The sequence below is a fragment of the Vombatus ursinus genome, unplaced genomic scaffold (assembly GCF_900497805.2).
Source record: "Vombatus ursinus unplaced genomic scaffold, bare-nosed wombat genome assembly UNPS02014818.1, whole genome shotgun sequence".
Taxonomy (NCBI): domain Eukaryota; kingdom Metazoa; phylum Chordata; class Mammalia; order Diprotodontia; family Vombatidae; genus Vombatus; species Vombatus ursinus.
The window spans coordinates 53,400,679-53,526,337 of NW_020954596.1; the positions used below are offsets into that span (position 1 = coordinate 53,400,679).

General features: G+C 35.9%; 2 protein-coding genes and 1 pseudogene across 3 annotated transcripts; 1 reads left to right on the forward strand and 2 right to left on the reverse strand.

Annotated features, from left to right (window-relative positions):
• Positions 1 to 30,927: 30,927 nt before the first annotated feature.
• On the forward strand, positions 30,928 to 62,105 carry GUF1 (GUF1 homolog, GTPase). 2 transcript variants are annotated; one of them, XM_027836069.1, is made up of 17 exons: positions 30,928 to 31,357; positions 32,284 to 32,395; positions 32,733 to 32,881; positions 33,112 to 33,192; positions 34,891 to 34,968; positions 36,210 to 36,293; positions 39,633 to 39,697; positions 39,884 to 40,087; positions 41,257 to 41,396; positions 43,229 to 43,352; positions 44,250 to 44,382; positions 46,240 to 46,383; positions 49,100 to 49,233; positions 53,453 to 53,554; positions 58,790 to 58,909; positions 59,744 to 59,780; positions 61,858 to 62,105. In XM_027836069.1, exons 1-17 carry the CDS (start codon positions 31,175 to 31,177, stop codon positions 61,993 to 61,995), a joined length of 2,028 nt encoding a protein of 675 aa, XP_027691870.1. In that variant the 5' UTR covers positions 30,928 to 31,174; the 3' UTR covers positions 61,996 to 62,105. The 2 variants fall into 2 exon arrangements, with proteins under 2 accessions (XP_027691870.1, XP_027691871.1); XM_027836070.1 differs by lacking the exon at positions 46,240 to 46,383 and having other exon boundaries at positions 31,276 to 31,357.
• Positions 62,106 to 62,630: 525 nt separating this feature from the next.
• Positions 62,631 to 96,192, reverse strand: GNPDA2 (glucosamine-6-phosphate deaminase 2). The gene is made up of 7 exons (XM_027836071.1): positions 96,034 to 96,192; positions 94,403 to 94,564; positions 91,435 to 91,536; positions 89,296 to 89,478; positions 82,715 to 82,899; positions 75,126 to 75,300; positions 62,631 to 63,648 (listed from the first exon to the last, which is right to left on the reverse strand). Exons 2-7 carry the CDS (start codon positions 94,524 to 94,526, stop codon positions 63,587 to 63,589), a joined length of 831 nt encoding a protein of 276 aa, XP_027691872.1. The 5' UTR covers positions 94,527 to 94,564; positions 96,034 to 96,192; the 3' UTR covers positions 62,631 to 63,586.
• Positions 96,193 to 108,240: 12,048 nt separating this feature from the next.
• LOC114023427 lies at positions 108,241 to 109,022 on the reverse strand (annotated as a pseudogene).
• Between the last annotated feature and the right edge of the window lie 16,637 nt (positions 109,023 to 125,659).

The following is a 125,659-nucleotide window of genomic DNA, read 5'->3' on the forward strand; positions in this document are numbered from 1 at the left end:
TAAGATTATTCAAATTGTTCAGTGAGTGAGCTCAGATTGTTTAGAATTTTTTAATAACATAGGGTGAAAAGCAACAGATGTTGAAAGTTTTCAGTATAGCTAGAATAATGAGACCTAGAGCTTTCTGAAGTTTTCAAATGTAATTTTGAAAGCATGTTTCAAAGCAAGCAGAAAAAATAAATAAATATAAAACACCATTCATGTGGTTAATTTTTTAGCTCAATCCTAAGAGAGGGAAAATTTCATCATGGGATAAGGACTCCTGTGCTTTTTATGCTTTTCTCAACTCAAACTAGGTCTTTGTCTAATTTGGACAATATTTTGGTGGAACTGAGGATTTATGTGTTCATCCTTACAGCACTTTACCAATAAATCAACAAGCACTGGTTAGGTTCATACTATGAGCCAGTGACACATGGTAGGTGCTTAATAGTTATCATTCTCTATGTATGAGAAGTAGCATAGCAGAGTGAATATAGAGTTGGCCCCAAAACCAAGAGGACCTGGGACAAGATCCACTTCTGTCACCTACTTCCATATGAACCTGGGCGAGACATGTAAGTCCTCAGTGCTCCAGGCCACTCCTCTAAGACTCTCAGGTGCAGAGAAGGTTTGGAACTTCATTGTTCAAAGTTTCTTACCCCAGAAGTTCACTAATGAAATCACGGTTCTATCCCTGTGTGCCAGGCACTTCCCCAAGTAACTGCAAAGGTAACCTAGGAAACTTTCCAATTTGTATGGTGAAGCCAAACAAACCTTGCCAGCACATATCTCCTTTCTAGGAGATTTTGTCTGTGTAAGGGCAAAGAAAGTGTCCTAGACCAATAGCAATTTTTTCTTCTGCAATTCCTTCTTCCTGATCCCCAAAACTCACAATGGCTATCACTTTCCCAGAGTCCTTAGCGTGACTTAGTAATACTAAATATTTCCAATCATCATCTGCCCAAGCAGCTTGGAGTGATTTTGTAGTAATCCAACTTTGTCCTTCATGAGCAACAAGTCTGATTAAATGAATTGCTGAATTGCCTTGACAGAAAATGGCATATAATAATGGAACATTAATCTAAGCCTCAGGTGCACCATAAGCTATGAAATGCTGGAGTCCAAATGACTTCCATCTCCTGAGAAGTACATTAATGGACCATTAATACATATCCTGGAGTGTTTTAAAACTATTCTTCTACATGCATATTGTATTAAAATGTGAATTAGAATGTGTTTTCATGAATCTATACTTCAATTTTAAGGTTTTTATTTTAATTTAATTGAAGGATAGAGAGTAAATCTAATATTTTAATAACAATGGCATATCATTTTAGATCATCTGATTTAAAGTATGATTTTTAATTAGCCTAAGAAAGTAAAAGTTTTGAGTGACTCAGAATACTTCGTAATGTGAAATGTTATTCTCACTTGATGCAAAGATTTAAATTCCATGCTCTTCTCAGAACCCCTGCAAATATATGGCCTAGGTCTGAAACCTAGGAATATAGTATAGTGGAAACAGTGCAGGATTTTGATTCAGAGTTTCTGGATTTGAATACTGTAATTTGTCACTTACTAGCTATATGACCTTGAAATTAAATGACCTTAGGTTATTTAATCTCTCTAAGTGTCAGTTTCCTCAGTTGCCTTATAAAATGAGGGAACTCATTTTGTTCAAGTTCTAAATCTATGACCCTATGACTCTTGGTAGGTTTCAGAAATATTACAAGGGGGGCAGCTAGGTGGCACAGTGCATAGAGCTCCAGCCTTGGAGTCAGGAGGATCTGAGTTCAAATCTGGCCTCAGACACTTGACACTTAATTAGCTGTGTGACCCTGGGCAAGTCACTTAACCCCAATTGACTCACCAAAAAAAAAAAAGAAAAAAAAAGAAATATTACAAGGGTTCTGTGAATACATATTCAAAGTAAATGTCCTGTTGATTTTTTTTGTTTTGTTTTGTTTTGTTTTTGGTGAGGCAATAGGGGTTAAGTGACTTGCCCAGGGTCACACAGCTAGTAAGTGTTAAGTATCTGAGACCGGATTTGAACTCTGGTCCTCTGTCCTGTTGATTTTTACACAGCTTTAAAACAATAAGCAGCATGAGTCAATATAATAAATAAGCAAACCAACCTTCCTTAGATTAAAGTAATAATGTCACACATATGTATTACGATTTTCACATTTTTGTAGATGCTGTTGTGATTAATAAAATAAATTAAACTCATCTAATACAGTAACTAGTATTATGTAAAATTTTAAGTTTTACATACCTCTTCAAATCTATTATCTCATTTGATCATCACAACAAACGTGGGAGATAAGTGTTATTATTATCCTCTTTTTACAGATGAGGAAAATGAGGTTGAGAGTGCAAATGTCTTGCCTGGAATCAGGCTTTGAACACAGGTTCTTCAGGATTCTAAGTCTAATGCTTGATTCCCTGCACCACCTAGTCACCTTGTGGAATTGCCTGGTATTAGGCCTTAGTAAATATTTATTGCTTGCTTGCCTACCTAATTGATTGCTATTGAGTATTTTCTCAACCAATATATATCAAAATTATACCATTACTATGATATCTGCAACCACATTTTTAATATTAAAAAGGAGTCCTCATACTCAAAAAGACTGGGAACAAGATGGCACAGTGGGTAAAGTGCTGAGCCTAGAGTCAGGAAGACCTGAGTTCAAATCTGGCTTCATACACTTTCTAGTTGTGTGATCCTGGGCAAGTCACTTAATGCTATTTGCCTCAGTTCCTCGTCTACAAAGTGAGCTGGAGAAAGAAATGGCAAACCATTCCAGTGTCATTGCCAAGAAAACCCCAAATGGGGTTGTGAAGAGTCAGACACAACTACACAACAACAAACGTGCTTCCACACTTTACTGCTTCTAAAATTCCTCCCATCACATAACACTGAAGTCACAACCCTGTGGTCAAAAGACACTAAGACAGGCAGAGAATGTGGTAAAATGAGGTACTCTCCCTATCCTACCAGGCCATAGGATCAAGGAAATAGTAATGGAAATACAAAGAGAAATGGAATATAAAGTTAGAATAACTAAGGTAAAAATTTGGAATGAAGTGTAGAATGGGTTAAGAGAGAAGGGTCCATGAAACAGAAATTCCAGGGGAGCCATGACAGGCAATAAGGAGCCAGGAGTAATGCAGACGGTGGGGCAGTGGGTTAGAGCAAAGCAAAGAATCAGGACAGCAGGAATAGAGATACTACATTGGTAAGAAGGGAATCTTGAAATAAAGGCAAAACCTGCCTTCACAAAAAGCCTCTTACACTTTTCTGTTCAGAACAAGAACCAATGACTGGCTTCTCAGTACTGGACCAGGCCTGGAAACTCAGATTGTTGCAAGACAGAAATTGCCACACCTAACACATCCTTTCGGTAATTAATTCTTTAGTCCCACCTTTCCAACTGTTCACACTTGATTTCTCTAGGATATCACACCTTATTCCCTTTCATTCACTCTACATTCTAGCCGACTCAGCCTATCTGCTATTCTCTGAACTCAGCATTTCATCTCTCCCTTCCTTGTTTTTTCATTGCCTGTTACAGAGCCATCCCTGGAATATGTTCCCTTCTCATCGATGCCTAGTAGAATTCATGTATTTCTTTAAGCACCAACTCAAGTGATACCTCCTCTGTGAAACCTTCCCTGACCTCTCAAATGTTAATGCACTCTCTCTCTTCAGACTGTTGTTGTTGTGCAGTTTTTCAGTCATGTCCTAGTTCCCTTTGGGGCATTCTTGGCAAAGATACCAGAGCAGTTTGCCATTTCCTTCTCCAGCTCATTTTACATATGATGAATAGGAAGCAAAAAGGATTAAGTGACTTGCCCAGGGTCACACAGCTAGTAAGTGTCTGAGGCCCCATTTGAACTCAGGTCTTCTTGACTCAGTACAACTCTGTCCAATGTGCCACCTAGCTGCCCTCTCTTCAGATTATTTTTGCAATTATATATTTGTATATATGTTGTCTTCTCTAGTAGAATGTAAGCTCCTTATAAATCTAATAGGATCTGATCCATGTTCAGACACCTCTGATACTCTTTGCTAGGTGGAAGAGACTGGGGAGTCTGCTTCTAGGACAGGCATAATATTTAAGAACTATGAGCAATACATTGACCATCCAAAGGATGATTCCAAAAGATTTGCTGATGAGACATACTATCTACCAACTGACAGAGAGGTGACAGATTTATAGTTCACTATATATATATGTATCTATGTACACACATATATGTCTGTGTATGTATATATGTATATATATACATACATACATACATATACATATAGAGTGACTACATATCTATTACAAGGAATTTCTTTTTCTTTTTCAATGTGGTTAGTGATAGAAGGTAGAGAAAACAGACTTTTTTTAAATAAACAGGTGGGGGGTGCTACAATTGTGGAATGTTACATGCACTTTCAGGAGAGGTCACTGTTATTGTCAGTTTTGCTTAATTTCTTTATTACAAAAGATTGCTCATGAAGTGGAGGGGTAATTTAAATATTTATAATGTAAAAACAAAACATCAATAAAAATTTTAAAAATATTTAAAGATTATATGCATTAGGAGAAGTGACATTTAAGATGCTCATAAAGGGCACAAAAATGAAGGTATAATTGACTTTGTGTCCTATTCTGATATGAAAAGCACTCCTGAAGAGCTGGATAGAACCAAAATAAATGGCAGAATAATTAGACTAGTTGAAGACATTCTGAGTTCTGGATAGCAACATTTCTATTTCAGAAGGCACTCAAGGTCTCACTCTCAAACCCTCTCATAAAAGCAGAAGCTATAGTGGCAATAGTAACAACAATCATTCTAAAGCAGATCCCCGTCCAAGTCTGGTTCCTATTCCAGGAGTAAGAGTTGAAGCCATCACAAGAGCTAGAGGAGGCTTTCAAGAAAGGGTGACAAAAGCTGGAGCTATAGCCATAGCACAGAAAAGTCCTGGAGCCAAAGCAAAAACAAAAACAAAAACAAAGGAGAAATTCAAAATATTGAAGATGATGGAAAAGCCAAGAGCCATAGAGTCAATAAGAGAGAGTGGTGAAGGAATGGATGGAAAGTATGAAAAGAAGCACAAGCAAAAGAAAAATAGAAGTCAAAAGAAAAGCATTATCAAGATTAGAAGTAGAAACAGAAGCAGAAGCAAAGGAGGGAGGAACAATAGGAACAGGGGCCATAGCAAAAACAAGGACAAGAGGAAAGGGAGGAAGAGAAGCGGAGACAGGAGCAGGATTGGGAACAAGATAACATGGACAGCAAGAGTATGTCACGGGGGGCATGCACAATATGCCCTTCTGGCTTTCATTTCAGTACGTGGAGGCTTTGTGAGCCTACTTTCAACCACGACTGACTGAAAGGCTAGTGTTATGTGGTTGTGAAGAGTTTTCTAATTGGCTTCAGAGCCAGCGATACATATCCCCCTCCCTTTGTCCCTATTTCTATGTTCCCTAGTGGCCTTTGATTCAGGGAGAACTGCTGTAAACCTCTAGACGGGGTTGGAAGAAAGTGTCTTCAGCTGCCTTATTTCCTCACCCAGACACCACATGAACTGGGAGTATATACAGTACCTGTTCTGTTATGGTAATTCTTTTGTGATCTTAGGTGAATGAGTATTTGGAGACAGAATGGATCAGATAATGACCTTGGGAACTTCAGAAGTCAGAAAAGCCTTCAATAACTAAAGCTAATAGCATAATATTAAAGCTAATAATATTACAGCTAATAGCAGCAGTAGCTGAATCTGATGGGTAGGCAGCCCTTGAGGAGCAACCTGTTCTAACCAGCCCAGCAGTACATTGACCTACCAGTCAAGATATCATCTCCCGAAAGCAGCCATTCAATGTAAGCTAGAAAGTTACTCATTCATTGGGAACACCATAACCAGAAAGGGAGAAAGGGTTCCTAGGGTTAACTAGGAGTCTAGAAGTACCCTCTCAGCTTCATGTGATCCACACCTGTGTGCCCCACTACTTTTGTGCTGTCATTCTAAACCCAATCTCCTTAGGGATTGAGTATATGCATGGAAGAGAGTGCACATCCATTCTGGGAGGAAGTTTTTGTACCTATTGTACTCGCTATGCCTTCTTAGTAAAATATTTTTTTGTAAAAGTCACCTGATATCAACTGGTTAATCATTTTTTGAAAGGGTACACTAGATGGGGGCCAATGAACAATAATATTAGGGGCCACATGCCCTTGGGGTTACCCTTAAAGTCCTTAAGAGAGAAGTAGTCATTGCCCTCTGAGATCCAACCAGCCTATGGAAGTGGGAGTTGGGAGGGTGAGCCCAGAGTGGGTGCTATAAGTACCAAAGGCAAAAGGTACAACAAATGAGAAAACAGCAGCAAGAAGAAAAAAAGGAAGACCAAAAGTATTTCTGATCCAGATCTCGACCCTGCTCTCATTCCAAGGAACACATAAAGCTGAAGTCTGACTCAAAAGAATACAAAGGGGAGAGAGGTGGCAGGGTTATGATATGGAAACAAATCAGGAAATTCAGTCCAGGAATCAGGAATCAAATAAAAATCAAACATTCTATCAGAATCTCAATCCAGATTAAAATCAGCCTCACGAATCAGATCTCAGTCTAAGTCTAGGTCTATTCATTCCTCCAAATGACCCTGAAGGTCTAGGTCCAGATCCCACCCAAGGACCTAAACTGCCAGCACAGATGGAACTCTAAGAGAAGAGTCTTTTGTACATTTTGGATAATTCTGGCACAAATGATTGCAGTAGAACACGTGTTGATGCTGTACCTTTTCAACTCTCCCAGTGGTGTGTCCATAATTGTGAAATCTCAGTGCCTACTCTCTTACCCTGTAAGGCTTCCTGGCACCAGGCTTATTTTCTTAAATTAAAAATCTTCTTTATTACGGTTTTCAATATACCATCTCAAATATCTTGGTTTTCAGGGTTGACCTTATAGAAATAGAGCTCAGTACCCAATGCCTTTTATGTTAGAATGATGACATTGGCAGATATAATGACTTCAACTATTCTTGCCCTTTAATTGATGCCCTTTGATCTATGATATTTAGTAAAAATGCTTAGTCTTTGGTTTTGTACTTTTGGACTTAACAAAATTGTGAACAGCACAATCAAGAAAACTGATACTTGCAGAATCGTAGGAAATCAACGTTTGAGTTTTACATGCTGGCATTATAACTATATTCTTGTTTTACATATTTCTAAAAATTTTTATTTTCTCCATTTTACAAAGTACAGCAACCCCCATCTCCATTCAATCTGAATAAAGATTATTTTTACAAAACACAAATAAAATAAAATATGGGATTCCAAAGTCATAAGCTGGTAACTAGAAGCAACTGCACCGGCAGGAGATAAGGAATAAAAAAAAAAACAACAATATTTTCAGAAAAGCATGTTCACTTTGGCATTGGAAGGCTGCTAGACAGAACAGATACTAGAATTGGGATGATGATACCTGGATTTTGAGCTTTCCCTCGGACACTTGCTAGCTATGGGATCAGTTTACCTTTTATTAATTTCTTATTGAGATTCAGGCACCTACTAGCTTGTGTGACCCTGGGCAAGTCAGTCAACCCCTGTCCACCTCTGTTTCTTCAACTACAAACAAGGAAAATAATTTCACTTACCTCCCGGGGTTGTTGTGAAGATCAAAAGAGGGAGAGTTGGAGTTGGGAAGGTAAGCCCAGAAAGGATGCTACAAATGCAAAAAGCAAAAGGCACAACACATGAGAAAACAACAGCAAGAAGAAAAATAAGGAAGATTAAGAGCATTTCCAATCTAGATCTGCAGTATCATCTGTTTCACTTTTTGTTTAATTTTTTGGGGGGAGGGGAAGGTGATGTCTTTTGATTCATGCATAAATTGGATTTAAGTGAGGCAGAGTTGCACGAAGTTGTCAGCCTCACTCTCTCCTCCAGAGTCATCACAGTCCAGTGGCAGGACAGAATCAAGACCACTGGTGATGGCTCAAGATGCAATGGATGACCTTGGTGTCTTCGATGTCTAACCAAGCTCTGAGCAGTCCATAGCTCCTGCTTCAGCTGCCTTCATGGCCATAGGAACAAATTATTCTCATCTGCTCATTCCACCAGGGGAAGTCTTCACATGCTTGGGATAGATATCCCCCTAACTCACCAATGGATTTGAGACCCCTTGGTTACCCTCGACCTGGTTTAGCTCATCTGCTGAAACCATTTACCAGTCTATGGCCACTGAACCTGCTACAGCTTCTTGAAATCACAGGAGAGAGTTAGGTGGAACAGGTGGACACCAAGGGTGGAAAGCAGCCCTGAAAAGGGCTCAGCAGCCTTCACACCAGAGGTACTAGTATTCCCCAAACACACCCTAACTCTAACCTATATCTGTTTCACAATGTTATTGTGAAGATCAAATGAGATCATCTAAGTAAAGTGTTTTGTAAACTTTAAAGATTTACATAAACATCAGCTGTTGTTAGTATTGTTATGAATTTACTAATTAAATTTTAATTAGTTTACTATTGCCATGTACAAGTATCAGCTGCCTTGCAGCTGGAACAGTGGATAGAGCCCTGGGCCTGGAGTCCAAGAGATCTGAGTTTGAATTTGACCTCAGACAGTTACTAGGTGTTTGACTCAGAGCAAGTCATTTAGCTGCTGTCTTCCTCAGTTCCTCAACTGTAAAATGAAAATGATAATAGTACTTACTTCCTATGGTGGTTGTGACGAACAAATGAGATAATATCTGTAAAGTTACTAGCACAAAGCCTGGAACAGTAAGTGCTTAATAAATGCTCATTTCCTTCCTTCTTTCATATATAAGAATAGGGGCGGGGTGGTGCTAATACTTGTACTGCCTACTTCACAGGATTATCATGACGCAAGCACTTGGCAAACCCTAACATACCATTATCTTCAGACAATACTCTGGAAAGATAGTTTCCATATGGCAGCCTATATGCCTACTCCAGGAAATGAAGTATATCAAAAATGGCACATTAAGAGGAGGAAGCAGTGGTATGTTTGGAAATATTCACAATTTGAATTCCCAACTTCAGCATTTATACATAGGAGGAAAATACCCAATAAATATGGTCTTTTCCAATGTTGTTATCCATATCAATCTAATATCTCAATAGCAAAAATAAACATAAATAAGTAGTTTTTACTCAGCCACATCATTTGTGGTCATTTGGCCAATGAGCTTGGGTGTTTTAACTAGAAAATGAATACTGTTCTAATTATGTAGAAATTGCAGGCAAAGGTTGTTGAGTGGAGGGTAAGGTGGGGAGAGAGAAAGAGCACAGATGCTGTACAAGGTTAATTAGCCCTTGAATGAAATTAGGTGTTTATTTTGGATCATCAGGTTAAAAAAAAAAACAGATGAGTTTTTTAATTTCATTGCTAAAACTGAGGTGGAAAAAGCACAAATAAAGAAGGAATTATTTATGTTGAATTCAGAACATAGAATACAGATTTATCAATTTGTTCAACAGCTATTTATTGGGCCTATTCTTTATATAGAGATGCTGTGATGAATAGAAAAATTAAAAGACATGGTACTTGCCTTTAGGGAAATGAAATATAACTGAGAAGATAAAAACAGACACGGGGAGAAAACAAACACAGAACCAAAGACAAATACAGGAGAATGTAGCACAAGATGCAAATTCATTTCTGAGGGAACACAGAATAAGGTCCTAATCATTGTGGAGAAAAGTCTTTGATCCATTCAACAAATATTTAATGAATGCCTACTAGGTGCAATTCTTAACAGTGTGAGGAATTCAAAGAGCAGAGGCAGCATAACACTGGGGGAAAGAGGATCCACTAGTCTTAAGGCCAGAAGATCTGGATTTGAGTCCTCGCATTGGACTTACTGCAATCATTTATGTAATCAAAACCATTGGGCTTCATTTTCCTCATCCAAAAAAATAGGGAGAAGAGTGTTTGAACTGCCTATATCAGAAAATTGCTAGAAAAGAGCTTTTAAATTATAGTATGTTATATAAATATAAGAAATAGTGAGTATTAATAATAATAGCATAAAATGAGGAAAGTCCTTTGAACTAGCAGGAAGTCATTTTCTGAGTCTTGAGCTGGGCTATGAATAGATTGATGGATTAATGGAGAATAAGACATGACTTAGCACTCTAAATGGAGGGAACTCCAGAAACAAACATATGGTGGTGGGGATAAACAAGCTGTGAGTAGGATACTGTAAGGTAAGTAACCTGGTTGGATTTAACACCATTTGGGCCTTCTTCATGTATCAAGGAGCTAATGCAATTACCAACTTTATCATGGAAAACTCTCTGGCCCCCATGAGTATTGTGTTCAGCTCCTACCAGAAAATGTTATCTAAAGGTCTCCATAAGGACAAATCTAAAACATTTGAGTTGAGACTTCTTAGAACACTTTCCTTAAAAGAATCACAGAGGGCAGCTAGGTGCAACAGCATTGGAGTCAGGAGGACCTCAGTTCAAATCCAGCCTCAGACACTTGACACTTACTTAGCTGTGTGATCCTGGGCAAATCACTTAACCCCAATTGCCTAAGCAAATAAACAAATAAATAATAAGATAAAAGAATTACAGAATATCAAAGTTGGAAGGGACCTAAGAGGTCCTACACTAAACTATATCTGAATAGGACTCCTCCTCTACCATATCCTTAATATAGCTTCTCCTTAAAGGTCTCCAGGGATAGAAAATTCTCTGCTCATTGAAATAGCCTTTCCTATACAGATATTTCTAATTGTTAGGAAGTTTTTCCTGATGTTGAGCCTAAATTTATCTTCCTGTAACTTCTATTCCTTGTTTATAATTCTGCCTTGTGATACCAAACAGAACAATTCTTTATCTGCATAACAGCTCTTCAGATAAGTGAAGGACATAGTTATTATATATACCCCCCCCCCCAAGCCTTTTCTTCTCTAGGCTAAATATCTCCAGTTCTGTCAAATGAGCCTGGGAGGGGGGAAGCATATATAGGGTGAGTTTACTCAATTCTTCAAGTAGATGGTAGGAAATCAAAATTTCTTAATAAAAGGAAATAAGAATATATATACACATATAATTGCTATTCTCAGTGATGGAAAAACTAATGTGGAGACATATTGTAAGTGCTAACCAGTCACCTAGTATTTTTAAAAGGCACTTGACAGCCACATAATGCAGCTGAAAAGATAAAGCAGTACAGGAAGTAATACTATGATGATATGATGATAGCAATAGCCATTGATAGAATCCTGGAACTCTCATGGTTATATAGATGACTTGTCTCCAAATACATAACCAAAATAAATCACATGATCTAAAATTCAAAAAATAGACCTAAAGCAGCTAATATAAGGGTACAGGTCTATCTGGAAATTGCAGGTGACGTTTATTCTCACTAGAGAATCATGGTGTGTGTGTGTGTGTGTGTGTGTGTGTGTATGTGTGTGTATGTCTGTGTGTGTGTGTGTGTGTGTGTGTATGTGTTTTCTGGTGGTGAAATACTGCCAATGGACCCAGGGGAAACTATGTCACAATTTTTACTTCCATTGCCAAGCAAATGGGTAGTTTATGGCTGGTGTTTTCTGATTAGTCACTTCTCTTTGACAATCTAGACACAATCTCTGTTGAAATTTTATGAAAATAGACTCCATTTTTACCTATGTTATCAGTTTTATTAACCTATAAATCAATATAAATATAATTCAATTTTTCTAGAATTTCTTTTAATGATTTAGGTTAGTATTCTCTAAATGCCCATTTTGTGACTTCCACACAAGTTTCATTACTGTTCATCTTCTCTTTAAAGATCTTGTAGTTTCTATTTTACAAGTCTGAAAATGTGCTGTCCTGAATATTAACACAGCCATCTGACTGATAATGGGCACAAAATCTTGTTTTCCAGAAATAAAATTTTAACAGGAACAAAGTTCTAAGGCGGGAATTTTTTAAAACATGGAAAAATCTTTGCAAATTGACACATTAAGAATATTATTGTAATTCTTTTCCAATTTTGATTGAATCATTCTTTTTGTCTTCCCCTTTTGACTTGATAGTAAAATAGTTATATACTGTATAGCAATATTTAGTGACATACTCAAATACATAAAGATTCTGTAATTTCATCAGGGTAGAGAATCCATCCATTTCTGACATGCTATCTGAGGCACATAGATGTAAAGTGATTTGATCAGTCACACAGCTAGTACCTATTAGAGAAGAGATTTTAACCCAGGTCTTCCTAACTCCAAGCCCAGTACTCTAGGTTATAATCACATCACCTTTTAAGACTGTAATGGATTTGATATTTGACTTTAAGACAACCTATCCAACTCCTTTTTAGTCATGAACATTAGAACTATAACTTGCACCCATAATAAGGAAAGCACGTATAGACAGTGGTTCATAGAATCATAGACCTTCAGCTGGCAGGGCCCTCAGAGGTCATAAAGTCCAATTTCTTCATTTCCTAGATAAAAGAATTGAGGGCCAGGGAGGATAAGTGACTTGTCCAAGGTCATATAAGCAGTAAGCATCAGAAATGAGATTGGAACCCATGTTCTCTGACTCTGGAGTCAATGTTCTTTCCGCTGCATGATTCTGCATAAAAATGTTTTAAATTATTATATAGGACTGAAAGCAGTGGATTAGTTAGCACTAGAAGTATCATCATTTTAATGACAAATATTCCTATGAATTTAGCATTATTTTTAGTTGAAATTATATAATTCCAATTTATATATATATATTATTATGATGTACATAATTAATTTTCACAGGAATATTTCCTAGAAATAACATAAACTACTATAAAGAAAATGGCTTTTAGTACAGTGGCATGTTAGGCAAACATGCCCAAGTTTCTGGAAATGACTAGTGCTTCCTTCAGGTCCATTACTTTGAAGGTCTATAAAATCATTGGAATGACATTGTCGGTGCTCACAATATTGGGAAACTCCTTTAAGAATTGTCTTCAAATCTTATCCCAGAGTGTTCTAGATATCCTCAGATGTGGCAAACCAGTACTTACTGATGGTGGACTTAATGTATGGAAGCAGCCAATCATTATTCAGAGCTAAGTCTAGAATAAAGCTCGCTGATGCTGCCATAGGATAACATTTGTGTTAAAGCAAACAAATAAATAAATAGCTAAATAAAACAAAAGTATAACTTAACTTTAAGATAACAAGATATGGTTTGGATGGCTGTCTAAACAACTCCAAAGAGGAAGTCTAAACATGTTTTGGACAATTACAGTATGATTGGGGTAAGTGTACATACAAAGCCAACTTTTCTTTCCCCTAAAGAAAATACACATTATTCTTTCTTGCTAATCTGTACTTTGATACCATGTAGATATGAATAACAATCCATTTCACCTATTTCTGTTTACTGTAGGCTTATTGAGGACAAGAACTGTTGTTTTGCCTTCATATGCCCAGTACTTCATACAATTCCTCATACCTTGTAAGTTCTTAATAAATGTTTGTCGAATTTAATATGTATATATGTACAGAGGCAGTGTGATTCAATGCATAGAGATCTGAAGTTGAAGCCAGGAAGACCTGGGTTTGAGTCCTGCCTCTGATGCATACTGGGTGTGTAATTAATAGGCTAGTCCCCTAACCTCTCAGTGCTCCAAATAATGCTCTAAGACTATAATTTCCAGCAAAGGTGTTGTCCTGCATCAGTGAAGAGAATTTCCTACCCTGGGATTTTCCAATATCAATGTAGGTCTAGTCCCTATTTCTTTATGCATGTACGGCTTTCTTGTAAATACTTCTGTCATGCAGAAAGATAATTAGGAAGAAACTACAACATAAACTTCCACCTCAGATTCTAACAATAAAGAAACATGTTTCTAATAATAATAAATGTTTAGAACAAAGCTGCAGGCAAAGATACTAACTCAATTTATTGGTAAAATGTTCTTAGGTTTAAACCTATAAAGATGTGAAATTATATAGACTCTACCTTTTTTTTTTTGTTACAAAAAGGAAACAGATTTTCCAATATTCTTCTGCCATAAATGACAATGACAATGCTCTGACAGCACAGGTATTTCATGGCCTATAGGTATGTGTTCTGACTAAGTCGTTTTTTTTTTCCTTTTGCATGATACTCAGAGTTTAATTTGACACTTTTATTATGGCCACTGGGTGAAAGCAGTTTTGATAGCTTCAAGGCAAATGACCTTAGATGAGACTTTTAAAAAAAATTATTACAACATAAATTCCTAATCTGAAGATAGTAAAGTAGTTCTTCCTTATATGCATAAGGACCTTACTATTTTTACCTTCCAAATTCAACTTAATCCAAGGTATAAACCTTTATTAATGTATCTTTTAAAATAAAAGGAAAAAAAAACTACAAAACTGATGTTAACTCTATGACAGGCAGTGTCTATGTTTTCATTCACTCATAGACATTCAGCCTAAGGACTGCTGCATATAATCAAAACAAGAATTGAAAGCAAATTTTATTTTCTTTCCAAATTTATAGATAACCCTTACCCCCAAATTTTCTTAACCTTGAGGAACAAAAAGCACAGGATGTTTTTCCCCCAAACTCCTACTTTTCCAGCTACAGGAAAGGTTGATTAGAAAAGGCAAATGATCCCAAAAGTTATATAAGACATTGGATGAAAAGTAGGTTTTTTGAGACTGGTTAAGTTTCAGTTAAGCCCAAATGATACTGATGTCAAGTGGTCTCACCTCTTCTGCATGATACTGCTCTTGTAGGGGTATATTAATACAGTTGGAAATACTGATGGGCCTCACAAAAGACTCCTGGACTCCAAAGAGTAATCTGTTTATCCCTTCATTCATATTAAAGTGAGTTATCAGATCTCATGACTACTCTCCAGAACATGCTATACAATTCACAGGATCATAGATTTAGAATTGGATGTGACCATAAGAAGCTGTCAGTAAAACTCACTCATTTTATAGTTGAAAAAACTCAGGTGAAGTATCTTGACCAAGGTGACACAGATAAAGTTGTTTGAACATCCCAAAGAGCTGGTACATATAGATATATATCTTTGAAAAACACTGAGGATGAAAATGAATTAGGCCTAGAATTGGAAGATGAGAGTGGATTAGATTGCATTTGTGAGATGGTGCTGTGCTTTGAAAGAATCCAAGCTTTTCCATGAAACAAAGGCTTGTCTCTTTCAACCAATCAATTAATCAACAGGTATTTATTATGTGCCTACTATGTACCAGGAATTATGCTGGATACTAGAGATTCAAAGATAGTTCCTGTTCTCAATGGGTTTACATTCTATTGGAGGGAAGACAATATTCACATGTGTTTGACAAATATAAAATAGTTTTAAGACAGGAGGGCACTAGCAGTTTGTGGGGATCAGAAAAGACTTCATATAGAATGTGGTGCTTGAACTCAGTCTTGAAACAAAGTAGAGTTGCAAGGGTGGCAGATTCTAGGCATAGGGGGTAGCCAGAGAAAAAGCATGGAGATGGTAAATGGACGGTCATACGTGAGAAGCAGTTAAGGTGGAAGGTAGACTGTATGCTGATAAGCCTCTCCAACACTAGCTAGGCTAGTCTTAAATTGATAGGCTAATACATTTCATCACTGGACCTTTACTCAAAACCTTCCTACCTTCGTAGAACCTACAAGAGTTTGTACTTTGCTGCGTATAGGCTTGCAGAACCTAGAGTTACTTCCACACCATGATAAGGTCTTAGAGAAAGACTCAAAAAATAAATACCCAAAATAAAAACCCAAGTAAGGCAATTACGATTTTCTAGCTTATGATCTATAGTCTATGTGATTTAAACATCCCTAAAATTTTACTTTTGGGGTAGCTAGGTGGTACAGGAACACTGGGCTTGAAATCAGTAAGACTCCATGAGTTCAAATCCAGCCTCACTTACTTACTAGCTGTGTGACCCTAAGCAAGTCACTTAACCTTGTTTGCCTCAGTTCCTCACCTGTAAAATGAGCTGGCAGAGGAAATGGCAAAGTATCTTTGCCAAGAAAACACCAAATGGGGTCACAAAGAGTCAGATGTGACTGAAAATGACTGAACAGCAACAAAATCCTACTTTAGCTATTTAGATAGTGATTTATTTTTCAGGGCATAACAACTCAGCTTACTGAGGCATGGAAAAGTCCCAGTCTACATCAGTAGAAAGACTATACCCTGAGGAAATCACGGTTCCTTGAAGAGAGAAGTCATTGTGATGGTGATGAATAAAATGTCTGAATTAAAAACCTTCCTGTTCAGTTCCTACTTATTTCACTTCAGTTTTGGGTACAGTGGAAAGAGCATTAGATGAGGAGTCAGAGGACCTGAGTTCAAATCCTAGTTCTTCTCTTTAATACCAGTGTAACTTTAGGCAAATCACTGCTTCTCTTTCTGGGCCTCAATTTTCTTATCTGTAAAATGAGGATGCTGGACTAGATGATAGCAAGGTCCCTTTCAGCACTAAGGCTATAAATCTATGACCTACCGTGTGAGGCACTAAGAGAGTTCCTGAACTCAAGAAGATTACAGAGGAATTAAAAAAAAAAAGTGCAAAACCATAAAAACACTCCCTGCCCTGAATGAGCTCTAAATACTAAAGATACTAACACATCTTGCTTCTTATCTGGTTTTTATTCTGACATTTGCCTTACTAGGCTGAAGGTATCATTGCATTTATAGGCAAAAGCATCCTCAAACATGGCTTGATTGCTATATGAATGAATTTTTATCACTGTATGATTTTTTTTTAAATTTAGGTACCAGAACTGTGATTTCTTTGGAATAGTGAACTCCTGGTAAGAAAGCTCCATCTATATATCATAGCGAATGCTTTACAATGTTTAGTCACAGAGAATTGCCTGGGGCCATGAGAAGTTAAGGGACTTACTCAGAATCACACAACCAGCATGTGTCAGAGGCAGAATCTGAAACCAAGTTTTTCTGACTCTAAGGTCAGCTCTCTAGCCACTATGCCAGATGGCCCCCTGAATTGAAAGCTACATTATTAAAAAGGCTACTCTATATCGTATGTACTGATGGTATTCACGCTAATTCTATGGCAGAGGTTTCAGCTTCCAAATAGTGGGCAATACACATTTCCCAAGCAAGTCAAGTAGTTTCCTAAAGATCCAAGCCATTTGCTATTACAAGTTTCTCCTCCTTGATTATTCAGCGCATCTATGATTTCATCAACTTGGATACTAGAGAGCATCCAGAGGAGATTTCCCAGAATGATGAAAGGTTAGAGGTTCATGAAGATCACTTGAAAAAATTGGGGAAGTTTAGCCTAGAGAAGAGATGACTCCAGGGGAACATGAGAGCTATTTTCAAATATTTGAGGAACTGTCATGTTTAACAGGGTTGATGGAGATCACAAACCCTATACACCATCTCATCCTGTGACATTCTTATAAATATTCTTGCACAAATTCTCCACAGAGGATTCACCAAAATGCTTCAGACCTTCCTTGCTGCAGATCCTTCCTTTGGTTCTTTTGACATCATCCTTCATCATCATCATCATCATCACCGGAATTTATAGAGCACTTTATAGTTTGTAAGCTGCTTTTCACCTTATTTGAGCTTTGTAACAATCCCTTAAGGTGTTCCAGAATCACAAAATGTCAGAGCTAGAAGGGATCTCAAAAGCCACTTAATCCAACTGGACATACCAAGGACTCCCCCAAAATAACATACTTGACAAGTGGTCATCCATCCTCTATTTGGAGACATCCAATGAAGGGGAACCCATTGCTTTCTGAGGTAACTCATTTCACTTTCTGACAGCTCTAATCATTAGGAAGTGCTTTCTTGACTTTAAGACTACATGTGCTTCTTTGGCACTTCCACTGATTTCTCTTGATTCTGCCCTTTGGGGCTAAACAGAGCAAATGTCATCTCGGTTAAACATAATAGTTCTTCAAATACTGGAAAATAGCTCTCATGTTCCACTTGAGTCTTCTCTTTTCCAGGCTAAACAGTCCCAGTTTCTTCAAGTGATGTTTGTGAAGTCCTGGTCCTTGATTATTCTGGTGAAACTCCTTTGGATGCCCTTTAGCTTAGCAATGTTGTTCCTAGACTGTGGCCCTAGAATTGAACACAATATTCCAGATGTAGTCTAACTAGAGCAAAATACAGAGAGACTATCTGTATTAGTAAAGGGACTCTCCAGTAGTTCTCTCAACCAGTAAAGTCACTGGTCTAATCCCCATTAACCCTTTGGTTTTTGTACCAGACATGATTTTATTGGTATAGGAAATTCTTAGGTGAAGAAATGGCCCACAATGGAGGGCAGTGACTTCTCTGCAACTTACACTCTTAGAGAATGGCTCAGGGCACCAAGGGGTTAAGTGATTTGCCCAGGGTTACTGCCACGTATCAAAGGCATGACCTGGATTTAAGGCTAGCTCTATTCACTATGTGATGCTGCCACTTTTAAAAAAAATACTTCTCAATGTATTAGTTTGTTTTGGCTGCCAATTCACACTACTGATTTCTATTGAGCTTGCAGTCCATTAAAACTCCTAGACCATCTTTCTTTATTTTTAAAAATTTATTTAAAATTTTGTTTACCCAGTTACATGTAAAAACAATTTTTAACATTCGTTTTTAAAACTTTGAGTTTCAAATTCTCTCCCTCCCGCCCTACTCCCCCACTTTGAGAAAGCAAGCAATTTGATATAGTTATATCCGTGTAGTCATGCAAAACATCTCCATAATAGTCATGTTGTAAAAGAAAACATAGACCAAAGTGTGTGGGGGGGAACCTCAAGAAAAATAAAGTAAAAAAAGTATACTTCAAACTGTATTCAGATACCACCAGTTCTTCATTTTTCATCATAAGTCCTTCACTGAGAATAGTGAAGTCATTCATAGCTGGTAATTCTATGATATTGCTGTTTTGTACAAAGTACAAAGCACTTTGCATCAGTGCATGTAAGTCTTTTCAGGTTTTTCTGAGAGCATCCTGCCCTTCATTTCTTATAGCACAATAGTATTCTAATCTAATCACATACCACAATTTGTTCAGTCATTCCCCAATTGATGAGCATCTTCTCAATGTCCAATTTTGGCCCCCCAGAAAAGAGCCGCTATAAATATTTTTGTATATATAGGTCCTTTTCCTTTTTGTTTTTCATCTCTTTTGGGATACAGATCTAGGAGTGGTATTTCTAGGTCAAAGGGTATGTGGATGGTTTTATAATATAGTTTGGGCATAGTTCCAAAGTGCTTTACATAATGGTTGAATCAGTTCACAGTTCCACCAAAGTGCATTAATTTGTCATTTTTCCCACATCCCTGCCACCATTTGTCCTTTTCCTTTTCTGTCCTACACGCCAATCTAATAGGTATGATGTAGTACCTAAAAATTGTTTTAATTTGCATTTCTCCAATCAATAGTGAGTTAGAGGTTTTTTTTTTCCATATGGCTATAGGTAGCTTTTATTATTTCATCTGAAAATTTCATATCTTTTGATCATTTATGAATTGGGGAATAGCTCTTATTTTTATGAATTTTACTCAGTTCTTTATGTTTGCGAAATGAGGCCTTTATCAGAGAAAAATTTTTTCCTGTATTTCCCTCCATCCTATTCCCCACTCCCGTTTATTCTATGTTCTCTCTCTCTTTTCACATTGTCCCTCCTCAAAAGTGTTTTGCTTTTGACTACCCCCTCCCCCAATCTACCCTCCCTTCTATGACCCCCCCCTTCTCTTATCCCCTTCCTCTCCCGCTTTCCTGTAGGGTAAGATAGATTTCTATACCCAATTGAGTGTATATGTTATTCTCCCTGAGCCAATTCTGATGAGATTAAGGTTCACTCACTTCCCCACTTCTTGCTTCTTTTATGTGATAATCTACCACATTCTGCCTCTCCCTTTCCTTTTCTCCCAGTACATTCCTCTCTTACCCCTTCACTTTATTTTTTTATATCATCCCTTCATATTGAACTCATACCTATGCCCTCTGTTTACATATATTCTTTCTATCTGCCCTACTAATAAGAAAGTTCTTATGAGTTAGAAGAATCATCTTCCCATGTAAGAATGTAAACAGCTTAACCTTATTAAGACCCTTTCGATCTCCCTTTCCTGTTTCTTTTTATGCTTCTCTTGAGTCTTGTATTTTGAAGTCAAATTTCCTATTCAGCTCTGGCCTTCCATCAGGAATGCTTGAAAGTTTTCATTGAATGTCCATTTTTCCCCCTGAAGGATTATACTCAGTTTTGCTGGGTAGGTGATTCTTTGTTGTAATCCTAGCACCTTTACCCTCCAGAATATCCTATTCCAAGCCCTCCAATCCTTTAATGTAGAAACTATTAAATCTTGTGTTATCTTGACTGTGGTACCTCAATACTTGAATTGTTTCTGGCTGCTTGCAATATTTTCTCCTTGACCTGGGAACTCTGGAATTTGACTATAGTATTCCTGGAAGTTTTCTTTTGGGATCTCCCTCAGGAAGAGATCAGTGTATTCTTTCAATTTCTATTTTACCCTCTGGTTCTGGAATATCAAGCCAGTTTTCCTTGATAATTTCTTAAAAGATGATGTCTAGGATCTTTTTTTGATCATGACTTGATCAAATTCCTTGATAATTTCTTGAAAGGTCTGGAAACAGCCACTGCTGCCACTGATTCAGTCTCCCTGAGGCCTGTTCCTGGTTCACTCGGGCGTGGACTGTGCTCCTCTCTCGCCCTGGTGCAACAGACCTTTCCTGCCGACCTTCTCAGTTGTCTTGGGCTGGAAAATTGCTTCACTTCATCTTTTTTTGTGGGTTCTGCTGCTCTAAAAATTTGTTTAGAGTCATTATTTAAAGGTATTTGGAAAGATTTGGGGAAGAACTCAGGTGAGTCCCTGCCTTTACTCTGCCATCTTGGCTATGCCTCCCTATATCATTTTTCAAATAAACTGCTAACCATTTTTAGCCCCATTTTATACTTATGTTGAATTTTTTTTTAATTTGAGCACTTTTATCCCAAATGAATTCTATTTTATTAAATTGAGTCCAATGATCAGCCCATCTAGATTTTTTTGGATCTTGATTATTTCACCCAGTGTATTAGATAGTCCTCCCAGCTTTGCATCAACTGGATGTCATCTATTACAGTATTGGAGTCATTTACAATGTTAAAAAGCACAGAACAAGCACAGATTTTTGGTGGAGTTAATTAAAGGCCTCTTGCTAAGTTGATACTCTTGGAGACTGGTCAGTTATCTAGTTTTAATTCTATCTCTTTGTAATTTCCTCCTCCAAGTCTCCTTCTATTCCATGAAAATAGAGTACTTTGTCAATACTCTACCAAATGTTTTCTAAAGGTAACCCCAGTGCCAAAGCCTATTAGTATGAGATTCTCTTCTTAGTGGTAGAGATAAATGCCCCACTCTGCATAAGGGCCAGGGAAGAGTTGGCAAGAGAAAGCGAGCTTCAATCTCTTCAGTGTTCTTGAGTGCTCTTCAAGCTTTGGTCTCTACAGTCACTCAGGGTGCTTCTGAAGGCTTCAAGCTTCAAGAAGGAAGATGGGTGACACCAACCCCACTTTTAAGTTGCTGAAGGAAAGGACTCTGAGAAGACATGAGAGGAGCTGGCAGTCTCTATTATGTCTTCCCTTTGATTCCTGGGGAAATTCTATAATGTGTCATTAACTAGCTAGACAGCAAACAGTTTAAAAAGGAAGCAGCTATTGCCGAGAGCCAGCATAGTTTCATTAAAGACAGGTCCTGACAAACTAACCTGATTTTTTCTGATTTCTAGGTTGACTAAACTAGTAGAATGAGGAATGGGATAGATATAATTCATCTAAATTTTAGAGTTAACCCAGTCCAAAAGCCCATCAGTATGGGACTCTCTCCTCACTGGTGGAGACAAATATCCCGCCTAGCATAAAAGGTTTCTGGAGCATTGTAAAGAGAGTCTGGAAGAGTCAGGAATGCTGCCTGGAGAGGAATGAAGACATGGATGATCTAGGTGTCCTTCTTAAAAGAAAGGTTAAGTGATATGTATATACTGCCTCACCTCTACCTATCTACCAACGGAGCATATTGATCTACTATCCTTTACCTTTGCTATTGATCTTGCCTTCTTCCTTTTCCAATTATATATTGCTCTAATGATATCCTTTATGCCACTTCTCCTGCAAAGTCCTTCCTTGGTAATATATGAGTTGATCAGGCTAAATATTACATTGTGTGATAGTAGGAGAGGTGAGAAGAAGCACTAGACTGTCCCTTTGGAAAGCTGGGAATGTTTGTTGTTTGTAGGCTAACCTAGGCTCTTCTGGAGGTTGTAAGAACAAGTTACTCCACTAAGTTGACCACCAAGCTTTGTCGCTGCATCTTTTCTTAATCACTATTGCAAATTTCAAGTTAGTCTAAGTTTCTTGTCAATCTAAAGCTTTTCTAAATTTGATTTCTTTAGTCTTTTTTTTCCCACATTATAAGGTCTCTTTGGGACCTTAAATAACTTCTCTGGGCCTTGGTCTCCTCATCATAATAGAGTGAGGCTAAATGACCTACAGGGTCTCTCTTAGCTTCACAATTCTATGACTTTATGTCTCTATAACCACTAAAAAGAATGCTTGCTAGTAAGGATTCACCAAAAAACAAACAAAAAACCCCAGAACCTAAGTGGCCTCACCAGAAATCTTCAGGGAGTGACTATTACCTATGATGCAATGCTTCTCAGTGTGCTACTTAAAAACACCAACCTTTTCTGCTAACACATTTTATTGCAAACTTAAATCCACTGCAATCTGTGGGGATTTTCCTAGTGGGGCCTCTAGGCCTTTTTTGACAGTTGTTTATTTCCCTCATGTTCCTAATGCAACTTAAAAGTTTTTATTTCTCACATTCTTTACTCAAGATGCATGTATTTCCTTCTCTGGGACCAACAGAGAAATAAAGAAATAAGTGCCTCTACTGCCAAAGAAGAAATAAATATAAAAAAGAAATAGATGGTCCCAAGAGGCTGTACTTCTATAACACATAAATGCTGTTTTTCAGTGTTTAATAAAAATTTAAAACTAATGGTAAAAACTGAAAGAATTAACATTTTTAATATCATTAAGGAATACAGGCCTGATTAATATCAGAAAGCAAAATAACCAGGAAGTAAAATAACAGGTAGAAGCAAAATAATAATAATAACAAGAAGATTGGCTATCTTACACATATTCTGTAGACTGAGCAAAGGATTAGTTTTCATCTGTGTTCCTGCTGTGAGTGATAAACAGTTCTGATTATCTAAGAATATTTGGTCCTTATGACTTAGGGAAAGAGCTAAACTAACCATGATGAAGGCTCATGCTATCATATCTTATTCTACACTTCTGTCTGAGGGTTCTCTAACTATTAGTAAGAAGCTCTGGGTCAGTCCACAAAACAGGGTGAGGAACTATTTTAGTTGAAGGACTGTCCGCTGAGGCCTTTTATGGATGCCATCCCTTTTTCAAATAGGCATATAATCTCTCATCAATATCTATTTAAAATTAAGAAATAGGAAAACTTACTAATAAAACTAGAACTTGGAATGTTTAACTTGACATACCCCTTGGAAAGGGGATAAGAATTAGTTCTGTTTGGCCCCAATGGACAAACCAGGGACACTGAATGAAAGATAACAAAAAAACACATAAGCTTGATGTCAGGGGGCAAAATTTTACTAATATTTAGAGCTGTTCAAAAACTGTATAAACTGCCTCAGAAAGTAGCAGGTTACCCCTTTTTGGAGGTGTCCAAACAGAAGTTGTATGACCACTTGTTAGGTATATAGTACATAGTGCAGTAGTAGTCATAGTAGTAATAATAATAATAATAATTATTATATATACTACATGTAATAATTGTAACAACAGAAATAGCAGCAAAAAGAATAGCTAGCACTTTAAGGTTTACAAAATGTTTTACAAATATTATCTCATTTGACTTCAAAACAACTCTGTGAAGTAGGTGCTATTATTCTCATTTTGCAGATAAGGAAACCGAGACTGAGAGAGGTTAAGGGACTGGTCCAGGGCCACCCAACTAAGGTCAATTTAAGGCTAGATTTAAACTCAAGTCTTCTTAACTTCAAGTCCAGTACTCTATTCACTGCACCACTTAGCTGCCTCAATAATAATACATTATTTCATTTGATCCTCAAAACAAAGCTGTGAGGAGGTGCTATTATTATCCTCACTTTACAGATGGGGAAACTGAGGCCAGAGTATGGTATGGTGTGTTATAATATGTTATGGTATAGTATAGTATAATTGGGAATCTTTTTGTAAAACTCACAAGTGCCTCCCAAACTAGATTAAAAATAATTGAGAAATGTTTAACAAAATAAATAAAAATGTGATACAACATAGATAATAATATTAATTTGTAGTTTTCCAACTCAATATGTGACCGGTAGGGATCTATTTCTATTTGAGTTTGATACCACTGCTTTGGCATATGGGTTGTACTAGATAGCCACTAAACTATCTTCCATCCTTAAGATTCTGTGATTTTCTTAATGGAAATGTAATTCCATTGTGCTCTGCACATACACTGAAAAAGATGTTTTTGAAAAGACATTTCTGCTATTTGACAGAAATTAGGTTAAGATAACATTTTCTATCAAATACCACTATAAATTCCAAATGGATATGAAACTTAAATATAAAAGTTGATTACAAAAACAAAAATTAGAGGAAATTGGGGTAATAACAGCTAGAGGGAGAATTCTTTTTTTTTTTTAATTTTTTTAGGCAATTGGGGTTAATTGACTTGCCCTGGGTCACATAGCTAGTAAGTATCAAGTGTTTGGTCTGAGGCCAGATTTGAACTCACATCTTCCTGACTTCAGGGCCGGGGCTCTATCCACTGCATCACCTAGCTGCCCCTTAGAGGGAGAATTCTTAACCACTCAAGGGATAGGGTGCTAAAAAATAGAAAACAGACAATTTTTAACTACATAAAATTAAAAACACTTTTTCATAAACAAAATTAATGAAGGTAGCATTAGTGTAAATTGTCAAGTGAGGAGAAAACTTCTGTATCAAATACCTGTAAGTCTAAAATCCAAAATAAATAGGAAAATAAAAGAAAAATGTATAAGACCAAGAGGTATTCCATAATGGTAAAGAGTTTTTAAAAGACTGGTGAAGTACTGACAACCATGTGAAAGACTGATCCAAGTCACTAAGAGTAAGACAAATGCACATTATATTTTTTTAGATTTCACCTAACACTCAACAGGGCAGCTAGCTGGAGCAGTGGATAGAGTGCTAGCCCTGGAGTCAGGAGGACTTATGTTCAGATACTTCAGACAGTTACCAGCTGTGGGACCCTGGGCAAGTCACTTAACTGTTTGCCTTAGTTCCTCATCTATAAAATGAGCTGGAAAAGGAAATGGCAAACCATTCCAGTATCTCTGCCAAGAAAACCCCAAACAGGGCTACACACAGTTGGACAAGACTGAAATGACTCAATAACAACAAGAAACACTCAACAAATTAGCAGAGATGATGAAGGATGAAAATTGTCAACAATGGAAAAGCAATGAGAAAAGAGACATACATACACTGTTTGGAGAGACGTAATTTGGTCTAGCCCTTCTGGGAAGCAAGTTAGAATTATGTGAGAAAAGTCACTGAACTCAATATTCTTCGAACCAGAGATCACCCTATTGGTTACACCCCAAGAGAATCAAAGACATAAATAAATGCTTCTTATGTACCGAAATAGTAATAGCATATTTTTGGGGTAGCAAAAATCCCAAAACAAAGTGGGTGTTCATTGATTAATAGCTAAACACATTCTGGCTTGTGATTATAAATGCATATTATTGCATAGTAAGAAATGACAAATATGAGGGATTCTGTAAAATGTGGACAGACTTATGAAACACAGGGAAAGAAGCAGAGCCAAGAGTTTTTTCAGTGACTATAATATGAGGGGAAAAATGAGCACTCATACAGTCAAATGCTAAATATTTGTGATGACCAAGTTTGGTCCTGGAAAAGAAATGAGAAGATGCTTCCCACCTTTCATTAGGGTTGCGGAAGACCATGGGTGCAGAATGTTGCATATAGCGTCAGACATGGTCATTATGTTGGTTGGTTGTGCTTTTTTTCTTTGTTATAAGGTATTTAAGGTAAGGCTCATTGGGTAATTTGTGATGTATCTGGAAATGGCCATGCCATAAAAACAAAAGGCATCGTTAACACTTTTTAAGAGAAGAGATATAGCTTTGTTTAGGCTGTCCTTTTTCTTTTTGTCCTTTTTCTAAAGATACTGAATTGTAGAGTTAAAGCACAAAAACATACCTTTCTTCAAAAACACATAGTTTCCTCCAAGTATAAACAAACCCATTCCTTGTCCTCATGAGACAGGTTTCTCTATGACCTTTCACATTGCTATCATAACAAGAAATCCCCTTATCAACTTAATCACAAATCTCCTTACATTTAATTTTATTAGATCTGTCCCAGTGTTTTAGCTTGTCAAGGTCTTTCTGGATCCTGTCATCCAACATGATCGCTTACTTTGTGTCATCTGCAAATTTGATAAGTATGCCATGTAGGCTGTTATCCAAGGCATTTTTAAAACTGTTGAACATTATAGAATGAAACACTGATCCCTAGGGCATTCCACAGTAGTGGGGAGAAAAGGCATGGGAGTATTACAGTATTAGTTTGTCTGTAACACAAAACAAATATGAGGCCAGTCACAGATTTATTGACTAGATAAGAAAAGAGAAGAGTTTCAGAGAGTATCATAAAAGGTTGAAAAATTCAAAAAATGATGGTCTGTTGCTTAGGGAAAGAGGAAAGAGAAATTCAGGAAAAAGTCCAAAGTTGTATAAGCGATTAATGTCCTTTGCTAAGTCACTTAAAATTGTATCAAAACATTCTAGCATAGAAATGGAAAGAGGAGACAGTCACACAATGTCAAACACAGCACACACTGATTGCTTTAAAGTGTTAAGGTGACAATACTGGGAACAATGAAAGATGATCTTTGAGTTGAAAAGAGGGTGTATGAGGTGGCATAGAATATTAGAAATTTCATTAAATCTAGGTCTCAAGAAAGAATGGAGAGCATATCTTTGGTGAGTCTTTAAATTTTGGGGATTTTTTGTCTTTATTTTTTAAGTATGGGAATATGTCCTCCAACTATCTTTAAAAATAAGTTGCTTAGGGCAACTAGGTGGCACAGTAGATAGAGCTCTGGCCTTGGAGTCAGGAGGATCTGAGTTCAAATTTGGCCTCAGACACTTGACACTTACTAGCTGTGTGACCTTGAGCAAGTCATTTAATCCCAATTGCCTCACCAAAAAAAAAAAAAGTTGCTTATATATTGCTTCTGAAATACTGTTTTTTATGACATATCTATAAAACCTTTGCAAGAAAAAATATGAAAGCATGAAGTTAATAACGCTTCAATATATGAAAGCACTTGAAACAAAAAGTATTCTCTGTCAAATGGCTTCTCTTGATACTTTACTGAAGGGCCCTAGGGATCTGTGCTATGATGTTCAAATTCTCCAAGGAAGAAGAAAGTTCCAATGAAGTATGAATGGGATGTGAGGAGAAAGTATGTGACATATTGATTCACGGTCACAAACTTTCTTAAGAAGAAAAAAAAATAATGTGCTGATGTGTATCAATCAGATTTTTATTTTTTTGGAGGCAATCAGGGTTAAGTGACTTTCCCAAGATTGCACAGCTAGTATGTGTCTGAGGACAAATTTGAACTCAGGTCCTCTTGACCCAGGGGCAGTACTCTAGCTAATGTGCCACCTAGCTGCCCCTCAATCAGAAATTTAAAAATAGGCATGATCATGATACATAACTCTTTGGAGAGATTTGGGGCTCAATGACTGAATTTAACCATAGGAAACGTCTGTTAAATCTATGGAGCAATTCACACAGCATAGCCATGTTCTAGGTGTTAATTCAAATTTATGCAAGATACTTTAGTTGGGACACTGAAAGATCAAGAAGGAGCAATGATTTGAAAGGCTAGGTGAGCAATAAGTCATACTGCAGGTAAGCTCACATTTGAAGATTAATTGGCTTTTGTAATCCCAAGCTTGGTAAAACTGAGGGGAACACAGAAAGGTCATTTTCATAAATCAATGATATTTTTAAATTCCTAAATCAATGACATTCATTATGCAAGTTAAGAAAGATAAAATTTGTCTTGAGGGGGTGAATTTGGTTTGGTTTTAAATAAAACACAAACATCTGTTGCTATTAGATAAAGTGGAATTGTAATCTAATCTAAACTGACATCAAAGGATTGACAGACTGCTCCCTAAGACTGAGATATACTACCTCTTGACCTCTACCTCTAAAATCTCAGCTTCTTTCAAAGCTTGGCTGTAACATAACACCTTTTGTAATCATAGCAGTTTCTATTGCTTATTTCACCCACCAGTTTTTTTTGTTTTTGTTTTTTTTTATAAATTTTGTATTTACTGAGGTAACAGGGCATTGCTAGAGCTGCCCAGCTTGTTTCTGGCCAACCACTTGTATTAAGTGCTTGTATTATATGACGAAGAAACCCCTGGTCTCTTCTTTTTGACCAAGTATGACTCAGTGCTCTAGGACTCCAGTGTTTTGGGAATGATGAAGCCATTCCCTTACTAACCACAGAACAGAAAGAAATAATAACTCAATAGATCTTTAGGTTCTCTCTTCAGTTCCTGAGGGCAAATTATATCAGGTCTATTCAAGCCTATCCTGGGTGTGGGTTAGAAGGTGGCTTCCCATTTCCTCTGCTCTAGTCACATAGTGATTGTGGCAACTGTTCCCAATTGGCAGGTCAGACTGATAGGTAAATTGAACCTGGGCTTTGAGGCCTCTGGTTGCCTTTTCGACTTCATATTTCCTTTTATGAATACAGTTAGGTCTCATTATTTGCCTACTACACAAAAATTTGTTGTAATCCCTAAATCAATACTCATAGCGCTTTCCTGGTCATTTTTGAATATCCAGAGAGGCAAAAAATTTGAGTCACTGGATATGCATATTCCCAGCTGAGGCAATGCTCTGTCTTCTTGTTTCAGCTCCCATACTATAAATACTTGTCCTTTCTGTAGTGCCACACTTTTCACTTTTTTTGTGTTTTTTTGCTGGTGATTTCGATGTTTAAAATGGACCCCAAGCATAGTGTTGAAGTGCTCTGTATCTTTCCTAAGTGCAAAAAGGCCATAATGTGCCTTACAGAGAAAATGGGTGTATTAGATAAGCTTCTTGTAGGCCACGAGTTCAGTTAATGAAACAACAATATTGTACATCCAGAAAAAGGAAGAGGAAAATTGCTGATCTGTCTCTGAGGCCCTCAGAAAAGTGCTGAAGTAAATGTTGTAACCAGAAGCTTGTAGGAATCTAATGCTGTACTTCCCCTAGGAGTTATAGTTCAGTATTTGCTAATTTAGTATTAGAGGAAAATTTATAGAACATAACTACTGAAAATGACAGGAATCCACTGGCTGTTAATTGACCAGAGATCCTGAGCTACAAGTATCTAATCTTGGAATCAACCTAGGTTTAATTTTCCAGGACATCTTGATTACAGCTAACCTGTGGCAGGGGGGTGGGGTTTCTGTTCTTGAAGATAACTATCAGCTGGGGGATGAAACCAATCTCTGCTCGGGTTTGCCAGAAAATTTCTACCTTGGAGGCACCAGTGCACAATGAGGTGAAATACAGAATGCCTTATTCAGCAGTCCCACAAATTTCTTGTTTCTTGTTCTGATGTGTAAATTTTAACCTCCTAGGAGAGCATACCAATATTTATTTACCACTGGTTGTCTAAATTTAGTTAATTCATGCTTCTGAGAACCTTTTGGGTGAAGCATTTGTTTTGTGTCAAGGAGATTAATATCTATCTCATATCTTATTTACATTATACATTGCATACCTGGTAATAAGGAACTGCACCAGTCAAGTAGTAGTATTAGGGAACAGGTGAGGAATAGAAGATAACACGTAGGTTGTGAAACTGGGTAGCTGGAAAAATAGTGGTGCCCTTGACAGTGATAGAGAAGCTAGGAAGAGGGTAGAACAAGTCTTATCTCTGCATGCATACATATATAAGTACATGTATATCTATCTCATCCTATCTAAAAATAGAACTAGGAGCAATGGGTTAAAGTTTCAATGTTTCAAAATTTCAATTGTTTGCAAATTTAAGATTGTCTTATCAACAATTAGTTATCCAAAAGTGGACTGAGCTGCCTTAAGTAGTGTGCTCCTCTCCAGTAGAAGTGTTCAGGCAAAGCTGGATGACCCCTTGGTTGGGTCATAGAGAGAATTCTTAGCTATTGGCTAAGTGGCTGGGCTTCTGGCGTCTGCTTTCAGCCTTCACTTTATACCCAAGAGGTCGATGTATTGGCAGAACACTTTTTTGTTTTGTGTTCAAAGTAACTTAGAGGTAAAGGAGAAAGGTTGAGAAAAGTATCTTGGATTTAGCCTTTAAGGCTGCACCAATAAATTGGGAGAGAATCCTGATAGCAAAGAGCTGAGGGATTACCAAGGAAGCTGAGCCTTCGTGTAAAGGTGTCTGTGGGAGAAGGAGGAGGAGGACCCTGGGAACCCGTGTGCAGGTTAAGGCTTCTCAAGGACTGGGAGACCCGAGCACATGTTACTGTTCTAGATCGTGGCCGGGCTGGGGGGCCAGAGCAATCGTCAGGGTAAATTCCAAGCGCCCTAGGGCATAGAATGTAATCCTAGTGACTCTGGAGGGGAAGTCTGTGGGAAAAACAATTTTCAGTCTGCTTCCCGCCCTGTTCCACAGCCCCAAAAGCCAGGACAAGTAAAGGTAATAAAGTGGAAACAGGAGCACGAGACAATATTCACAAGTCACCGGCCAATAGGCTTTATCTGCAGAGAGAAGGCGGAGCCGGCGCGAGAACGCGATGACGCAAGGACCCTCTCAGAGGACGGAAGTGGCGTGATGACGTCAGCGCCATCGCAGAGGGCGACGTGATGATATAACGTGGGGTCACGTTCTCTCGAAGGGGCCGCGGGCCCGGCTTCTGGAGCGAGGGAATTCTACTTAGTCAATGGGGACTTGCTGAGGGGTCACCAGGCTGGGAAGGTGGAAGCTTCGGGCCGAGATCGCTCTTCCGGTTGGAGAAGCCGACAGCGACCGCCAGAGTGGATGGACGTGGCTCCACGACCCGGCCCCTCCTGAGAACGAAGCGCGAGAGACCCGGGCCATGTTGGCTGTCGTAGGACCCGGACCGAGGCGCCGCTGGGCGTGCGTGGCGCAGGCCGCCCTGGGGGGCCTTGGGCGCCGACTCTCGGTGGCTGGCGGGGCTTCCCCCTTCTCTCCGTGTCCGGAAAAGGACCCCGCCTTCTGGGGGACCTCTTCCAGGCCCTATAGCGCCACGGACCGGACGGTGACTGCTGCGCCGACTCGGGGGCCGCTGCGGGGTGGGCGGGGTGGGCTGGGCAGGCGGAAGGCGGAGCGGGGTCTGCGGCTGGAAGCCCCGAGGGACCGGGGGTCGGGGGCCAAAGGAACGGTTACTTGGCTTTCTCACTTGAATTTGTGTTAGGAATCATTTTGCCCAATCCCAACATTTTGCGGAGAAGGAAATTTAAGGCCATAGATGTGCATTGTATTTGTCCAAGGTTACATAGGAAACAAGTGTCAGAGGCGAATTTGAACCCAGTGCTCTAAATCCATATTCCCTACAGCACTCTGTGATAGGAATGTAACAGAATTGAAAAAAGAAAGGTTTTCTTATGGATTGCTGTAGTTTAGCTGTAACCTGAAATTAAAGAATAAAACCCTTATGAAAAGCAAATCAAGGTTTTGTGACAAAATAAGGTTACATATTAAACGTATGTGAGCTATCTTTTAAAATTCAGGTACAATAAAGTTAGCATCTTTTTTATTTTTGCATTTCAGTATTAAGAAATCAACTTGGATGAAAATAAAAAAAATTGTCTTTGATACAACTTACATCTGTCAAAGCTTAGACTAAATGCAATGTATTTTTAAATAGGAATGGTAAGTTAAAAGTAAAAGTCATGAAAATGTGTGGTCCCCAGACCTGCAGTTTCTCCTAGCAAGCAAAAGGAAATGATGGAAAAGGAGACTTTTACCTCCATGTTTGTCCTTAATTGTGACACTTACTTGATAAATTCTGTTATAGATCCTAGTAACTTTATTTTTTGTTATTGTGAAGAATGTAATAAAAAAAGACTTAAGGATAAAAGGATTCTATGAAAGTAAGAGTCATTTGGATTGGTTTGATCTGGAAATACAGTAAATAAAATCATTTCATTGAAATATGAGTTTCCTATTTTCCTGCCTTTCTAGGAAAGACTGGATATGTCTAAATTTCCTGTGGAAAATGTTAGAAATTTTGGCATCATTGCTCATGTGGATCATGGCAAAAGTACTCTAGCTGACAGACTTCTGGAACTAACAGGTGTGTAAACTCTTTTTAATGTGGAATGGACACTTGACAGTTAAATAATTTGGCATCAGGAAATTCACAGACTGATATTTCATATTTGCTATTATTTTGCATCTATTCCTTAACCACAGTCATTAATATGTATATTTTCAAAGTGTTTGAAGTTGATTTAGTCATGTTTATTGGCATATCTTTATGAAAGATTCAGTTAGTATATTTCATTATCATATAGAATTGAGCTTAGGTAAAGAGTTTGAATATGTCTTTGCATAACTTATTGTCAAAGATGGTTTTTAAAACTTAGTGTTGTTACCTTCTTAGAAAAATTTTCACAAAATTATGTTTCTAGGTACAATTGCCAAAACTGATCATAATAAACAAGTACTTGATAAGCTACAAGTAGAACGGGAAAGAGGAATCACTGTTAAAGCACAGACTGCATCTCTTTTTTACAATTACGGAGGAAAACTATACCTTTTAAATCTCATTGATACACCAGTAAGTTAAATATTAATCCTGGGTTGTTTGTTAATAATATTATCTAAATTAGTCTTAAACTTACTATCTCTAAATTCTGCTTTTTGTTTCACTACTGTTCTGTTTAATGTCACCATTGTTTCATGAATAATTAACAAATATAGGTTTAATTGAAAGGGTTAAGTTCAAGTCATTAGAATGTAAAGTTTTAGCTTATGTTCAATTGTTTTGATGTTTTTTTTTCCTGTTAGGGCCATGTTGACTTTAATTATGAAGTGTCAAGATCACTCTCTGCTTGTCAAGGTGTCTTACTTGTGGTAGATGCAAACGAGGTATAAATTTTTTAATTTTTTTTAATATTAGATAATGATTTTTCTGTTATTTACAAATATCCTTTGGAATATCTTTTATAAAAAGGCGTTTTACTTTTTGTAATGAATAGATCAGTTCTAATTAGACTTTATATGCTGATGTGTATAGCTGCTATTTCTGTAAGTTTTAAAAAGTAATGTGAAGGAAGGGATTTTTAAAGGTGTGAGATGCCCATTTTCATTTATAGTCTGGATTATAATCTTAAAGGTAACTAAAAGATCATAAGAGTTTATAATTTGACATTTATTTCTGGCATACTTTGGAAATATCAACTTTGAGAACTTTAATGACTAGGTCATTAAGAGTCATGGAGTAGAAAAAAAATGTGGTAAATCATTATTTGGGGAAATGTTAGGTTTTAAAGAAATAACTAAATTTCCCAGAGGGGTGATTGAGAAGTACTGCCAGGTAGCATAGCGAAGAGATTGCTAGACTTGGAGTTTGGGCGATTTGGTTATAAATCCTTCTTCTGGTACTGTGTGAGCATGGACAAGTAATCACCTCTTTGAACTTCATCTCCCCATTGATAAAAGGTGGATAATATGTGGAGTTGTTTTTGGTTGTGAGGCTCAAATAAATAATATATGTAGAGCACTCTGCAAAATTTAAAGTGCCATACAACTCTTTTTTTTCTAGACGATGCAATAGATAAGAGGACCAGGCCTGAAGTCAGGAAGATCTGAATTCAAATCCAGCCTCAGATACTTGCTAATTGTATGACCCTGGGCAAATCACTTAACTTCTGTTTGCCTTAGTTCCTCATCTGTAAATTGGACACACTAGAAAAGGAAATGGCAAACCATTCCATTGTCTTTGTCATGGAATCATATACAGTCAGACACGTGAACAACAAAATGCCTTTTTTTTTTTTTTTTTTTTTTTTTTTGAGAGCAGCTGGGTGGCACAGTGAAGAGAGTGCTGGGCCTGAAATCAGGAAGATTCATCCTTGTGAGTTAAAATCCAGCCTCAGACACTTATTAGCTGTGTGACCCTGGGCAAATCACTTAACCCCTGTTTGCCTCAGTTCCTCATCTGTAAAATGAGCTGGTGAAGGAAATGGAAGACCACTCTAGTATCCTTGCCAAGAAAACCTCAAATGGGGTCCTGAAGAGTTGGATACAGCTGATTGACTAAATAACAGCTAAATAAATATGAAGCATAACAAAACTACCTTCTCACACAAACCTTATTAAGTTCTGGAAAACACACACCTTATAACAAAGCATTAATTCTGATAACGGTTTTTTTTAATAGGCAGTTGGGGTTAAGTGACTTGCCCAGGGTCACACAGCTAGTAAGTGTCAAGTGTTTGGTCTTAGGCTGGATTTGAACTCAGGTCCTCCATACTGATTTCTCAAAAGTAAGAAAGTTCTTGCTTTATTGAAATAGGATTATTCAGATTCCTGTGTTTCTACTTGTGCTGTTATCTTTATGTCTGATTGGTTAACTGCCACTCATCTCCTGGTTAGTGATTGTTCAGTGCCACCTATTCAACATTTCTGCCTTGCTGTTAGCTCAGTCTCAGTTTGAGCACCCTAAAACAAAAAATGGGGATCATGTTAATGGTAGTTTTTATAAAGGAGCATAGATTATGTTGATTTGAGTTTTGTTGTGAATGTAAGCTATGTTGGTAAACTTGTCTACTTTAATGTTTTTAGGGTATTCAAGCTCAAACCGTAGCAAATTTCTTTCTTGCCTTTGAAGCTCAGCTCTCAATAATTCCTGTTATAAACAAGGTAATTCCAAGAAGTACTGTGTAATTATATTTGTTTTTAAAATAACTGATGGGCTTATTAATGAGAGAGTTTCTCGTCCTCTCTCTTCCTAAGGAGTATAGTTTAAATGAAAATGAATTGCCTATAGTTAGTTAACAGGTATTTTATGTATTGCTTTCTAGGTGCACATACTGTACTAGGCACTGTATTGTATAAAAGAAGTATAAAATCTGATAGGAGAGATAAGACTAAAATGCTTTCATTGATCCCTTAATATATGTAGAATTCCTCGAATTAGAAGGGATGTTACCCATACATACATTAGAAAATAAAGTGCTAAATTATGTGCTTTTGAGCACTTTGTTTTGTTTTAATCTCAAAATTAGGAAATGGGATAACCTCCTTACATTATAAATCTAAAATGTAAAATTATGTGTGTTTGTTTTAATATGGAGGATAAGTTTGAAAAAGAATGGATTGTAAATTCCATTTGACAGAGTAGGTATAGTTGTGGAATCTGGAAAAACTATTTGCATTTTAATGATGGAACATAATAGATGCTCAGATGTTTACTAACATTTTTGTTGCCCTTATAAAAGCTTATCCTCCAGAAGGAGGTTTAAGATGTAGTAAATGTGGAGAAAAATTGATAGGAGTTTATAACAGGAGAAGTTAGGAAAGTTCCATTTGAGTAAATCCAGAAAGGTTTCATGGAGAAAGTGGATTTTGGATAAGGTTTGAAGAGATTTTGGCTTTTTAAAATGAAGTACTTAGGGATGGGAGTGGGAAAATTAGATGCCTGATAATTAAAAAGTAAAATGTAATTTAAAAAAGAAATATAGTACCTCATTAATTTTTATTCTATTAATTTGGAATTTGGTAATGTAGAAATTTTATTGCTAGAAGGTTGTCCACTAAATAGTCTTTTTAGTAATAGCAATCTAAGAAGGTGGCATAATTAGGTATAGAGGGTGCATTCTACATTGGTGTTAAGGTAATCATACCAGTGAAAACACTGATCTTTTGAAATGTTTGAAGAGTTAATTTGTAAACATTATGTAAATGTTACTAGTGCTTAATTTGGACTCAGTAATAGTTTGTGTTAAAGTATTAATTTGCATAATCAGTGGAATACAACGTACTTTGAAATTTGAGTTTGGAAGGAAAGGTAGAACATTTAAACTCTAAAAATCTCCCTGAACATACATCTATAAGTATGTTTTTGTTTTAGCATATTGAGATTTAACATTAATGTTTTATAGATAGATCTGAAGAATGCAGACCCTGAAAGGGTTGAAAAACAAATTGAAAAGATGTTTGACATCCCCAGTGATGAATGTATTAAGGTAATCTATTTGTGCTCTTTCATTTGCACTTTTATACCCATGGGGTAAAGTGGGCATGATTTTAACTTAATTATCATTGATGTCAGGAAAAATAGGTTCTGTTTTCATAAATTCAGTGGGATATTCACATTTTTGGAGACAAGTTGAATATTTGACCCATTGTTGACTTTCCATGTTATCCTGACCAAATTATTGAGTCACTATCTGATGATGTGGTATAGTAAAAAGAATACTTTGACCTGATCAGAAGATTTAGGTTCAATTGTTGCTCATAGTTAAGGTTGTTTGACCTCGAGGCAGTCATATAACCTCTCTGAGTCTTTCTGCATCTATAACTTAATTGGCAGATTTGTTGTGGAGAAAGTGATTTGTTAAAGTATTAAATGAATATGAGTAGTTGTTAAAGAAGGTATTTTTCCAAATATAGGGCACCCACAATTTTACAACTCTTTGAAAAGAAAACGTATGTCTATATACATCCATGCATTGGAAAAACAACAGAAATGATGAGCTGTACTCACATTTTATTCAAACCAAAGTTATGTTGGAAAGTACATTCTGATGGTGGCAAAGAACTGGGAATTGCAGGGATGCCTGTCAGTTGGGGAATAGTTAAACAAATTGTGGTATATGTTTATGATGGACTATTACTCTAAGAAATAATGAGCTCTTAATGATTTTAGAAAAGCATGGAGCAGGGGTGGGGAACCTGTGGCCTCAACACCACATGTGGCCCTCTAGTTCCTCAAGTGCAGCCCTTTGACTGAATCTAAATTTCACAGAACAAATCCCCTTAATGAAAAGATTTGTTCTGTAAAACTTGGACTCAGTTAAAAGGCCACACCCAAGGACCTAGAAGGCCACATGTGGCCTTGAGGCTGCAGGTTCCCCACCCCTGGGCCGTGGAGAGACCTTCTGGAAATAATGAAGAGCAAAATGGGCAGAACCAAGAGAACATTGTATACAGTAACGGCAATACTATTTTAAGAACAACTTTTTATGACCCAGTCATTCTATTACAAATACCCAAATTGACTGCAGAGATCCTATGAAGAAAGATGCTATTCAAATACACACATGTATAGGTATGTCTGTATGTGTACACACAGACATACAAACACATATACAGATTTGTGTGTAATGGATAGCCATCTCAAAGTTTTGGGGAGGGGTGGGGAATAAAGTTAGGTGATAACTTTGTTGTATATTTGAAAGAAATAGTAAGTTGTGTATATAATGGACCTGCAATTCCAGGTGCAATCCTTTATTTTTCTATCCCACTTTTTTATGGAAATGCTTGTTTTATTTCTTAAGTTCAGAATAAAATAAATTTTTTAAAAAAGAAAAAAATTTAAATAATTTTGTTGTATATTTGAAAGGAATAGCAATTTGTGCATAGTAGATTTGCAGTTTCATGTACAGTTGTCTTTTTAATTGTACTAATGTTACGGACGTACATGTTTTATTCCATATGGTAAAAATGAAATTTAAACAGAGGAAAAAAAAGAGATATACCTTAAAAAAAAGAAGTATATTCTGTGTTCCTATCCATGCCATATTTTCTAGTGATTTAGTCAGGATTATTTGGCTTGTATCTAAAAACCTTTTAAACATTGAATTGAATACTTAATAACTTAAAAGAATCTGTGGTTTTGATGTGGAGAATCATGATTTTATTAGTGCACATCAGCAGTCCACACCTGATGGGCAACTTTTATCTATGTCCTGTAAATTTTCTTCAGGGAGTCCTGGCTTCAGGGCTTAGTCTATATTTTCTGACATTGTTTGGGTACTAAAGCAGCCTTTGGTCTATACCAGTTAACATTTGCTCTTGCTAGTTAACTAGTCTACTTTTCCAGTTACACATTTCTTATGTCTTTTACACCTTTTTGTTTGTATAATTCATTATTTGTAATATCCTGCTTTGTTATTTGCATTTTGAATGACCTGCAATTTTGATTGGTCAGAGCTTCTGGAATTCATTATTTTCAGACTGATAGCATCATAGGAAAAATATTGGTATTAAATTATGGGGTTTTCTTTTTGGGAGAAACTTGTGGTCATTTAAGGTGCCAGCCAATTTCCTGAATGTATTTTGGCACAATCTTACTCCTATTCAATTCTAGGCCTGCTTCAGTGTCTATGTGTTTAAAAAATTGTATGTACTGATGAACCAGCTCTATGAACTTCCTATCAAATGGCTTATCACTGCATGGAAAATTTGCATTCTTATTCCACTTATTTTTTTTCCTGTGGATTGTTAAATTGAACTCAAGTAATTTTAGATCTCATTTAGAAAGCTCAAAAAGGCAATATTCAGATGGCTTAATTGAATTAGTGCAGTGTCACCTGCAGATGGCGCTTAGAAAACCTTACTATATGTAATGAAGCTTTTTTTTTTTTTAAATTTTGTGATGTACAGTACCCATGACAATCTCTAGCACAGGTATGGATCTCCTTGTATGCCTCCCTAGATCCTGATCATTATGTTCATTAAATTTTCACTGTTGCCTCTATCAGAGTATCTTGTACAATCTTAACTTGGCATGTGATACACCTAATTGGAGGAGAGCATTTAAGGATGCCGTTTGTTTCTACCAAAATAAATTTTTTTTATAGTCAACAAGCATAGTCGATTCTTATATTCTCTTTCTCTTCAGTTAAGTGCCTAAAAAGATGAGGTCTTCTATATAGTATCATTTGTGAAAGATTATCTCCTTATGTTTTCATCAAAAATGGCCTAAATATGTGAATAAATTATTCTTACAAAGATTTGAGTTGGTACTTATTGTTATCCTCTCCATTATTTAAAAAAAAATTGTGTGATTTTTTTTTTTTATCTTGTCCTCTTTGAGGGAGCTTTAGAATTGATTGTCTTGAAGCCCTCACACTTTCATTCCCTCTAGCACAAGCTTCTGTGATGCATACTTGGTCTGATCCAGCTTTTTTTCTGATATTTCTTTAATGCCATTTCTACCTACATATATAGCACATTAGAGTCTTTGAAGTTAAGAATGCAAATGTGGTAGTTCTACTGTCATTGATGGGAAAATATTGCATTGTATAAATCTTTATTAGTTCTTCACATTTTCTTTTGTCATCCAAATTTTATAATTAAATGTTCTTAGGATGAACTAACTCCACTGTATTTCAGATTATATATTTTATATAGATTATTTTTCTTCCACTGTTTCTCATAAAGAGCTGATATTACTCGTAATCATTCTTTGTAAGCTTTTACAAATAAGCTGCATATTCTATCAGATGTCAAGAATTCAATAAGTAACAGCCATACAGTCATAGGTATTTTGTCTTATTTTTACTTTTTATATTCTTTAGATTTCTGCTAAACTAGGAACAAATATAGAAAGAGTACTTCAGGCTGTCATTGAAAGGATAGCTCCGTGAGTATTTGTTTTATCCTTTCTAAAAGAATGCTGCAGATTAATTGCTGACCTGTATTAGTAGAGGGAATTCCTTATACTGGTGAAATCATAAGTCCAGTCCTTTTTTAAGCATATTTTTTATTGTATACATATACATGTGTATATATATAATGGAGTTTTTATTTTTATTTTCATGTTTCATAGACCAAAAGTGAGTCGAGAAAATCCCCTGAAGGCTTTAGTGTTTGATTCTACCTTTGACCAGTATAGAGGAGTGATAGCTAATGTAGCACTGTTTGATGGAGTTGTTTCCAAAGGAGATAAGATTGTATCTGCTTATACACAGAAGACTTATGAAGTTAATGAAGTTGGAATTCTGAGCCCAGATGAACAACGAACTCAGAAACTGTAAGTAACTAGTGCTGCAGATAGTTTTAATTTTTTTGTCTGTAAAAATAACTGAATTTTCAGTATAAAACCTTTTATTGATTACTTTATTTTTGTGATAGAGTGTTTAAAATGTTTTTAAAGTTAAGCTGGAATATTTCGAGAAATTCTTAGTTTAAAGTCAGCTTAATGTAGTCCCATTGAGTTACAGTGAAGAGACTGAGGCTGTAGTAGAATTTTGTATTTTATAAATTGACCTTTTAAAAACTCCTCATATAATGAAAAATGTTGGGAGTGGGTTGGATGGATGATCTCTTTAAAACTTTGCCTCTCAGCTATTAATGCTGATTCTATAGCTAATAATTTCCCAGAAAGCATTTTAACTGTATTTATAGAAATGTCTCAAATTATTCCAATGTCATTCCTTATTATAAATACAAGAATTTTTCATTATTGAGGATCATTACAGTGTTTTTTATTATATATAAGCCCCGGACATATCTAGGAACTTGCCTTTTTTCTTCCTTTTTTTGACCAAATCTGTGGCATTTTGTTTTGTCAGTTTGCTTCCTTCTTCTATAAGTCATGTATATGAAAAGAAAAATTGGGGCTAGTTGTGATTTTTTTTTTTTTTACTATACTTAACGTGCAACATTATTAGTTCCCAGTAGAGAGAAGCAGTATAGTGTGTTGGATTAAATGGTCAAATGCTGGGCTTAGAGTTAGGAACACCGGGGTTCAAATCTTGACTCTGACACTGAATAGTAACTTGGAAAAATTACTTAGCCCTGTGTGCCTCAGTCAGCACTTCAGGAGTTATTTCATAAGTCATGGTGGATTTTCTCTCTCCTTGATGGGAGTTTCATTATTTTTATATTCTGGAAGGGGAGAGGTCAGTGTCACAAGTCATCTTCACAGTTATTCTCAGTATCTTAGATATTCTTTTCTCATTTGGAAAGAGGAAGCCGTGGAATTATTGAGAGGTATGAAAATTGATCTTAAGGGCTTTTGCCCAGTTGGTGACTTCTTTATATGGACATACTTCAGACTTTGAGAATCAAGCCATTGATTATTTTCAAAAAGAAAAGGTTTGGGTTTGAAATAAGATGGTTTTTGTGTGATAGACGACCTAATGGTTATAAAACTTGAAACAAACAATATTATTTCCACATAACACTAATTTTATTTAGATATGCAGGACAGGTGGGCTATCTGATTGCTGGGATGAAAGATGTCACTGAAGCACAAATAGGAGATACATTATATTTGCATAAACAACCAGTGGAACCCTTGCCTGGGTTTAAGTCAGCGAAACCAATGGTTTTTGCAGGTGAGGAGTTCACAAGTTAAAAAAATTAGCACAATTTTTTTTATTCCCACTATATACTATGCAGCAAGAATAATTATAACAGATTTCATTAGTACAGTATCCAGTTATGCTATGAACTATTCATTTTAAGTTAATACCATTATTTGAGCAGATTTTTGTTCTACCTAATGAAATATCTTAAGATTTAAGTAGTTTTTAAAGAGATTAAATCCACAGTGGTTTTTAAACTTTCATCATCAAAAAGTGTTACCTAAATTATCCCAATAAATACATTCTGAAGTGCTGAAAGCTCTACTAATTTTAATTCAGCTCTTGTTTTAAAGAAATGAATCCCTTATGATAGTATTTTAATCTCAGTCTTCCCCAGGTAATAAAAGTTGATTTGGTCTAGATCTGTGATTTCATTGGTATAGGAAACTCCTAGTATGGAAGCCCTTTTGCCAGTTTAAGTCTGTAACTACTGAATATTGTCATCTGGGGCACTGATAAGTTAGCTGACTTAAGAGGTCACTCAAAAGATAGGTATCAGAGAACTTTGGTCTTAAAACCAAGTCTTTCTGACTTCAAGGCCAGTTGGAGTCAGAATGCCTCAAAATAATTTTATTTAAATAATGCTTGCTCATAATAGAAATAGGCAGAATATCTTGTTATCAGAATAATATATCCTTACTGCTTTTTTTTGGTTTTGCTCATGAAGAGAAGCATAGGTATGAGATAATAATGTAAGATGTAGAATTTGTGTGTTTGTGCACATCTGTATCTTCAGAAAATTTTTTTTTTAACTTAAGATCTGAATATGTGTGCTTTGTTCTGGTAATTCTCTTTAAATGAAAGATTTAATGGAAGTCACTTGTGAAGAACTAATTGAGTCAGAGCAGGGCAACTTTACAGTTCCTCTCTACTGTTCCCTTTCCTACAAATAACATGCTGGAAATGGGCTATTTTTTTTATTTTTCAGACCAACAAAACACTTAACTGAGTAGTATTTCTGGAGCAGGGTTTGAGAGTTTCAAAGGCTTCCCTGCTAAGGTATAAGCCAGGGGTGGGGAGCCTGTGGCCTCAAGACCATATGTGGCCCTGTAAGGCCTCAAGTGCAGCCCTCTGACTGAATCCAAACTTCACAGAACAAATCCCCTTCATAAAAGGATTTGTTCTGTAAAACTTTGACTCAGTCAAAAGGCTGCACTTGAGGCCTAGAAGGCCACATGTGGCTTTGAGGCCTCAGGTTCCCCACTCCTGGAAGCTATTTGTCAAGTAAGATTAAGACAATCCTGATCTGTAAGCAAAACAGGTATTTCAGGATACTGTCAGTAAACTGGAGCAGTTGTCTGTTTCCATTTTGGGTAGTCTTTGGTGTAATCAAGAGTTAACTGTATTAGTTTTCACTATTTATAAACATAATGCACATTGCACTTGACAGTTTACAAAAAACTTCCTCACTACTGTTTATTAGAGACTGTTACAAATTCATTTGTTGTGGAATATCTTCTTTGTAATCTTTAAGAATTGTGGTTTGTTTTTATGATAATTCATTCCCAACTTTAATTTCCTCAGCATTGGTAAAAATATTTTAATTGTTAGGGGGAGAATGTTATATGATAGTTGAACAGCAGAATGCTAGTGACTAAAGTTAGAAAGACATCTAGCATAATTTTATTTACATACTTTTAGTCAGTGATTGAAGAATATTTGTGTCTAATGAAATATGGGGGAAAAGGTGATGATAAATTCTTAGGATTAATGTATGCAGCATTATATCTTATACTAAGAGGTAAAGCCTGTTAGTATGATCTGATATGGTAAATGAAATGTATTATCAAATATTTTCACAGGAATGTACCCCATAGACCAATCTGAATATAATAATTTGAAGAGTGCTATAGAAAAACTGACACTAAATGATTCCAGTGTAACAGTACATCGAGATAGTAGCCTTGCCTTGGGTGCTGGTTGGAGGTGAGATTCGTTATGCATTTATTTTTATTCAGAATTTTAATTGATTAAGCATTTATTAATCATTGACTATGTGCTCTGAGCTAAGTGAAGGAAGCACCAGGAATACAAAGACGAAAGATGCCCTGCCTTTAAGAAACTTAGGTTCTATAAGAGGAGATATGTACATATATCGCATACATAATAAATACACGGTAATTTTGTGGGGAGGTACTAACAGAAACAGCCTCCTATAGGAGGTGGCTTCTAAACCGACATTTTGAAATTTGGCATTCTTAAAGACAACAGTGTGGAAGGAGTGCATTTCTCTCCCACACATGGTTGACAAAACTGCAGAGATATGGAATTGGGAGATGGAATAGTTCTGTGTGAGAAACGGTAAGAAGGCCACTTAGACTGTGCTAAAGAATAGGTAAAGGAGGGTACTTTGTAAAAAGCTGTAAAGTTGGGTTCGAGCCAGGTTGTATAATTCTTTAAATGCCAAATTTAGGGGTTTATATTTGATTCTAGGTCACAGGGAGCCTAGAGTTTAATAAGTCTGCGGAATGACAACATAACACATGTTTGCTTTAGGAATGTCCTTAGCAGCTAGGTGGATGATGGATGAGAGGGAAGAGATTAGAGGCAGGGAGATTAATTAGAAGGATGTTGGAATAGTTCAGGGAGGGTGAAAAGGATCTGAAACAAAAGTAGTGTCCATATGAGTGGAGATAAAGGAATAGACAAAAAGATGTTCTAGAGAGAGAAATTATGAGATTTGGCAACTAATTGAATTCGTGGGATAAGTTGTATATATTGATTGTATTTTTTAAAATGTTTTAAAGTAATATCACTCAAAACAAGTGTTAAGGCATATACAATTGGAAGACCATAATTTTATTTTATTTTATTTTTTTCTAGGTTGGGGTTTCTTGGCCTTCTACATATGGAAGTTTTTAATCAACGGTTGGAACAAGAATATAATGCTTCTGTTATTTTGACTACACCTACTGTCCCTTATAAAGCTGTTCTTTCATCAGCAAAGTTAATAAAGGTACTTAAAATTTATAATCCTGAAACTAATAGTACTTCTGTGACCAGTATGGTTATATATTCTGCATTGTAATAGTTGGAGATGTAAAGTCAATTTTGAATTTTAACTTATGAAGAGCAAATTCGCTTTATTTTCCTTTTCAGTAAAATAAAGAATAGGAACAATTACTTTACAGAACTCTATCACATTACTAGTAATTATGGAAGAGCAAAATTCCAAGAATTCTTCTTCCTAACAGTTTAATATAGGCCTTATCTTAACTTTTAAAATAATTCCATGTATTACATAAAAGTATTCTTCATTGAAGTCTTTCACTGGGAAAAAATGTAGATTTGCCTAGAAAAACGGTGTTGTTCTAAGTGGAACTAGTAATTGAAAATAAAAATTAAGAATTTTTTTTGGCCAAGATTTATTGCTTTTGTAAAAAGTGAAAAACATGGCAGAGAACATTAATTTTTGGAGTCAACAGTATAAGCAATATGTTCCTTCTGAATTGCGATCTTTTTCTTTTGAGCAAATTTTATTTTGTAGTCTATAAAAGATGTACATTTGCCTTAAATTCTAGCAGTGGCTGAATGATTCGCCTCCAAATCAGGAAAACCTTGGTTCATTGATACATACTGAATATATTATCATGGTTGACTCAAGTTCTTAAGAGGTCAGGCCTCTTGCTCAGATTTTAACACAGACTAATTATTTGTTTGCATTGATGGAGGATATATCTGAACAGTAGTTCAGTCATCAAGCATTTATTGTCTGCTTATGTGTCAGGCACTTACTGTCTACTTATATGCCAGTTGTTTGGGATACAAAAACAGAAGTGTGATATAATCCCTGACTTCAAGGAGCTTATATTCCAGAGGGATAACTGCATATCCATAGCACAGTAAATACAGGTAAATAAAAGATGCTTTTAGAAATGAAGTGTTTAACTAAGGAAATCAGGAGAGGCTTCTTGTCAGTGCTATTATTAGACCTTATCATTAAAGGAAGCTAGAGTTCAAGAGGTAAAAAGTGGGAGAAAGTTTCAGAGTTAGGGACAGTCTGTACAAAGAAAGAGAGATAGGAAATGTAATATGTACAGGGAGCAGCATGCAGCTAATTTGATGGGGATTTAGAGTATATGAGGATAGTGTGTATATATAAAGCATAGTGTAATCAGTCTGAAAAAATAGGCTCAAACCAGATTGTAAAAGGGTTTTACGTGCCAAACAGTATAGTTGATATTTTGTCTTAGAGCTACAGGTAGCAACTGAAGTTTATAGATTTTAAAAGACATTAATTCGCCACATTATACATCTGGACTGGGGAGGGGGAAACACATTTGCCTTACTATTAAATTAGGTTGAGAATCATTTGCATGATTATTATAGGGGGCAAGTTAAATTTTATATCATAATACACTTTGCTTTTCATTTTTTATACATAGAAGGCATGAATAGTTGGTACTTTCAAAATATTTGTGTGGACACATACGTAAGTATATATACATATATATGTTATATGTGGGTATCATCAATAATGAGTTATCAACTTAAGTGATTATAAATTTGGGATTTAGTGTTGAGTAATAAGCAAAGCAGACAACCAGTATTTCAAGAATCCTAAGATCATGGCTCTATAAGTGATCCTCTAGACTAAGTTCTACATTTGACAGTGGGAAAACTGACTTACAGAGGTTAAGTAATTGGTTCTATGTCACACAGGTAGTAAATAAATTGCACACCAGGATTCAAGTCTAGCATTCATTTTATTCCAAGTTACTTCAGATTCTAATAAAGAATGCAAAATTTTGAGAAATAAATTATGAGACTACTTTGGAAATATTTGTAAGTCATTGATTTTCTCCATTTTCAGGAATATAGAGAAAAGGAAATTACAATCATCAACCCTGCCCAGTTTCCTGATAAGTCAAAAGTAACAAAATATTTGGAGCCGGTTGTTTTGGGTACCATTATAACACCACATGAATACACTGGAAAAATAATGACACTTTGCCTGGTATACACATAATACAATTAAGTGCTTAACTCTATAACTTCACCTGATTTCTTGCCTCACTCCAGAACAGTACTGTATCATTTTAAATTAAACATGATCATATTTTTAAAAGAATGCACATCTAAAATTAATGTTTTCATTTGCTATATGATAGTACAAGATTTGCTCATAAATTTAGTGATTGAAAACTTTGGAAGCAAATGTGACATAAAGTATTAGCAACTTTGTTCTAATAGAATTATTGTTATTATTCAGATAGTGTAATATAATGGAGAAAGCATTGGACTTGGAGTTTGGAAGATCGAAGTTTAAATCCTACTTCTTTGACATTTACTAACTGTGATTCTGGGCAAATCACTTAGCTTTTCTGGGTCTAAGCTTCTTCATCTATAAAATTAGGTTTATATATAAAATGTAAAACTGTGTCATAGAGTTGTGGGGTTCAACTGATTTTATAGATGTGAAGTTTATTGTAAAACTTAAAGTGCTTTGTAAATGTCAGTAATTACTTGATCTAACTGCATGTATAGTTAACCTGACTATGATTGTTTTTGAGGTATGAGTGATATCTGTTACCTTCATTCTGCACATCAACTCAAGGCTGTTACCCCTCACACTAGAACCAGAAACTTGAGAGGTACACAGGCATATAAGAATTAAAAGAAAACAATGACAGTAAACTTCTGACTTCTGTAAAAAGCAGAAATGAGGAAAATAGATTTTAGTAATGAAAGTATTAGATATTAAGGCCACATGGAATATGGTGAGATTAAACCTAGATATTAGCTTTAGCACTAGTAAAGATGAGTTTTATTGAAGAGTAGAGACCAACCAGGGTTAAGGCAAGTTTAAAATAAAAATGACAGCTCTCACCAAAGCCAAAAGAAGGTAAGAACTTTATTCACAGTAAACTGTTTACATTCTCCCCTCCCCTCCCCCTTCCTATTTCCCCAGTAAAGTTCCTCTTGAAAAATCCCAACCTTGTCCTGGTTTAGTGCTGAGCTAGGTGACATAGTGGATAAAGTACTGGACTTGAGGGTCAGGAAGATATAAATTTGAATCCTATAAGAAACTTAAAACCTGTGTGACCATGGACAAGTAATTTAACTTCAGTATGCCTCAGTTCCCATATATGTAAAATGAGGGGATTGGACTCATTGGCCTATATGTCTCCTAATTCTAAACATGTAATCTTAAGACTTTGGAATCAGGAACACCTGAATTTAAATCCTGCCCTCATGCTTTTACTACCTCTGTACTGGGCAGATCACTTACCCTGTCTGAGCTATTTCTGAATCTAAAATGTAGATGAGAAAGGCACCTTACTTTCCTGGGTTCTTAAGTGTAAAGCGCTTTACAGACTTTCTGACTACTACGTACATAATTATTATTATTACATATATTTTTGTTTCTTTAAATATTTACCAATTGCATTTTAAAAAGTATTTAACTTTTTTTTTTGGCTTTTTGGTGAGGCAGTCGGGGTTAAGTGACTTGCTCAGGGTCACACAGCTGGTAAATGTCAAGTGTCTGAGGCTGGATTTGAACTCAGGTCCTCCTGACTCCAAGGCTGGAGCTCTATGCATTGCACCACCTAGCTGCCCCAGCTAAAGGATTTTTTTTTAAATTTAATTTCAAATTCTCTCCCTCACCTACCCCTTGAGAAGGCAAGCAATATATTAGTTATATATATGAAGTTAGACAAAACATTTCCATGCAAAGGAAAACAAAACAAAATTGAAGTGAAAAAAAGTATGCTTTGGTCTGCCCTTTGAGTTCACCTTTGAAGGTGGAATTATCTTGGATCATTATATTTATCAGCAGTTAAGTCTTTCACAGTTGAATCGTCATTACAAAATTGCTGTTACTGTGTATAACAGTCTCCTAATTCTGCTCAGTTCACTTTGTATCAGTTCATAAAACATTTCCCAGGTTTTTCTGAAACCACTCATGCTTGTCATTTCTTATAGCACAGAAGTGTTCCATCATAGTCATATATTACAACTTGCTTAGACATTCCCCAATCAATGGGCATCCCTTCAGTTTCTAATTCTTTGCCATCATAAAAATACCTGCCATAAAGATTTTTGTACAAATAGGTTGTCTTCCCTTTTCTTTGATCTCTTTGGGATATAGAGTATGTACAGTTCTGTAGTTCTTTGGGCATAGTTCCAAATTGTTTTTTTTTTCTCTCTCTCTTTTTAGGCAGTTGAGGTTAAGTGACTTGCCCAGGGTCACACAGCTAGTAGGTGTCAAGTATTTGGTCAGAGGCTGGATTTGAACTCAGGTCCTCCTGACTTCAGGGCTGGTGTTTTTTCCACTGCGCCACCTAGCTGCCCCAAGTTCCAAATTGTTCTGCAGAATGATTGGATCAGTTTACAACTCCAACAACAGTGCATTAATGTCCCTGTTTTTCTTGAGTCCCCTCTAGCATTTGTCCTTCTCCTTTTCTGTCATCTTATTCAATCTATATTTCTTAACAGAATTATGAGGAAGGGTGATTTATTCACACTTAGGCCAGGCTAGAGGGAATTCAGGCCCCTTGTACTCAGAACTACATGGCTATTTTTGAAGTTAAGATGCTAATAGAATTTTCCTGCACACCAGGTTTTGTTTAAGTAGAATTTTTAAAAGTAATTTTAAGCAAGGGATTTACATATTTTTTCAGTAATCAATATGAGTGGCTTGTGACTATACTGTATTTTGTATTTTTTAGGCTCGAAGAGCAGTTCAAAAAAATATGGTGTTCATTGATCAGAATCGAGTTATGCTTAAATACCTCTTCCCTTTGAATGAAATTGTGGTGGATTTTTATGATTCCTTGAAATCTCTTTCTTCTGGATATGCTAGGTAAGTATTTTTTGTGAGAAATAAATTTAGACATTTTCTTTTAAGAGTATAATAACATTTTATTTTTCCAAGGTGTTTCTTATCAGGCATTCTCAGTTTTCTGTAATACAGATGAGAATCTAAATTTTGATTTATAAGAAGTTAAAATCATTGTCAGAGTACCAAGAATGCACTGTAATTATGGGAAGATGTCAGTTTTCACTCAGAACCTATGTAGTCTCACCTTCTCCACAGTTCTACCAGTTGGCTTGGCTTATCTGGTTTCTTAAAAGGTCAACAGCACATAAGAAGCAGCAAATTAAGGTGGGGCAGAGTGAGAGGCGGGCACACAGACAACAGGAAGTCCTAGTACTAACAGCAGAAGAAAACAGAAAAGCCAAAAGTGAGACTGCTGTCTTTTATTACAGGAGCAAGCATACTGATAAAGCTCAGTAATTAAGTACCTTATAGTAATAATGATCCCTGTATCAAAGAAAAGGCTATATTCATTTTACACTTAGAAGTGAGAGGAATGTATAATGCATTTTAGAAAAATTTCTATCTAAAAAGCTAAAATTTCCCTCAAAAATTGATGGAAAAATATGCTTTAGTTAGTGAAAAATGAACTTATGAAGAATATCTAATTTCCCACTAATTACTAATAAATGAATTGAGATTACTGTCTTTTGAGTAATTATGGAACACTCCCTCCAGTTTTTATAAAATCTCTCCTGATTATTTTGCCTTTTTTTCCTTTGTGGGATTTATTCTAATTAGTCTGTCACAGGTTTCTTCTTTATGGCTTCCTTGGTTAAAATTTTAGTGACAAATGTTTAAAAATTATTGATACCTATTATTTTTGCAACACCTATTTCAAAATTCTTTGTAGCAAAGTACATCAGACCTAAAACAGCACATTAAATGAGTAGAATTTTGAGCAGATTAGAGATGCCTACTGTTGTTTAATACTTTAAAAGATGGCTTTAAAGACAATTGAAGGCTAGTGTGTTCACAAAGATTATGTAAATAAAACACTTAAGTTTTTTTTTCCTATCATAATTTGTTTTTAGAAAATTAATCATATATTTTCCAAGTAATTTTTTTAAAAATCCTTTAGCTGGGGCAGTTAGGTGGTGCAGTGGGTAAAGCACCAACCCTGGAGTCGGGAGGACCTGAGTTCAAATTCAGCCTCAGACACATAATACTACCTGACTCTGGGCAAGTCACTTAAACCCAATTGCCTCACCAAAAACAAGAAAAAAAATCCTTTAGCTATAGGATCTTAACTTGATTCCAGGCTTAATTAGAACGTGTGTTTTTGTAGTGTAGCTGAAATTAAATGATTAAAATTTGAAAATTAAGATTCATAAATATACTAGCAGGTCCTGACTTAAAAACATCTAAAACATGATCAGCAAGATATAATGAATGAATGATGAATAAATAAATAATACAGGATTTAGGAGGATTTGAGTATGAGACCCATCTCACAAGAATTTAAAAGCTTGTGTTACCTTAGACAAATCACTTAAATAAATAGAAACTCAGTTGCCTGTAAAACAGGGATAAACACCTTCACTGTTTAGATATAATATGCTATTATGTAATAGTTGTAGATGTGTCCAACCAACCAGGCATTTGCCTGGAATTTAGAATACTAGTTTTGTGGATAGCAAGTGGAGTCTGAAGGGGGCAAGGATTTTTTTGATGCTGGGTACCAGCTCATAAAATTTCTAGTAGAGATATTCTCTATTCTCCACTGGGCAGAACAAATTATCTGCCCAGCCAAAGAGCAGATATCAAGGCATCTCAAATTATGATTCATGGGAAACACAGTTTAGTGGAAAATAAATGCACAAAGACATGGAACAGTCTGTGACCTCAAAGAGCTTATATTTTATCAGGGAGACAACATGTCCATCTGTTAAGCATATAAAAATTAAATACAAGGTTAATTTTGGGGTGGGAGCATTAGGAGCTGGGCTGTATGTTGAAGGTGGTGATTATCAAGAAGAATAAATCTTGGAGATAAAATAAAAGGGCATTGGAAAGGAAACCCTCATTTAAAACAAAAGTAAACTTGTGTTGTTTAAACACAAAGCTAAACATCTGAACTGCTGGAATCCAAAATCACAAGGACAATACATTTTAATCCAGTGGAAATCTGCCTCTGATCTGTGCTACCTATATGACCAAGAGCAAGACATTTAACTTTGCTGGGTCTTAGTTTCCTCATCTCTATAATGTGGACGTTAGACTCTTACTTCTTGGATCTCTTATTTGTAGGTCTACACGATCTATGATTGATGCCCCTATTGAAAGGAACTAACATTTCTTTTGTTTTTTGGTTTACTCTTACTTCCAAAGATGAAAGCTGGCTAAGAAACAGATGGCTAAATACTGCTCCATGGTCAATTTAAATATATATATGTATGTATGTATGTATGTGTGTGTGCATATATAAAATATGAAATTTTTATTTTCATGTCATCAACATTTCCTGAAGCAGATTTCTATTGGCTACTGAAAATATAAAGTCCTCTGCTTTTAAAGCCCTTTACAGCCTTCCCCATTCTGTTTTTCCAGCCTCACTGGATGTTATTCTCCTCCTGCACTCTCTGATCCAGCCAAATTGGCCTTCTCTATACTCAACACCTGACATTCTGTTTCCTGTTTCTGTGTCTTTGCACTGCTAGTGCCCATTCATGGAGGGCTGGGAGTGGGGATGGGACGGTGTGAGGAATGCTCATCCTCCTCACTTCTACCTCAGAATCCCTTCCCTTCCTTAAAGATAAAGAGTTCCAGTACTACATTCTACATGAAGCCTTTCCAAGATCTCTCAGTTGATAGTATCCTCCCTCTGAAACTATCTTTTGTTACTCATATATAACTATATAATTGTCATTATATTCTGTATATATGTAGATATCTACTTATCTCCCATATTAGAATGTAAGCCTTTTTCTAACGAGTTTATTTCTTGTATTTGTGTTTCCAGGACGTAGCACAGTATCTGGCAAATAAGTGCTTAATAAATACTCACTGTTGATCCATGGTCCCCACTTCCACAAAGATGAGAAAGGGCTGTTTTCATGCTCATCTTTGAGATGAAGTTTGGTTATTATGATATTGTAGCATTGTTTTATTTTGTCAATTGTTATAGTCATGAGGTGTGTTGTTTTTCTGGTTGGGCTTAATTTTACATTAGTTTATATGTCTTCCCATCCTTCTCTGTATTCATATTTGTTACAGCACAGTAATATTTCATTGCATTTGTGTATCACAGTTTGACTAGCATCTACTGTATTTGCAGTTTTGTATGAAATGTGTTGCTATAAGTATTTTAGTATATATGAAGCTTTTCTGTCACTGCTTAGCAAGAGAATGTGTCCTGTATGCCTAACAAAGAATCTTTGGATCAAAGGGTATAGAATAGATATTTTAATCTTTCTTCTCATAGTTCCAAACTGAATGGTTGTGTCTTTCCACACGACACTTCCAACACCAACACTGACATCTTTTGTTTCAGAAGTTTTTGTTGCGTGTTGACGTGTTTATGTTTTGCCCCATCTACCAAACTACTTTTAGACATTTGATTATTCAGCCCCCAATTCTTCCAACATGGAACCCCTCCCTGTTCAACTGATGTGGCCTTCACAGAAAGAGAACTTAAGAGTAAGAGGAAGGTTTACGGTGATGGTATTATTGGGGTAGCAAAGAAGGCCTAGCAGACAAAACAGGGAAGTCAGAGGGCCTGGATTAAATCCTACCCGTGCCTCTTACTATCTGGCCTTCAGTTCCCTTCTCTGTACAATGAAAAGTTTGAACCAAGTTTCCTTTCAGCTCCATACCTTATCCTGCAAAAGCTTTTGAATTAAGTTCAGTGGAAACATTGTGTGCAGTCTCATAAAAAGTTATAGCCCTGGTACCTCTTTTTTTTTTTTTTCTTTTTGCAAGGCATTTGGGGTTAAGTGATTTGCCCAGAGTCACATAGCTAGCGAGTATCACATGTCTGAGGCTGGATTTGAACTGGGGTTCACCTGACTCCAGGGCTGGTGCTCTATCCGCGGTGCCACCTAGCTGCCTGCCCCAGTACCTCTTAGGTGTTCCTTTAGTCTAGAACTATAGAGTATATATTTTAATATGAAGCCAGAGATTTTGATATTGTATTTTCCTGTCTGTTTCTTGTTTGGTAGGAAATAAAAATACTTGTTAACCATATAATTGTTTCCTCCATTAGTTTTGATTATGAAGATGCTGGATATCAGACTGCAGACCTGGTAAAAATGGATATTCTGTTAAATGGCAATCCTGTGGAAGAGTTGGTAACAATTGTACACAAGTAAGTTGCATAGGGTCCAGTTATCTGTAATTAAAAGAATCGCTTTTTTCTAAGGTTTTTAGTTTTACTCAAATTTTATTTATATAAGCTTTTATAACCACAAAGGAAAATTATCTTTAAAGAAATTGTATACTTGGGATACTTCATAGAATCATAATTTTAAGAGACCACAGAGGCATGTAGTTTAATTTTAATTTGTAGAGTAGTTCCATTTACAATACAGCTGATGGTTCATCCTTTGCTTGAAGACCATAAAGAAGAGGAATCTGTTACCTTCTAAGTGCACGAAAATTTTCTAACTAAATTTTAAACTAAAATTTCAAACTAAATTTGCATCTTTCCTATTTCTACCTTTTGTTCCCAGGTGTGCCATCTGGAACCAAGCATGACAAGTATAATCCCTTTTTGAATCTGTCTTAATTATTTTGTGTATACTAAATATCTCCCAGTTTCTTCAGCTGAGTTTCCGTGGCATGATCTTGATATTCTTTACCAATTGCTGAATGTTCTCCCAAAATGTCTTCAGAATTGAGCACAGTATTCCAAATGTGATTTGATCAGGGAAGAATACATGGTGGGACTATCATCTTTACATTCCTAGACAGTTACATCTTTCTTGATTCAGTATAGAGATCCTCTCTTCTCCAATATGCCTGTCCTTTGTTTCTACCTATTCCCAAACAACTTGGAGGAGAAACTAATGATAGAAAATTAGGATGCTTATGCCAATAGTTATAGCAGTTTTGTGTTTACACACATAGCAGGTTTTTAAAAATGAATTAAAATTGTAGCACGAAGAATTTATGTTTGAAAGCAAGTGAATTATGAAACTTGAATTCTTGGTATATTCAAATCTGATTTTTATCTAGCTTTGGGTTATGTATTTTCTTAAATTTTGATTTCCAAATTCTCTCCCTCTCTTACCCCTAGCCCACTTATTGAGAAGGCAAGCAATATATCGATTATATATGTGATATATAACCTATGTCATATTGCTTGCCATCTTGGGGAGGGGAAGAGGAAGGGAGGAAAAAGCTTTGGAACTCAAAATCTTATAAAAGTGAATGTTGGAAACTATCTTTACAAGTAATTGGAAAAAATAAAATACTGTTAAGTGGGGAAAAATTATACATGTGAAATCATGTAAAACATATTAGCCATGTGACCCCCCCAAAAAAAAGTGGAAAAAAAAATTATTGCAATTTGCAATCAGAGTTCATCAGTTATCTGGAGGTGAATAGCATCATGAGTCCTTCAAAATTGTCTTGAGTCATTGTCTTGATCAGAGTAGCTAAGTCTTTTACAGTTGATCAGTGTTACAGTATTGCTGTTACTATGTAAAATCTTCTGGTTCTGCTTATCTCATTCTGCATCAATTCATATAAGTCTTCCCAGGGTTTTCTGAAACCATCCCCTTGTAATTTCTTAGGGTAACAGTAGTATTCTGTCACAATTATATATTACAACTTAATCAGGTATTCCCCAATTGATGGGCTTCCCTTCAATTTCCAATTCTTTGCCACTACAAAGAGAGTAGTTACATAATATTGTACAAATAGGTCCTTTTCCCGTTTCTTTGATCTCTTTGGCATACAGACCCAATAGTGGTATTGCTGGGCCAAAGGATATGCACACTGTTACAGCCCTTAGGGTATAGTCCCATATAGTTTGCCAGAATGATTGGATCAGTTCACAACTCTGCCAGCAGTACATTAATGTCCCTATTTTCTCCCATTCTCTCCAGCATATCCATTTGCTTTTCTGTCATGTTAGCTGAAAAATGCCTGTTCATATCTTCTGACCATTTATTAATTGGGGAATGACCTGTATTCTTACACATTTGATTCAGCTTCCTATATCAAAGAAACTAATCATAAGAAATTTTACATTACTTCTAATATTCAGCTTTTTTTTAAACTTGTTTTCTTTTTGCTAATTTTGTTTTGTCTGAAATCATGTTTGCTTCCCCTGCCTTATACCTCAGCTGAAGCATAATAGATCCTGCTTCAGTTCTTTCTTTTAACTCTGTGTCTTTTCTGTTTCTTGTAAACACATTGTTGGATTCTGGTTTCTAATCCATTTTGTTCTCTGCTTCTATGGGTGAGTTCATTCCATTCACATTCACAGTTATTATCAGTAACTGTATATTTCTCTCCATTCTACTTTCTTCTTTTCTTCATACTGCCTTCATCCTTCTCTACTTACCCTGTCCCTCCTCAGGTCTTTTTTTTTTTCTGTTTTCTTTTTGTTAAAAAATGAGGAAGGATATGGGGAGTTGGAATTTATATGCCAAGTTCAGCACATAGCCTCATGCTTCACAATTTTGCTGTTAGATCTCAGATTGATATAAATTCATCTGGGTTTTTTGATCAGTATAAGGAAGTTCTCCAATGTGTGTACTGTAGTAAATAGCAGCAAAATAACAAAACAAAATACATTGCCAAAAGCAGCTACTGCTTGTGCCTTTAGAATACTAGTTGCAGATATTTAAAAAAAAAAAAAAACACCCAGAGAATTTGTGCCATCACTGCTGAATTAATAGCTATTCTGAGGAATGGAGTAGCTAAATTATTTTCTGCTGTACAGTTCAAGGCATGATAGTAAAAAACTAGAAACTCCTCATACAATAAGATTAGGCAATTATTCATTACGTTTTCTGGAAAAGAAAAAAAAACACTACAAATTTTCAAGTAGGGTACAGACATGCCAGCATTACATTTAGCACTCTGGAGGCACATTTCAGGTAATATGACAATGATTCTGGTAAGACCAGCTGCTTTTACACGCACACACGTACACAGTTTTTAATGGTTTAAAAAACTCAGATTTGTTACTTTAGAAAAAACGTATGCAGTGCGTTTTCATCAGTATTATCACCACAGCTCTGATTGCTCAGTCCAAACAGAAATAGTAGTTTCCTCATATGTTCATGTGGCTTCTCGGCACTAATTCTCCTCAGGCCAAAAAATGTTGTGGCAGGTTTAGTCTCAGGTCTCTTTTGCTTCTGATTACTGCTTTTCTTATCCACCCTCTCTTTTATCACTCCATTCTTCCCTTTTTCTTATCCCCTTTCCCTCCTACTTCCTTGTTAGGCACCTGAGAGGTGTGTATATGTATTTTCTTCCCTCTTTGAACTAATTCAGATGAGTGTGAAGTTCAGGGGTTGCCCACCACCCCCACCTCATTTTCCTCTTCACTGTTAAAAGCTCTTCTTTTCATGCCTCTGTTATGTGAGATAGTTTTCCCCATTCCTCCTCTCCCTTCCCCCTTCTCCCAGTGTATTCCTTTCTCACCTCATCCTTTTTTTTAAATACCATCCCAGCAGAATTGACTCACACCTATCCCCTCTGCTTTTATAGAAACTTCTAACTGCCTTAATAATGATAAAGTTCTTAAGTTACATGTATCATCGTCCCACATAGGAATCTAAACAGTTTAACCTTACTGAGTCCCTTATGATTTCTCTTTCATGTTTCTTTTGTGTTTTCATTTCTCTTTTTGTGCTAGAGTCTTGTATTTGGCAGTCAAATTTTCTATTCATGTCTGGTGTTTTATATCAGGTGTGCTTTAATGTTCTGTTTCATTAAGTGTCCATTTATTCTCTTGAAAGCTTATGCTCAGTTTTGCTGGTTAGCTTATTCTTGGCTGTAATCCTAGCTTCTTTGCCTTCCTTTCTGGCTGCTTGGCAATATTTTCTCCTTGACCTGGGAGCTCTGGAATATGGCTATAATATTTTATATTATAAAGCAGCTGTTTTTATTTGGGGATCTCTTTCAGGAGGTGATAGGTGGAGTCTTTCAGTTGCTGTTTTACTCTATGGTTTAGGATATCAGGCTAGTTTTCCTTTACAATTTCTTGAAATAAGTTATCTAGGCTCTTTTTGTGTTCATGGCTTTCAGGTAATCCAGTAGTTCTCAAATTATCTGTCCTTGATATGGCTTCAAGATCAGTTTTTCCAATCAGATATTTTACATTTTTTTTCTATATTTTCCTTCTTTTGACTTTATTATTTCTTGATATTTTACGTAGTCATTAGTGTCTATTTGCTCAATTCTCATTTTTAAAGAATTTTCTTCAGTGAACTTTTGTACCTCATTTTCCTTTTGGCCAGTTCGGCTTTTTAAGGAGTTCTTTTCTTCAGTGACTGGACCCTCTGATGACTCTGGAGGAAATCCAATTCACACAAATTTTTGTACCATTTGACCAATTATGATTTTTAAGGTGTTATTTTTGAGTGGTTTTTTTGTGCCTCTTTTATCATGTTGTTTATTCTCTTTTTATAATTTTCATCCATCACTCATTTCTTTCCCTAATTTTTCCTCTACCACTCTTCCTTTCTTGAAGTCTTCTAGGAATTCTTGTTGGGCTTGTGTTCAATTAACATTTTTTCCCCCTTTGAGGCTTTGTTTATAGCTTTTGCCTTTTGAGTTTGTGTCTTGGATCTTTCCTACCACTGTCTTTTTATGATCAGGTTCTTTTTTTGTTGTTTTCATTTTCCCAGCCTACTTCTTGATTTTGAACTTCAGGTTCTGCTCACCTGGCGGGGGGGGGGAGGCACTGTCCCAGACCTCAGGTTTTGTCATGCTGCTGTTTTCAGAAGTAGTTCTGGGCATCTGCAAGTTTTCTGTGTTTCTAAAGGTTATTGCGGAGAATGTGTAATCCCTGTTTCCCTGAAGCCACAAGCACTAGCACTCCTCTCTGCCTTGTAGCTGTGACCCAGAATTCCAGGTGGGCAATGGAGTTGCCAAACATTGTGTTATCCTGCACCCAGTGTCAGGTCAGGGTCCCCTGTAATTTCTTTCTGCTGTCACTGCAACCATGTTCAAGCTCCACCACTGGTGTTGCTGCCATGTGTGCTCTAGGATGGCCCCCACCGTGTGTCACAGATATTTCCGATGAACCTCCCAAATTGTTTCCAGCTGGAAAAAGTCTTAGCCTAGCCTTTTGTTGACTATGCTACTACAGAATTCCATTTGATTTGTTATTTTAAAGTTGTCTGGAGCGGAAAGTTGAGAGAGTTCAGCTGGGTTGCTGCCTCTACTTTGCCATTTTGGCTCCCACTAGTTTTGTTTTACACTCATGTTCGAGTATAACAAAAAAGAAAAAATCACAGTTCCTTGTTATATTGAGAATACTTGTGGATGTCCAGAGTTACTGTTCTAAAAGATGATTTCAAATACTTTGATTTTAGATATGTAACCTAAAAAAGTTATAACATGCCCTTTACTCTTTCAGAGAAAAGGCACATCCTATTGGAAAAAGCATATGTGAACGGCTGAAGGATACAATTCCTAGACAACTATTTGAAATAGCTATTCAGGCAGCTATTGGAAGTAAAATCATTGCCAGAGAAACGTGAGTTAAAACTAATGTAGCTAAATGTTCATCTCTGGGCTTACTTGGAGAAAAAATAGCTTTTTCTTAGTGTACATATACATGGGGAGGGGGAGAATTTACATAAAAGTTTTTTTAAATCATGGTGACGTGCAAATTTTTCAGGAAACTTTTTTATAATCCAGAATGTGATTTTTAGAACTCCATCATTATGTGTTGGTGCTTTTTAAATACTAAGGTTCATTCCAAAATAGGTTATTAAAATAAGAATTTGGGCTGCCTAAAGCAGCTAAATGTTTTCTATTTAAAGATAATTCTACTGATGTGCTCATAGGAGGGGTGGGTTTCATTCAGCTAACATTTAATGAATACCTTTCAGCAAAATACATTTCCATAAGGACCATGTCCAAAAGGTTTTCCATTAGTTTCGATGGTTTGAGTTAAAGTGTGTGCTAAATCCTAGGCTTTCACATAGGTACTTGAATTGAGAATACAACCTGTGATGAATTATTCCACTAAGTTGTGATCTCATTAATATCATAATTGATCAAGTTTTAAGAAGCTCAACAAGAACAAAAATGTTTTTTAGTTCCATGTTTTTGTTTTAAGTTTTAAGACTTTCTTGCCAATTTCAAAATGAAAAGGCAAATTTTAAATAATGGAAAGAGCATTTAGACTTGGATTCAGGATTGGGTTCAAATTCCTATACCAGCTACTTCAGTGGCTTTATATGACTGGTAAAATGAGCAGTACTCCTTTAAATCTATGTACTCAGCATCCGATTAAGTCATTTGTAATAAATGCACATTTATCCCAGCCTTACTGGATGTTAATGTAAAATATTTCCTTTTACAGTGTGAAAGCTTACAGAAAAAATGTCTTGGCAAAATGTGTATGTATCATATTTTCTTTTTATTCTAAAATACTTTTAAGGTTTTTAAGAGTTTGAAAACAAAGTTCTAAGCTGCCAAAAGGATTTTCCTTAAGGGCACCAAACCATGTGACTCTGCTACTCTTAGGACAGGGGTTCTGATGACCATGCATACAGTATCTCTAATATTACAAACAAGCAAAGCAGAGTAACAAAATCATTAAAACATTGGCATATCTCTTGCTAAGAACCCCTATACAACCTATCTTTCCAACTGCATTGGCTATTACTCCTTCCCAAAGTCCCTCAATACTGTGACTAGCCTCTTGTCTCTCATATGTTACACTCCACTTTTAGTCTCTTTGTCTTTGCACTGCTATTTCATATGCCTGGCATACACTCTCTCCTTAATTTTGTTTCATAGTGTCAATCATTTAATAAAACATTTATGAAACACCTATGTGCCAGGTAAATGCTGGGGATAAGTACCACCAAAAAAATAGAGACTATTCCCTGCTTCAAGGAGCTTGCATTCTAGAGGGAGGAAACAAGACGTGGGAGGAGGGTGGAACCTAGGGAGAAAGAATAAATGATGGCCTGGGTCACTCCCCAAAATGGAGGTCTGGAGGTCCTGGAAGGAATTCATGGATAGGGAAGTGTGTGGCACAGGTACAGGCAGGTTGCAAAATGAGAAGGCAGCTAAGGTATAGTGGCAAAGTGTGCAGAGACAGAAGCAAAGCTGAGAGGGGAAGGATGAATGACGTGGGCCCCTCCCCAAAACAGAACTCCCCCAAAGAATTCACCAAAGGGAGAAGGGGGCTACTGAGACAGAAAGGTGGCAAGTGAAAAGAATCCCTCTGCCTTTTTAAGATGCAAATCAAGCACCATCTTTCTGCATGAAACCTTCCTATTACCCCAAACCTAGTATCCTCTGTCTTAAACTATCTTGTGCTTTAGCTTCTTTACATACGTATTTGTTGTCTCAACCATAACAACATAATCTCTTTGCAAGGAGGGGATTGTGTTTACAATACCTATAGAGATGCAGTGCAGCTTACTGGATCTAGCTGACCTCATGCAGGTAGACCTAGGTTCAAAGTCCCACCATAGACTGGCTGCATTACTGTGGGCTAAGATAAGATTATACAAGCTGCAAAACAATTCTCTTTCTGAAACTCCCCTACAGGAGTTTCCTCACTGAAAGTTTCTTCTACCAGTGAAATTATAGATCTAGACAAGAACAACAAAATGCTTTAATTTACCTGTATCTGTAGTTTTATTTCATTCTACAGCACTGTCTTCACCTTGGTTATTTAAAAAATCCATAAGTAAAACAACAAGTAAAGAGTTAGCCAAGTGAATGAGAAAATGCTTACTCTGTGAAAAGCACTGTATTAAGTCCTGGAGATACAAATAGAAGACAGTTCCTGCTGTCAAGGATCTCTCATCGTAACAAAGATTTGAGCTGCAAATGGAAAGGCCCAGTGGTTCTTAGGGTACAATATTAAAGACATTTGAGTAATTTATCTTCTTCAACATTTTGATTAAAACCATTTCCATTGGTGGCTAAACTTTCTTTCCCTGATCTTTAGGAATGGTGGGGGCTGCAGCAGCAGTAGCAGTTGCCAGGTACCATCTCCATAAGGTTTGCTCCCCTGGATGATAGCAGTGGAGCCTGGGGTGGAAGCAAGGCACTGTTATTCCTAAGCATTTTGGGCACAAGAGTTTTGGATAGCAAAACTTATTCTTTAATGAAAGACCAGTTAACAATGCTTTGTTGATCTTACAAAGATGATACAGACTAAGTTGCGAATCAACAAGTTGTTATATGCAGTTTGGTTAGATAATGGAACTTAGCTTTTGAATTTCCATTCACTGGAAAGGACTAATGGGCAATCCTCATGGTGTAGCTACCAAAATCATAAGTCTAACTGTAAGCCATCTGCGCAGGGCGAAAGTTTATTCAAAGGGAAGAATTTACAATGAATTAATTAAGGCCACTGTGGCTAAGGTGACATCAAAACTCAGCTATAGTTTTAAAATTTCTTAGGTTATAAGCCATTTTTCCCCCCTAACTGGTGATTTTGGTTTTCCTCAGTATGGTGGAGATATCACTCGAAAGATGAAACTACTAAAACGGCAAGCAGAAGGAAAGAAAAGAATGAGAAAAGTTGGCAATATTGAAGTCCCAAAGGATGCTTTTATAAGAGTTCTAAAAAGACAGCCTGATAAATGAATGTTTGTAAAGTATAATTATGTTTGATTTATTTGAATTATATGTATGATACATGTGTGTATTATGATTTTAAAATCCACTTTTAATAAAATTAATCTGTTAAAGTTTAATCGGTTTATTTCTAAGCTCATAACAAATGAAATCTAGTTCATTCCTCATTTTTAGGTGTGTCATTATGTGTCTGAGTAATAACTGAAAGACAGGCCTTGAATCTTATTTTAATGTGGGGGTTAGGGTTAGGGTTCTTCTTCAGGAGAAGAGGGGTTTAGAGCCCAGACGGAAAAAAGAGGCCATTTAGTCCAACCTTCTTTGACAGATTTTTAAGCCTGTCTAGGGCTTAAACAAAATATTTGGTTTTCTCTTCCTGTTGGTGTCTCTCCCCTGTGTATAAACATATATTCCCTTATATTTAAAAATTCTAGTTATTTGTAAACCATAATGTTTAAGTTTAGCTGTTTTATAGATTGTTAAAATACAGTTTTCACTTTTTTCCCCAAGGAGAATATGAGCATAAAACTAACTAGACTAAAACAAAGCATCTCAAAATACTCCGCATTGTGTTCGTGTTAAAGACCTGAAAAATAAATGCAAAATTCACCAGGACTATCAAGAATTTTATGATTTAATACTTGGAATGTATCCAGAGCATATTTATTTCTTTTCAATCATCTCGAAGTAAAATTTGTAAAGGGTTATACATTACAAGGTTAAAGTTAAAAAATAATCCTAATATCTGAGTTCACATAGTAATAAATGATGCAAGTTACTATTGTAATGCAAAACAGATTATAGGTAATTCATTTTATGCATGCCTATCGATCCTTTTAGCCATATTGATTTATTATGAACTAATCATTGATGCAGTTTAATAATTTAAAAAAAATGTTTCTTGGATGTCCTAATTGCCAAAGTTTGTACTTAACTAAATGCATGAACCTGAGTAAGTAAATGAAAAAGCACACTTAAAGTGCTATGGCAAAAGCCGCATAAAAACATGCACATAAAAAGATACTTTTTTAAAGGAAGTAAACGGTATAGGCACTGTCTTTTCATATCAAATTAGTTTTTTATCAGCATGATGTAACAGGACTTGAAATACCCAAATGCTACTGTAGTAAGATGCTTTTAAGGCAACAACGTGCAAAAGCTTGTTTGAAATACATAAAAAATGTAAACACAGCTTTCCCTAAAGTAAGGATTGTGTAACTGTTACAGTTCATACTTTTAACAACTGTCAGGTCAGCAGGGTATTGAAAAAAATTAAAATAAATTTATATAGTCAAAGAATGAAGGATAAATGATTTACAAAATTCTTATTTTCTTACATTATATTCTAAATTAGGCAGACTTTTCAATTTCTGATTTGCAGTTTTTAATGAACAGCTTTGAAAACTTCAAAACTTTAAATATTGGGGAAATAGATTTAAGTTCTCATCACATGGAATGTTTAACAATCTATAGATACTGGACATTTAAATTACAATCCTCCAAATTCTTGTGTTTTGTTTAGCACATTGCATAGCAGGAAATTTAGTTCACTACCTATAAAAATGTTGTTCTGTTCATTCAAGGAGAATTTCACCTCAATCCTTCAGTTTTCTTCTTTCATACTGTACAGTGGGTCCACAAGTTTATTGTGCACATGCATTAAACCTTAAAGGAGAAAAAAAAAAGCATAGTTCTAGTTGTATGTGAGTTATCAAATGAGATAATGTTTGCAAAAGTGCTTACTCTACAGTGATTTCAATTTTAATAAAAAGAGGAACAGCAATACATCACAATAGCCAATTAATACAAATAATACTTACAATAAAACACGGAAGTGTTATAGAAATTTTAGCAAGATTAGTTTCTGCTCTAAATAAACAGCCCAATCCAGATATTTTTTTTTCCCTGCACAGCATTTCAGGAAGCCTATTTATTCAGTATTCAAACCTAGCACTGTAGTAACAAATTACATAAAAGAAATGCAGAAAATGGGTCTTCCCTATCCTTAACATTCAGTTCATTTAACAAAATTTATTAGACACTGCAGAGCACTAAGCTAAATGGTTGGGAAAATAAAGTTCAGGTAAGAAAGCCCTTGTAGGGGTAGCTAGGTGGCACACAGGAGATAGAGCACTGGCCCTGGAGTCAAGAGGACCCGAGTTCAAATTGGCCTCAGACACAACACTCACTGTGTGACTCTGGGCAAGTTAGAACCCCAACTGCCTCACCAAAAAACAAAAACAAAAAAAGCCCTTGTTCTCACAATAGAGGAAAAACACCAAACAACACTGCACTGGAGTTGTTAAATCAGGTGTTCTATGAAGTCTGGAGAAAGTCAACAACTAGGGCTGAGGGAAGAAAGCAATGAAGAATGGGAGAGAAGATAATCTGGGGACGGAACAATGCACAGCCGCAATAACTAGTTGGAGAAAAGTGTATGGAGGTAATAACATGATAAAATTGGAAAAATTGGGTGGTAGAGCTAGGTTAAGACAAAAAACTGCACTTTGTTAATCATTAGAAAGGTTTCTAAGCAAAGGAATGGATGCTATTGCATGTACAATGTATACATAAATAGAAGAAAGTGAAATGCTTAAACTACTTAAGTGAACTGTTTGAAATATTTTCAAATATATGAGAAGTACCTACTTCTAATTCCAGCCATGACTAGATTTCTTCTTTACCTTACTTTCTCTTTTTAGAGGCTGACCTCAATGGCTAGATAGGTTTCCCTTCACCCACACCTGGGAAATCTTTCTCTTCTTCCCAGGCTGAACTCTGAAGCTCTCATTTCCATCTTCCATGAAAATTTCCCTGACTCCCCCTGCTCAAAATGTTTAATGAACTGAAATGAATTTTCTCCTTTTGTGGAAATCTGGATCAAGTTGGAAGATACATGCAGCAATATAGGTGTGCTCCCTGTATACAATGGATGAAGGACTCTACAAACCAATCACAAACAATTACCTCTTTGTAAATACTTGGTTTTGAAAACATGTCTGCTATATACCTGCATTTAAGTACAAGACATTTAACTATTCCCTGTAAACTACCAAACACATTTTAAGTACGTAAAATTTTCATGAGAATTAAAACCTGAATTCATCTAGCATACTCTTAACTCATTTGTCGAATAAGTCTAAAGTCTTAAAAATGTGTTAATAAAAATTTTAGCAACCTGTTAGTCCAGCAATTAAGACATTCTATTTCTAACAAGCATTTATCAAGCACCTACTATGCTCCAGGCACTGTTAGATATTGGAAACAGAAAATGATCTTACATTCTAATAGAGAAATATGTATCTAAGTATATACAACATGCATATAAAGAGAATAAATATAAAGAAATACAAAGTAATTAAATATAAGATGGCTTAAGAAGGAAGGCACAGTTAGGAGAAATCAGAAAAGGTTTCATGTAGAAAGTGGTGCTTAAGCTGTCTCCACAAAGATGAAAGAGATCTAAAAGACAGACGTTAGGAGAGATTTAATTCAGGGGTCTGGGGGAGACAGGGCACAGAAGGGAGGGGGGTATTGACAATACCAAAAAAAAAAAAAAAAGGTTGGAGGGCGAGGGTAGGGAGATGGAGTGACTCGTGCAAGGAAAACAGAGAGAGCCAGTCTGGATTGCAGATTTTTGGAGGGGAAATAATGAAATAATGTCCAAGAAAGCACAGAAGATAGGATGGAGCTAGGGTGTGAAGGCTGCTAAACCAAGTTGAGTTGACATTTTATCCTAGAGACAATACAGAGTCACTAGCATTAACAGGGTCAGATAAGCTTAAGGAAACACTACAACAGCGGTATGGAGGATTGTCTGAAGTTGAGAGAGACTTGAGGCAGAACGAGACCAATTAGGAGGCCCCTGCAATAAATAATCTAGGTGAGAGATACTGAAGGCCTGAATTTAGGTTGTGACTGTGTGGAAGTGTTGGATTCAAGAAATGCTGTAGAGATAGAAATGGCAAGATCTGACAGCTGATTAAATATATAAGATGAAGGAGAATTTGAAAAAAAAACTTTTATATATTTGAAAAATAATACCAACTACACAGCTCATTCAAGTTTTATGTACACAATAAATACAAAGAACATAAAAGCTACTATTTCATCTGAGCTTCATGACCACCCTAGAAACAGAAATAGAAAATAGAAATAGAAAGCACTAGAGACATTGTCCCATTTTTGGAAATCAGGCTTATTAAGTTAACTGTCTGTGGTCATACAGTAACCGAGAACAAGACAAGAGTTAAATCTAGATCTTCTTAGCTCTATCAATGATAACACACTGCCTTCTCAACTATTTGGTTTCTGCATAGTACGTTTTGGGCAAAGTGAAACCTACATTTGAGCCAGTACAACTGCGCAGATACCGAGGAAAAGGGAGAGTGGTAATTAACATAAAAACCTCTGATGTTGGGTGGTCATTCTATTCAATTTTAAAGTATTTGTAAGATGGATGAGGTCTCTCACGATGCTGTTTGAAACATTAAATAGAAGAAACTTTTTCTTTCTCTACATTTTGCTGATTTTATTGATGAAACAATTGAAAGCAGGATTTATCTAAAAAAGGAAAAATGTGGATCTGTGGGACAGGGCATCTCTGTGATCAGCTCCAAGACTGTTGTTTATTTTATTTAAAACATGGTTTATATTAGTATTCTCCTTTTAAAAAAAAAAGGCAAAATGTGCCCCTGTTGTGATCAAGCCATCAGTGGAGGAATTTAAATAAGCTTTCCTAGTAATCCTCTCTAATCAAGTTCCATTTTGAATTGGAAAGGAACCGCAAACTATTCATCCATAGGCTGAATTTAAGAAGCCAAGCCAGATCATAGAATCAGAGATTTAGAGCTGGAAAGAACCTCAGTGGTAGTAAAACTATACATAGGTCACAATATACTCAGACACTTCACAAGATGCTAGTGTGTATTTTTTCATGAGTTGCTATGACCAAAAACGGAATCCGTTATTTCTTATGACCAAGCTTCTGGAGATAAGCCTCTCTGAACTTAGCTAGTCTGTCACTAGGCCCATACTCTCAAAGCCCTGTTTGACAGGCAAGGCCTCCTGGACAGAAATAAGAAATAGAATAGTTCAGGAAACAAATCCAAGCACAAAGGACTGCTATAGTAGTGATAGGGGATTATAATTATCTAAACATATGCTGGAATTCTCTCTGCCAAAAGCAGAGTGGCTAATAACCCACAGACCTATTTTCATAATTTCATGCTACATGAGGTAGAAGAAGCAATGAGGTAAAATTCCATTTTTATTCTAGTTCTCGTCAATAAGAAGGCAGAGTTACTAGGTGCAGAAATCATGGTAACCTTGGGAACTAGTGACAACTCCATCTGAGAATTTGTGTTAGGGGAAGAGGAAAGCTTATCACAGTCTGCCATGTGCCCGAAGTGGGAGAGAGCAGATTTCCAAAAGTTCTGCAAGAAGAGAGCTGGGAAAAGACGCCACGGACTAAAATTCTATAGATGAAATAAGTCCAGGAACATTGAGGAGCTCTCAAGAATTAAATTCAAAAGGACACAAAAAGGAACAATTCTGAGGCGAAGGAAGAGTAGTTGTTTAAGGAAACTACTGTCTACTCAAATCTTCAAATCTTTATCATAATGGCTATTGTATACAGTGACCCTCCAGTTATTCTTCCCTTTGCAGCTAGCTCACCACTTTCTCTTCTTCCCAACTTCTGCCTTTAAGCTAGGGGACATCAACATTTACAATATTACAGTTAGTTGGTCCTGCCTTAAACAAACATACAAACAAACAAAAAAACTAAGGGTGAGATCCTCATGCCATAAGGCATGTACAGGTAACAACTAAAACAAGCAATTCAACTTATTTACAGCTATTGTGATGAAGTAATTTTTTAAAATGGGGTTAAAGGAGTTTATAATAAATATTTAAAATTAGGGAAAGGAGCAACTAAATAGTTAAAAACCCTGCAGGAACACCATAATATTAAATTCCTTGCTATCTGACTTTTTGGGAACTAGACAGGAAGAGAAAATCTGAACTAGTTGCTTTTTCTTTAAAATATGGATTAAGGAAACCATAAAGTGGCAAAAAATAATTTTCAGAAATAACTTCTTTAGCCTGGTTTTAATTACTGGGGCAAAAAATAAAAACAAAACACTCGACATCCACCTGATGACAATTTCCAAACTTAGGTAAGTCATATGAACAGATAAAAAGGGCAATGTTGAGCCTATACTTTCTAGCTCATCAGGATCTGTCGAAACTTGACATCCAGGATCACTTTTATGCCACAATGAAGAATCAAAGAAAGATTCTGGTGAAAGATGTAGAAGATACTATCTATAGACGTAAATGCACAATCACAAAAACCCTCATGAAGAAAACTTTATTCCATTTTTCTCCCCTTTGTTCTATTTAGTAACTAACATACATAACAACAATAACTAACAAACTTTTTATTCTATTTCTTTTTTTCCCTTTGTTCTATTTCAAGGAAGAGATCTATAACATTTCTATAGGTATAATGGCAATATAGGATAATGGAAAGTATGCTTGGAGTTTGGAAATCTGGATCCTATAGTGCTCTGAGAAAATCACTAACCTCTTTGGGCCTGAATCTTCCAGTTATAAAATGACGGATGAGAGGTCAAACTAGATGTCCCATAATCATTTCTAAATCAAAAGGTCCAAAACAGAACTTACTGCTTCCCCCCTGCAGCCCACCCCTCATCCAAACCTTTTTTTCAAGGGTACCACCATCTATCCAGGCTCCCAAATTCAAAATCTTGAAGTTCTGGAAGACTTTCCCTCTTCCCAAACATCCATTCAGTTACCAAATCTTGTCATTTCTAGTCCCACATCTTTCACATTCAATGCCTTTATTCACAGTCATGACCTTAGATCAGGTGTTCATCAGTAAGCAACAGCTCCCCTAGTTGGTCTCCACACCATTCTATATATAGCTACCAAAGAGATTTTCTTAAAGTTCAGGTCTGATTGTGGTACTCCTGCTCAAAACACCAGTGGCTCCTTACTGCCTCTAGAATAAAATATAAACTGCTCTAATTGGCACTTGAAGTGCTTTACAATCTTGCCTTTACTTGTCTTTTTGGTGTTAATCTTCTTTTTTCATTCTACATTCCAGTCACTATTCTTTTTAGAAGTCCTCACATGGCACTTCACCTCCTGTCTCAATGACATTTTTTCACTGTTGTTTCTCCCCTCCTCACTTCTGACCTTGAAATCCTTTTCATTCTTCTTAAGCACCCTCTTCTGCATAAAGGCTTTCCTGATTCTCTGGCTCCTAGTGCCTTGTATTGATTTTCTATTTACTTACACTTATTGCACATACTTAAATATATCTTGTCTCTACTGTCAGAAGAGAACTCTTGTAGTAGCTGCTTCATTTTGGAGCAGAACAGAACAGAACCTGTCACATAATAGGTGCTTAATCAATGTTTATTGATTCTTTCAAACATTCTGGCCATAAAGTTCTATGATATAAATTTAAAACACAATACAAATAACAAACCTGTACTTCCTTCCAAATAATTTGTGTTCAGGATGTCTTGCTGGTTAATTAATCAGCTAATACCTATTAACAAATTAGTAAATTGTTCCTGTATTGATATTTTTAAATTTCTTAAACATTTGTATTTTTCAGTGACAAGTACAGTGGCTAATACTAAGAAGGCTTCAATAACTACCTGATGAATGATAGGTAACTAAGATACATTAAGCTTATCATTAAAATATTTCATAATTATAAATAAAAATGATACTAACTTTATATTGAATAAACAAGTACTGAGGATTTTGGCATAATAGTAAGGGCATGTTATCATCATAGTTAATATCTATGTAAAATGAAAAAAATTCACCTTAATTAAGGACTATCATACAATGTCCATTTGATTTTCCAATTGGGTAGTGCACCTCTAAGTTTTTGCTTTTCAAAAAAAAAATGAATTCAATTATGTTAGTCCCTTACATTAAACTGAATTATGTTAACTCCTTATATCAACTACAAAGAATTAAAAGCAATTTGATGCCAATGCAAAGTGACTACCACAATTAACTTTGCCTTCTTTCTCCTACCTTCAGACTGACACAATTTCAATTCTACTGAGATGTTTTGGGAAGCTTGGCTACACTACGACATGCAAGTCTGTGCCCCTCATACTTTTGAGTCTTGACCCAAATCCCTGAGAATGAATTTAAATTTGGTTAAATGTGGACAATTTTGCTCCATAAATTTCATTCTGATATTTTCTCTTATGATATCTCTCTCAAGTATATGGTTGTGAGTACTTAAAAAAAGAAAATGTCATTTTAAAACTAAAAGAAACCAGTAATATAACTGAAATAAGGACCCATTAGACAAAGGAATCTGTTTTCAATTTTACCTCTGCCTCCAAAGTATAAGGAAGTACTAACATGGTGATCTTGTAGATTATAAGACAGTGAAGGAAACCTGCACAAATGACATTATTCTGTTGTTGCTGCTAAATCTTTTCACTTGTGTCCAACTCTCTGTGAACCCACTTGGGGTTTTCTTGGAAGAAATACTAGAATGGTGTGCCATTTCCTTCTCCAGTTCATTTTACAGAAAAGGAACTGTGACATACGGGGTTAAATGAATTGCCCACAGTCATACAGCTGTTAAGTGTCTGAAGCCAAACCTGAACACAGATCCTCCTACCTGCAGGGCTAGCACTCTATCCACTGCATCACCTAACCGTCCTATCAACATTAAGCAGGATAATTAAAGCACTACTTTGCCTATTCATTCAACCTCAAACTTCAGTGCTTCATTTTCAAGGCATAATTAATCTGGCTTCACTCTACTGATAAATTCTGTATCAGAGGGCATCAAGAAATGATTATTCACAACTTCTTTTTTCTGGTTGTTATTTTTTTTAATCTATGCAAAACCTATATATCCCTCAAACTCCTCATCAAGTCCCATCTCAATGAAACCCTGGTCCAGCTACCTCAGCCCATCTTAAGCATTACCAGAGAAGACATGGTTTCTCTGAGAATCGGTTCCTTATTTTTTGTATCAAACAATTTAGGGGTTCCTAATACCACATAGTTCAAAGTTCTTTACTAATGTTTCAAGTGCTTTTACTTCACAAAGTATCTTAACATATTTATATACTGTCCTTTCATTCTTTCATGTATGTTAATCTTCTCTTTCCAACTAATCTATATCCTTGAGGGTAGGAATAATGTCATATTTCTTGAAAATCTTTCACAGTGTAGATCACAGTATTGGGCCTCAAGTAGCTGCTCAACAAATATTAGCTGGTAAAAAAACAAAAACAAAAAACCCCAAATATTAGCTGGTTTATTAACATTAACCTGATTATAAAAATTTGGATTATCTGAAGCAATTAAGTTAAGGGATTATTATTTGGCTCACAAAAGAAACCTCCCCTGAGGAAAAGCTTTCTTTACAAATATAAAGCTCCAATTCAAAATATGATTTAATTCACAAAAATTTAGTTTGAATGTTTTTTCAGGAAAATATATATTGTTCAGAAAAAGGTTATAAGGAAAATACTTTAAAACTATGCACAATCTGACTAGATTCTTAACTTTATTCTCCCAAGGAGACTGGAGTTTTAACTGAAGTTCTCCCATATAGAGAGAGGTAGGAGAGGTGAAGGGAAATGAGCTATCACTTCCTGGAAAAGATCCAGGAAGGACTACTCATGGGAATTGGAGGGAACACCCCATTTTTACTATGACCGATTTTCAAAGGAGGAGGAGAAAATAGAGAAAGTTAAGTATGAGCAAGACAGTACCGGGTTAACTAGGGGAAATTTTTCTTAAAACACAGTAATCTTAAACTTAAGTTAGTTGATGATAAACCAAGGATTTGCTAAAATCCCAAAGAAATTCACTGTTTTTCTATTCTTTTGTAAGCAATAATGTACATAATTGAGCATCTGGCATTAGAAGAAAAAAGGTTACAATTTTTTTCCCCCAAAAAATGAGAACTATTAATACCATAGCATTCATGCTATTTCACTGTCAATGCCACTGAAAGGGAAATGATTAAATATAAATATTGTAAAAACAAATCATTTTAAATAAATAAGACAATGTTGAAGGAAAAAGGAATCAAAATTTTAAAAAATAGGGTTTGGAACCATTTTCTTCCCTGAGTTTTGGAAACTCTATTATAGCATTGGGCTAAGGAGGAGAGTTGAGGCAGGTAAAAATATCTAAAAGGATTCTAAATCCATACAACCCAAGAACACCCAACACATATTGCTTCAAGATAACCAACAAGAAACAGGGAACTAAATTCTTCATATCAGTTTGGTGTGTGTATATAATAAAAGGTTATTTTTAAATCAATAATTGATGATTTTGATACATGCTATGGTTATGAGGTTTTTACTATAATACAAAATAATTAAAATCTCATTTAGATTCCTTCTTAAAGGAAGAAGGAAAAAAGAATGCTGTAGATGGCTTCCTAGTCAAGAAAGAAGATTAGAGATTACTAACCCAGGTTGAAAATGGTAAATAGCCTTATAAACATTTAGAAAAATCACTGAATACAACAAACAATGGAATAGCTTCAAAATACATCACAACTCTGCCTATCTGGATTGATTAAAATCAGACACAATTCAGATATACAAAAACCCAGATAAAAATAGGTGTAGTGCTCTGTTAATTAAAATGTTGATCAACTGAGAGACAGGCAGCGTGGTAAGTGAATAAAGTATTGTACTCTAAGTCAGGAAGAAAAGAGTTTGAATCTTGCCTTGGACAGCAAGGAATCTTGCCTTGCTGTATGGCCCTGGGCAAATCACTTAACCACCCCAAGGCCTTAGTTTCCTAATCTGTAAATGGGGGGGTTGGAATTATTGTACTATTCAAGAAAAGATATTCCATAAACGAGGGCTGACCAACTGGATACAGGAAAGAAAGATGCTACTAGTAAACTGACACACTAAATCCAAGATGATAAATGAGGAGGCAGTATGGTATTAAAATGATAAAAGAAACACTATTAGGAATCTGAAGACATTACTTCTAATCTCTGTTTTATTACATATTAACTTTGACAAATCACTTTTCTCTGGGTCTCATTTGTAAAATGACAGTTCATACTAAAAAATCTCTAAGGTGAGTTCTAGCATTCTTTACTACTGCATAATTGCATTGTGAAAGAAATGAAGTATCCTCCACCTAACAGTTATTTTTATTTAACTCTCTAAAAAATCTTCCTTCCCTCCAAAGGCAGCTAGGTGGCACAGTGGATAAAGTGCTGAGCCTGGAGTCATGAAGACCTCAGAATTCAAATGAAGTCTGATACTTACTAGTTATGTGATGCTGGGTGAGTCACTTAAACCTCTGTATGCCTCATTTTCCTCAACTGTAAAACAGGGATAACAGTACCTAGCTCATTGAGTTGTTGTGACGCTCAAATGAGGTAATAATTGTAAAGTACTTAGTACGGTGCCTGGCACACAGTAGATGCTTAAAAAAATGCTTGTTGTTTTCCTTTTTTCCCCCTATAGGACGTAAGATCCTTGAATCCAGGAACTGTTTTGCTTTTGTCTTTGTATACCCAGGGTCCGGCACAATGCTTGGCACTTAGTAGGTGCTAATAAATGCCTGCTAAAGTTGAAAATAGTATTTTACTACCAATCAATATAAAAATTCATTGCCCAAATTTCTATAAAAATGTACCATGAAAAAAATCTGTTGTAATTTTTTTCCAAGTCACATGACATTTAGGAAGAAAACTAAAGGAAAAAACAGGAAAATGTCAGGAAAAATTGTGACCAAAAATCATTTTATTCAGAACTCAACACTGCAGTGTTCACTTATTCAACAAACACATATTTTTCAATTAGAATGATGTTTTTGATTTCTCAATGATGTATTTGTAGCTGGCAAAAAGATTAATGAAATTTGACATATACAAATCTAAATGGATCTTTTCTCTTCTATATCCTTAGGATCAAGTAAGTTAGGGAATCAAAAGTAATGAAAAGTGTTACCATAAATGTCATGTTTACTATGACTGATCTATCTACTATCAATGAAATATAGGAGAGAAATGAAGGAAGTTGTGTTTAAAACGAACTTCTTTTTCTTATACTCAGAAATACTATAAGGAAATGCATTGAGAAATTCAGTATTCTTGTTACAACAAATACAGTGTTTGAGAAAGCATAAGTAAAATAGACATTACATTTTTAAGCAGTTAAAAGCACAATGGGGAAAAATAAAAACTTCTTTAAAAAGTTTGCACTTAAAAGTTCACTCATATGACATTCAAAATTTTTTTCCTCATTTAAATGTTTATAGTTTGAAGGTACTTTAAAATTTTACCTATAAATTTTTAAATAACTGGTCCCTTAAAATGTACTAAAGTCTTTAATGTAAAGTATCATTTTTACAAAGTGTTCCTCATTTTCCATGTCCTTCTTTACATGTAAAAATTATTTGTACAAATCTAAATACTTCGTAATTTAGTAATACAGATATTTCTTATTTTAAAGAATTATGCTCGAGACAAAAGCAAGAAAGTTTCCAGTTAAATCTGAAAGTTATTTAGCTCAATTCATTTACTTTCATGTAAACTAGTAGAGAATGTCAAGAAAAAAAATCAAATATAATTTTAGATGTACTAAATACAGCACTGGTTATGAAAGCTTCAAAGTAGGAATGACATTTGTATCATAACAGTGAATTCAAATTAATGTAACTCAAGTTGATATGAGCTTTCAAAATTGGTGAGAACCCTAAAATGTAAAAACACAATGACCAATAGCAGAGAAAAAGGCCCATATAGATATAAAATAAATGAAGCTATGTAATTTCACTCTTGGTTAAAATTTCTATATGCAAAACTGAGCCATGAACAAAAAGTCTTAGTAAAAAGTACAGACCAAAGGTTCTCCTACTGCTGTCCTTTTTCAAAACTAGAGAACAGAAAAGCTATTCATTCAGCAGCCACTATTACTTTAATTTGGACATTCTTACTTCTTGAAAACATAGGTAATGTGCCAGCACAATGCCAGTTTTCAGGAATATAGGGCGGGATTTAATTCCACAGCCATATTATAATTTAAGTATATCATTAACAAATTATATATCGTCAACTTAAATTCAGCGCTCACCTTTAAAGTATTTCACAGTTTTAACTCTTAATTCTAAGGTAGCATCTTCATCACATACAAAAATAGTTCGAGGATGCTGCTGGAAAGCTGAAACAGTCCACATATGATTGACTCCTTCTTCTATTGCCTTGTACAGTGCAAATGCTTTATGTGCACCTGTTATGAGAATCATTACCTGGAAAATAGTGAAATGTACATTAAATTCCAAAATACTTTCTATAATTTTAAATGGTACATTGATAATTGGTAAGAGGTTACATCAGTCTTCTAAAGGTTTACACATATACAGACACACACACTCTGCAAAACTAGAAAAAGAAGGTATTCTACCCAGCTCCTTCCATGAGACAAACATGGTCTTGATACCCAAACCAGACAAAGAGGAGGAAGAAAGCTACTGACCAATATCTCAATTTTTGGGGGGGAGGGCTAGGCAATGGGGTTATAGACCAATATCTCTAGTGAATATGAATAAAATACTGAATATTAGAAAAGAGGCTACAGAGACATATTCAAAAGAGTATCCACTATGACTAGGTTGAATCTATATCGGGAATAATTGGGTTGGTTCAATGTTAGGAAAACCATAGACCTAAGGGACCCAATTAATAGCATAATGTCTGGACTATAGTAGATGTTTAGTAGGTGCCTGTTGACTGACAAACTGAATATTATTGTGCTCTAGTAAATAATGAATATGACAGATTGAGAGAAATTTGGGAAGACCTATATGAACCTATACATAGTCAAATGTGCAGAACCAGTTGAACAACTTAAAACAACTACAATAACTTAAAGCAAAACCAATTTGAAAGACTTTAAAACTGATCAAGTGACAAATCATGACTTCAGAAAATGGATGATAAAGCAACTCTCCTACCCCCCAACTCTCCGAAAAGAGGTACAGAATGAGCTATGCATTTCCATATATGGTCAATATGTTTTTTCATTTTGTTTAGTTATATTAATTTATTACAATTTGTTAGCAGGGAAGAGCTCTATGTGGCTAGAGCACTGGGCCTCAAGTTAGGAAGATCTGAGTTCGGATCCAGCCTTAGACATGTACTAGCTAGGTGACTTCAGGCAACTCACTTAACTCTTGTTTGTCTCAGTTTCCTCATCTGTAAAAATTAACTAGAGAAGGAAATGGCAAACCACTCCAGTATCTTTGCCATGAAAACCCCAAATGGGATCACAAAGAGTTGTGGACCAACTGAATAAAACAACAAGAACGGAGGAGCTTTTATTTGAAGGTACGGTGAAGAGTTAGTAATGATAGGATTCCAAGACTGAAAAAAATCAACACAACATTTTTAAATACACAAAAAAAAACCCCAAAATGTTCAGAAGGGGACAAAAATTATATGTAACAAGTTAACAGTTTCATACACAATCCTCTATTTTGTTCTTTTTATATGGAAATATTTGTTGATTAAATTCATAATAAAACATTTAAAGAGGAAAAATTACTTAGTGCCAGGTTTAATTAGTAAGTCATTGCGTTGATTCATTTTTAAAGATGACACGATTTAGGAATAAAGATAAGCAATGAGTCTGCACATGTGGCAAAATTGTACCTAGATGTTTGAGGTAAATGAATAAGCATAATGTGGGAAGCAGAGATAGGTTTAATAGGGCTACAAAGAAGAGCAGTAGGACATTGAGATCTAAAACCCTTTTTTGTTTTGAAAACAAAAACAAAAAAAAGATATGTAAAAGGCAAGAACATTTATAAAGAATCTTTTAATCAGGTACACGTGGATCATCTCAGACTAATTAAGTAAGATCAAGAAGTGCAAAATGTTCAAATAAGAAAAATGAATTGAGAGAGACTCCTAGAAGGCCTGTAGGAGATATTATCTCCATGAAAATGCCTATTGGAGGCTGGAGAAAAATCCAAACATAAAAAAGAAGGACTCTGCAATTGGTCCCACTCACCCTTTGCATGTGCTGATGTAGACAGCTGTCAGAACTAATGTTTTAGAGAGAAATCCATTTTATTAATCACAATCTGTGAAGTGTCTTTTTATATAACATGGTAACATTCTAAACATATGAATATACACAACACTGTCATCTCAATTTGAGAGAAATGCTGAACAAAGGTATGTTTGGACTGCCACCATGTGAAAATATATAAATGCAGAAATTCTGATGCAGTGCTCTAATGAAAAAATTATCTAGGTCAGAATTTCTCAAATTCTGATTAGGGAAATCATGGAGTTCTATGAAATAATGCATGAGATTTAAAAAAAAGTTGTAATGACAATGCCATACTAAAACAAACAAAAAATAAAACACCCTCTCACTCTAGTCTGTCAGTTATGCATGATGTCACATTCAGATAGTGTGGAAAAGTAACAGAGAATGTTTAAAACAACTTATCACATAACTGAAAAGTTGACCTTTGACTGGTATAGAATCTATCTTTCAGCATAGCAATAACATATGATGTATAATCAGTTCACTGTTGGTCTATACTAGCAGAAATTAAAAACTGGTATTTTTTCATATTCTTAGTTTTAAAAATATTTTTATCTGCACAGAAATCTATCATGTGATGATTAATAAAATCTATAAATTTTAAAATACAACATAACAAAAAAGTATAAATAATCAATATTCTGTCAATGAGACAGAACTCAGTTTGAGAACCAAATACCCCCAAAAAAGAGAAAAAAAAAAATATATATATATATATATATATATATATATGTAAATATGACCATAGCTACTTCCAATATCGATTTACTTCTGGATATTCTGAAGTATATACAAAATGTTTATGTTATACATTTTTGTCCCCAAATGCTTCTTTTGTTATGTCAAAACTAAATTTTAGAAACAAAAACACACCACATTTAAGAAGCAAATGCTCTAATTTTTAAGGTCAAAATGTAGTAGATTCAAAGAATACCCTAAGAGATGCCTAATGAAAACAATTCTCCTACTGCAAAAACTCGGAGAACCGCTGATCTAGGATGACATAAATAAGTAAATGTATTTTACAGCTAAAGATTCAGAGTTAATGTCAAAAGAAGAACTATTGACAAATTCTTAATTCAGAATCCTGTATATACTTCTATCATTAAGGACAATTACTTGTTGATTTTTAATTATGTGCTCTATCTTAATTAAAATCACTAGCGTCTATGAGTAAATAAAAATGTATATGAAATTCCTCAAGTGTATTTTAAAATCATATTCATAAGAGTTGAGAAGTTAACAGAACTTTTGAAACCCATTAACACTTCCTGAACTAAAAGTAGAGACAAAATTGCAGTCAACAATTTAATAAATTGACAACCATAATCAAGGCATTAAAATTTTTTCTAAAATCATGAATATTAATCTTTAAAATACAGGACTTCATAAATTCGTTGATTACTTGTCACTTTATGATTTATATTAAACACATTTCCCCACAATAACCCATGTGAGATAGTTGGCACAAACAGTATTATCTGTATTTTAAACAGAAAACAAGATTCACAAAGTTTAAATTAATGATCCATAGTTGCATAGTTAGTAAAGGGTCAGAGATGGGGATTGACCCTAAGTTTTTGGTTTATTTTTTGTTGTTGTAGTTGTTTTAAATTATTATTTCAGGTTGAGTATTCTTTTTCTTACACCATGCCACCTCAATAGCAAGGGGAGAAGCCAATTCAACAAAAACTTATTAAGTACCTGCAAAGTGAAAAAGAAGGGATTAAAAGACCAATAAAATATGTATACAAATAACTATGATTCAAGACAGAATTCTGAAATGCATAGGAAGAGTTGCTCAAAGAGTAATAAGATTACTTCTAGCTAAAGGGAAAGAAAGGAAGATTTCATGAAGAGAAGTGGCACATTAGCTAGGCTTTAAAGGATGAGAAACATTTCAATGGGCAGTGTAAAAGAGTATTTCAGGTTGGATGGAATGATCCATGGCAAGTGTACAAAAATGAGCACAGGATGATACTGAAGAATGTCTAGCAGTCTACTATGGCCAGAACGTACAATATACTAATCAACCAACAATCATTTATTAAGTGACTACCACATGCTAGGCACTGGACATACCCAGATAAAAATGAACAGTTTTACCTCAAGAAACGTTCTATCAGGTGATACAACATGTATGTAAACACTATCTACAGAATATCTACAAAATAAATACTTGGTAATTTTGGGAGGGGCTTTTCAACTAACTCCAATGGTTCTCTATTGACTCTAAAACCAAAAATAAACTCTGCACTGAAGGCCCTTCACAACCTGGCACTAAACAAATTACGTACGTACTTCTTCCTACACTTAACCATCCCAGTCACATTGTCCTTCTTGCTATTCCTTAATTACAATATTGTCTCTCAACTCTCAGTATTTGCCCTTATGCTTAAAATGCAGAAAGAGTTTATAGATGCTACTAGATTCAATAGGAAGCCACTGGAGTTGACTGAATAATGAATTGATCTGAACTCGAGGAAAATCAGTATAGCAGCTAAGGGGTGAAGAGGATAATGTGCTAGATTTGGAGGAAAGAAGATATGAGTTCAAAAGTGACTGATATTTACTCTTTGTATGACTCTGGGCAAATCTCTTAACTTTCCACAATTGCAGTTTCTTTGTTTCTAAAATGAGACTAATAATAGCATCTATCTCACAGGATTGTTGTAAGGATCAAAATATATTATAATGTGCTTTACAAATATTAAAGTAATGTTAAATGCTAGCTTCTATTATTATTGCTGTTACTATTATTATTGTTAGATGATGGCGGAACAGAAATGGATCGAGAGAAGAGGAAGAATGTGAAATAATGCTAGAAAGGTGAGCTAAAGCTAGATTGTTAAAGCTCTTGAATGCTAGTTCCAGAAATTAGTACTTAATCCTATATGCCAAGAGGACACAATGCAAGATATCATCAGACCTGTGTATGAGGAAGATTATCACACAGCAATGTAAAGGATGAAATGAAGCAAAGAGACTATAGAGTCAAAGAAATTACTTAAGCTATTTTAAAAGTCTGACAGGATGATAAGAAGGGTCTGAACTAAGACCAAGAATGGAAATGAGGGATAAATGTGAGAGGTATTACTCAGTTAGGCAAGGCAACTTATAAGATGTGAGAGGCAAAGATGACTCTAAATATTTAGTTTTAAGCCTAAATGACAGAAAGGATAATAGTGTCATGAAGAGAAACAGGAAATTTAGGAAGTGGGGCAAATTTGGGAAAAGGAGTTGATATGTTCACTTTTAACTGAATTTGAGTTGGTAACAATATATCCACATAAAGATATCCAACAGAAAGTTGGAAATGTTGGATGAGAGCTCAACAGGATGTCAAAATTAAAGATAGATCTGGGAGCTATAAGAATTGACAAGCTATCCAAAGGGAAAAAACATAAAGAGAAAAGAGATGAGGGCCTAGGGCAGAGACCACATTTAAGGTATAGGAAAAAGAGGTAGTAAGTGAAATGTTCTAAAAGACACGAGAGAAGAATGTTACTGGACATCAACAGAGGGTGGTAAAAGGTTAAGGAGTCAGCAGCCTAAAATGCTAGAAATGGTCAAGAAGAATAATCTCACATTTCTTAAGGGTAACACATTTTTCAATCGTACATTTGTTCATAAAAGCCAGATTACAAGGGATTGAGGGTGGTGAGAAAATGGTGAAAGAGAATATATAGAATACTCTTTCAGCGTACTTAGCAATGAAGGGAAGGGCAGAGCTATGACGAAAGCTTGAAGGAGTAGTAGCAGGGTCAGGCAAGAATCCAACAGGACAAGGGAAACCTGAACAGGTAAATAAGTAGGAGAAAGTTGAGAAGTAAATGAATGAACATGCAAGAAAGAATAGGGATAACTGAAGAAGTAACATCCTAGGGAAGATGAAATAGATGGGATTAAGGGTACAAGTAGATGGGTTTGCTAGGCAAACAAGTTAAAATCCCTTTATCCTCTGAAAGGAGAAAATGAAGGAAAGGATGGATGATGACTGGCAAGTTTTAAGTGTCTAAAAGGAAAGAAGAAAGGAACTATATCATATTTTTCTAAAAAAAAATCTCAATAAGGTAAATTAAAACACTTATTGAGAAAACAGAGTGGGGATGGAGATGGGGAATATGAGGAGAGACATTTTTAATATTTGCTGTGGGGAATAAGGTAGGGAGATGCAGCGAGGTGGTACACTGGATAAAGCTCCAAACCTGGAGACAGGAAGATTTCAGTTCAAATTTAGTGTCAGACCCTTACTAGCCATGTAACCTTAGGCAAGTCACTTAACCTCTTCTTGCCTCAGTTTCCCTGTTTTTCCCCAAAACTGGGGATAATAACAGAACCAACCTTGCAAGGTTGTTGTAAGGATCAAATGAGATATTTGTTCCTGGCGTAGGAGGCACTATATAAATGATTATTCTTCCCCTTCCCCTTAGGAAGTAAGAGATAAATAAAGGGAATGCTGAGGAGTCATGAAGATTCACATGTATTTGGAGTGGATCAAGTCAATATGGGACCATTTTCCCAGCATCACTTGATGCCTTCTGTGTGTTCTGTTACAAGGAAGATTATGAATATCAACCAAATTTAGACTGAGTTTAGAAATAGGGGAAGTACAAGGGACCAAGCTATTCAAAGATAGAGGAAAGAGAATAATGGTAATGGCTATAAAGACTATAAAGAGAGAAGTGCTGCCAAAATAATGGTTGATGGATTATATCATGAAAGTATCAAGTAACCAGAGAATGACAAAGAATAGACTGAAAGCAAGGTGTTTAAATGCTGAAAATGCACTTTGAAAATTTGACACTGATTTGAATCTGCCTTATTACATACCATGGTACTTTTCTACTAAGCTAAAAAACTACTGAAGTTGTCTCAGTTTTATTGCCTCTACCTTGCTACTTTTATTGCCAGTAACCTTTCTAGATGATAAGAGAGTTCCTAGGGCTCCATATGATCCATCTGTCAATAACTGAGAGGTAAGTATACTTTTTATTTTCTCATATTCAGACACATATTATGAAGCAAGGGCTAGTCTATATCAGCCAAAGAGGATGTCAATCCAATCAAAAATGCTATATTTCTCAAAGATTGTTGACTTCTTAAAACAAATTTAAAAGATTCACTCTGGACTGGTTGGAAATAAAGAGACAGTTAAGGAAAGAAGAAATCCACATAAGTTTAAAGAATTGGCCTCCTTTTCTGATGAGGATCATTTTATAACAACAAATGACCTTTCAGAAAGAATGAACTAAAGTATCTTATTATGCTGAGGATTCCAAATACTAATTAGCATCCATTTCAGTCATCACTGGTCAGCATAACACAGGCTCTAAAAACAGTACCATTTTACTGTAAACACCTAACAACTGTAAAGTTAAGAGTTTAGTTCAAAATAGAAGCAGGAACAGTCTTGAATTTATCAACCCAAAAAACTTATTTTGGTTGAATTTAAAAGAATGGGTCTTGTGACTCGAAGAGATGTCAGTTATTAAAAACTCAAAAGTAAAGTACATATTACATAGGGTTAAACAAAAATATTTGTCACTCAACACCAGAACTCCAAGGATATATATATAAAGTACCAAAAAAAATTGAATTCTTACTTCTCTAGCATCCATCACCGTACCCACACCAACTGTTAGAGCCATAGTTGGCACTTTTGATAAATCTCCATCAAAATATTTAGCATTTGCCAAAATGGTATCCATTGCTAGAGTCTTTAATCTTGTCCTTGATACTAAACTGGATCCTGGTTCGTTGAAAGCGATGTGACCATCTGGACCAATGCCTTCAAAAGAAACATACAAGCACACATATACATTTATACATAAAAATGAATAAAGTTTCCCAAAAGTTTTAAGAGTAGGAAATAGTAAAATAGAAATTTATCTGTTTCTTTTTTCCCAAAGGTTATGTTCCTAGTAATCTTTGAAATTAAAACTAAAGCATTAAAATCCTTTAAGCTTCTGTAAGATGAATCATATTAAATTCAACTATTGTTTACTGGGTCCTTAATCTGTGCCTTGTATTGTATTGGGAACTATATCAGAAGCAGTATATGGTGAAAAGGAATGAGCATTTGACTACAAGTCCAGAGACATGGATTTTGCTAGTAGCTCTTCCACTCACTATGTAACCTGTATAACCTTGGACCACTGCATACTTCAGTTTCTTCTTTTTTCTTAAATTTTTTTTTTTTATGAGGCAATTGAGGTTAAGTGACTTGCCCAGGGTCACACAGCTAGTAAGTGTCAAATGTCTGGTGTAAGATCAAATTTGAACTCGGGTTCTCCTGACTCCAGGGCCAGTGCTCTATCCACTGCGCCACCTAGCTGCTCCCATACTTCAGTTTCTTAATCTGTTAAATAAATACAACAGACTAGAATAATCTCTCAAAATCCCTATCAGTGATATATGTATATGATTCCATTGAAATATGCTCATTATTAGAAAGTTTAGTGAATTTTTTTTCTTATTCTAAACCTGTGATTCAATTGGTGTAATACACTCCTTATTATGGAAACTCCATATTTATAAAATAAAAACATTTTTGTAACATGAATAACTAGTCACATATTTCTTTATTCCTAGCAGTGTAATTTTTAAACAGAAATAACATCACAGTTAGATGGAGGTTAGGGTTTCTAGTAACTTCAATTCTCCAAATAACAGAAGCAATAAACAATGATCTCCAAACAACCAAAGTATGTGTCACAAAATCCATGTTTTTTTTTTTTCTTTTTGGCAGAAAAGACCTTCAGAGTCTTAGTGACTCTTATTTAAACAGTTAATATCAATTAGGTTAGTCAACTAATTCCCTAACCCAATACAGAAAGACGCAGCAAATAATAAAAATGGAATAAGGAAGAATTACTCCTACATAGGTATATTAATAGCAGTGAAAAGTGAGGAGCAGAAAGAAAAAAAAAGGAAAAGGAGATACAAAACAACATTAGAGAAGAAAAGACCTACAATAAGCATGACAGATGTCTTCAAGTGTCTGAAGAACTCTGAGATAGAAAGAGGACTAGATTTGTTTTACTGTAATTAGGAGCACAATTAAGCTTGACGTAAGGAAAAATCTCCTAACAATTAGAAGTATCCACAATGCGAATGGTCTTTCTAAGCAGGTACTGGATTTTCCCTCACCGGCAGTCTTTCAGGCAAAAGATGGATGACCACTTGATGAATACATTGTAGAGTAAATCTTAGTTTATGCATGGGTTGGACTAGATGGCTTCCGGAGGTCCCTGTAAATCTGTAACCCCAGATTGAGGTTGGTTGAGGCATTCACTTCAAAATTCCTGAAAGATGTCCTGTGTTACAAGACATTACAATAACTTTTACCCATAATGATCATACTGAGTCATTTAGGGAAAAAAACATTAAAAATATACACTATATTCTTTTTAAGAAAGCTGGGTGTTTTAAAAACATATTTTAGAAAGCATAACATCTAAAATAGTTAAAATTTTTTTTAAAAAGTTTTGGCCCTTTGACCCAGCAATAACACTTCTAGAGATCATACAAATGGGAAAAGGACCCACATGTACAAAAATATTCATAGCAGCTCTTTTTGTGGTGGCAAAGAATTGGAAATTAAGAGGATGCCCATCAACTGGGGAATGGTTGAACAAGTTGTGGTATATGAATGTAATGCAATACTACTGTGCTATAAGAAATGGTGAACAGGCAGACTTAAGAAAAACCTGGAAAGACTTGTATGGTCTGATGCTGAGTGAAGTGAATAGAACCAGGAGAACATTGTACACAGTTACAACCATGCTGTGTGATGACTAATATTGATAGACTTAACCCTTCTTAGCAATACAAGGATCTAAGACATCTCCAAAGGCCTCATGATGGAAAATGCTATCCACATCCAAAGAAAGAACTACGGAGTTTGAATGCAGATCGAAGCAGACTATTTGCTATTTTTTTTCTTCTGTTGTGTTTTATTTCTTCTTTATGGTGGTTCCTCCTATTGGTTCTAATCCTTACTCACGTCACTAATGTGAAACTATGTTTAATAGGAATGTATATGTATAGCCTATATCAGATAGCGCGCTCTCTTGGGGAGGGAAGAAAAATTTAAAACTCAAAAGCTTATGGAAGTGATTGCTGATAAATCAAAATAAATTTAAAAAAAAGAAAAAAGTTTTGACAATTGTATGGTTCAGCATTGGACCACTGCTCTCTAAATGAGAAAAGAAAGCCTTCTCAAAGTTCCAAATCCACTGCTTCTAAATCGTATGACACTGGGCAGGTGTCAACCTTTCTGAGCTGCGTTTTTTGCATCTTTGAGAAGAGGGATAAATCCTTTCCTAGTACACAATTTAAACAAACAAACAACTAGTATTCATAACGGTAAGTAGGCTTCAGAGGAAAATTTACTTACATAAAATATCAAGTTCCAAATAATGTCAAATAAATATGGCATTTTTATATTGAGTCTTCAAGTCAGCCATACTTTTTTTTCAATTATTTGCAACAAAAACTCACATTGATGTAGTATTTTACAATTTTTTTTTAAAAAGTGTTTTCCTGGGGGCAGCTAGGTGGCGCAGTGGATAGAGCACTGGCCCTGAAGTCAGGAGGACCTGAGTTCAAATCTGGCCTCAGACCAAACACTTGACACGTACCAGCTGTGTGACCTTGGGCAAGTCACTTAACCTTGATTGCCTCACTAAAAAAAAAATAAAATAAAATAAAATAAAGAGCGTTTTCCTTATGACAACCTTTGAGTTGGAAAATGTGAAAAATTTCCATTTTACAAATAAGGAAAGTGAATATATGATTCCCTGGAGTCTAGTTAATCAACAAGCATTATTAAACATGAGGCACTGTGTACTAGGGCCAAAAAGATAAAAACCAAATAGCTTCTGTTCTAAAGTAGTTTATATGCTATCAGGTGAAATAACATACACATGTGAAAAAAAGCAAAATATATACAAAATAAATAAAAAGAAATTTCAGGTTAGGAGAGGCTTGGGGGAATCAGGAAATCAGGCAACGTTTTATATATAGGTTTTGAGATGAACTGTAAAAGGTTCTGGAGATTCTATAAGGGGGAAGAGGAAATATACTGTAGGCATGGTAGATGTAATGTATAAACAAGGAATACCAAGTCGAAAAGTATGGTTAGAATGCAAAATGTGTGATACATACTAAGCCTGGAAAGGTAGATTGGAACCAGAAATGTGAAAGGCTTTAAGTTTTAAAGAGAGAAGTTTGTATTATGCCTTAGAAATAACAGGGAGCACTGGAACTTTTTGAACAGGTTAGTGACATGGTCAGACATATGCTTAAGGAATGCCATTTTGTCAGCTGTGTGGAACACAGAACGAAGGAAGAATCTTATGGCAGGGAGACCATCAGAAGGCTATTGGAAAGTCTCAGTAAGATGTGTTGAAGGCCTAAACTAAGGTTCTAGCTGCAAGTATGTAGATAGGAGATGAATCAAAGAGATGTGGAAATAGAATTAGTAAGGCTTGGCAACTGACTGAAAAGAGAGGTTGAGGGAAAGTGAAACATCAAAAATAACTCCAATCTGGGTTACAGGAAATACGGTGATCTTCTAAGCAGAAATGGGTCTTTTGGATCCCAAGTCCAGTGCTCTTTCAACTACATCACGCTAGCTGCTCACCAATTTTCTGATCCATTCTTGGATACTGAAATAGCTATATTCAACATTTCTCTGATCAAGTCAGACACAAGTTGTTTTTCCTAATTAGGAAAATTTCCTAAAATTTTACTGGTAAGTTTGGTACCTAATAAATCAGTGCTTTAAACTTTCCCCTACCACATTTCCTGATTTCTTTAACCAATCATTTCAGGATTACTTCATTGTTATGTGTTTTATATCTTGCAATATGGCACTGAACAACTGGAAAATGAAAAAAGATAAAACTGCAGAGAATGCAATGCAATTTCTCATATTAAATTCCCTATAATAAGGTCCACCAAATAGAAGAAAACACTGAGAAAATGAATGATGAATTTTCACTGTTATATTTTACTCAAGTTATTATATGCCTCTGGATGCCCAATGTAACTAATGATGTTATTATTATGGGGATGCTACTAGCTGAGGCAAAGTATCCTTCTTAAGATACTTTTTCAGGAACCACTACTAAAAATTTAATAGGAAGTCTTAAGACAGTAAAATATAAATGTAGCCTGCAGATATTTTAGAAGAGAATTAGTCACCTCACACAGAAAGAATTTATAAGACACTAAAAACATTTCTTTTAAAAAAGACTTAAAAGTGACTATTTTCAGATACAGCTGGAAAAAACTTCAGATTTTCCAGTATAACTGGGATCTTAAAACTTGAGTTGAAAATTTTTAGATGTCTATTTTAGCTAGAAATCTCTCCCAAATAATTTTTAAATTCACAGTCAATCTAACCATGGGATTTTCAATAAAATTATGAGTCACCTTTTGTAATGAAATGCAAAACTTAGATTTAGTAGTTTTTGTAAAAGTGCCTCGGTAGACTGACTACTAATACTAAATGTTGCGATGAGGTCAGCTGCTTACTGAGATGCAGACCAGGGAATACAGAACAAAGCCAGATTAAAGTCCTAGATTTCATTCTGCATATACAGAAATAATGAGAGTAAATGGAAAAATCTAACAGTGTGTGGCAAGACTGTTCCTCCACTGATGTCTTCATTCAAGAAAGAAAACAGACTCAACTGTTATCTGGGATTAGCATAAGGAAGCAAAAAAGAATGTGAAGGAAGTATAACCTATATTCATGCCCTCAGTTTACCCTGAAGATCCTAAAGTGCTAGAAAGAACCAGAACATGAGGAAAAGATAACTAATTAGCCCCTATTCAAAATTCTATCAAACTGATGTTTGCTGTTTGGGGATATCTCCTTAGGTCAGAGGTTCTTAAAACTTTTCTATAATATACTCCTTTGGAAGTCTGAAGAAACCTATGGACTTCTTTTCATAATATTTCCATATGCATAAAATAAAATACCTAAGATTACAAATGAGACCAATTTTACTTAAATATAATTATCAAAATACTTTTAAAACAAATCCATAGACCACCACAGGTTAAGAACTCCTTCCTTGGGCACACAGACTAGGACATGAGTAGCTCTCTTCCTCTTCTCTTCTACTTTCCTCTCTTCTGTGGTGCTATCACAGACTATAAGTATGATCTTTGGTGAGAGAACTGCAATATCATATAGTGTAAAGAACACTGGATTTGGAATCAAAGGACATGGGTTCAAATCCCAGCTCTGTCACTTACAAGCCATGACCATGGATAATTCACTTGAGTTTCAATTTGGGGTTGAATTACATTCCTTCTGATGTCCTTCTGTCTCTACATCTATGATCCTATAATATAAAACTGGAAAGACTTGTCCCCTATCTAGAAAAGCCTCTCTTCCACTTTTCCTGACTAGGAATTTGAATGTATCACCAAACGAAAGGAACCTTGAAAAGGCACTTTTATCCATTTCCTATATGAATGATATCTCTATGTAAGGGAATTATTAAAGTTTTCCATTCACAGCATTTGTTATTTGGTAATAGGCCACATTTCTCCTAAGTAAGCAATGTTTATTTTGACCTTGTGAGTTTCATAAACACGCATTTTTTCAAATAGAAACCTTGTCATAAGTTAATGAATAGAAGATGCCAAGATTCAGTGCTGCCAAAGTCAACGGATCCTGAGTTCAAAATATGTATAAGCAAAAAAATGTCTATAGAAGGGCAGTTTAGTGGAGAATGGGAAGGATCTGGTTAACAACTAAGTACAATCACTGGTGTGCTAGAGCCAGCTCTTACCAGTTGATGAGAGCTAAATGTTAAAATTTTGTGTGTGAGCATTTGCACCACAGAAATCCACAAATGCTACAAATTAGGGCTTGCTTTATTGTTTTGTTGACTACCTGAACTTAAGGTGATAGAAAAAATGTTAGTATTGCAGATTAAACTTAAAAGCGTACCATGTACACATATTTTATCCCAGAGAGTCGATTACTAAATATTTACTAGCACACCTCTGAATCTAATCTTCATTAAGTTGTTTTGGTTACAATAAATCTCTTGAATATATTTGTTGCAAAAAGGTATGGGTGTTGACTGAACTACAGAGTTTTAAATTTTAAAAAGAGTTCCATTTTAGTACACTACTAGTGGTAAGGTGTCCTACATACCTCCAACAAAAAGATCAATTCCTCCAGCTTCTTCTATTTTCTTTTCAAATGCATCACATTCTGCCTGTAGATCTGAAGCATTTCCATCAAGGATGTGAGCATTATTAGGATCTATGTCAATATGCTTAAAGAAGTTATTCCACATATATGAATGGTAGCTCTCAGGATGATTTCTGGGAAGTCCTAGAGTTAATAAAGTCAATTCGATAAGTTTTAAAATTTGGGATTAATCAATTTCCAGAATCTCTCAGGAACACTCTGGACACCATAATTCCAACTACAGTCCCTTTAAGCACTCTATGAATGAAACCTGGAAAAGATCTTAAAAACATACCGATTTTTTACATCACACTTAAGTTTAATCATATTTTGTTATTGAAAAGCTCAAATACAAAATTTGAGTCAAGATAACTGGCTCGGGTATGTTATAGTTTTAGAATAAGATCTTTCACATGCTATCTTAAGTACATTTTCTCTTTTGTCCAATCTACATAAATATAGCCTATGAACATCTTACGTACATTTTTTCTTTTCTAATCTACATAAATATAGCCTATGAACATCTTATATCAGAAAACTATTTTGATACCTTATAACCATATTCTGAAATGTCTTTAATGTAAGGCATATTAATAAGTACATTGATTCTTATCAGTTTCATGAACAAAAGAGACAATATTCAGAACTTCCCCTTATATTTAACTCTTTTCATACAGCTTCTGGTTCTTTTGGAAGATTTTCTTCAACTCTCCAACCCTAAACTAAAGCAAATCAAAGAATCCCAAAATATACAGCTGGAAGGGACCTTAGAGGTTGTATGAGGCAACTAGGTGGTGAAGTAGTTAGAATACTTGGCCTGAAGTCAGAAACACCTAAGATCAAATCCAGCCTCAGACACCTACTAGCGGTGAGACCCTGGGCAAGTCATTTAACTTCTGTTTGCCTCAATTTCCTCATCTGTAAAATGGGAGTGATAATAGCATCTTCCTCCCAGGACTGTTGAGGATGAAATGAGATAGTTATAAAGCACTTAATATGATGTCTGGAGCATAGTAAGCATTTACATAAATGCTAGTTGTTATTATTATGTAGTATAACTACACCCGAAATCGTGAGTCCACTTACAATACCCCTATAACATCCTCAGCTTTTATTAGAAGACCTCCAGTACAGGATATTCACTATCCATTTAAATAGCCCATTCCATTTTTTGACTGCTCTAATTCCAGGATTCTGTTATAAAAAGAACTAAAACCTCTCTCCTCATAATTTTTACCTCCAAGGATCAAGTAGAACAAATCTAATCCCTCTTATACATGACAACCCTTCAATTATTTAAAGATTGTGATGATGTCACCCAAGTTTCTCTCCAAGTTATAGATCCTTAGTTTCTTTAACCATCCATACCAGTTACCTTCCTCTATACATATTCCCACTTATCAATGGCTGTTTTAAAATGGGACACTCAAAACTGAATACTTAAATGAGGTCTGATGAAGGCTAAAAAAAGCAAAACTATTACTTCCCTTACTTTGGACATTATGTTTCAATTAACGTAGTCTAAAATCACATTTGCTTTTCTGGCTACCACATCACTCTTCTGACTCATACTTAATTCCATTAAAACTCCTAATCTTTAACATGAACTTTCCAGCCACATATTTCCCATCCTGTAACTATAAAACTGGATTTTTTAGCCCAAACATAGGACTTTGCATTTATCCCTATAATAGTTAGCTAGCTTCAATCTACCTTTCTAGTATGACATGGTAGTTTTGGGTCACATTCTATTAGTCAATGTACTTAGTTACCCCTTCCACCTCTAGGTCATCCACACAATTTAACAATACACCAGGAAAATTATTCCAATGATGTGTGGAATTCTTTAATAGAAATTCCAGGAAGCCTAAGCTCATGGGCAACACGTATGTTTGAAGGGATGGGGTTATATACTCCTAACAAAACTCAGAAGATTCCAGACCTACATATATGCTGCATAACAATATAAAATTATGGATTTTTACCTGAACTCCAAAGTGCAATCTGTTGATAACAGAAAACAAGCTACTCACAAAATAGTATGTGTAATTCTAGGAATTTTTTTTTTTTTAGTATCACTGAAAACTGTAGCTCACTTACCTACATATTCATCCATGTTAAAGGTCTTTACATATTTGAAGGAAAGGTCTCCATTCTTGTGATATTCTATAAGTTTTTTATAGCATCCCAAAGGTGTGCTTCCTGAAAAAACATTTTTTTTTTTTTTAGCAGAAGCATAAAAAATATCAAACCCATCCTAACCCCCAGACTTCAGTTCTAGGATGAAAAGTAAATCTGTCCTATTAGGGCAAGATGCTGAGGACAGCCAAAGGGATAGAAGAAATTCAAAGCCATTTGAGAGTTTGGGAAGACCTTAAGAGAGAGAAGCCAAATGACAACACTGTGCCTGGAGTCAAGTGATTTGATTTCAATTTCTAGCTCACATATATACTCCATTTGTGTGACCCTGAGAAAATTATTTAGCTTCTGTTTATCTCAGTTTTCTCATCTATGAAATATAGATGTTGATACTACCTACTTCACTGCTTTGTTATGAGGAAAGTACTTTGTCCCCCTTAAAGCACTACCTAGAAATGAGTTGTTATCTTCATGGTCAGTGAACCATCAATTTGGTGGTTATAAGGAAGTCCTACAAAAATACTGAACAAAGAAAAGCAGAAAGGTCAAAATAAGGAGAAAAGGAAAATAGCAGGCTTTCTTAATGTCTGATACATATTTAGTGCTGAACCAAATTTCAACTTTAAATGACTTTAAAAAGCACAATAAAATAAACTTTAAAATGTTTTTCATTCATTTCAATTGTGTTCAATTAATTCTTCTTGACCCCATTGGGGATTTTCTTGGCAAAGAGACTGGAGTGGTTTGCCATTTCCTTCTCTAGTTCATTTTACAGATGAAGTAACTAAGGCAAACAGGGTTAAGTGACTTGCCAGGGTCACACTGCTAGTAAGTGTCTGATATCTGATTTGAACTTGGGAAGATGTGTCTTCCTGACTCCAGGCCCAGCACTCTGTGCCACCTAGTTGCCCCAAAACTTAAAAATACAAATTGCCAAAATTGCTTCTATCAACCCTCTCCTCCTCCCCCACCCATCCCAGAATCTGTAGCTTAACTTAAGGATGCATAATTATACAATCTGTCTCTTCCAACTCAAGGAATTCAGGTGACATATAGTAAGTTTGAATTGTGGCTTAAAAAATGAACTATCAGACATCAGATTAAGCAATTTATTCCATTTTCCCTTTCTCGATATACAACAGAGTCAATTTGCCTTTTTTTCCCCCCACTTTCCTTATTTTATGAGTTTGCTAGGTCTAGAGTCAGGAAGACCTAGGTTTAAATTCTGAGTTTGATAATTACTAGTTGTGTGACCCTGGACAAATCACTTAACCCATATGTGCCTCAGGGAACGCCCTGGACTTAAAAAAGTCCTAGATGGATTTTTATTTATGGAGTTCCACAAGCTGAGAAATGTTTCCAGGATAATGCAGAAAGGTCATCTTTGGCAACTTAGCTCTTAATTAAAGTTGTAGATCTAGGGGAAGTGAAAAAAGGGAAATGATTACCAAAGATACAGGAAAACTCACTTTCTGGTTAACACTTCCTAATCCAGTGGCCTAAGACTGAAAGCCAATCAAAATGCTTTATGGTAAATTAAGAAAAAAGAAATTTAAATGCCTTAACCATTTTGCATTTTTCTACCCAACAGTCACTTCATCAAGAATAGAGATTGAATGTGTATTTCTGCCTACTAGAGATCATACCTAATGTTCCCCAGTGTTTCAGTAATATGAGTACGCTGAAGTAGTTGAGGTTCTGTCCTGAAAAAGTCCTTTGGTATAAGGTAATTGTCATCATTCTCTTTTAACACTTCAAGAAAAGGGGGAAAAAAGAAGTATAGAAAGAGAAAATGACTAAAAGAAAATATAAGAATAATTGTCATTTATATAGCATTCTCAAGTTTGCATTACCATTTTACATACATTATCTAATACGACAATTCTGCTTCTATAGGTGTTATCTCCAGTTTACAGAACTAAGGTTGAGAAGTTAAATAATAAAAGGATAATAATAGCATCTACTTCATAGGGCTATTAATGAAGATAAAATTAAATAATGTATGTAAAGTGATTTGCAAACCTTAAAGCAGTTTATAAATGTTAGAGTGGAAAGAGAGCTGAATTTGGAGACAAAAGACCAACATTCCAATCTCAGCTTTCCACTTACTACTTGGGCAGATAATTTTTCAGGGCTTCAGTTGCTTTGTCTGCAAAATGAGGGAATTGAACTAGAAGATGTCTAAGGTTCCTTGAGTTCTAAATCTCAGTAGTATTGTTATTAAATGACTTTCTAGTGGCCAACAGCTTGAAAATGTTATAAGTATGATTGGAAATCACTGTGTACTCCAAGTCACACTCTATCCAGAATGTCATGCTACCTTAATTCTTTCACACTGATGCCATTCAGTTGTGTCTAACACTTCTTGACCACATTTGAGGTTTTCTTGGCAAAGATACTGGAGTAGCTTGTCATTTCCTTCTCCAGCTCATTTTACAGATGAGGAAAGTGAGGCAAACAGGGTTAAGTGACTTGTCCAGAGTCACATGGCTAGTAAGTATCTCAAGTCTTCCTAACTTCAGGCCAGGCACTCCATCCACTGAACCACCTAGCTGCTCAAATTCTTTCACCACTTCTTATTAATCAGAGTTTAACCTGCTGAAGCCCAAACTGGAAAAAGTGGGGAAAATGACAGGAATAACGAACCTTTCCCCTCCCCCAAAACCAAACAAAAAGAAAACGATACCAAAAAAATCTTGTGAAAGTAAATGAATAGCTAAGAGAGAAATGTCTTAAGAGCAAAGTACTATTAAGAGCAATGCATTCATTTCTTCATTTAGATTTCTGTATCTCAGGAATTTTTTTTTTCATTCTATTCCAATATAGGCAGTAATCATGTGATAATTGTATTAAAAAATAGAGCAAGGAGAACAAACTACTAACATTTTCACAAATCTTCACGGTTTAATCTAGAAAATTAGCTTATTACCTGTTGGCAAGCCGAGGGTAAAATATCTGTCTTTTCCTGGTTTAAACTGGATAATTCGATTACAGATGTATTTGGCTGCCCATTCACTAGCCAAGTCATAATTATCAAGAATTACAAGTCTCATTCTGGTGATACACAGCTCCTAGGACAAGTACTTCAAACCTGGAAAAATTTCATTGTACAGTACTTTAAAGTAGTTTACAAATACAAATATAAATTATGTTAATGATTCAAGACAGAATGTTACTTTAAAAAGGTGTGATTAATATAGTTATTTAAATTAACTAAATTCAAATATCTTAAACACAGAGGCTACGATACTTTCTCCCTAAAAAAGAAAATCAAATACACAAAAGCATATTAACAAATCAAGTTTTAAGATTTGATGAAGGCAATGATTAAAAGGTAGTTATTTTCTAAAAAAAGACTTTTTCAGATCACTCTTTATTTTTAAAAGGAAGAGGCAAATATTTTTCCTGCTTTAGATACAGTAATGCATACTCTTCCCTGGTTTGGAATACTGAATCTATCAGATGATTTTTAAAGTGAATCACAAATAATGGCTAAATATTTCAAGTCAATCCGATTTAAAAAAAAAACAACTAGAGGATATTTTGCTAATTTACATTAGGAAAAGACTCTGGTGCTGTAACTCAAACATTTCGGGTATACTAATGATAACACAATAAATCACAAGGGCGGTTACAAGGATCAGCATGGTCTCTCTCAAAATTCACCTCCACCTTGGCAGCAAAAGGCTACCTGACAACAAAATTAAAAACACTTGGACTGTGGTGAGTCCAAGAATAATTTGCATCTATTAGGATCACATTAAAGGGATATAATTGTAGTAATGATAAAAAGGACAATTATATAGCATAGTGGTGCAAGAAAGTCTCTTGAGGACACACTTGAAGGTATTTTCTCCGCCGAACATTAAATTCAAATCCACAATTGCTTTCCTACCAGGTGCACTTCCCTGGGATCACAAACCTTTTCCCCTACCCTCAAATCATCCTCAGCTAAAGAGCCACAAAAGACTTTGGAAAGACTGTCATCTAATTCATCTCTGTCATTCTGCAGATGAAAAAACTAAGTGAAGCCCTCAAGCTCACACAGGTTTATTAGCAGCACAGCTGAGGACTACAACCCAAGAACCATTAACTACCTATAAGAGCATTTTCCCTCTCTGGGTCTGGTCTTCAAAACTGTGCACAAAGATAGCTGAGGAATCAAGGGCAGGGGCTAATTGTCTCCCCGTTCCCCCACATCCTCAGGGCCTCGCACCGTGCCTGGCACCTAGGAGGCACTTAATAAAAGTTCGCTGATTGAATGCAGCTCAAGGGGGAGAGGAGGGGAGGAGGAAGCCGCCTACAAGAGACACAGAAGGGTCGGGGTTCGGGTTCGAACGCCGGTCCCCCCACTCCGAGTCTAACGCTCTCTCGGCTTCCGCGACACAAGCCCCACGAGCCCGAGTGGGGAGAGGAGAGCGAGGCTCGACGCCTGAGGGGGAGAGGGAGAAGGCGCCGGGATCCATCTCCTCCCCGAGAAACTGAGGCCCGGCTCAGGAGGACCCACTCACCCCCCACGACGTTCTGGGGCCCACTCCACCTCAGCCCCACAGGACTCACCGCCGGAACCGGCCCCCGGGGACCCCTCGGCGGAGCTCGGCTGTCACTCGAAGACGGCAGAGAGGAGATTTACTAGCGATCCCGGAAAGAGCTGGCGCCAGAAGCCTGAAGACCCGGATGGAGAGAGTGGCAAGCAGCAGGAAGGGACTGAGGGGCAGAGAGCCGCGGGACACCCTGCGCATGCGCCACGCCTTAGCCTCCAGGGATGAGGATGGAAGCAACCAATCAGGCGGGACTCCTGGCCGTGGTCGGTTTTGTGTGGTTAGCTTCTATCCTCTGGCAGAGAGAGGCTCCAGGACGGCTTAGAAACCCGTGCGCCCAGCTGGGACCCGCGAGCTGGCAATCCAAAGGCTGGGTCTCTAGGCTCAACCCTGCTATACCGTCAGTGTAACGTTGAGCAAGACATTTAATCTCTTTATCTCTTTGGGACTGTGTGCATGTATAATGATTTATATAACACCTTAAGGCTTGCTAAGCGCTTTCCATGTTATCTTATTTGATCCCTACAAAAAAATGCCGTGTAAGTAATCGGTGACCTGGAGACTCAGAGCTGCCCCCGGCCAGCCTTCTGTCCAAAGTTGTTCAGAAGGACATCGCTGATAAAGAGATTGCATTGAGTCTTCTTATCTTGGTCAAACCCCTACTCAGGCTGGAATTGATTTTATCCTCCCAGGTTTGGGCGGAGAGAGGCTTCCAAGGCCAGGGGTGGTATTTTCTTTGATGGCCGGAGATATCTGCCCCTGTGGACTGACAGGAACCCATCCACCTCTTAGTATGTCGGCACCCCCCTGGGAATACCTCTTCGAAGGGCATTTAATGCTGTACCCCAAAATCTCAAACGAAGCAAGTTGTGAAGTGACCCCCTTAGGGGTCAGTTTTGTACTGAACTCCAATGCAATGCATGTCAAGCCACTTTGAGAAATTAAACTGTGGACACATGCATCCCAATTTCATTTTCCTCTTTCTCTTTCAAATTGGGGTTTGTGGGGTTTGGGGTTCACAAACCCATTTTACAGAGAAAATTGAGGCTCAGATAGATTATTATTGATTATAATAGCTAACATTTATAGAACTATGGTTTGAAAGCAATATCATAATAATAATAATAGCTAACATTTAAAAAGCACTGTGTGCTCAGTACATTACAATTTTTATCTCATTTGATCCTCACAGGGGTAGGTGAGGACTATTATTACCATTCCCATTTTACAGATGAGGAAACTGAGGCAAACAGGTTAAGTGATTTGTCGAGGGTTACACAGCTAGTAAATGTTTAAAGCTGAATTTGAACTCAGATCTTTCTGACTCCTAGTGAGGCTGTTCTATCCACTATTATTATTTCAATTTCTCATTTGAGGAACCTAAAACTGAGAGGTCTTGACCTGCCTAGAGTCACGCAGATAAGTATGAGAGTGGGGTAGGGAGGTTGAAGGGTCAGGATTTGAACTGGAGTCTTCCTAAATTCATTTGTGAGGCAAAGTGAAGCAGTGGATAGTGTTGGACTTTCTTTAAGGAAAATTCCTAGAGAAAGGTAGAATTGTAGTGGTCAGTAAGACTTAACAGAGGAGGTAGGGTTTTATCTGTATCTTGAAATAGAAAATAGGTTGGGGGAAAAGAGGGGAGTTATAAATTATGCCATTCCTTGTGATGGAAACATCTGAACAAAAGGTGCGGTAGCAGAAGAAGAAAAAAGCCTGTGGTCTAAGGATAGTCTACTAAGCAGAAAGTTTCAACAGAGGGCGATAGCAACAGACTATCTAAAGAACAGGCTGGTGGGAAAGAGGGTTCATGAAGTGACAGATGAAGTTGGAAAGGTAGTTTGGGAATGGATTGATTATTGCCAATCGGTAGAGAACTTTATGATGAAGTTTTTGAACTGTGCCTGACCATGATGAAAGGTGATAAAAAAGTATATACACTGTGAAAAGACAAGCACACTGATGCATTGTTGACCAAACTTTGAATTGGTACAATCACTGGAAAACAATTGATTATTATGCACATAAGGTGATTAAAATGTCCAAATGCTTTTACCTGGAAATATTACTGCTAGGCATATATTCTAAGGAAGTCATTGATAAAAAGAAAGGCTCCAACATGTAACAAATGTTTATAGAGGGACTTTTTGAGGTAGTGAATAACTGAAAACAAAGTAGATGATCATCAGTTGACAAATGGCTAGAAAATTGTAGTAGATGAATGTAATGAAATATCACTGTGCTCTAAGGAAAGACAAACATGATAAAAAGACAGATGTGTGAACTAGTGCAAATGGAAGGAAGTAGAGCCTGGAAAATTAAATGCTATGAAAGTAGCAATGCAAAGGAAAAAACAACCACAACACAATCTAATGTGAATATTCCAAAAATGTGATGACCAAGTTTGCCCCCAAAGAAGAGAAATGTGAAGACACCTCCTCCTCCACTTTTGCAAAGATAGAAGTCCATGGGTTTGGAATATTGCATGTATTTGTTTTGGTTTGTTTTTTTCCAATTTTTAGAGGTCATCTAGCCCAATTCCTTCATTTCAGGGACCATGGTCTATAACTGTGGTCTATATAAATTAAATGGCTTGCCCAAGGGTCACCAAGATAGTAAGTGGTCGTAAGATGTGACATGTGAATTCATATCCTCTAACTACAAACCCAGTACTCTTCCCACTGCATTATATTGCCTCTGAAGATGGAGTCTATGAGAAGAAGAAAATGAAATTACAAGGAATCTAGCTTAAAAAGGAGGTGAGAAACTATCACACTGAGGAGTATGAGTGTTAAAACAGGCATTTATTTTTATTAAGCACCTGCTATGTGCCAGGAACCGTACTATATGCTTTACAAATATTATTTCATTTGATCCTCGCAACAACTGGGGATAATAATAGAAATTATCTCCATTTTACAGATGAGAAAACTGAGACATTAAGTGAGTTGCCCAACGTCATGTAGCTATTAAGTATCTGAGGCCATACTTGAACTGAGCTCTTCCTGACTCCATGCCCAGCAGTCTATCTGCTGAACCACCTAGCAACCTGTGACATCTGATTGCTAGGATCAAGTCTTGTATTTTATGATACCTAATTATATTGGGGGAGCTACATTAGTACCTTTTTTTTATAAATGTCATCTGAGATGCTGGTAGTTGTGATGATCCTTTTCTATATACAATTTTCAATTTTATAGAATACCCATACCAGAAAATAGATCAATTATAAGTAACCACCAGAATTCAATTAATTGCTTCTTTAATTTAAAATGAGAACCTGAGCTGTTAGAAGCCACCACTATCAGACTTTAAAATTTGAGAAATTTATGTTAACATTCAGATGTTCATAAGGTTTCTTTAGAAAAGAACCATAAAAATACAGATGGCAAGAGGATATAATGAGAAGGTATTTCAATTTTGATAGCTTAGAATAAAAACATCCTCTTTTGATTGTAATTGAATCAGGAAAGTTTGATAGGTACTATAAACTGTAAAACACAGTCTCAGAGGGTTATGAATGACAGTTCATGTCATGATTAAATAATGATTTTAGATTTAAATTTATTACTGACTTGACTAGACTGTATGAATATTATATAATAGCCAGAGAATTAAAACAATATTTTTAAAAGGTTAATTACTATATGCTGATAGAAATCAAGTTGTGTGGCTTAATGAATTTAATAATAATTGATGGAATCATGGAGTAGGGGATACAGTTCTGGACTTAATGTTCAGGACGAGGTAAAATTCCACCTTTGTCTCTAGCTATGGGACTGGACAAGTTACTTAATTTTATTGTGCTCCAGGTAAGTCCTTCAGTTTGATCTATTAAGTCATAGATTTGCATAGGCTGGCAATGATGGAAGTAGTTCTTCTCATATATAGATCTGTCACCTACTTATAGAATAATGATTGTAGAAAGCATAAAAAGTCATCGGTTTGGAAAGTACTTAAGCTATTCTATTTCATGGAAATGTCTGAATGGAGTCGTTTCAAGAAAGAAACATTTTCTAAAAAGGATCAACTTGTTATTATCATGAAAAATGTAAAATGTGACCAACTCTAATGTACTCAAACATGAGAGGGCAGTATTTGAACCTGAATTTAAAAGGTAGGACCTTTGTCTCATGAGTATGGCAGTAGATCCACTATTGTTTCATTTTAAGCAGTAACTTTTATATTTTCCTCTTTTTTTAGTAAGACATATCTCTACTGTGGCCTTGCTAATGAGAAAGAGGGAGGTAAGAGTAGGACAACACATCAAGGGCTATCAAAAACCAATTAAATAATATTAAATATGAGAATAATGATTATTAATAACCAAATGTTAGGGAGATCGACAATTTTCTTCCTTTTTCATTTGGAAATTAGATCAAAGCTTAGTTCTCTGAAGGGCAGGGCACATGATGAGATGAAGTCTTGGAATTTTGTTACCCCACTCAACTAAAGACCCTTATGAAGAATTTAATATAAGGTGATATTGTGTTCCACTCAGCCGGGTCTGAGTAGAGGTGGACACTTTGCCTATATTGCCTGAGGCTAGGGGTGCTCTGGGAGTGAGAGTGATCAGTCATGACCCCCAGCCCTTCATTAGAATGGGTCCACCTCTCATTATAATAGTCATTCTTCTTATAATTGTTAACCTATCAGAGTTGATTGCCACCCTCAGGAACACCCACTCTTCCAAGGGCACAGAAGTGTTGAGGGAGTTCCATGAGGGGTCTTTGGCATTTGAGAGTGCTACTGACCCCTTTTATTAATTATCTGTTAACATGATTAAAAAAACTACATCTCTCAAACTTTCCATATGTCATAAATACAAGGCAAGACAGTATCCATTGACTTAAAAGAGTCGTAAGAGGACTTAAAATCACCCACAACAATTATGATATTTGACAACAAACTTATTTACCACCGTGTATCTTAAAAAACTGATTTATGTTTTTACTTCTAATATAACTGGAATTTCTTTTTTAATAGATTACTGTATCACCAAATTATAACTTTCCTTATCTCCTGGTCAAGACTGAGATTTTGAGAACAGAGTACCAAGTTGATCACGCTACAGGGCTTGTTAATTAATATACTAGCCACTGGTGGACTTATCAGAAAGGATACAAGTAGACATGTGAGTTCTGGGAAATGATGCTGCTGAAGTACTGATCTCAGGAAGTTTACTCTATCCTGACAGTACTCTGACCTCCAGATGGCCTGAGGCCATTAGGGGCTGTTTCATTTTTTAATAAGGTAGGCAGAGTTAGACTGATGCAATGTCTGAGGTAGAGAAGTTCTGGGCTTGACAGGTGCTAAAATTAAATTTGAGTCACTGAAAAGTCGCCCTTGCCTAGCGGCTACACTGACCCCTCCATCTTCCACCTCCACTTTCCCCCCCAAAAAAGCAAAGGACTGATTATACAGTTGATAATGCCTTTGTTTATTGTCTTAAATTACTTTTTAAAGTAACAAATTCTTTGTTCTGTTTCCTGGAGTAAACTATGTAGCCAGGTACCTGTAAGGGTTGGAGGTTTTATTTGGTTTGGAGTAAAACAAAAAAGGTTTACCTACTGAGCAGAAAAAGGAGTGGACATTCAATCACTCCCTTCTCTGGCCACACTACCCTTTGGAATGTGTGGGTGCCAGACTTTTCTGTTTATTCTCCCTCTCCTTCCACCAGGCAGGATCTTCTCTCGAGTTAATCCTCCTCCCCTCAATTTCTACAGAGAACATTCTCTGCACATGTATGGGTGGGAAAGCAAAGTTATCCACATAGAAACACCCACCATAGCAGTGGCACAGATTTCACACAAGGTGGGTAAACCTAAATCCAACTTTTCCCTGTAGTTGCTTATTTATACAAAATATAATTCAAAAAATACCAATCATTTTCTCATTTAGCTTGGGAGCCCCTACTTGGTGGGATGATGAAAGCTCCTCCCACCCTGACATTTAGCCAGAGAAGGTCTGTCTTCTCTGTTTCTTTATCTTTATTGTACTCTGCCCTATATTTCACAAACAATGGAACACATGACAGGAAGGGCTAGGCTCTATCCTTTATTGAAATTGGTTGTGGTACTAATTAAGATGGAAAGTATAAGCCAACTTTCTAGAGTAGGACAATTTTGGAGGATGAATGTCTTATCATCCTGGGCAGCCTGAAGGGGAGATGAGAGACAGCCACTCTCCCATCTAGTACCTGTTTTTCTTAATGGAAAGTCAGCAATCAGCAGTAGCCCAAACAATATTTCTTCAGTAATTTTAGGCTGCTAAAGCAGCCCCTCCATCCCACCTACTGCCCAGTCTCTGGCAGTAGCCCATTGTGGTTAACCTGTTTTAACACCAGCCTCTAGTTTTCCTTATTATCTTGACTCACTATCACTCATTTCACTAATGGAACTACTCTCTTTCATAATCAGATCAGGAGTCCATCATCTTCCTTCCCAGTATCCTGGTTGCATTTCTCTCTTGACACCAAACACAAAAATTCAGTTCTGACCGACAGAACTTCATCTTCCATTGTGAAATTCTCTGTGTCATAGAAGTATTGTGGTTTACAAATTGCATAAAAAACACATTACTGGAATCAGTGAAAATATATTCCACACATTTAAAGAACTGTCTGCTATTGATTTCCTTTAAATATGCAGTCATCCCTTGGTTATATCAAATTCATACCTGAGTTAGGCACCTTTGTGCTGCACAGTGAGTGACTCTAGGAGGATAGCCTATAATGGAAAAAAAGCTGGAGAAGACTTCAGACTCCTCAAAAAAATTTGAGGAGGTGAGTAGTGAAAAGAAGGTAAGCAACATTTTCATTATTTGTATTCTAGAGCCTTGTTGATGGACTACTGCATAAAAATGATGCTGAAACACTCAAGTATTTGGGATGATTTTTACTAGCAAGTGTACCACCAAATTTATTATATGTATACATATATATATATGTATAGCCTTGAGACTATGTTGTTTTGACATTCTATAGAATCAGAATTTTAAATATGCAAGATACCATAGAAATCTATTCTAGATACTTCATTGAGGAATAAATAGGCCCATGATAAAATTTTGTAGCAATTTTAAAGTCTCAAATAGTTTTTTAAAAATCAATTTAATTTTACTCATTTTTCTCTGTAACCTATTTTCCATGCCCCATTAAGCTAGACTACTTATTTTCCCCTGAATACCACTTTTACCTTTTGGTCTCCTTGAGATTCCCTGTTTCTGAAATATCTTTTCCTGACCCCTTCAAGTGTTGAAATCCTGCCTTTCTTCGGTGGGGAGGAAAGAACATTGGCCTTTGAGTTAAGAAGACCTGGTTTCAAGTCCTGATTCAGGTTCTGCTATTTATTGACTGTGTTGGGAAGTCTCTTCATCTCTCTGGTCCCCCTTTTCTTCAATAGCAAAATGAGGATATTGGACTAGACAACCTCTAAGAACCCTTCCAATCTAAATCAATAATCCTATAATGCTGAAAAAAATTTTGGAAGGAAAATTCCCTTCAGTGTAGCAGAATATACAGATTTGAAGTAAATATTTTAAAGAAGTATTTTATTAGGTAGAACTGGTTTGGATATTAAGACGTATCTCCCATTGCCCATAAATTAGACTTTATTCCCCAATAAAATAGCATTTCTGCTGATGTTTATCACCTTTGGACCTTAAAAGTACATTAAACATTGCATATACTATCAGAGTCTGTTCATATGTTGGTTAGTTTTGCCAAACTGCTTTTGTTTCTCTCTTTTTTAAATCTTTGCCACAAGGGATGGCTCTCTGCCTAGGAGGTTGGAGAGACGTATATTTTGAAATGAAGGTGATGTCAAAAGCTATCAATACTTTTTTTTTATTTTAAAAGGTAATAAAAAGATAACTATTTTCTTTAATTTAAAAGTAAGGTCAAGTCAAAACCAGAGGCATGCTTATAATGAGTCACTAATGTACAGAATGTGATAATGGGATAAGTGCACTGGCTCTCTGCCTCTGCTGTATCTGCAGTTTTTCTGTGGCACTCTGTAAATATCTTAAGTACGGCAAAGGGCAAAGGTTGTCTAATCTTGTCTTCGTGAAAAAATTCCCATTTTTTCTTATAGCTCTAACTAAGGTTTGGGGTGGGGGAGTGGCATTTTGAAAAGTGAGGCAACTTTCAAATCCATTATTTATAATTAATTTACCCTTCCATTTTATCCTCTAAGATTTCCTAAGTTATATATGACCCTGACATTCTGTAAATTAGCTTCTTTATATTTAGGTGGAATTATAAAAGTTGCAAGATAATCATTCTTATTCTTACCCTATTAGATTCCATGATCTTAAATTTAATATTAAAATCAAATGAAAATGACTTCCTTTAGAATATCTTCAATTTTCTTAGTGCTTCTGTAGTTAATAAAGAGGTCACACTGTGTGGGTGCTGAAATTTTATTCTCAAAAATATAAATTAGGAAATTCCATGTTTTGGGTAGCAGCTCTGAATAATTTGTACAACCCTTGGGCAAATTTACTACCTTGAGCAAATTGAAGACTGAGATAGTTGGTGATAGAATCTCGGGGGAAGGGGTGTTCTCTCAAAGATTCATTTTTCAGAAGAGTACTTGTTTGGAGAGACTTGGGGTAAAGAAACAGCAGGAGAAGGTAAACGACTTGTGGAGGAGGAGGAGGAGGAGGTACAGAAGGAAAAGGACATAAAGAGGAGGAAAAGGTATTTAGATAAAAGAATGAAAGACAAGGAAAGCAAAATAAGTTGGTTAGGCACAGGAAAGTAAGAAAAGGGAATGGAAATTGGGTAAGGTTGTCAAGGTATTAAGAGTGTAAGAAGATGCTAATAAGGTCAGGAAATTAACGTGTTCAGAGAAGAAGATATCCCCTGAGCTGTCGTAAACAGATGTTCTTCAGGAGGACTACTAACAAGAAGGCCAAAGACTGAGAGGTTTTATTTTTAGCAAGTATAAAGACTAGGGAGAACTTTGCAGTGATGTATATCAACTGTGATATTTTAATTTCTACCAAAGCCAAGTGACTGCTATCTATTTTCAAAATACAAGACAGTCTCCCTCTTAGAAGAGAAGGTAAAAGGGCTCAAGAAGACTCCAGATTATTAAGCAGAACGAAGTATTCCTTAAAACAAACAGTGGAAACAGCAACAACAGAAGTACCTTAATTTGGAAACCACCCCCCCCCCCAAAAAAGAAAGAAAGAATAGGATATGAAGGGTAAAGAGTAGAATTTTGGCCCATATTAGAATGTTGGATGCTAGAAAAATTTGACCTAGAAGAAAGGATAGAAAAGGAACAGCTGACACTGAGATAGATACAAAGCTATTCCCCAAGGGGAAGGATGCTCAGATTGTCTGAGGAGGAAGTAGCTGCTTGTCCCTCAAGGAATGATTGTGTGGATTAACAAGTGATTTCAATAATGTCAAGATATTAGGAGACACCCTGTTTTCCAGAACTAAGGCCAGCAAGCAACCTGTTCCCTGAACTTGACATAACAATAATCCTTTGCAGTCACCCTCTGGATGATCTCAGCCACAGTAAAATCCCAGAATTGGGATTTACGATTTTCATATTATGTGTTATGATTATACCAACTATTTAGATTTTTTGGAGCTTCTCTATTTCCCAGAGAATCCTTACCTGAGATTTGGGGCCACAACTGACATGCTACAGCAGAAAATGATCAATCAAATCCCCTGACATGCTAACAATCCCTGCGTATATAACTGCTAAGTGAACTGAACCAGGTGCTGCACTGCTGTTCTCACCATCCTAACTCTGGTTCTGTACCCCACTGAATAATCACAAGGCTCAACAACCCTAACAACTTGAGATAATCACAAGGCTCAGGGATTCCCACAGGACCCAAGAGTGCCTGTATTTCCCCAAAAAAATGCCAACCATGAAAACTGTTTACTCAAGACCTAAGAATGACTGTGTTGTAGTCTAGCCTTTTGTATTTTTTTTTTTTTGCTTAAAAACCCTACCCCTGCCATATGCTTTCAAGCCCCACTTCTTAAGAAGGCGGACTTTGCTCGTAAATCATTTTCCTCATTCTGACATTAAACTATTTGATTCCTGACTCACCTGTCTCTGGCCTGCTTTGTTTGACTCTGACCATCCACAGGTTAGAGATCAGGTCCCTCCAGACTGTATTTAAAATTCTTTTGTCAGTAAGAAATCATCCAGTAAGGGACAGGGAAAGAAAAGAGGAACAATAGAGGAATCCAGAAAGGACTACTAAAGGTGATGAAGTCTTGGGCAAGAAAGTGATGACCTTCAGGATGCAGGTAATGTTTTTATGTCATCTACCAGTTGCAGGCAGGGGCTTCAAAAAATAAAAGTAGATTTAGGAAGTGAACAGATGGTTAAGAAGATGATATTTAATGGTGGATTCTAATTTCTGGACTAGAGATTCCTATATTGGATTGATGAGTCCTTGGCCACAGTTGAAATTGTACCTAACAAGGATTGCAGTTCCCTGGAGCTTTGGAAATGTAGTCAAGAGGACTTTAGACTAAAAGGGAAGGGGGAAGGCAAAAATTACCTATGTAGATCCAACAAAATAGGTAACAGAGAGAGGTACCACAATATAGGCAGTCTCTCCCCTTTCTGAATTAACCTCAGTATGGCTATGGAATTGATATTCCTAAGACAGATTTTGCCACTTCAACACACTACTAAAAGCATCACCGATACTCTTTCCTCAAAAATAAAATGAAACTTCCCAACCCAGTATTTAATTTCTTCCAAAATTTGGCTTCAACCTATCTTTCTAATCTTGTTTCATATTATATTCCTTCTTTTGCTCTCCATGTAAAATAAATGGTCTGCAGTTACCAGCTCTTATCTCCATGATTTTGTACAATTGATTCATATATGGAATGCAACCCCTACTCCTGCCTCAAAAAATGCCTAACTTCCTCTAAATCACAGCTTATGTATCAACACTAACATAAGATCTTTACTGATCTCCATTATAAATATTCTCTTCCTCTTTAAATTACTTTGTATAACCTTATATTAACTTATTTGTGTGCATTTTCTGCCCCCTCAATAGAGATGGTAATACATCCTTATGGGCAAGATTATTTTCTTATTTTTGTCTTTGGTCCCCAACACCTAACATAATTCCCTGTACATAGTAGGTACTTAAAAACTATTTATTGCTTGTAATTTAATTCAATAAAAGTTGTGTACTAGATATTTATAAAAAAATGTTTTTTGTGGGAAAATTGGATTCACTTGATAGAATTTTAACCACTGCATAAATATCTTCAATATTCCCATACTTTAAGTACATACTTTGAGGGTAACCGACAGGCTTTAAACCCATCAGTGAGTTAGGAGGACGTCTACCCCAAGCACATGAAGACTTCCCCAGAGGAATGGGCAGATAAGAACAGTTTGTTCCAATGGTCATGAAGGTGGTGGAAGCAGGTACATGGAGCACTTAGAACTTGGTCAATCATCTAAGTCATCCACTGCATCCTGTGCCATTGGTAGTCATCCTGACTTTGGTCTTGCCACTGGACTTTGATGACTTTGTAAGAGAGAGTGAGGCTGACAGCTTTGTGCAACCCTGCCTCACTTAAATCCAGTTCATGGGTGAGTCAAGACATCACCCCTTGATGTCATTAGTTCTCTTTGAAGTGAAAGATGAACAACTTTAAGGACATATACTATGGATATTTTTTCCACCAGCGCAGATCAGAACCCTTCCATAAATTAATGAATGGGTTCCAAGAATAAATCACTAAAAAATGTATCACCCTACAGTCAACTTGGGTTAAGCCTCTTTGAATTTATTTTGTTTGTCTGATAGTTAACTATCAGACTATTTAGTCATGCATCCCATCACTGGGAATATATCTGAAGTTTTTCCAACTTGGCTTTTCCAGCATTTCTTTTATTACTATTCCAAAATAGAAAAAAGGCTCATAAAAGAGTAGAAAATATTGTCTCATATCCTTTCCAAGTTGACCTCAAATCAAAATAATCAAAATAGAATGGGGTATTTTAAAATATGTAAGCTATGTATATGTAAATATATATGTATATATGAATATGTAAGATAATAAATAGAATTTGCCTAGGAACAGTAGACCTCATTTATAATCAGGTTTGGTAGAATGGCCATGTTCCATAATTATTCAACAAAGTAATTACTATAGTTTTCTTGATATATTATAGTCTTTAATAATTGTCTAGAATGTAGAACCTCAATCAGTCAATCAAACAAGCAAGACGGCATTCATATATCTGTCATTTTCTGAATTGTTGGGAATTGTGTATATTTTTCCCAGATAACTTTGCCTCTTTTTGTGTCACAAGGCCCAGTTCACTCACATTCACTTCAATGATAATACCTTTGGTAATAACATCTAAAGTTATAGATAGTGGGAATGGGGGATTCTGCTTCACACCAAGTATGGGTAGGCAAAAAGTGGCTTTAAGTTCAGGATGAGTTACATGAGTTTCTTAAAACACAAATCCATTAGCCTAATAAATCTTTCATAGTTCCGTGATTTTCAAGTGAAGCCATCTGCAACGAATCAGACTTTAGTAACCATTCTCTTCCAAGCTTTCTTCTTTCTCTTCCCTGTACAAATATCCTTTAACACTTCTGTTTCTTCCTGGGCATGAACTTTTGGCAAGGGCATTTCCTGTTTGCCAGCTTTGTCTTTTGATTTTTGTTTAATAGTGTTAGAAAGGACTTTGCTCAGGATTGTCCCTCTCCATCCAGCAGACATGAAGGCACTGCTCCTTGGGGAGTTTTTTCATTATTCGTTTGCTGGATATTTCTCTTCTCATGCATCTTGATAGTCTTTTTCATCTGACTCTTCTCAGCATGACACTGTTTATGGTAGAATTTGGCCTTTAGACCAATCATTTTCTTTGCTTTCTTTGAATGTTCATGAATCTCTCATCTTTTCTTCTTTCTCCTTTAGTCTTGGTAATCCAAGTGGTAGCCGTATCGTTTTCAGTGTAATTCTTCATATTCGTTTTATGGCATGGGGAGAGCTGGGGAGCCATTGAGAACTGCTGAAAATGCCTCCAAATTTCAGACCCTCTGCCATCAGCAGAAAAAAATCTTTTTTTAAATTTTTTTCCTTGATAACTAATTAATTTATTTTTAGTTTTCAATATTCACTTCCATAAGATTTTGAGTTTTAAATTTTCTCCCCTTTTCACTTCCCCCGTTTGCCCAAGATGGCATGCAATCTGATATAGGCTCTACCTATATATTCATATTAAGCATATTTTCCCATCAGTCATGATGTAAAGAATAATTAGAACTAATGGGAGGAACCATGAGAATGAAGCAATAAAAAAAAGAACAAAGGAAAAAGAGAGCAAATAGTATGCTTCCATCTGCATTAAGACTCTATAGTTCTTCCTCTGGATGTGGATAGCAATTTCCATCTCCAGTCTTTTGGAGTTGTCTTAGATTCTTGCATTGCTGTGAAGAGCCAAGTCTGTCAAAATCAATCATCCCACAATGTGGCTGTCACAGTGTAAAATGTTTTCCTGGTTCTGCTCATTTCACTCTGCATTAGTTCATTGTAAGTCTTTCCAGGTTTCTTTTTTTTTTTTTTGGGAAAATCTGCCTGCTCCTCATTTCTTATAGCACAATAGTATTCCATACTATTCATATACATTATATATTATACAATATATATATTCGTGTACCATAACTTGTTCAGCCATTCTACAATTGATGGGCATCCCCTCAATTTCCAATTCTTTGCCACCACAAAAAGAGCTGCTATAAATATTTTTTGTACATGTGGGTCCTTTTCCTATTTTTCTGATCTCTTTGGGATATAGAACTAAAAGTGGTATTGCTGGGTCAAAGAGTATGTAAAATTTTACAGCCTTTTGGGCATAGTTCCAAATTGTTCCCAAAATGGTTGGATCATTTCACAACTCCAGCAAAAATTCTTAACTAAGGATCTGTACACTTCTTCCTGTTTGAGAGGTTTTTGGGAGAGGATAGAATGGCAGGGACCAGTAGGCATGTTACAATTAAATAAACTATTTATTAGTCCTTTAGGGGAAAGTTAAAACATCAAAAGGGAGATGAATCATAACTGCCTATACTCTTTGATTCCTAAACCCTATTATTGGCAAATTTAAATTATCTACACAATGTGCTAAATATTGTGTAATTCAAGACACTCAGGTTGATATATTTTCTAAACAAATAAATCTTCTAAATAAACCATTCAGTTGACCCCAGGAACCAATAAATCAATAAATATTCTGTTCAGTTGATTGGTTATCAGTGTCTGTTTGCAGAGATATACACATAAATGCACAAATAGTCATAGTGGCCCTGTCCAAATATATGGAGTATCTAGGTCCAATTTAATCCATTGAAGTCTAATAACTCAAATTTGAACTAAATAGAGGAATTTAATATTTCCCCAAATAGAGATTAGTTCTAGTGCCTCTGTTTGATTTTCAAAGTCAACATTTACAGCATTATGTTCCATAAACAGTTTTTGATTTATTATGTTTTTTATTCTGTGTTTTATAAATTAGATTAATTTTGCATTTGTATTAAATTAGCTCTCTTTAAAATTCTATAAAAAGAGTTCTGGTAGTATGACAGGATAAGAAGTTGTATATAAGTCCAGCATCCCTTCATCACTTCACAACAGGGAAAAATGTGCCAAGTAAAGTAAAAGAATAACAGCCAAAGCTGAGGAATAGAAAGAAATCATCATAAAGAAAACTATACAGAAAAACTGAGACTAAAGAAATGAGTAAGCAAAAAGTTTCCTAATATAATGAAAAAATACTCTGCAGTGAAAAATGCAAGGAGAAATCTTTATATGAAGAAGAAAGGAATGATAATTCAATAACTTTAAGTAGAACCTAAAAAAAAAGAGTGGAAGAATTCTAAAACCAGTGGTATGCTCAAACTAGCTCAAATTGGCTTGAAAGAAACAACTATTAAATTTTAGTGTGAACATTTAACCCTCAGATATTGGCAATTGCTACAAACCAGGAACTGATTTTTTTTTGGTGATTTTCTAGACTTAAGTGTTAATAATTCAGTTAAAGTATGTTGAGAGAAATTATTGTTTTTCTCTTATTAATAAACAATTATTAGGAGATTATTTATTAGTATGGTTTTTCTCTTTCTATTTCCTCATTCAGAGACCAGTCCTTGAAGTCTCTGAAGACTATGAGATAGGCCTAACACTATGGGCAGGACTGTACCCAATGAGGAGAGCTTACTTCTGATTAAAGTGTAAGTAGAATCTCCTCTAGGTGAATTCTGGCACTAGAAACGCTCCCATAGTTCAACTTAAGTGGTCCAGAGGCAGCTCAGTCTCATCAAGGCACTGTTCTCAGCAGGAGGAGCTGAAGGCTTTCAAGCCTAAAATTCAACTGGCGGGTGAAATGCTGATTAATAGGCTTCACAGTCTACCAACAGCAAGGAACACCAGATTGAAATCACCTGGAAAGGTAACACAGAAGAATGTCCATTTTCAAAACAAAACAAAACCTTCAAGCAGTCAGGAGGAGACAACTCACTTTATAAGCATTATTTAGCATTGCTCATCAATTATGATTGAAAGAAAAGACTGGAATATTTTGTACCAAAAGGCAAAGAGCTTGAGCCTAGGAAAAACTTATTTTGCAAAGCTAAAAATAGTATGCTAAATGTTTAAATGATTTTTTAAAGACACTTAAGGACTTACAAAATTTGTCTCAGAATTGAACTTATTTTCAAAATGCAAATGCAGTAGAGGAAAAAAACTTAGAAAGAAAAATCGAATTAGGTTGAATGGACTAGGTAATATAAGTCTGGAAAGGGAAGATAAGATCCCTTGGTAATACCACCCTTGCTAAGGGGCATGGAGGAAAAAAATCATCATGGGCTTGGATTTGTGGAATGGTATTTATTATAAAAGGAGATGGCAGTAGGAGAAACAGAATTATTCTTTCTTGAAATTAGTGAACTGTAAGTATATGTCATTCAGATTAAGACATGAGAGATGGGGAGGGAAGCTCATAAACTACATTTTTATCTAGTCTAGGGAAGTATATTCTGTAGTAATAAAATCTGAATAAAATACTCAGGAGCTGATCTGGTAAGGAAAAGTAAAGAGGTCTTTCTAGAGTCAAGGATGGAGTTGGGAAAAGGATTATTTCAAGTAAAATATTTTGGGTAAATCTTAATTTAAATTTTTTCTGAAATTGAGGTATTCCAAGATACATAATCCTACAACATGATCAGAAAAATATTGCTGGAAAGATAGGCCATTGGTGTGGGAAGAAGATCTAGATTAATAAAAACATTATAAAATTTCTCAAAGGTAATCCTTCTGATAGGCAGCTAAATGGCACAGTGGATAGAATGCAAGGCCTGGAGACAGGAAGACTCATCTTTATAAGTTCAAATCTGGCTTCAGACTCTACCTGTGTGACGCTGGGTAAGGCACTTAAGCCTGACTGCCTCAGTTCCTCATCTAGACAATGAGCGGGAGAAGGAAATAGCAAACCATTGCAGTATTTTTGCCAAGAAAACTCCAAAATGGGATCATGAAGAGTTGGATACAACTGAAATGACTGAACAACAACAATCCTTTCTGACTCTTCTTGTTCAGTTGTGAACCAAGCTCATCATCAATTTTTAGTGTCTATCCAAGATATTTGTACTAATAAATAGTTTTATGCATTGTCCATTTACTTTTTCATACTTATATTTACATTTCATATTTTGGACAATAAGCATTCTTCATCCACTTGGTTTTTCCTGTGAGTGTAGTTGGGCAGAATGCTTTTTAGTGATTTTGAATTTCATTAATAAAGGCTCTATATGTTCTAGAACTCATTTGGTAAAATGAACACAAGATCATCTGAAAAAAGGAACATCTGGAGCAGAGGTGTCAAATACACATGCATGGGCAGCAATCCTGAATATATTTGAACCAGATTAAAATGTAATTGGGAAGGTGGAGCCAAGATGGCAGAGTAAAGGCAGGGACTCACTGAAGTCTCTCCCAAACCCCTCCAAATACTTCCCCCCCCCCCACTTAATAGTTTTTTGGTTTTTTTTTTCGTTTACTTGTAAAGATAGCTTAACATTAACTTTTTTTTTTTTTTAGGCAATTTGGGTTAAGTGACTTGCCCAGGGTCACACAGCTAGTAAGTGTTGAGTGTTTGGTCTGAGGCTGGATTTGAACTCAGGTCCTCCTGACTTAAGGGCCAGTGCTCTATCCACTGCGCCATCTAGCTGCCCCTAACATTAACTTTTATAACATTTTGAGTTCCGATTTTTTTCTCCCTCCATCCCCTCCTTCCTTCCCAAGATAGTAAGCAATCTGATATAGACTATACATGTACAATCATATTAAAAATATTTCCACATCAGTCATTTTGTGAAAGAAGAATCAGAACAAGAGGAAGGACCATAAGAAAGAAAAAAAAAAGGAGAGAAAATAGTATGTTTCAATCTGCATTCAGACTCCATAGTTCTTTCTCTGGATGTGGATAGCATTTTCCATCATCAGTCTTTTGAAATTGTCTCAGATTTTTGTACTGAGAAGAGCTAAGTCTACCAATGTTGATCACTACACAATGTTGCTGTTACTGTGTACAATGTTCTCTTAGTTCTACTCACTTCACTCAGCATCAGTTCGTGTAAGTCTTTTCCAGTGTTTTCTGAAATCTACCTGCTCATCATTTCTTATAGCAGAGTAGTATTTCGTTACATTCCTATACCACAACTTGTTCAGTGATTCCCCAATTGATGGGCATCCCCTCAATTTCCAATTCTTTGTCACCACAGAGAGAGCTACTATAAATAGTTTCATACATATAGGTCCTTTCCCCCTTTTTATGACCTCTTTGGGATAAACCAAAAGACTCCAGCTTCTAGGATAAGAACTCAGTATTTGACAAAATCTGCTGGGAAAACTGGAAAATAGTATGGCAGGAACTAGGTGTAGACCAACATCATACACAGTATACCAAGATAAGGTCAAAATGGGTACATGATTTAGAAATAAAGGGTGATACCATAAGCAAATTAGGAGAGCAAGGAATAGATTAGCTGTCAAATCTATGGAAAAAGGAAGAATTTATGACCAAACAAGAGATAAAGAATATTATGAAATGCAAAATGGATAACATTCATTACATTAAATTAAAAGCCAATGCAACCAAAATTAGAAGGAAAGCAGAAAGCTGAGAAACAATTTTTACTACCAATGTTTCTGATGAAGGTCTCATTTCTAAAATATATAGAGAATTGAGTCAAATTTATAATACAAGTCATATACAAGTCATTTCCCAATTGATAAATGGTCAAAGGATATGAACAGGCAGTTTTCAGATGAAGAAATTAAAGCTATCTATAGTCATATGAAAAAAATGCTCTACATTACTATTGATTAGAGAAATGCAAATTAAAACAACTCTGAGGTTCAACCTTACATCTATCAGATTGGCTAATATGACCAAAAAAAAAAAAAGGAAAATGATAAATGTTGGAGGGGATGTGGGACAATTGAGGCACTAATGCACTATTGGTATAGTGTATTGATCCAACCATTTTTTAGAGCAGTTTGAAACTATGCCCAAAGGGCTATAAAACTATGCATACCCTTTGATCCAGCAATATCAAATGCCTTTAAATAATGATTCTAAACAAATTCTAGAGTGGCAAAACCTACAAAAAGATGGAGTGAAATGATTTTCCAGCCCAAGACAACTTAGAAGGTTGGCAGGAAAGGTCTGTTGCACCAGGGTGGGAAAGGAGCACGGTCCAGCACAGGCTGCACCAGTGCAGACCAGGACATAGCAAACGATGAGCAGGCCATTGAATCAGTGGCAGCGGTGGCGGTTTCTAGACTTTTCAGCCCACAGATGCCAAGGACACCTTAGAAGGCTGGCAGGAAAGTCTGTCGCACCTGGGTAAGGGTGGAGCACAGACTAGCGCAGGCCATGCCAGTGTAGACCCAGCCCTGGCAAACCAGGAGCAGGCCTTGGGAGCCACTGAATCACAGATAGCAGAAGCTGCTCCCAGAACGCTCATCCTACAGATGGTGAGGGAGTTGAACAACAGGTCGGAAGGAGATTACAGGGGTCTCTTTGCTAGCTCTAGGGCAGGGCTCTGTTGCTTTGCCCTTACTTGGATCCAGAGCGTTGTCCTGGGTGTCAGTCCCAGAGGGAAGAGGAGCATTAGCACACCAGAGCTTGTGGCCACAGTGGAGCAGGGACGCTTCTCAGAGTTTCAGGGCAGAAAAGAGTGCTCTTGGTCACTAACAGACCAGAGCGCAGGCCAGGAGAGTAGGAAAGCCTTAGATCATTCCGCCGTGGAAGAATTGAAAACTTACAGATCCCCAGAAGTATCTCTGAAAATAACTGTACAAAACCCCTGAAGCTTGGGACAGTTCACCCTCTGCCCTGGAGGCACAGCCCTACTTTAGCATAGAGTTAAAAGTCAATTAATACGCTGTGGAAAATGAGCAAACAGAAAAAAAAAATTCTGACCACACAAAGTTATTATGTTGACCAAGAAGATTAAAACACACACTCAGAAGAAGATAACAAAGTCAAAGCTCCTACATCCAAAGCCTCCAAGAAAAATATGAATTGGTCTCAGGCCATGGAAGAGCTCAAAAAGGATTTTGAAAATCAAGTGAGAGAGGTAAAGGAAAAAATGGAAAGAGAAATGAGAATGATCATGAAAAAAGAATGAATAGCTTGCTAAAAGTGACACAAAATACTGAAATGATGAGCTGAAAAACCTGGAAAGACTTGAGCCGATGCAAAGTGAAATGCGCTATCTACAAAGTAAGAGCAATATTGTAAGATGATCAGTTATAAGTGACTTAGCTATTCTCAGCAATACAATGATGAAAGACAGCTCTGAAAGACTTATGGTAAAAAATGCAGAGAAAGAACTGATGGTATCTGAATACAGATTGAAGCATACCTTTTTTAAATTTATTTTTCTTGAGGGCTTCCCCCCCTTTGACTTATGTTCTCTTTTAAAACATGACCAACATGGAAATGTTTTGCATGACTACACATGTATAACCCAGATCAAATTGCTTGTCTTTTAAATGTGGGGGTGGGGTGGAGTGGAAGGAAGGGAGAGAATTTGGAACTCAAAAGTTTTAAAAACAAATGTTAAAATTATTTTTACATGTGACTAGGGAAAAACAAAATGCTAAATGATGGTCAAAAGATTTTACATTAGAAAAATGTAATTGGGAAATATTTAACAAAATAAATAAAAACAAAATAAAACATAGATTATGTTAATAGGTGGTTTTCTAAGTTATTATGAGGCCTGTAGGAATCCTTATGTATTTTTAGTGCTTCCCCTCTCTTCCCACTCTGTTTCTCTTTGAGTTTGACACCATTGATCTGGAGGACTGTAACATCCACAGAACATCCTTCTTCCATTTGGACTCTGCTCTGGGCATCCAGATAGTGATGGCAAACACTTTTTGGGAGCATATGTCACTCTATATAATGACATGATTAATATTAATAATCAATGGGCAGTGACCAAAGTTATCTGTAAAAATTTCTGAAGAATCATGTAGAAGTAATTGTGTTTTAAAATACAGTTTGACTTTTTGTGGAGGGTGTTATCAAATTCTTCGTTGAATTTTCCAGCTTATTATCCCTTGCTGTAGATGTTGTTTGTACATGAGCCACAATTGTTTTCATGTTATTGCATATTTTTTGCAAATGCTTTTCATGCTGTATAACACAAGATGATTTAATATCCTATGAAATAATGTTTCTTGTTGGATAAATGATAAAACCAACTATCTTGACTTTTTTTATTTATCTCTCCAAGGTTAACTACTGAGCCTACCATTTGGCTTATTTATTTAAAATGTGAATGGGAAATGGAGAAGGCAGACAGATAGACACACAAACATTTAAGATTGTGACTTGACTATAAATGGGTTGAACTTGCCTATATAAATGAAGATAAAAATCAGAGTAGGGAATTAACAATAATAGAGAGGAAATAAAGAAAACTATTAGAAACTAATATGTCTGATTATGTTACAAAACTAAAAATGAAAATTTGAACAAGAAATAAATGTGCTTCCAAATTTAAAAAACAACAGCAGCAATAACAGCATATACCTTTAACATATAATTCAGATGAGTGGTAAAGTGAATCAAATATTTAAGCATTTAAAGAATAATTCCTGTGCTACATAAACAGTTTGCAAAAATGGAGATGCAAAAAACATAGTCAAATACTTTTTATGATACAAATATAGTACTAACAGAAGAGAAAGGAAATAATCTACCAATATCATTGACTTTTTATGCAAAAAAAAAGTTAGCAAAGAGACCACAATAATCATTTTCTATGAACAACTTAGATTCATAGCAGGAACATAAGGAGTGTTCAACATTAGAAAAAACATAGGGTAAACATATTAATAAGATAAATGAAATGTGACTATAGTCACAGGAAAAAAAGTTGTTGACAAAATTTAGCACTTCTTTATGCTAAAAGTATACTTTTTCATATGATTGAAAACATTTATATAAAATCACAAGTTAGTATTATTTGTAACAGAACAATGCTGAAAGCTTTTCTAATAAAATTAGAAGTGAGGCAGTGATGTTTGCTGTCTCTACTATTATTTTTATTAGTACTAGAAACTCTAGCTATAGCATCAAGACAAGAAAAACAAAGTAAGGAAATAAATACAAGGAAAGAAGAGACACAATTATACGTATTTGCAGATTATATGATGGATTACTTAGAGAACCCTAGAAAAACAACCAATTCTCCAATCCCAGAAATAGCTTCAATAAAGAAACAGGAAACAAAATCTACAAAAATCATTAGGATTTATACACACACACACACACACACACACACACACACACATCCCTGAATTGAAAATTAGTTTATGGAATTATGAAATGGGCCAGGTACTCCCGGTTTGCAGAAGTGAATGGGGAAGGGAAGAGGCGTAGAGAATAACTTTAACCAAGAATTAGAATTAGAAGCACTAGGCATCATGGACCCATGTGGAGATGTACAAGTGTTCAGGCCTGGTGGGGGAGGAGGGAGTTTGAGGTCTTATTTTTATAGGAATTTTTTTAGGGAACTGACTAACTCTTATCGGTGTTATGGAATTAGTTCATTAATATATCCAAATCATCTCAAAGTTGCCAATAAAACTTTAAAGTTAACATATTCACATCAAGTCATTAGTAACATTTGGTGTTCTGCTGGTCTTACTACAGATATTTGGAACTTATCTGAAATTTTACAAATAATAGGACTAAAAGGCTCTGACAGCAAGACCTTCTCCTTATTTAGAACATATTACCAGGATTTGATCTTTGGCCAATACGTGAAATAGTTTGCAAATTATATTCCTTTGATCTTTGGGGCAATCTGTACATGATTTCTAGGTTCCCATTTGCAATTTTACTTCCTGCTTTTGTTGTAACAACAACTACAAGGGTGGGGAGGTTGTCAGGAGGAGCAGAACAAGATAGAATTTTAATGCAAACCCCTTAACAAGAGCTACAGAAATAAAATAAGACCTAAATAAATTGTGAGATATTAAATATGTACCACAAGGTCACATTAATATAATAAGGAACAATCACCCAAATTACTCTATACCAATCAAATTATTTAAGGAAATACTTTATAGAATTAGACAAAATATCAGAAAAATTTGGTGGGATGAAGGGTAAAAAGTATCAAGAAAGACAATGAAAAATGTGGAAATGTGAGGTTATTAGATTTCAAATCATTATAAAAATGAAGTTTTTGAAGATAATGTATTAACTATTACATAAAAATACAAAAGTTGATCAATGTAGTCAGCAAGATAAGAAAGATCGAAAAACAGCTGAACAAAGCAGCATACTCATCAAATATTCCAAATAGATAAATGTTTTAAATATCAAAGTCATGGTATAAATATTATAGGATAATGCAAGCTTATCTCTTTATCAGCTATGAACAGGGGAAGAGTTCATAACCAGCGAAAGATAACAAATGATAACATAAAATTAAAAAGCTTTTGCTCAAAAGAAAATTCAAGAAGCTAAAAACAAGAAAAGATGAAGATGAGAGTGAAAAGTTTTGCTTTAAAAACTCTAATAAAAAATCTAACATTTAAAAATTTACAGGAAATTAACATAAATTGATAAAGTTAAAAAGTGTTCCTCAAAAGATAAGCAGTCAAATGAAATGAACAGTTGTTAAAAGAAGAAATATAACCTGCCAACAATCATATGAAAATTTAATATCATTAATATTTAGAAAAATGCACATGAAAATACCCTGTTAACCTTATATCCATCTTATTAGCAATAAAGGGAAAAACTATTTTTTGCAAAGGCTAAAAGATAATCATATTCATGGAACTGCATTAGACTGATTTTGCAAAACAATTTGGAATTATGTAAGAAAAATTACTGAATTATTTGTCCCTTTTTAGTCATGAGAGGTCATGTACTAGGATGTCATTGACAGCAAGTAAAGATTCCCATATACAAAAATATCCATAACAGCATTACATGAGAAAACAAATAGGAACAAAATATATGCTCAGTGACTGGAGAATGGCTTGCCAAAGTGATGGACATGAATGTAACAGGCTGATATTTTTCTCCCATAGTGAGATTTATATGAAATAATTCAGAATGAAGAGATTAGAGCCAAAGAACGATGTGCCTAAGGACTAAAATCAAGACAAAACTAAAAGGCAGGAAACTCAAGTCAAATAAAAGAGAAAATGTTGGTATAGTGTCATAGTTTTTGTTGTTCAGTCATTTTTCGGGGTGTCCAACTCTTCGTGACCCTGTTTGGGGTATCCTTGGCAAATTAGTGGCTTGCCGTTTCCTTCTCAAGTTCTTTTTATAGATGAGGAAACTGAGACAAACAGGGTTAAGTGACTTGCCCGGGGTCATACAGCTAGTAAGTGTCTGAGACTAAATTTGAACCCAGGTCCTCCCGACCCCAGGCCTGGCACTCTATCCATTGTACCACCCAGCTGCCTATAGTGTTGTAGTTAGAGTGCACATTTTTTTCTGTTAATAAATTGCAAAAGTGGAAAGTAGCTATTTCATGTAAAACCTTTATTGAATCTTTATATTTGGACCAGACCAATATGACCATTTGCACAAAGATATGTCATTATGAAAATGGACTGCTTTCTACCTATATATCAAATAGTGTCTATGGTTCAAAAGGTCTTCCGAGAGAAATAGTGTGTGAAAGAATTTATTTAACAGGAAAGAAATAATCCTGACACACTAGTTTCTCTCTGGTACTTCATACAAGAAGAATGATTCACACAAATACATAATGTAGGTAGTTCTGAATTTCAGTTAAGTAGTACTGCCACAAATTATATAACTAAACTTATTTTTTGATGGTAAAAAAAAACCCTCCAAAATATTTCATGTCTTTGAGACATAGTTTGAAATATTGACTGAAAGTTTTCCAATTAACTCATTTTGGGAATATATTGAAAATAAAGATTTTATTTCTCTTTATAAATTTCTAGCATAATACCCTACATGTTTTGAGTGCTGTGTAATTATTTGTTGAATTGAATTGAGAATATATGAACTACATATTTAATGTTCATTATATGTCATCTAAGGTTAAGTATTTAACAAACATCGCTAGATAAGGAACTATCAGCCTCTCATTCATCAACCCCCAGTGACTCTGGTAAGCAGATAGTAACGTCGGTGAATATACCTCCTTATATCTAACAATTGTAGATCTTGGTGAAGGATTTTGTTTCAGATTTTACCAGATTCAATACTAATAATTTTCACCACTGGAGGTCACTCTGTATCTACATATTACAGTAACATAATTTTTTTTTTTTATATATAAAAGAGACAAATATGGTGGGATGTGTAGTTTTGCCCTATAAACAAACATTAGGATAAGGAAAGCTTAAATATAGAGTTCATTTCCCATAGATTAAAATGAGTAATTGTTTAATTAATTTACATAGTCAAATTTTAAAAAAAGATTGCCTAATAAATATATTTTAATTGACAAGGTTATTTTAGAGCAGGATTTTTGTTTTGCTTTGTTTTGTTTTGTTTTTCCCCTTTTAATAGTATTTTATTTTTTCTAATTACACATAAAGATAGTTTTCAACATTCACTTTCATAAGATTTTGAGGTCCAAATTTTTTTCTCCCTTTTTTTTCTCCCTCCGTCCTTCCAAGATGGCATTCAATCTGATATGGGCTATACATGTACAGTTATATTAAGCATATTTCCACATTAGTCATGTTGTGAAAGAAGAATCAGAATAAAAGGGAAAAAACACAAGAAAGAAAAAAAGAGAGAAAATAGTATACTTTAATCTGCATTCAGACTTCATAGTTCTTTCTCTGGATGCGGATAGCATTTTCCATCATGAGTCTTTTGGAATAGTCTCAGATCATTGTATTGCTGTGAAGAACTGAGTCTATCAAAGTTGATCATCGCAGAATGTTGCTTTTGCTGTGGTTCTGCGCATTTCACGCAGCATCAGTTCATATAAGTCTAGGTTTTTCTGAAATATCATTTCATAAAGCACAAGAGTATTCCATTACATTCCTATACCACAATTTGTTCAGCCATTCTTCAGTTGATGGGCATCCCCTCAATTTCTAACACTTTGCCACCACAAAAAAGAGCTGCTATAAATATTTTTGTACATGTGAGTCCTTTTCCATTTTTTCTGATCTATTTGGGATACAGATCTAGTAGTGGTACTGCTAGATCTAAAGGTATGCCCAGTTTTATAGCCCTTTGGGCGTAGTTCCAAATTAGAACAGGAGTTCTTAACATAGGGTCCATGACCCTGGCGCCTAGGAGCCAGGGATAGATTTTAGGGAGTTTGTGAACTTGGATGGGAAAACATTTACATGTGAAATTTAACATTTCCTTCAATTATGAATTTTTAAAAAGCACTGTTTTGAGCATTCCATCCCGCAAAAATGTTTAAGAACTCCTATTAGAGAATCTTTTCTTTTAAGATAACTTTGTTATATATTTAAAAGGAATAGCAAGTTATATATAACAGATTTGCAGTTTCATGTGCAATCATCTTTTTTATAATACTATGTTATGAAAATTCTTGTTTTATTCCATAAATTAAAAATAAAAATAAAAAAAGATCTTCTAACTGCCAAAGAGGAAAATGAGGCCCAGAGACAAGTGGCTTTCCAAACATCATATTTAGTGGCAGAATAAAGTCTTGAATATGGGTCTGACTCCTGATGCTAGTTCAGGAGTAAAATACAACAACAACAAGACACTTTTTTAAAACAGATTTAAAACAAGTAAATGGGTACAATGGTGACAAAAAATATTTTTTCCAGTTGATGATGGCAAAGGAACCCTTTCAATTTACCTTTTCATGGCTGAAAGAACACTAAAGAAGTAGATGCTTTTTCTCATCCTGTAGGTTTAGCATAGATCATATTTCCTATGAATAACAGTAAAAGTGAAAATCTAAGTCACTCTAATTTTTTTTTGCATTGTTCTATACAAATGCTTGATGATTTACTTTTGAGTGATTTGACCCTGATGGCGCCTTATGCATTACTTATCCAATAGTATCTGAATTGTCCACCAAATCCTGTTCTACTTACACCACCAAGACTAATGGGCCTGTCATTTTCTTTCTAGCCCATGTAGGAGATAATCTTCCTAAAACCCTGCAGTGTCTCCACAAGCCACCAGAGTGGGCTCAGCCTGAAAAAAAAAAGTTGTCTGTGGGATAAAAGAGAATATTGCTCAAAATATTTAAATATAAAGCACACTGTCCATATCTAACTCATGAGTCTTCATACTTCTAGGTTGCTCTCTCACTTCTCAGGATTTATTGTGTAAGTTAAAAGGAAAAGTATTAAACATTCTTGTGTGGAAAGCATTTGTGCGGAATATCTTCTTTCAGCAGCTTTTTCTATGTGTGTGTACATGTGTGTGTACATGTGTACTAAACTAAGTGAAGACATAGGTAATTAGATAATATAATACAAAGAATCTATCAGGAGATATAGATTCAAGTCTCAGCTTTCACACTTGTTTAATCATCATCTATAACATATCTGTGGGAAAATCGTAACCTCTCTGGATCTCAGTTTCCTTATCTATTCAATAATGCTTGCTTTACCCACGAAGGTTCTTGTGAGGAAAGCACTTGGTTTGCCTTAAAGTGATACCAAAACGTGAGTTATTAATGCTATTATTAGTGGCCTTTCTAGCTCATCACCAATTGAGTTCCATCTTGTCTTATCCATGCCCCATTTTTACATTCTACATTTGGAAAAATGCACAGATTTCAGCTATTTGTTATATGCTATTTTTGCTATTGTTTCAGCTATTTCAGTGCTATAGAGCTAGTGTACAAGAAAAGTGTTTTTTTTTTCCCCACCAGATCTTTCACATCCACATGGATAAGTAGCACCATTTTCTTTCCCTTTGGAATAAGGAAAATTATACTATCGTCAGTAGTGGTTAGCATTAGTGACAAAGAAAGCATTCTCTCCTCCTTAGTTAGGTTCATAGGGATGATAAGCAAACATGGATTTAATAAGAGACAGAAAGATGGAAGTATTCATTAAGTAGTTACTATGTGCCAGGAACTGTAGAAGTGAGTCTTGCAGAGGTCTATTCTACGTTGAGATGATGTTCTGGGGTGAGGAGGCCCCAAACGCAGAGGTAAATTCCAAGAAGAGACAAAAGCAAAGGCATGGTTTTGAAATCCAGAAATCCAGAACAAAAGACTCAAGAAAAAGTAATTCTAGTTATGCTACTAATCAGTTTCATGAGCTTCAATAAGTCACAACCTCTGAGTTTTAGTGTCTCCAGCTAAAAAATGAAGTGATTACATGAAATTGTCTGTAAGATGCCTTTCAGGTTTTTTTTTTAATAATGTGAATCTTTTGATGTCTGTACTCATATAATGGAATTACAGCACAGGGCATCTCAACCTCCCCGTTCCCTTCCTCCCACCCCCCATAGGACTCTGAAACCTCCACTTCCTAGGTTCAGAGTTCAGACATTTAAACCTTCATCTTGAGCCCTCATTCAGTGTACTCTATCAAAGATCAAACTAGTTTTTGACACATGAAATCATTAGTAAAAGGCATTTAATGAAAATTGAGTGACAAGGTAAATCAAAATCATTGAATTAAACAACTGTAATTTTCTTCCTTTTCCACCAATGTGTCTCCTAGGGGCCACTGGTCTTATTTTCCAATTAACCATTTTGTATCCACAACACTTTTGAAGCAGAACACATAGGAATTAGGAGCACTGTAGAAAGAGCTACTGCCTTTTTTTTCTTTTTTTCTTTTTTTGGTCATGGGAACTGAAGAGCTTTGCAGAGAGAGTTGTTATTTCCTCTTAGCATGGAAAAAATTGCAGTTGGGTTTTGAGCTCTGATAGTCATCCATGATCATCAGAACTCAGAACACAGCTACATTTTTTTCTAGTCTTTTCTCAACTAACGCTCCACCTTTTGGTTAGGCAGGTAGGTGGTGTGTTGCTGGTCCAGCTGCACTGGAAGGGATTCTTTCAGAGGAAGGATTTGGGAATATCTTGACCTTGGTGCCACTGGCAGAAAGCGTGGTGAAACTCTCAGCAGCGTGCATGGAATACTTCCAGGAAGCTGCTTATACCAAGAGATTGAGAGTGAAGAAAGAGGTTGAGGTTACTGGTGGTGCTGACAAATATCACTCTGTGTATTGAGGCTGCTATTTCAAGAAGTTCTCAGGACAATCTACTGGTCTGGAAAACAAAGAGAGCTGCCTCCTGAGTGGGAAGTTGACGGACACCTCAAGCTGTCTGAAATTCTTTGCTGCTCAACAGATTCTACAATGCAGTTCAAACAACTGAGGCAGCAGAGGGTTCTTGGAACTGGCCTTGGGCTGGGGAGATAAATTCAAGCATTCTGGCCATGTGTGTGTATATAAGAAGTCTTCTGGACCTGCTTCTCCCTTTCCAACCACCCCACACCCATAGTTACTGCTTATACTCATGCTATGTTTCTATCTTCCCCATATCCCTCAGAAGAGGGAGGACCAGAAAAAGAGACCTTAGGAAGGGGGCCTGAAGGCAGGGAATCCAGGCAAGAGAGCTTGGGGGTCTGGTATGAGCGGTGTGAGTAGAAGAAAGGTTTTGGATACAAGGGATGTTGTGGAGGTAGGAACAGTAAGGGATGAAGGAGAGTGGAGAGTTGAGGATAACACTGAAGCTATCAGGCAGGAAGGACCTTTGAGAGAAAGAGGTATGGGTGGTGGGAGGAATGAAGAAAATAATCTGTTTTAGACAGGACAAACTGGCAAGATCTTTGGGACATCCAGATTGAAATGTCTAATAGGTGATGCTGACTTGAAGTTCAGGAGAGACTGTAATGGATAATATAGATTTGGGAATAATTGCCATAGAGATACAGACGATAATGAAAGCCATGGGAAGTGACCAAATTTTTAGAGGGGAGGGAGAGACAGAGAGAGAGAGAGAGACAGAGGGAGAGAGACAGAGACAGAGAGAGAGACAGAGACAGAGAGACAGAGACAGAGACACACACACACACACACACAGAGAGAGAGAGAGAGAGAGAGAGAGAGAGAGAGAGAGAGAGAGAGA

Bases quoted from the DNA above. Each gene is read 5' to 3' on its own strand.
- GNPDA2 (XM_027836071.1), bottom strand. From the start codon at position 94,526: ATGAGACTTGTAATTCTTGATAATTATGACTTGGCTAGTGAATGGGCA. The intron at 91,537-94,402 runs GTAATAAGCTAA...ATGTTTTTTCAG, and splicing joins TACCCTCGGCTTGCCAACAG to GAAGCACACCTTTGGGATGC. The intron at 75,301-82,714 runs GTAAGAATTCAA...ACTATTTTCCAG, and splicing joins CGGTGATGGATGCTAGAGAA to GTAATGATTCTCATAACAGG.
- GUF1 (XM_027836069.1), top strand. From the start codon at position 31,175: ATGTTGGCTGTCGTAGGACCCGGACCGAGGCGCCGCTGGGCGTGCGTG. The intron at 33,193-34,890 runs GTATAAATTTTT...TAATGTTTTTAG, and splicing joins TTGTGGTAGATGCAAACGAG to GGTATTCAAGCTCAAACCGT. The intron at 41,397-43,228 runs GTGAGGAGTTCA...ATATTTTCACAG, and splicing joins GAAACCAATGGTTTTTGCAG to GAATGTACCCCATAGACCAA.